Here is a 131,642-nt window from a genome sequence, read left to right as displayed (position 1 = left end):
ACTTCTAAATTTATTCTGTATATATCTTGTTTGGACCTAGTAGGTCTCCTGTCTCCCTTCCCTCTCCCCCCATTAGACTGGGAGCTCCTTGAGAGCAGGGACTATTTTTTGCCTTTTTTTTTTTTTATCATACTCAGCACTTAAGCAGCGACTTGCTGATTTAAGTGACTTTCCTAAGACTGGACAGTATGTCATAGTATCATAGGTTCATAGTTTTAGAGCTGAAAGGAACCTTGTTGTCCAGTCATTTCCAACAAGTCCGACACTTAGTGGTCCAATTGAGGGGTTTTCTTGGTAGAGACACTAGAATGGTTTTTGCTTTCAGCTCATTTTGCAGTTGAGGAAACTGAGGCAAACGGGGTGAAGTGACTTGCCCAGGATTACTCATCTAGTGAATGTCTGAGGCCAGATTTGAACTCAATGCCTTGGAGGGCATTTAGTCCAACTGGTTCCTTTTATAGGGTTGCAAACTGGCCCGGAGATTTGAGGTAACTTAATATACACCTTGTCTCTCCCATTAAAATTCGAGCTTCTAAGAGGGCAGGGACTATTTAGTTCATTTTGTCTTTTTGTCCTCTAGTGCCTAGCACAGTGCTTGGTATATAGTAGGCACTTAATAAATGCTTGTTAATAAGCTGCCTTGGAAATTCCCAAGGCCTAACATAAAATAGGTCTTTTTATAGGTCTTTACAGAGTGCTTATTGAATTGAATTGAATCCTCCTACCCTTTCACACAAATTCTTAGGACAGGGGTGGGGAACCTGCAGCCTCGGAGCCATATGTGGCCTTCTATGTCCTTGGGGGCAGCCTTTTGACTAAGTTCAAGTTTTACAGAACAAGTCCTTTTATTAATGGGATTTGTTCTGTGAAGTTTGGATTGAGTCAAAATGCCAAACTTGAGGACCTAGCAGCCTCGAGGCCCCAGGTTCCCCACCCCTGCCCTAGGACCTGCCCCCAAAAGGATAATTGTAGCTTTGCCTCCGAATCACGAATCTGACTTGCCTCTAACATGACAATTAGTACTTGAAGTTCCTACATAGAATTAAAGGTAACAACCTGCTTCTCATTCATGGGTGGGATTTTTAATAGTGGCTTGACCTATTACATACATCTTGATAGCTCTCTTTTTGCTTCCTAAATTAACTTAGCTATGGCCTTCGGGGAGAGCCTGCCGGTATTACCAGCTTGACTCCATCATTGTAGGAGTTGGGGAACATTCACTTTCTTTACTATACGGCTGTGCCGTATAGTATGTGAATGATCCAAACAGTCAATGCCTAGGTGTTTGCCAGTGACTATTCACTTACACAACAGTCTTCACTTTATGCAAGGGGTGATTTCAATATCCAAAGCCTCTAGTGTATTTCAGATATGAAGCTAATAAAACTTTGACTTTGCATTTGCCACTTAAAACCCTTTAGAAAGTCCATTTGTGATTACATGGCATTTCTATCACCTTTCCTTTGAACCTGGTCTCAAATAACAATCTCCCCCATAGAATGTAAACTTCTTAATCCCAAGGATTGGTTCCTTTTGTACCTTTGTATCCCCACCTCCTTGAAAACGGAGGGGCCTAGCAGTCAATCCAGTGAGTCTGAGTCAACAAACATTTATTTAGGTGCCTACTGTGTGCCAGGCACTGTGCTAAGTTCTGGGGCTAGAAAGAAAGGTAAGAGACAGTTCCTGCTTACATTCCAATTAGAGAGACAATATACAAAGAACTATGGACAAATAAGCTATTACAGGATAAATCAGAAACAATCAACTTTAGGAAGGCACTAGCCCTAAAGGGGATGGGAAAGGCTTCTAGTAGAAGGTGGGATTTTAGCTGGGACTTGAAGGAAGCCAGGGATGATGAGGGCTAACATACCAGGAACACGATAGGCAACTGATAAATACTTGGGAGTTTACTGATTTTCTGGTTTGACATTGTAACAGATTGCACCCTGTGTGAGATGCTGAAGCTAGAGGATTTCTTTATTCAATGAGAATTTATTGAGTACTTAGTTATTGAGTACTTACAATTTATATTGTTTGGTTGTCTATGGTTCCTTTTAGTCTATTGTAGTTCCTGTGTTTGGCCCTTTTTATGTTTGGATTCTTTGTTTTTACTTTATCTAATAAAATGCTTGTAACTGTTTTTTTTACTCACTCAATGTATTTTTTTCAACTTTTATTTTCATTCTGTCTTTTTAAAAATGTATTTATTGTAAGCAACAGATTGTGGAGTTTTGTTTTCTTATTCAATCTGGCACTCTTTTTTGTTTTATCAGATTGTTTACTGTACATTTAAAATTATGTGTTAGATTTATATTTTCCTTTATTTGCCTCTAATATTATTTTTTCCAAATTGAGAATTTTCCCTCTTCTTCTATAAACACACTATTATGCTTCTTCCATTATTTTAATTGAATCCACATTAAGGAAACCCCATTTCATTTAAGGAAACCCCATACTCATCATCTCTCTTCCCCTTACCCTCAAGCCCCTCTTCCCATTAGTCCCACAGCTCTGGACTAATCTTTATTTTTTTTTTAGGAATATTATGCATTAGTTTTCCAGCAAAAATGAGAGACATACATAAGGAATGTATTTAAATTAATTTTCCAACCCTTGGGAACATTGCTTAAATATATGTACTATTAGAAGTATTTCTAATAGACGTATGATCTCACCTCCAGCAATACATCTCAAAACTCACGTAGGCATTCGGGTTCCATGTGACTACCGGCCATGTTCTTCCATAAGTTTGCCGCAGGGAGTTCTTGAGTTCTCTTGACATCGTGTAGGTATCAATGAGGCAAGCTAGGTGTCCATTGGTTATGTCTTGATCTCACTCTGACTGGTACATCTTTTTTTTTTTCCTTCTGGTCCTCCATTTCTCCTCTAACATTTTTCCCTAGCACAATTCCTCATTTGCATTGCATTGTAGCCTGCTTACCTCTCAATTTTCCTCTGACTGAGCTTCCATTTCAATTCCCTAGAGACCCTAGTGCTCCCTAATTCAGGACACTAAGTCATCAAAAGACTATGGGCATTGAAGAGATGGGCCTTTGTTTCAAAGAAAAGTTAGAAGTCATTAAAAGACTTGCCCAAAGGCAATCTAGCCTATTCCCTTCCTACTGTTCAATTTTGGGGTCCAGTTCAACATCCATCTGTCGGAGCCACTCAAGATATATTCAATGGACAAGTTCTATGAATTGTCCACCCAAATGTATATCATAGTCTGGAAAATAGGCATTCTTCATCCACTTGGTGCATGGATTGACCTGTGGGTTATTCATCTATAATATATACAAACTTGGTCAACAGACATTCTTCTTTAGTTCATTCATTTGTGGGTTGCCCATCCCAAGCATTCCCATGAAGCTGAGAAAATAGCTTTTCTTCTTTGGGTACATTAATTTATGGACTATCCATCTATATCATGCCATGTGATTTGGAAAATAGATTTTCATTTGATCCACTCAACTATGAGTTGCCCATCCGTCATTGTCCAGACCACAAAATTCTTCACTTCATTAAAAAAAGGAAGGAAAACCTATGTGGAAGACATTATGCCAAATGCTGTGGGGGATTTGAAAAGGTATGACTGAGTCCTCGACCTCAGAGTGTACAATGCAGTGGAGAAATTAAAGTAGAATATCCTATTGCTAGAAATGTGCCTAAGAGTATTGTAGACTCTCTGTACCCCTGCCCTATCTGGAAGTCAACTTCCCTGTTTTATTTTCTCTGGCCTCTGCTTCCTGAGATGCAATTACTTTTTACAAGTAAATAAATAATGAAATTTGGCTTTTGTCTTTTATTTTCCTTCAGAAGTTTTCTTCATAGTTAGTTATGTTATGTGTATGGATTTCCCTCATCAATGGCATCTTTCACAAGCCAGTTGGCATAATATTGTAAACTCTTTGAAGGCAGGGTCCAGTTCTTTGGAATGCTTACAATATCATATATTGGGAACTTTGCTAAATACATGCTGTCCTCTGGGCCATTCCTTTAATCACCAAGCATTTATTAAGCGTCATGGTAGCTTCATTGATCTACAGCTAGAAAGGTTCCTAGAAACCACCTAGTTCAAAAGTCTCATTTTATGCACAGTTAAGTGACTTGTCCAAGGTCACACAGGCAGAGCCTGAATTTGACTCTGGGTCTCCCGACTTCAAATTTACCACCCTTTCTGGGTGAGGCACAGTGCTAGGGCGTACAGAACCAAAAACGAAAGAGTCCTGGCCTTCAAGGAGCTTGTGTATTCAATAATAAGTGAGATTGTGTTATAATAGTTTCTTTTGGGTGTCTCTGACAACTGACCTCATTTGAATGTGGCTGGAAATGGCTCTGTGTTATGCCAGATTTAAGATGATGCCCAACTGGGATGGCCAGGTAGCACAGTGGATAGAACATTGGCCCTGGAGTCAGAAAGATCCGATTTCACGTCTGACCTTGGACACTTACTAGCTTTGTGGGTAAGTCACAGATGATGGCCAATGCCTGCCTACTCAGGGAAAATACAGGAAAACCAGCCAATGGCTTTTGAAGGGTTTTACTAAGAAAAAGGAAAAATAAATAATGTAAATAAAGTGCTCCAGGCCAAGAAATGCCAGTGGAATTGAATCCATGGAATATTATGATTGTCGATCCCCATAGGACTGGGATTGGGCTTGAAACCAAGGGCAACTCAGACTTCTCAAGAGAAAGAATACAGTATTAATTCAGATCAACAAAAATGTATAAACCACCTGATATGACAAAGGCACTTTGCTAGACCCTAGAAATAAAAAGATGAAACATGGTACCAATCCTCCCATTAAGAACTTATGCACCTAGTACAGGAAACATGGTAATTAGACAACTAAGTATGATAGAAGATTCAATGTGATAAAGGCAAAAGGGAGATCAGCCAATCAATCAACAAGCACTTATTTTAAGCACCTACTAGGTGACAGTCAAAAGACAGATGACCTTGGAACCAAGAAAACCTGGGTTCGAGCCATGCCCAAGTACTCAGGCTGTGTGACTCTAAGCAGGTTACTTAACCTCTCTCAGTTCTAGCTCTTAAAGACTAAGTTGCAGAGAAGTTGCCAACCTCCAAGGGTAAAGGGAATTTCCTCACCTGGCAGTTCCCCATCCCAAGAAATCACAAGCCCAGACCCTATACCTATGTGGCAGACACTGTGTGAGGTGATGGGCATACAAAGACAAAAGGGGAGAGAGGCCCTAGCCGCAAGGAGCTTACCTTCTGCTGGAGGAATACAGAAAGTTCACTGATAAACACAGGGTGTATAGGAAATAAATGCAATGATTTTTCATATAATGTGCTGTGTGATCCAAATAAAGTACTAAATGAGAATGTGAAGGATGAGAAAGGACTTTCATCTGTAAAAATTAGGGAATAATACTAATAATAATAATAACTAATGTTTCCACAATAAGTTTTGCAAAGCAGTTTTATGTGTATTAATTCATTAGATCCTTATAACAACCTTGGAAAGTAAGTGCTATTATTGTCATCTCAGTTTAACAGATGAGGAAATTGAGCCAGATAGGTGTGAAGTGACTTGCCCAAGGTCCCTCAGCTAGTAAATGTTTGAGGCTGGATTTGAACTTGGGTTTTCCTGACTCTCAATTTAACACTCTATCTACTCCACCACAAGTAGCTGACTAGGAGAAGGGATGCCTACATGGAGATGGGCATCTGAGCTGGATCTACAAGAAAGAGAAGGATTTTTAAAAACATAAATGTGGAGGCAATCAGGTTGTTGTCCTTTGTACTCAAAGACATCCCCATGGTACAGTATGTCTGACTGTGACTGATCAGACCAACATGAGCCGTCAGAAGGTTCTACCACAAACCAGGCACAAACAGTCCATATGAACATTTCCAATGAAGATGTCTCTCAATTTGTGCATCTCATGTTTCTTTTCAGCTTCTGCAATTCTTCTTTGCTCATAGCACACCATGCTGGGTGGTTCTGTGCCAGTGTCTCCCATGTCTCACAAAGATTCGAGGAATGAAAGAGGAATGTGAAGATACAGAGAAGTAGGAAAGGATGGGGTCAGGTCGAGGGATAGCTATTAAGCTTCTGTGTGTAAAGGAGAACAAAGAGAAAAAATCCCATAAAAGTAAACAAGCCAGATTGAGGGTTTCAAATGCCAGCCAAGTTAAGGAGTCTATATTTGGCCCTCTGTAGGCAATGGAGAACCACTGAAGGCTATTGAGCAGAGGCACAAGGTGATCAGAACACCACAAAATGAAGATTCATTTAGTAGCTGGGGAAATGTTGGCTTGATGAAAGAAGACCTGGTACCAGGTTCCAAGCCTCCAATTTGGAGGCTTATACTATAGTCCAGATGAAAGGTGATAAGATTCTTGATAAGTTGGTAGTAGCAATATAAGTGCCCAGAAGGGGAAGAATACAACAGAACTTATAGTGCTAAAGTCTATAAGATTTAACAACAAATTTGATGCACTGGATAAAGAAATGGGAAATAATCCAAGGCAACTCAGAGATTTTTAGCCTGGGTGACTGGAAGGGTTGTGTCACCATCAATACAGAGAAGAAAGTTGAAGAAGAGGCAGGTTGGAGGTGGGAGTGAGGGAGAGATGATCATCTCGATTTTAATGTGATTCATTTTAATTTAATTTAAGGCATGGTTTGGGATACTGATAAGACATCCAGCAGGAGACATCCAATAGGTGGCTGGGCATGAAGGACTGAAATTAAATGAGAGGTGGGGGCTGGATATAGATTTGGAAGTCACCCACAGAGGTGATCATTTAAGCTATAGGTATAGATAAAGGAGAGGAAAGAGGAAGGGAGGGGGGAGGGGAGAGTAGAAAAAAAGGAGATGCAAAGGAAGAGGGGAGAATAGGAGAGAGGAGACTGGACAGGACTACGAACAGAGCCTTGGAAGACACCTTCACTTAGGAAGCATGTAGAAGAAGTTGAACCAATGAAGGCAACCGACAAGAAGGGGATAAGACAGGTGGGAGAGAAATAAGAGAAAGCTGTATCAGAAAACCAAATGAAGAGAGGAGGGAAGAGTGCTCAGCTGGGTCATTCTGTAGAAATCAAGAAGGATGAGGAATGAAAAACCCTGGATTTGGCAATCAGAAAGCCACTGACCTTGAGTACTGTGATGAGATCTGAAGCCAGACTACTAGGGTCTTGAGAAGTGAGTGGGAAGTGAGGTGGTGACTTCAGACTCCTCTTTCCAGACAGTTTTGGAATAAAAAGAAAGGGGCTATAAGACAATAGCTTGAGGGTCAGGGGAAGTGAAGCTGATGTCAACATGATGTGATATACCTTTAACCAATGTCTCTACTTGCATGAATGTTCCAAATAGCTCTCTGGGACATTTTAAATTTGGGCATATCCTGATGTTTTATTTTGTCTTTCTTTGGTTAACCACAAAGACCAGAGAATGGGGACTTGGGATAAGGAAGAAAGGGACTTTTTTTTTTATAAAAACACAGCCAAGACTCTCACACAGTAGGGTTTGTGGAACAGATACCAGGGTAAAATTCTCTCGCTTCCTTTTAGTGAATTATGCAGTTAAACAGAGCACAGAAGACACTTATCCTGGGCACAGAACAAGTATAGGCCATGCCTCCTGTTGCACCAGCATGTATTCCTGAGTTAATATCCAACAGACACTGGTGTAACTTGCCTCCTCAATTATGAACATATCTACCTGTGAAAGATACATAATTCTGTCAAAGGGAACACCATCCTTCTAGGCGCCGAGATTCACAAACTTGGAGTCATTCTCAACTCTTCAGTCTCCCTGTTCTTCACTTCCCCACCCAGATTCAATCAGTTACCAGATCTTGTGATTCAGCTTCTGCACCATCTCTCTCATATCTCCTCTCACTCACCTTACCTCAAGCCCTCATCAGGCCTTACCTAGAGGCAGTTGATGGTGCAGTGGATGGAGCTTAGGACCTAAAGTCAGGGAGACCTAAGTTCAAATCCAGCCTAAGATACTTCCTAGTGGAATGACCCTGGGCAAGTCACTTAATCTTTGTTTGCTACCATTTCCTCAACTGTAAAATTAGGATAATAAAGCACCTACTTCCTAAGGTTGCTGTGAGGCCCAAATGAGGTAATATTTGCAAAAGTGCTTAGCACAGTGCCTAGCACAAAGTAGGTGCCTGATAAATGCATATTTCCATCCCTTCTAAAACCACTCGATAGTCTCCTAATGGGTTTTCCATTTTCTAGTCTCTGCCTTCTGTATTCTATCTCCCACCTAGCTACCAAAACGAAATTCCTGAAGTTCAGATCTAGCCATGCTACTCCACTCTCCAACTCAAGAAGCTTGTCCCTCTTGCCACTAGGAAAAATACAAATTCTTTCATTTGGCATTTGAAGTTGCAGTAGAATTTAAGCTTCTTGAGAGCTATAACTATTTCCTTATTATCTTTGTATCAGCAGTGCCTAACACATAGTCAGAACCTAGTAAGTTCATGAAGAATGGAATGGAATAAGATGAAATGGGATGGATTGGGATGGAATGGAATATGTGCATATGTAACTCTTGTACTTCTATCAATGAGGAAAGTGTCTCATGCCAATGGGCTTTGGGACAGAGGTTACATGTACATTAAATAATACTTATATGCCCCCTGTTACCACGATGAGTTTTCCCATTGACTAATAAAGCTCTTTGGATTCTTTAGTTAACTTCATGCTTTTTGACATTTTTTGCTGGGCTGGCAGAGGAGTCTTTGACTCGCATTAGGCTAGAATGAGGTAGCCCTCTTACTTCTCAAGGTTTCTTACCATGTTCACCAAAGGAAACTGAGCAGAAGAAAGAATGAAATGTCAGGGATGTGACTGAGAAAAAGTGTCCTAACTCTGAGGCTGGGCTAATCTAGAAAAGCTTCCCATCCAGGCGTGGGCATGTTTGCCCCCAAATCCTTGTTACAGAAAGCCTCGTAAATCATGAAGTACCCAATGCTGATTGGTTTTAAGAATCTGGTCAAATGGCGGGGGATAATGGAGCCTTCCTGATACTGAATCATCTTACACAGAACAACTAAAAAGCCAGTCGTGGGCCTAACTAGAAACCAACAACAGGAAGTGAAAGTGAAGGTTTGAGGAAATGCACGGCACAGGAATTCTTACTCTTAGCTCCCTACATAACTCTTTGGACTTCAGAGAAACTGGAAATGATCAGGGGAAGTTACACTAGGCTGATTATCCAGTAGAGTTTCATTGGACCAAGGAAAGTGACAAAGATGTAGCATCCATATTTGGAGCATTTCAAACAACCAGTCAACAAGCATTTATTAAGTGCTGACTGTATGCCAGGCACTGGGGATATACAAAGACCAAAATGAACCAGTATCTGCCTTCAAGGAGCTTCCATTGTATCAGGGGTGGCAGAAGAAGGTTCAGAGGATCATGGATCTAGAAATGACTTTGGAGACCATCCAGTTTAACCTCCTAATTTTACAGTTGAAGAGACTGAGGCCTGGAAAAGTTCAATAATTTGCTCAAGGTCATGTAGTAGCAAGCATCAGAGGCAAGATTTGAACCCAGAATTTCTGATTTCAGGGCCCCAGTGTTCTTTCCTCTGTTGTGCACCCTTACCCATTATCTAACCTCCCTTATTTCCCTTCCTCCTGACTTCCGTGTTACTTGTGAGGACACCCCCATCTTTCCCAGTCCCCCAGGCTCACAACCTCTATTCCTCACTTGTACTCCCCTCACATACCCAAACTTTGCCAAGACTTGTGGTTCCCACTTTCCCAACAGTTCCCATATTTATTCCCTTCACTTCCCTCACACAACCACCATCCTAGTACAGAACCCATCACCTCACACGTGGACTGCTGCGATAACCTCGTTGATCTCCCCAATTCAAAGTGTCTCTCCTCTCTAGTCCATTCTCCACTCAACACCAAAATGATTTTCCTAAAACATAGGTCTAACTCTGCTATTCCCATTACTTAATAAACTGTAATGACTCTGTATCACCTTCAAGATCAAATATAAAATTTTCTCCTGGGCATTTAAAGCCCTTCACAATTTGACTTCTTCCTACCCTTTCAGTCTTCTTACACTTTTGATGATGTAGTAACAGTGGTCTTGCTTGAACACTTCCTGATGTTTTAAGTGGCTGTGTCCCAAGTCTATAATGCTTTTCCTCCTCACCTTCACTTTCAGGCTTTCTTTCCAGACTCAGTTCAAATCTCATCTTCTGCAAGGGGCCTTTCTTGGTGGTTCTGCCACCCCTTTCTCGCCTCTGGCCCACAGTGCCATATTTCCGTGATAACTTTCTTTTTACGTTGTATATATCTTAAATGTACATCATTAATTACATGTCTCCTCCATTAGACTGTAAGCTCCTTGAGGGCAGCAATTGTTTTTGCTTTTCTTTACCCAGTGCTTGGCACACAGTAAACAAATGCTCACTGACTAACTAGCTTTCCTTCTGTATTAGGCATAGACACACACAAGCACAAAACCCCCCAACTTTTCAACATCCAAGGAACAAGTTTGTTTAGTGTTTTGGAGTCTCAAGAAAAGCTCGTGTTGCCATTATTTGTTAAATGATTACAGTGTGTTTGGACATATGCCTTTAATAAAAATCTGTGTCGTACAGGGAGATCAAGGTACAAAATGAGCACATCCCTCATTGCAACAAATAAAATTGAAACACCAATCATGTGAATTTCCCAAACTGGGCAGACTGGTCCTAAGGAGTGAGTCTCTCTTATAAGTGAACCATCATCCCCAAAGAGCTCTTTTACCAGGAGATGTTCCTCTCCTGTGAATGTTTGTGAAGACTGGTTAATTACTCTATAAATACTGAACAAAATGGCAGTGTGAAATCTAAGTATGAATGCAATAAAGAAGTCATAAAAACTAATTTATATTCCTATGAAAATAACCTGTGGTCCACTCTTCCACTACCATCAGACCCTTGCCCTAAAGTTTAGCACTGGACATCCCAGATTTCACAGAGGAGTGGAGTAAACTTATGATCGTTCACTCTCCAGGACATCAACATCTCGGCATGATGATGATTAAATGTTCTTAGCTCTGTGAGGCGTCCCAGGAGGCAGGCAAAGTGCTGGGGATTTTCAGGCTGGTGCATCTTGCACAGTTTTTGTAGGAGTTCCAGCAATGGTTCCTGAAGTCTCTCCACAGAGTCTCTGTCCTTTATGTATTGTCTGTCTAGTATGAGATTGGAAATAAATAAAATTGGTGAGATAGAAGGCATCATTTGGACAGAGGCAGGGAAGCATCTACTTTCTGAAAATGGAACATGGGGTCGCTATGATGGAAAACTCATTGTCACAACTAAAACAGTCAGATTACTGATTTAGTACTAAAGGGACCATCTAAGCCAATTCTATTCCATTTTACAAAGGGGAAAACTGAAGCCCAGAATGGTTAAGTGACTTGCTCAGGTCACACAACGAATAAGTATCAGAGGGGATTTGATGTCAAGGTTTGCTGACTCCAAGTTCAATACTCTATCTACCCCACCACACTGGTTCTGTTGGCTAATTGACATCTCCAGGATTCTTATTACAAAATGTGTTTGAATACTATCACTCTCTATGTTCGTTAATTTATTTCAAGGACTTGAAAAAGGCAGTAGAGAGCAAATTATTAGCTTTTCCTCACTTCTCATTCATAAAACTACAGAATCAAAAGAAACCTTAGAAATCATCCAGTCCAACCCATTACTTACAAATAATCTCTTTTATAACATACTTGATAAGAAGGCATCCAACCTTTACTTGAAGACCTCCTATATCTTAAATTTTTTTCATTCTAATATAGTTTTAATAAGCACTTATGTTTTTCCCACCCATCCCCAACTCAATTTAAGAGAAAAAAAAAGAAAAATAAAACCTCTGAAAGTAAAGCAAACAGTTTCCCACACTGACAGAAAGATGAAGAATTTGGGATGCAGAATGAAATAGACATGTTAGAACCCACGTTTGGATGCCCCCATTATTACTTTCAGATGATTCTGATAGTTGGTAACTTTTTTTCTTATATTAAGCCCAAATTCGCCACTTTAAAACTTCTACCCATTGTACTCCTGGAATGCAAGCAGAATAAGTTTTATCTCTCTTACAGCTGATAGGTCTTCAAGACAGTCATCATGTCCCCTTCCCAGCCCCTTGGTTTCCCAAAGAAGCATCCCCACTTCCTTCGATTGCTCTCAAGACCCTGCTGCCCTTCTTGGGATCCTTTCCAACTTGCCAATATCCTTCTTAAACTGTGGTGCCCCACACTGAACCCACATTTTTCTCATAGTTAATTAAAATACGGAACGTAATTTTGTGATTACCTGGTGATAAGATGACAATTGCTGTTAGCAAAGCATATTCTTCTTGGGTCATTTTCAGCTCTCCAATGCTTTTATAAAAATTAAACATAGGAGTTATGTATTCATCTGATATACCTGTAGGGGAAGAAGTCACATTTTTAAAAAAGCACATACTGGAAGATTTGAATGCCTCAAATGGCATACCTGCATAGGTTCATACAAAGAAGTGTGTCTATCCATTGTCCCTGCCATAGGCAAAAGGTAATCTGAGGGAAAGAAAGTTAGCTAGCAGACTCATTGATTTACATCGTTATTATATAGTCTAGTTATTTGCATAACTTTGCCTTCATTTCAGACATGCTGGATAATGAATTATAATGAGTTGCATTTCCAAAAGAACCACGAAATTCTTTCATTTTATAGCTGCAATTCCCTCAATATTTTGTATACTTATTATTTTTAATAATAATGGTACACTATTTATATAGTACTTTAAGTTTTGCAAAGTTCCTTATGTACATTATCTTTCTTGAGCTTTCTAGGTTCAGTAACCCAGCGAGGTAAGTACTACCCAAAAAAAATTTTTTTTGACCTGTGATTTCATGGGCATAGGGAGTTCCTGACCACAGCAGATCAGCACCTTCTCTGTGCCTTAAAGCAGTAGCATCAAAAAGGGCCACTACACCATATATGGCCACATATTGACTGAGAAAACCACACTTTAATACTATGTATGTTCTAATGTATTTTTATTTATTTGTTAAATATTTTCCAATTACATTTTAATCTGGTCCAATCCCTACTCAGGAATTTCATGGGTGAGGCCAGGGCCTGTGTTTGACACCTCTGATTTATAGTCTTAGGGAGTAGCCTGGTCTAGAGAAACCCAGACAAAGTCAGCCTCATACTGAGTCAATACCAGTCAGGGAGTCAGTTCTATATTTTTATTCATTCAACAAATATTTTACTATATGTAAACAGAGAAGCAGCCTAATGTCATGCCTTCATATTAATAATAAAAGCTAACATTTATATAGCACCTACTATGTCTGAGACACTATGTAAAGTGCTTTACGAAATCTCATTTGAATTTCACAACTCTGGGAGGTAGGTCTTATTATCCCTACTTTACAGTTGAGTAAACTGAGGCAAACAGAATTTAAGTGACTTGCCCAAGGGCACACAGCCAGTAAGTATCTGAGACTGACTTTGAATTCAAGTCTTTCTGATTCCAGGCCCAGCATTCTATCTACTATGCCACCTAGCTGCCAGGGAATGCATAAATGCTTATGGAACTGAATTAATTCTAGAGTCGTGTCCTGTACATTGTTATAATAATAATAATAATAACACATTCATATAGCACCCTAGATTTTTAAAAGCACTTGATACACGTTAATTTATTTGAGTTTCATAACAACGCTATAAGGTAGATAGACAAATCTCTCTGTCTTTATCTTCACTGCCCCAGATCAGTGCCTGGCATGTAGTAGGAGCTGTTGAATGAATAAATGAATGAATGAATAAATAAATGAATGAATGAGCAAGATTAGAATCCAAGTCTTCTGGATTTTTAAGTTCACCATTCTGTCCCCTCTGCTGGGCTGCTTCTAGTAAAATGATTCACTTCTTGATTTTTAAATACTTGGATTAGTTTATCTAACTATTGCATTCCCACTAACTAGTATATTTCTTTATATAGTTCTCCATAATAAATGAATAAAGAACCCCTTTCTACCAGAAGAGCTGAGACAATCATGGCCAAATCAGACAGGGCTGGGATAGCCAATTTCCCCAGATGTCTGTAGTTTAAGGACAGAGCCAGGCTATGTGTACGCTGGAAGAAAGAGTGCAGGCAGAGATACCAGTCCTACTGCTCATGGGCTGCTAAGTAAACTCTGGTAAACAACACCAGCTCATGCATTTATCTGTGCCCCATGGAAATTAGATGCACGTCACGCACTTTGTCCTTTACAAAGACGGATGGATTGGTATCTATTACTCCGAGATTCGCTAGGGATGGACAAATGGGCTGATAATTGATTCCACTACATTTCTCAGGTATCAAGATGAAGGAAGGATTTGCAATTTCCTTGGTAAGGTGATTCTTTTTTATCTTTTTAAATGTTAGCATTGTTTAGACTCCCTTAAGTCTTTGAAGATGACAACTGCCAGCTGGTTCTAAAATAAAAGTGGAGTTGAACCGATGACCCAGGAGGAGACCCAAGTATCTTGGGACACCATTAAGGCCCACTGGTTTGAAATGAACCACTTTTGGAAACCTAAATCTTCATCTGCTTCCTTTCTCATTTTAGCTTGGCCTTTTTCTTCAGAGATGGCATCTGCCCTGGTTGTTTGATCACAGTTGACTGTTCTTCAAACTTACATTGGGAAAAATGATCATTATTGTCAGTTCTGATCTCTGTTAAGTTTTAAAGGCACATGCTATTGTTCAGTCATTTCACTTGTGTCAGACTCTGTGACCCCATTTGGGGTTTCCCTGGCAGCGATACTGGAGGGGTTTGCCATTTCCTTCTCTAATTCATTTTATAGATGAGGAAACTGAGGCAAACAGGGTTAAATGACTTGCCTGGGGTCACACAGCTAATAAGCTGTCTGAAGCTGGATTTGAACTCAGGTTCTCCTGATTCCAGGGCTGGTGTTCTATCCACTGCGCCACCTAGCTGTCCCTAAAGGCGCACATATAGAATAGCAAAGTCCAAACAAACAGAATGTAAATTCCTTGAAGGCAGATATCCTGTCTCATTTTTATCCGTGTATCACGAGCATCTGCCACAGTACCTGCCGTGTGGTAGGTGAATAATAGATCCTGATTAATTGAGTTATTCAGTAAAAGCAAAAAGCCTTTTTAAAAAGTTTGTAAAATGTTACTGCGGTTAGAAAAATAGATCTGATTTTGAAAAGGGGATAGGTAGAAGTAACTTGGAAGTTACTTGGAATTATAGTACACAAACTAATGTTTTTCAAAATTGAAGCCAAAGGAAACCAATACTTTTACTGGATGTAAAAGTGCTGTCATCCCAAAGGGGCCACCCTTTTCCTGTTCTTTAGCGTTTTTCTCTTTTGTTTTATGGTCTTTCACATTTTTTTTGCTGTTCTGGTCAACTACCAGTTTGGTCACAAGAGGGCGCCATTGTCTAACGAAACGGCAAAGAACGCGTCCACTTGGTTGTTGCAAGTTGGACAAGTACGAACACTCGTGTTGTTCCGCTTGTCTGGCAGTCTTTGTTTACTGACTCACAAAAGACTCTTGCGCCTTCAAAGGTTTAATCATTTAAAAGCCAGACTGTCGTCCATGGAGCAGATTGTGTTTCCTTTGTAGGCTGATTTTGTAAATATGTTTAGGGTCTAATCTCCATGGCTTCCCAGTTTAATTAATGATAGAAGAATCAGACATGCTTTTATGCATTTGTTTTTTTGTGAGAATCTCGCCAAGGCTGGAACTGCAGCGGACATTTGCAGGCCTGATCTCAACTTGATTCGTTTTTCCGACCTGGTATCATTTGCCCCTCCTTAGGCGCTCCTGGAGCTCATTACAATAGTGCCAGATTTAGCTTGAATACCTGGTGAGCTTTAGCTCAGAACTCCCGAGCTCGAGCGATCCACTGGCGTCTACCTCCCCAGCAGCAAGAAGTAAAGGCATGCACCACCACACTCTGCCCAGACATGCTTTGAACATCAATGTACAATTTCAGATCTCTTCAAACGGCTTAAGAAGTACAAGATTCCTGAGAGGCAACAGAATTTCGTGGATAAAGGGTCAGGAAGACCCCTGTCTCGGACACAGCGTCTAACCCTGAAGAAATGATCTAACCTCTTAATGCTCCAAGAAACTCTCAAACCTGGGATCTAAGAACTTGTTAGGTTTTTTTTTGTTGTTTAGTATTTTGATAACTATATTTTTATCTCATTGGCTTCCTTTGACATATTTTATTTTATGCATTTTAAAACTTTATTCTGAAAAGGAGTCCATCGGGTTCACCAGACTTCCAAAAGGGAACCATGATAGAAAAAAGGTTAAAAGTTCCTGTTATAAGACTATAAAGTTGCAGAAAAGGTAACAATTAGCACTAGTATTCACTGGGGGTTTCTTACAAGAGTGAAATCAAAAGAGTGCAATTTTTTAAAAAAAAAAAAAAAAGAAGGAACTACAAATTGATTAGAACTGAGCCCCCAAAGGCTTGAAGAAAAGCTTGGAACCTTCATATTAAACTGATACTATTGGCCTCAAGCCCCATACCTAGAATTTTTCTAGAAGTGGTGACAGTCCTGTGCTACTTATTCCGGGGGGGGGGGGAATACCTGGGGTCTAGTAGATTTAGATACTTTCTTGGAGGCTTGCAAACTGTGTGACCCTGGGTAAGAAACTTAACAGCCCAAAGTCTCAGTTCCTCACCTGTGAAAGTTTGGGGATGGGGTAGAAGGGGTAAGGAGAAGAGTAATGATAACACTAGCACTTACCTGTTTACCTAGGGTTGTTGTGAAAGAGGCAGTGGGGTGCGATAGATAGAGGACTAGATTTGCAGTCACTGAACTTGAGTTTGAATCCTGACTCTGCTATTTACCATCTGTGTGACCCTGAAGGATTTGGACAAGATGGTCCTAAGGCCTCTTCTAGCTCATAATCCATGATTCTATACCTTTGTGATCTTGGGCAAATCACTTAACCCTTTTGGGCCTCAGTTTCCTCATCTGTAAGAAGGGGGGGTTGGACAAGATGACTTCTAATTCCCTTTCTGTTCGAGATATATGACTGTATGGAATGAGATATGATCTATTTACCTTAAAGAATCATACAAACGCTATTTGTCAAACAGGCGCTCTATTTAAAATTATAAGATTTGGATTCAAATCACAGCTCTGAATACTACTTATGTGACCTTGGACAAATCACTTTATCTCCCTGGGCCTCAGTCTCCCCATATGTAAAAAATGAGGAATTTCAGTGACATGACCTCTGGGGCTCCTTCTAGCTCTAAATCTATGATGCTATATCATTCAACCTCAATGCCTCAGTTTCCTCATTTATAAAGTGAAGAGAATGGTGCTGATCTCTAGGGGCACCTTCCAACTCTCAATTTTATAATCCTTTCTCTAGGCCCCTTATGATCAAGGTCACACATTTCTGAGCTAGCTAGATACAGTTAGCCTAGCTAAGGGAATCATCCATTGGACAAGACCACAGCATATTCTTTTCTGCCCACAGCTAACCAGCTGGTACTAAGGACTGTATCCTGGCCACCTGACTACTTCCTATTCATCAATGAGAAACTGATCAAGACTGGCTGACCCTAAGGAAAAAGGCCACATACGAGCCTTAGAACTAAAATCTTCATTTTCCATCAGCTGCTCTGCTTGGAGCATCTTGTTTCCCCCACGATAAAATCATCACCTAAAATCTCATCATCTTGGAGATTGATTCAGCTTTGATTTTTAACTCCTCCTTGGCATTCTCTGATTGAAGGGCTGGAGGGCAGAGCAACGAACCTTTCCAAAACCTCCTTTTATAGAGAGCTCAGACTTTTCCAGCTAACTTTATTTACTTATTTAAATAATAAAATAAACGTATTTATTTAGCTGTTCTTCTTGGTTTTGACTCTGCAAACATCATGCTCCCATGCCAAGTATCTTCTGGCAACACCCCCTCCCACCTTCTTCCCCTTTCCTCTGTGTGTTGTCTTTGCCCATTAGATTGTAAGCTCCTTGAGGTCAGGGCTTGTCTTTCCTTTTCTTAGTTAGAAGAAAATAGTTCTCAGCACAGTGACTGGTGGATGTTTAATAAATGTTATTGACTATTATTGTCTAAAAAGTAGGGGACATGATGTCCCAAGCACTAGTAAGATTGGATTAGATCAAGGGTGGGGAACTTGCTGCCTCCCCTTAATAAAAGGAGTCTAACCCTTAATAAAAGGATTTGTTCTGTGAAGTTTGGATTCCATCAAAGGGCTGCACTTGAGGAACTAGAAGGCCATATGTGTCCTTGAGGCTACAGGTTCTGCACCTTTGGATTAGATGAACATCTTTTCTGTGGTGATGGAGAAAAGATTTGGTCCAAATAAATCTTTCCTGAATTTGGGAGGGGTCAGATTAGAGAATGTTATATCATATATCTTATATTTCTTATGTATATTGTGTGTGTGTGTGTGTATGTGTGTGTGTGTGTGTGTGTGTGTGTGTGTGTGTGTGTGTGTGTGTGTGTATAGAGAGAGAGAGAGCTTTACTTGGCTGAAAAGAATTCTAAAATTAGGATGTGGGAATATTAGAGAGAAAAGGGGCCTGTTATTTTCAGTGGTCAAAATTCTAAACTTTTTCCTGATTGAGTGGTGCTATGGAAAGAGCATTAGTTCTAGAGAAAGAGGACCTGAATTCAAGCCCTGCCTCTGAGTCTTACTACCTATAAGACCTTGGACAAATCACTTCATCTTTCTGTATCTCAGTTTCCTCATCTGTAAAATGTGAGGGCTCACTAGATTGTCTCCAAGGTCCCTCCCAGCTCGAAGTCTTCAATCTTATGTAACTTGGGGCAGATTCAACCATTGTATCTAGCACTGTCATCTCCCTGTGCCTCAGTTTTTCCATCTGTAAAATAAGCAGATTGGACTAGATGGCTTCTGAGGTCCCTTCCAGTTTTAGATCTATGCTCCTATGTAACCTGAGACAGATTAAACCATTATACATAGCACTTTACTCTCCTTGGGTCTCAGTTTCCCCTTATGTAACATGAGTAGATTGGACTAGATCTTTAGATCTATCATCCTCTGAGTATCTGCATTGGACATGCTTCAATACTTCAGACATTTGTTCATGTAGGGGTGAGGGCTGTGGTCTTTCCATTGATTAGATCATAGTATTTCCCTCACTAAACAGATGGTCTTTGGAATTAGCTATAGCTGTGGCCAAAATTCCTGTTACCTTAAGACCAAACTGGGGATGAGTTGCTATGAATTCATCCAGGCTGGTCCATGGACAACAACTACAGCCCATCACCAGGCCTGCCCTCAAAGCCTTTCCAGCCCCATAGTGCTGGGCAGAACTCATGCTCCACTGACAGAGACTTCAAGGTGCCTGGTTGGCTTTTTTTTTAAACATGGCATCATAAGATCATAGGTCTAGAGCTATGAGGGACTTGAGAGGTCACAGAGTCCAAATCCCTCTTTTACAGATGAGGAAACCAAAGGGAAATCAAAGGTCCTGCCCACAGCAATACAGTAGTCCTGGCTCTGTGTCTCCTTGGCAAGCACTTATGGCGCCTGTGCCTCAGTTTTCTCCTTGGTAAAATAGATGACTTAGACTAGATGACCCCTGGGGACCCTTCTACAAACAAAACTCTCCATGGCCTGATTTTTTGCCTTGGTCCACACCATCTCCCATGACCTCTTCAATCCCACCTCTTTGTCTCTCTGGCTTTCTTCAAGACAGCTCAGATCCCACCTTCTGAAAAAGGCCTTTCTCAGTGCATCCCCTCTCTGTCCCCCCTCAATTCCTAGTGCTTTCCCCTGAGATGTATATGTATGTTTATGTTTATGTGTATGTGTATGTGTATGTGTATGTGTATGTGTATGTGTATGTGTATGTGTATGTGTATGTGTATGTGTATGTGTATGTGTATGTGTATGTGTATGTGTATGTGTATGCATACGGTAGCTAGCACCAGGCCTGGAGTCAGAAAGACTCATCTTCCTGAGTTCAAATCTGAACTTAGACACTTTAGTTGTGTGACCCTGGGCAAGTCACTGACGCTGTTTGCCTCAGTTTCCTCATCTGTAAGATGAGCAGGAGAAGGAAATGGCAAACCATTCCAGTGTCTCTGCCAAGAAAACTCCAAATGGGATCACGAAGAGTCAGACACAGCTGAAAAACAACTGAATAAAAACAAACACATATATATACATTTATCTGTATATACATACATGCATACATATATACACATACATGTAAAGTATGTGTGTACATAGTTGTTTGCATGTTGTTTCCTGTTTCCCTTTCCTCCATTAGAAAGTGGCTGGTTTTGCCTTTCTCTGTATCCCCAGAGTTTAGGTACAGTCCCTGGCACATAGCAACCACTTAATATATGCTAGTTGACCGACTCAATCTATTATCCTGTGATCCACGGTCACATGGGTAGAGAACCACAGAACCAGAAATGATTCAAACCCAGGTCCTCCACCTCCAAATCGAATCTTCTTTCCACTCAATTGTACTCCGATATAATGTTATTAATGTAATGACATTTATTTTATCTGGACCTGTAATCATCATGATGTACAGGAGAGATGACAAAATCAGGGCCTGTAAAACTCCTGAGCACACTTTGACTGTATTAAAATATAATTCAGAAAAGTTTAATAAAATAAATAAAAATACAACAGAGACAATGTTCATTTGTGGTTTTCTAAGTCAATATGCAGTCTTATCCACTCCAGTTTGAGCCTGACACCACTAGTGTAGAGACCTCCTGGTGGGGAAGGCCCCTCCACCAATGTAGATTGGCAACCCACCTGTGCCTTGTAGTATTAGAGTGTTGCTGGTATACAGAGAGGTCAAGCAACTTGCCTATGGTCACAGAGCTAGATAGTAGATGTTGGGCATAGGACTTTGACTCACTTCAAGGTTAGCCTTTGACCCACTCTGAGGATTCTTTAATATCTAGATCTATGAGTCCATATTCAATGGACACACATGATATTAAATATATTTAAATATGTATTAACATGTATTATAAATAAAGTTTTACTTATCCTACATACTATATTATAGACTTTTCCAAAGAATTCCATATAACATCACCTGTACTACTACTTTGGGTATTTGTTTATCTAGTTATATTGTTAGCTATTTTATTTCTTTTTCACAAGCTCCATGAAGACAGTGCCTATCCCCTCACAATAGATTTCCTTCTCCAGGGATTCTCACTTGCTCCTACACATATCTGGAGAACACTCTATCCTTGTCTCTGTCTCCCGCTTTTCTGATTTGCTTCAAATCCCAGTGAAAATCCCACCTTCTACAAGATGCCTTTCTTGGTTCCTGTAAATGCTATTGCCTTTATAACTATTTCCATCTTATCCCATCCATATGTGGTTCATTCATAGTTGGTAACTTGTCATCTCCCCTGTTAGACTGTGAGCTCCTTAGGAGTAAGCACTGGTTTTTGTCTTTCGTCCCTAACCTCAGCGCTTAGTACTGTGTGCACACAGTAGGCACTTAATAAAAGTCTGTTGACTGACAGTTCCTATCTTTGCATTGCTCCCAGAACAGTGCTTTGTGCAAAGTAGGTGAATGTTGACTATATCTCTTTCCCCCCTTACTCTCCACATATTGAATTTGCAGTTCCTTGAAGGTAAACATCTTTTATTTTTGTCTCCATTTCTTAATTTTCCCCAGCAATGAGACATTAGTTGTTCAGCTCTTGGTAAACATTTAGTAAATGCTTATTAAATTGAATAGTTCAGTTTTTTTAACATTAGGAAAATAAGAATAGGGGAGAAAATGAACATATTAAGAAAACATCCATGCTGGAAAGTTCAGTGAAATAATCAGTTGATTGTAGAATCATAAATATAAAGCTGGAAGGCCCCTTAGAGGTCATCTAGCGCAGCTTTTCACTTTTAAAGAGAAGGTAATTGAGGCCCAGAAAAGAAAGCACCAACAGAACTTGTTTATTCTGTGAAAGCAGCCAGCAGGAGGTTCACATAATCTTAGAGCTGAAGGTGATCCAAAGACCAGCCACTTTAACTCCCATCTGAACAAGAATGTTCTGCTACACCGCAGACCAGTGGTGACCCAACCTCCACTGACTCCTTGACCTCCAGTGATAAGGAACTCATTATTTCTGAGCCAGCCCATTCCTTTTTTTTTCTTTTGGACAGCTCCTACCTTTAGGAAGCTTTTTCTTACATCAAAGCACCAAGTCTGTCTCTCTAAAATTTCCACCCTTTGCTCCTCCTGTCTCTCCCATTTGGGGCCAAGAAGCATAAAGTGAACTCTTCCCCACATCAGCCCTTCAAAAACACGAGAAGAGCTGGCATCGCTGTCCCACCCTCTTCCTCACTGCCGTCCTCCCTCATCTTCTCTTGTTTGTCTTGGTATCATTTTCAAATTGCTGAGTGCTAGTTATCGTTCCTGTCCAATTTTTCTTGGCCAACAGTCAACAAACATATATTAAGTGCCTATTATGTACCAGACAGTGTGCTAAGCACTGGAGAGACAAAAAAGAAGAAAAAAGTCAAGTCCTTGCCCTCAAGGAGCTTACATTCTAATGGCAGAAGACAATGTACAAAAGGGGCTGAAAAGGTGGGGGGTGGGGATGGAGGGACATCAGACAGTACCCAGCATGGGAGCATTATGTTTATGGATGAAACCAACAGCTGGTGGGAAGTGAAGAGTTGGCTAGAAATTCAGAGCCACCTATAAAGGGAACCTTAGGGAAGAGCTCATTGCTCTGCCCACCAGACCTCAATCGGAGAGGGAGACACAGCTGAGAGGGAGGGTACTGAAGAGGTATGGAGTTCCAAAGCTTGAAGCACTCCTCATGATGATAAGATTTCTGGGGAAGAATTTATCCTGGGGGACACATGACTTACATTCATGGAGTCACCTGAAATGTTGTGAGGGTAAACTATTATATCCTAGAAGTCCAGTTGAAAATCCTTCTCAAACTAGCTATCATATTCCTTTCTTTTGTTTTTTTAAACTATTCAAGGAAAGACTGAGAGGTGAATGGAGTGCCAGAGTCAGAATCAGGAAGACATGGGCCCAAATGTTCTCTCAGATACTTCTTAGCTGAATGACAACAATTGAGTTTTGATCCTCAGTTTCCTTACCTGTAAAATTGGAATGATAATAGCTCATACCTCATAGGGCAGTTGTGAGGATGAAAAGAGGTAACCTATGTAAAGTGTGCTTTGCAAACCACATACATCATAAGCTATTACTCTTTGTAAATTAGCATATTATACATTTCAAACTCTTATATGAATATCTATTTTCATTTGAAAGCGAGCAATTACTTTAAAATTCTCTTAGAATTATTGTAATTAAAAAAACTGTGGACACCTTACAATTCATGTGACATGTAAGTTCTAAAGCATAATTAACCTAAATCCTGGGCCCCCCTATTAATTAAATGTGGGTCCACAGACAGTATCTTTGTATCCATAATTGTGTTTTTTGTTATAGAAAGTGTATGAAAGGATATGAACATAGAAAGAAATTTCATATTACATTATATAAAGAGCCCTGTGGGTGTAAACAGGGCAGTTATGAGCCACAATGCTACTCAAGCTGAAATGAACAATGGAAAATAAAAATGAGGTGCATTAACATATGAATCAAGTGATTCTGAAAGGTCATCTTCCCAGATCTGGGTTAGGTTTTGTTTGGGTTTTCATTGTTAGTGTTCTAAAATTTCAACTTGGAAAATAAAATCCATAAATATTAATAAATAGGAGTGAGCATCATGACAGATAAAATACAAAGCACCCTGGGCTTCTCATTGTCCTCATATACAGCTGGGATTTGGACAATGTATCTTATCAGGAGATGGGAGCAGGGTTATTTGTCTAATTCCTAACCTGAAGCTTCTTTCAGGAACTGCTTTGCTTGGCCCCCTGAGTAACTGAACTACTACCATTCTTTCCATCCACCCCCCTTTCAATTTACCCATCTAGGCCAACCCCATAGTTGTTAATTATTCCCAGTAATTGGAATTCTATTTTCCATCTTATTTAATTTTTGTATCACCTTTTTTATTTTCTCTCTTTCAACTTTCTGCCCACACCTTGACTTCTTTGCCTAATAAACATCTGTTGAATTTGAAATTCATCTGTGGATAGTTGTTAGGGAACAGAAGCTTTTATATCGTAAACATTAGGGGCAAAGAGGCAAGAGAAAGCATGGTGGTCAGTCAGTCACCAAGCATTTATATGGGGCTTACTATGTGCCAGGCACTGTGCTAAGCATTGGGGTTCAAAGAAAGGCAAAAGCATGGTTCCTGCCCCCAGGGTACCAATGTTCTAATGGGCAGAGGGGAGAGGAAGCAAGGATACCATGGAACAAGCACATTTATTCAAAAAATGATACTATAATAAAGAAAAACAATCGGAAAAACTTGAAAATTCTGATCAATGCAATGACCAGTTTTGATTTGGAGGAGCCATAATGAAGTCTACTACTTGCTCCCTGACAGAGAAGTGATGGATTATACCCTACTACAGAATGAAACTTACTTTTTAGAAACAGCCAATGTGAGAATTTGTTTTCCTGGACTGTGTGTATTTGTTAGAAGAGCTTTGTTGTGTGTGTTTTTTTTTCTAGAAGAAATGTAAGAGGGCAAGTGGGAATGAGGAGAGTGTAGCCCAAAAGGGAAAGAGAAAAAAGAGTGATACAAGATCTTTTAATGCAGAGAAGAGAAGGGAAGAAAGGCCAGAAAGAAGCCCACTTCTTTCTGAGTTCCTGCACTTTTGTTTTCTCTATTGATTTCTGTATCCCTGAAGAAAGTCATTTAGCCTTCCTACGTTTCAGAGGATCCATTTTTAAAATAGGATCGCTATGACTGGAGAACCTATCGCCAAGAAGCTGACCCAGTGTTAACGAGTCTCTCCATAATTTCTTAAGCTAGTGCTGAGAGAACAGACAGTCTCTTCATAAGACTGTCCTTGAATCCTGCAAGCGGTGGTTCAGTACTTAGGACAGTGCTCGGAACAAAGCAGGTGCTTAATGTTTATTGAGTGATTGATTAGTAGAATCTGCCAGAGCTTGTGCTTTTCTGGAGTAGCCTTTGAGAACCCAAGACCACCTCTATATCATGGTGAAGCACTGGAGAGGACCTCAGGATGGAGATAATAACGATACTTGCCTTTATCTTGACCATGGGGACTTATGGGAACACTACCCGTGGCAGTAAGGTAGCACAGTGGGTAGGGAGGTCATACAATGGAGTCAGAAAGACCTAAGTTCAAATCCTGTCTCAGATATTAATTTAATGTGTGACTTAACCTTTCTCAGCCTCAGTTTCCTCATCTTTGAAATGGGGGTAATAATAACATCTACTTCATAGGATTGTTATGCAGATCAAACAAGAAAAGATATATAAAGCTGTTTGCCAAACCTTAAAATGCTATGGAAATGCTAGCAATGATATTGATGATGATAATTTGAACATTTTTCCTTTTTTTAAGGTCACCCAAATAGTATTTATCGAGTTTATAATTATAGTAAGTAAGATAAAGCTAATGTCTACTATAGTCCTGACAAAGCAGAAATTTCATTTGAAAAACAGTTCTGAAACTGAAATTCAGTTTATTATACTGTCATCATTGGCACAGATTTCCCAGGTTCCTCAATATTATATTGGCATCTGGGTTTGATCAGCACTCTTACTTGTACTGATTAATGCTGTTCTAATACAAGTCCTGAGGATCAGATTTCAAGTGGCTCCCTTTACATACCTAATGAAAACACAGGCTTTCAGCCCTCAACCAAAGCACCTACCACTCTTGCGAATCCTCTCTTCTAACAGGTCAGTATGTCCCACAGGAAGTTTGTTATTGAAAATCTCTGCTGAACGGAGAAACATGGCTTCAACTGCAGACCCCTTCAGCAAAGCAATCTGATCTTCATGGTCTAAAGTTTGGAATCCTGGAGAAAGAATGAGATTGAATTTTTGCTTAATACAGCACCTTGCAAACAGTAGGTGCTTAATAATCTTATTGATTAATAATAATGATGTTGCTGCTGCTGATAACAAAAAGCTAACATACGTTAACATTAAGGCAGCTAGGCGGCACCGTAGTGCAGAGTACCAGGCCTGAAGTCAGGAAAACTCATCTTCCTCAGTTCAAATCTGGCCCCAGACACTTACTAGCTGGTTGACCCTGGGCAAGTCACTTAACCCTGTTTGCCTCAGTTTCCTCATCTGTTTAATGAACTGGAGAAAGAAATGGCAAACCACTCCAGTATCTCTGCCAAGAAAACCCCAAATGGGGTCACTAAGAGTTGGATACGACTGAAATGACTGAACAACAAAAACATTTATATAGCACCTACTATGTGCCAGGCACTATGCCAAGTGCTTTACAACTGTTATCTCATTTGATCCTCACAACCACCCTGCAATGGAGATGCTACTACTCATTCCCATTTTACAAATGAGGAAGGTGAGGCAAATAGAGATGAGTGATTTCCCTAGGGTCACATATATAGTAAATGTCTGAGGTTGGATTTGAACTCGGGTCTTCCTCATTCTAAGCACAGTACTCTATCTACTGTGTTTTTGGCCTAGATTCAAGGCTCTCCACCTTATGGCCCCTAACCACCTTTATTCTCGATGCTTCTTTTCTTATACTCTCAATAATCGTGGCAAATGACATCATGCACACTTCTTTGAATTCACTCTTCCTTTTCTGGTCTCTGTGCTTTTGTTTATACACCATTCTCTGCACTTGGAACTGACTTTCCATCTTCCCCTTGTTAGAATTCTATCCCAAAGGGATTACTACCTAGGGAGGGGGGAGACTAGATGACTTTTAGGGTCCCTTCCATGGCTGACCTTTTCTCATTCTAAAACCGCTCTAGTATCTCTGCCAAGAAAACCCCAAATGGGGTCACTAGGAGTTGGACGTGACTGAAATGACTGAATAACAAATGCTCTAGGGCAGCCTCTTCCATGAAGCTTTCCAGATTGCCACCACCCAGGAAAGCTCTCTTCCTCCCCAGGCCTCTTGGAGCACTACTTTGTATCTCTCTCCTATACTGAGATTCTCTTTGGTATCATAATTATTATTTCCATGTCTTCCCCTTGCCATTACATTGTGAATTCTTTAAGGAGATCTGTCTTATTTCTCACTGTATCCCTTAGCACCCAGAATAAGGTTTTGAACTACTTTCCTTGCCTCAAATTTCTCCCTCCTCCATCCCGCCTTCCCCACAGTCACCAAAATGATTTTTTTCTAACGTGCAGGTCTAAACATGTCACTCCCCTATTAAATAAAGTCTAATGATTCCCTATTACTTCCAAGATCAGATGTAAACTCCTTTGCTTGGCATTTAAAAAGCCCTTTCACAACCTGTCCCCACCTATCTCTCTAGCCTTGTATCCATTCACACTTACTGGCTATGTGACCCTGGGCAAGTCACTTAACTCTGTTTGCCACAGTTCCCTCATCTGTAAAATGAGCTACAGAGGGGAATGACAAACCACTGTAGTATCTCTGCCAAGAAAACCTCAAATAGGGTCATGAAGAGTTGGACACAACTGAAAAATGACTGAACAACAACAAAATCATTACCCTGCCTTGGAGTATCTCTGGTTGTAAGGGATTTGTTCTGCATTCTCTAGTTGAGATAGTGGCCAAGATGGCCATTTAATCTTGAGATGAATTAAAAATCCCCCAATGGAGAAGTGAGAGTCCTAAAGCTCCCCTTCCTGGTCAGAAAACATCTGAAGTTCAGAGTTTGGCTCTGGACACCACATCTGAGGGCTCTAAAGTTCTGCCAAGTGTCAAGAGGAAGGCAGCCAGAATGGCAAAGAGCCTTCAGCTCATACCATATGAGGAGCTTTCGGAGGAACTGTGTTGATTCTAACGTTGGAGATGAAATGACTTCCATGCTAGCTGTCATGGAAGAAGGATTAGACTTGTTTTGCTTGGCTGTAAGTAAAACCAGGAATGATAGATGGAAGCAGCAAAACAAAACCATTTCAGCTTGATATAAGGAAGAATTTCTTAAAAATTAGAGCTGTCCAAAATTAGAATGGGCTTCCTTGAAAGATAGTGGGTCCTGCCTCATTGGAGCAAAGGTTGAATGATGGTAGTCAGTTTACAAGCATTTACTAAGTACTTATTAGGGGCTAGGCATTAAGCTAAGCATTAGGAAGATATAGAAAGGCAAAAATATCGTCCCTGTCATCAAGGAGAGCTTGCTTGGACGCCCCTGATACAGCTATGTGCCTACAAGATATATACAAGGTGAGTGGAAGATAATCTCAGGGAGAAGGCACAATGTCAAGGGTCCACGTGGGGAAAAGAAACTGGGAAGCACCTGCTCCAGCAGGTAGGATTTAAGTTGAGTCTTGAATGAAGTTAGGGAAGGTGGGAGATGGGGGTGAGAAGGTTATACATCAGGTATGTTGTATAAAGATGCTTTTTCAAGTATGGATTAGACTAGATGATTTCTGAGATCCTTCCAAGGTTATAGTGCTTGGATTCTGGGAAATTTCTCTGTGGTTTGAGAATTGATGTTAGTTTTGTACTCCAACTTACTGAGAGATGTTTAGATAGGAGGTTCCTTCACATCCTGAGATTCTATGATCCTATGATAATCCTCCCAAGAGACACAACTATGGGTGAGTTTAAAATGTTCTTTATCTTTTTATACATCTCCCTGAAACAAAAGCCCATCTTTTTCACAGTGGATACCTGCAGGGCTGTTATATGGTGACTAGTCATGGAATATCACTGTCTCGGAAGAGTTAAAGTTATGGGTAAGCCAAGAACAACACAGGCATACATGATGAACATGAGGAGGATACAACATGTTAACAACTCTTCATATATGGAATTCATCTCCTACCTCCATACCTTTATATAGGCTGTCCCTCCCCCCAACTGTACAGGAGAAACAGGATAAAGGATTTCATCACAGAAATCTACAACCAGAAAACTAAGTGAGCCCATCACGTAGTGAGAGTTATAGTTAACAAATGGACAGTCACTGAACTCTATTGGTGTCTACACAGTGTCAAAACATCAAAAGCAGGGCTTGTGGATCTGGCTTCATATACCTCCAAAGGGTTTGAGGACAAATTTCAGGAAAGGCAGTAATTTAGATGGGAAAAAGTTACATCTTTATTTCAAAATGATTGGTTTCTTTTGTAATCCTATGTACTTTATTTTATGCATTTCACAACAGTATTCTAAGAATTGCTATTCTTAGAATACTGTTATGAAATGCATAGCAGAGGGAGCTAGATGGTACAGTGGAAAAAGCATGGGGCTTAGAGTCAGGAAGTCCTGAGCTCAAATATAGCCTCAGACAATCAGTAGCTGTGTGACCCTGGGTAAGTCACTTAACTTTTGTTTGTCTCAGTTTCTTCAACTGTGAAATGGGGGAAATAGCACCTACCTCCCAAGGTTGTTGTGAGAATAAAATGAGACAATATTTGTGAAGGGTTTAGCAGAGTGGCTGACACACGGTAGGCACTTAATATATGCTACTCCCCTTCTCCCCTTCCTTCCCCCTTATTAATCTGTCAGAGGGGTCCATGATACAGAAAAAAGGTTGAGAGCCCCCTGAATCCTAGAAGCGGGCTTCTGCCCACTGGGTGGACCTTGAGCACACAGACAAGAGACACAGAATATGAGAAGCGGTGCTTTGCTGGAATCTGCTCTGAGCTGGGGGGCCGCCTCAATGAGATCACAGTACTGTGATCTTTGATGTATTTTACATGTAGAATGTTTAATTTGATCAACTATTTCTTGATTCCAAAGCAATGAGCCCCCTGGGTTACGGCTTTTTCTAGATACCAATCCAGAAAAGAAATGTCCACATCCTTCCTTTCTCAATCCCCCGCCCATCACTCCCAACTTTCATGAACATGTAATCTTGTTTTGATCATGAAAGATTGCCTTCAACTCAATTAGCATATAACAAATTAAATTCCTCTTTCCGAGTTAATAAAGAAATGAAAGAATGTTCACGTTTCAATGATAAGCGAGCACTTTCTCCCCACATTTTATGAATTTTGCCCAAGCCCACGTTAATCCAAAAAGTTAGATGCAAGAAAATCAAGAAAATCATGCCACAGGCCAAGGGGGAAAAAGGTAGATTAATATGTCTAACAATAAGTCTATGTCAAAAAATACCTCTGCTGACTAGCTTAAAATATTTCAAGTAGTGGTGGCACAAATGTATTTTGTCCCTTACGCAGCTGACAAAGTGAAGTTCCTAAGGCACAGATCTGGCCATGTCACTCCCCTGCCCCCAAATCACCAGTGGCTCCTGATTGCCTCTAGGACCCAACATGAACTCCTCTGCTGAACATTTAAAGCCCTTCACAATTTGGCTTCTGAGTATCTCGCCAGACTTATTGACCAGTGTTCTTCTTCATGCATTCTATCTAGACTCCAGACCAATTGGCCTTTGGGGAATATTCATCATCTACAACATTCTCTTTCCCACCTCCACCCCTTTGTCCTTGCAGTGCCTCATGCATGGAATGTTCTTTCTTCTGCCCTCAACCTCGAAGTGAGATGCTTCAGATCTCAGCTCCAACATCACCTTCCTCATGAGGGATTTAATTTGTGAATCTCGTGTGTCTGTGTTCCCACATGAAATTACTTTGTATCTGTTTTGGATACATGTTGTATTTCGTTTTCCACGTATATGTTGTTTCTGCTAAAAGACAATAAGATTGTGGAGGGCAGAAACTATTGGGGTCTCTTTTATATATCCTCAGCCTATAGGCCAGCCTATAGTAGACAATAAATGCTTGTTGCTTGTAGACCATTAGGCTTAGAGGATTTAGATCCAGAGGAGATCTAATTAAATGCTATCATTATTCAGATGAGGAATTGGAACATTTTTTTCAAGTCTATATAGATAATAAATATCAGAGCCTAGATTTGAACCTGGGACCTCTGATACCTGAATCAATACTCTTGTCATTACACTGAGGCCCTTTTGATAAATCCTGTTATACTGTAACCTTGGGGATCTCACTTAACTATTCTGGGACTCAGTTTCCTCATTTGTAAAATGAAGCTGGATTAGACGATATCTAAGATCCCCTATGGGGTGGCTCTAAAATATGATCCTACAGTGCAATGTATACAGTACTGGACTGGAAGTCAGAAAGACCCAAATTCAAATCTAGCCTCAAATATTTTTTGGTTGTATAACCCTGGGTGAGGTAGTTTACCTCCCTCTGCCTCAGTATCTTCATCTGTAAAATGGGGATAATAATAGCACCAACCTCCCAGGGTTGTTTTGAGAATACAATACGATAATATTTGTAAAATGCTTTGCAAACCTAAAAGTGCAACATAAATGCTAGCTATCATTGTTAATAATAACAATAAACAAAAATGTTCACCTTAAAAATGAAATGTTTATATTGCTAAATACCTTGACCTCTCCAATCAAAATATCCTCATTTCTTCCATATATGAATATAATTATAAATACTTGAGGAAACCAACCAATTTGTGACATACCTGGTAATTTTTTTGTGAATTCCACAAGGACCTGCACGTGACTAGTAGCCATTTCAGTTAAGATGAGAAAATTCTCTTCTGCGCTGAATTCCTCTTTTAACTAAATATTAAGAATGGGGGGGTGGGATAAAAAAAAGAATAAGGGGAACAAATTACAAAAGCCAAACACTTGGGATGATATAAAATCACAGAAGAAAAGTCCAAATTAAAAAAAAAATCTCATCTACAATTTAAAAATGCTCTCCATTTCTTAGGTCCTAACCTAAAACTCTTTGTTAAGTTATAATGAAATTAGGCAAGCGTGTATGATTTGTTGCTGTGCCATTGTCAAATATTGCTGATTAGATCTTTATTATTTAATTTTGATTCTCATTGAGAAGGACTTAAATAAATTCTGCTGCCGAAGGTGGCTGGACCGGTTTTCAGATATTTTGCTCACAATTTTATTAGTTATTTCTTGACCATGTAATAGGGCATAAAACCTCAAAATCAAATACAGAAAGGCAGGAATATTAAATGTATCCCTTTTGGATCATAATGCAATAAAAATCACATTCAACAAAGGGTAGTGGAAATATAGATTAAAAATTAATTGGAAACTAAATAATTTAATCCTAAAGAATAAGCGGGTCAAAGAAGAAATCATAGAAACAATCAATAATTTCATTAAAGAGAATGACAACATTGTCAAATATTGCTAATTAGGTCTTTCTTATCTAATTTTGTCTCTCGTTGAGAAGGACATGCATATTCCGCTGCTGAAAATTGCTGGACCAGTTTTCAGACACTTTACTCACAATTTTATTAGTTATTTCTTGAGGCATCCTCTGCTTCCTGTAGGCATCCATAATATAATAGAGAAGGTTCTGTTGGTCCGGAGTAAGTTCTATTTTCTCCTATACTGGCAAGAAAAAAACACCCACAAGGTTCAGTATCAGTGTCAGGTCATAAAAAGAGAAGGAGATTTGTGTCTTCTCCATGTACTAATAGGGGAATATTTTTTAAAAGAGGACAAAGAGCAAGGGGATGTGAGTTCTGATATGTTTTGTTAATGGCTATTTAAAAGTTATAGAACTCTGGAATGACTTACTTTCTCATCTGTTAAATAGGGGTCTCACTTATAATCCATGAGCAAGCTGAGGGGTGTCATAAGAATAAATTACGTGGGTCAAAGGATATGAACAGGCAGTTTTCTGAAAAAGAAATACAGCTATATGCTAAAAATGTTCTAAATCACTACTGATTAGAAAAATGGAAATTAAAACAACTCTTAGATACTACCTCACGCCTATCAGATTGGCTGATATGAAAGGAAAGGCAAATGACAAATGCTGGAGGGGATGTGGAAAAGCAGGGACACTAACATACTGTTTATTGAGTTATGAACTGGTCCAACCATTCTGGAAAATAATTTGGAACCATGCCCAAAGGGTAATAAAATTGTATCCTCAATTGTCTCAGCAGGACCACTACTAAGTTTGTATACCAAGGAGATCAAAGAAAAAGGATAATCATCCATACAAAAATATTTATAGCAGCTCTTTTTGTGGTGGCAAATAACTGGAACCTGGGATTGCCCATCAGTTGGAGAATGGCTAAACAAGTTGTGCTATATGATTGCGACAGAACACTATTGTGTTGTAAGACATGATGAAGGGATGGTTTCAGATAAACCTGGGAAGATTCATATGAACTGATGCAAAGTGAAGTGAGCAGAACCATGACAACATTGTACATAGTGATGGCAATATGGTAAGGATAATTAACTGTGAAGGACAGGTTGGTGAAATGAGCAAACAAAAAGTATTACTAAGCATTTGGGAAAGTAATGGTTTTTAATGTCAAATTTTTGTTAATGTTCTGGGCAAATCCTTAAATATTGAAAAACTATATTATTTACCTTAGTTGTTCCCTTGTGTTTACTTTATAGTTGAATATAAGCTCCTTGAGGACAGGCACATTTTTGTCTTTGTATTCACAGCACCATGCCTGGCACATAGTAATTACTTAATAAATGCCTGTCGATTGGCTGATTTGTATTTACTCATCTGAGCAAAACTGGTATCTTTCAGGAGGTTGTATGTAGGCTCCTGGAGGGCAGGGACCATTTCACTTTTGAAGTGAAGCACTGAGCATTGTGCTCGGTACATTAACCGTTAGTTAATCCTTGTTAATTGATTGGCATTTTCTTCTCTAGGTACATGCTGTATCCCTCAGCAGAAGGTAAACTCGAAGTCAGAGACTGTCTCATTTTTAGCACTTCATTGCTAGCGCCTGGTACCCTGTAGGTGCTTAATAAATGTTTGTTGAATTAAATTGAATTTGGCGTGCAGATAATCGTTATGTTTTGTGACATAGGAGAGCTGTGACCAATATCAGAAATGCTGTGAAGAATTGTCATCTTGACCTTATTTTTTCAATGAATTACAAACAACAGTTCATACAACTGGCAAACCAGCAGGCTCAGTCAACAAAACAGTCTTGCCTAGATTCTCCTCAGTGATTCAGAAAGGCAGCTTGGTGCAGATGAGAGCGCAGCCAATCTTGGGCCAGATATCCTGGGTTCAAATCCCACCTCTAACTATCTCTTCTGAACTCTGACAAATGACCTGACCACTCTAGGCCTCCAGAATGGTTTCTACAATAAATTTTATTAGTATTCTTAGCTCATGGGTTATACAAAAATTGGTGGAGGGCCAGATTTAGCTCTTGAGCCATGGTCTGCCCAACCCCCAGCTTAAGTAACTAATGTGGAATCAGCAGGGCATGCTTTGATAACCATGAAGACACTATTGTTCCAAAGAGGTTATTTTGACCTTTGTCTCCACTTATGTGGCTATTGTTGTCCAGTCATTTCAGTCATGTCTGACTCTCCGTGACCCCATTTGGGGTTTTCTTGGCAAAGATACTAGCGTGGTTTGCCATTTCCTTCTCCAGCTCATTTTACAGATGAGGAAACTGAGGCAAACAGCATGAAGTGACTTACTCAGGGTCACACAGCCAGTAAGTGTCTGAGGCCAGATTTTAACTGAGGAAGATGAATCCTCCTGACTCCAGATCTGGCACTCTATCCACTGTGCCACCTAGTTGCTCCCATGTCCACTTAGGTATTACCTCTGTCTACCCCACCTCTCTGCCAATTTTCACCTCCCTTCCAAGTGCCCAAAGACAAGAGAATTTGAGCAGTTTGAATAATTTTTATGGTAATGTCCAACCAACCTGCTGGTTTTCGATTCAAATTATAGTCATTACTCACATAGCCCATATAACAGGAGTGTAATGAATGGCTATGATGTAAGTCAAAAAGCATTTTCATCTAACCCCTACAAGAAAGCACCCTTCTATTCACTGGCAATGAGTTGGAATGAAGCAAAGAAACAATCACCAGAAAGGGCATCCCCTGAAATCGTGATTAAATGTGATTACCCTGTATGACTTGGTTGTCGACGTCACCTGTCTCTGCTCAGGCCCTTCGCTGTCATCATTGGCTGACCGGTCAGAAGGCGGCTTCACATTCTTTCTCAGTCGTTTCGATTTACATTGGATTTCAGTTAGCAAGCCTGAAACATTTTTAAAAATACATGGATTTATAGACTTTATTAGTCACAGGAGATGCTGCTTGGCAGTCATAGTCTCCATCTACCATTAGGATGGACTGTTTTATCCCGATTATTTCAAACTTATGACATGGAGGTTGAAATATGAATGAATGAATGAATGAAAGAAAATGAATCAGTTAAAAAGTGAAATACCTCTGAAATCAATTCAATTCAACAACTTTTACTAAGCACCTACTATGCACAACCCTATGGCCCAGGCAAAGACCAAAAAACTAAACCACACCTGCCCTCAAGCAGCTTTTAACATACTAAGGCGAGGGTTACAACATGTTCACAATTGATAATAATAGTTAATATTTATATATAAAATTACTCATTTTCTTATCATAACAAAGTCTTTTTACAAATGAGGAAATTACACAGAATTACCCAGCTAATAAGCATCAGAAATAAGATTTGAACCCAGATCCTTCTGCCTTTGTGTCCCCCACATTTTCCCACTAGAATCCCAGGGGTTCTTAACCTGGAGCCCATGAATTTATTTTTAAATACTATTTTGACAAGAGGACTTCACTATAAGTGGTTTCCTTTGGAATTCTGTGTCTTTTATTTTATGCCTTCAAAAGCCTGAGTCTTCAGCAGACACTGCCGATGGGGTCCGTAACACGAAAGGGGGTGAGAAGCCCAGCTCTGAATCATACTGCAGATTGTCATTACAAAGTGTACATTTTCTAAAAGTCCATACAAACTAATTTTAAGGAGGAGAGAACATTAATAGCTGGAGGGATCCAGCAAGGTCTTGCTTGTGTAGGAAACAGCATATGTAAAGTAGGCACAGTATCCACATATGACTGGAGTTCAAACCATGAAGACATAATTGGATGTTATATTTGCTATTAGAATGTAAGTTCCTTGAGGGCAGGAACCATGTTTTTGCCTTTCATTGTATCCCCACCGAAAGGAGCTGGCACCTAGTCAGTGGTTAATGAATGCACTGACTGGCCGGATATTGTGTTTGCTAAAGGAACTTGTTTCTTTCTTCTCTCCCCAATAAGAGACCAGTGAAATTGGGCTGGTGTGGAGCTACGTTCTTTGGTATCCAAATTCTGAAGGATGAATTGGCCGGATGCATTCTGGTGAGGGAAGGGGAAAGTCACACTGGGGAATAACTGGAGGCTGTTAGAGAAATGGATTTCAAAAATCATCAGGATGGATTGAGTACATGGTGGGGAAGGAACTTGTCTTGGCCCTTTGTCCTGGGCAGAGTGCCAAGAATAAAGGGAGTCTAATTCAGGGAAATTTCATGGACAAAATCTAGGAAAGCCTCCAAGTCAGGGGTGGTTGACTCCAAAGAGCCTGGTACCCATGACAACCCTGGGCTCAAATAGGAAGGACCAAAGTTTCTCAGTAACCAAAAACTCCAGGAAAGCAAGCTCTGGGGGGGCCTCCCCACTCCAATCCATCATCCATTCAGCTACTAAGTGATTTTCCTAAAATGCAAGTTGGATTCTCTCTCTCTCTCTTTCTCTTTCTCTCTCTCTCTCTCTCTCTCTCTCTCTCTCTCTCTCTCTCTCTCTCTCTCTCACACACACACACACACACACCACACACACACACCCTCACTCAATAAACTCCCATGGCTCCCTATCACCTCCAGGAGCAAATGCCTGTTTGAGAGGCCTTCATGATCTAGCCCCCTCCTTCCTTCCCAGTCATGCAACACCTTGCTCTGGACACATACTCTTTGATCCAGTGACTCTGGCCTCCTGACCATCCTACAAACACTCCATCTCTCAGCTCTGGGCATTTTCTCTGGCTGTCCTCCATGCCTGTTAACTCTCCCTCCTCCATTCTCACTACAGACCTTCTTGGCTTCTTTTGAGTCCCAACTAAAATCCCATCTTCTACAGGAAGCCTTCCCCAATCCCTGTTAATTCCAGTGCCTTCCCTCTGCTAATTAACCCCTATTCATCCTGTATATAGCTTGCTTTGTAGCTATATGTTAGTTAGGTGTCTCACCCTTAGATTGTAAACTCCTTGAGGTCAGGGACTGTCTTTTGCCTTTTTTTGTATCCCCAGTGCTTGGCATAATGCCTGCCACATAGCAGGTGCTTAATAAATGTATATTGATTGATTAACTGATGATACCACACCTACAATGACTTAGTTGCTACTAGGTTGCATTTCAAACTCTCCTCCCACCGTTAGTAAATCATTTTTGTACTCTGAATGGCTTGCAACACATATGCTGTGCTACTATGTCAGTATGGGGAGGGCAGGCCGTGAACAGAAATGTCAAGGAAGTCTTTGACGTTGTAAATGGACACAGACATCGTAAACGTCCTCGAAGAAGGAATTCTGATTCTTGGGTACCAGAAAATATATCAAAGAGAGCAAAACTCGAAATGGTCGATAATCCTTAATAATTCAGTTCCATGCAGTTATAAATGCTTTAATGAGCCAATTTAGCTCCCCAAATCACCCTTCGAGTTTATTTGACATTTCCCCATGTGAAATTAAGCTTGGGTGCCAACCCACCCTATTTCCTAACGATCTCTACTCTGCTATTTACTAACCTGTGTGACCTTACGAAAATCAATTACTCTCTCTGACATCAGTTTCCTCATCTAGAAAATGAATGGGTTGGATTAGCTCACCAACCAGGTGTCTTCTGACCAAAATTTAAAACACATAAACTTAAATAAAACATAATTTTCCATAATGATGATAGCTAGCATTTTTATGGCTCTGTAGGGTTTGCAAAGTACTTTATAAATATGTGTGTGTGTGTGTGTGTGTGTGTGTGTGCGCATAAAATCTCATTCGATCCTTACAACAATCCTGGAAGGTAGATGCTGTTATTATCTTTATTTTACAGAGGAGAAAACTGAGGCAGAGAGCGGATTAAGAGACCTGTCCATTACTATCCTGCCATGTGTCTGAAGCAGGATTTGAATTCAGTACTATCCAATGCATCACTCAGCTGCTTCCGCTAACATTAATTAGTCCTTTCTCTAAAGGACTCTAATACTTTTTTATCTATATAACCTGATCTTCCTCAGTAGTCTCATGAAGTTAATACGATTTCCTGATTTTAACAGATGAAGAAACAGAGACCCACTGAGGACAGGGATCAAGTGATTAGACATAGTCACAGAGCTTCAAGACAAACCCAGGAGCCAAACTAGGGCTCTTGAATACTAGATTGGAGGCACACTTATCCCAAAGCACACTGGGAAAGTGGCAGCAGGGGAGAGGAGGACGGAGAGATGGACTTAATGGCATCGCTCAGATGTGGGCAGGTAGAAGTCTCCTCTGAGATTTTGGAATTATCATGGCTTAAGACATAAAGTCTGCTGAATCCAGGTGTCCTTGACCAGGGGTCCTTGGATGCCCATGGAGTTTGTAAATAGATCTGAGGAGAGTTGTAAACTTGGCTAGGAAAAAATAATCACATGTTAATTTCACTAAAGTCTAGTATTCCTATGTGATCCTATGTATTTTATGTTATACAATTAAAAATATTCTAAGAAGGGATCCATAAGCTTCACCAGGCTGCCAAAGTGGGTCAAGACAAAAAAAAAGTTTAAGACTCCTAATCTAATCCAAATCCTTTCATTTTACAGATGAGGAAACTGAGGCCCAGAGAGATTAAATGACCTGCCCATGGTTATACAGGTAACATCAGAGTCAGGATTTGAACTCATGTTCAGTGGCTCCAGAGCTAATGTTCTTTCAACTGTATTGGTTGCATAGGTATGAAAAGCATACATCACTCATAAATTGTGCATCTATAGGTCCTGCTGCCTTGTTACTGCCTTAACGAAGTATATATGTGGACACCTCTAATTCCCCAGTTTCAGGAGTTCTTTGTCTTTTGTGTGTCCTAGGCCCCTTTGGTAGTTTGGTGAAGCCTATGGACTCCTCAGAATTATGTTATTAAATATACAAAATAAAATACATAGGATTACAAAGGCAAATGATTGCACTGAAATATAGTTAGCAAAATACTCTTAGAAAGGAGGTCACAGGCCCCAGGTTAGGATCCCCTGTGGCCAGTTGCTTAGCAAAACCCACTCCGAGAGTCAATTTCTTTGGTTTGGAAGTTAATCCAGTTCTCCGGATTGCCTGCTGTCTTCTTAACAGGAACTCCCAAGTATTTCTAGCTTGAAGCTGCCAGATTCGGGGTCTCAAATCATAACTCCTCAAGAATGCCTGGCATTCAGAGATGCCGTGGTTTGTTTCTTTTCTTCTACCCAATTCAATAAAGAACGTATTACAGAATAATATGCATTGATAATGTGAATGGACTTCCCTTGAAGACCAGATGAGAGAAAGGGAAGAAGAATAGAAATCTCTAAAAATAAAAAAGCATTAGCAACCATTGTTAGACCAAATATCAAAAACATAATAAAAAAAACTCCTGAAGACTTAAGCACTTAAATGAGCATAAAGAAAAGGGTAGATGTAAAAACAGTGATTTATAGCTCAAGAGGTTCTGTGGGGTATTGGTAAAAGGAAATTCATAAAGTCAATTGTAAGTACAGCATTTTTAACACCCAAAAATTTCAGATCAGATCATTTTTTGTTATTTTATATTCCTATTTAGTATAAAGTCTGATCAAATTCATATTGAGCATTAATCAATGTTAAGAACCTGTGATTTCATGCAAGATGGAACTCCCAGTGTAGAAATTCTATCCACTGACACAGACCACAATTTGTCTGAAGCTTATTTTAGTTGTCTAAGGTTCTTATTTATCATAGATGAATAAAATATTGAATAAAATGATATTGACTTCTCTCTTTCTCTTTTTCCCTCCTTCTCTCCCTCTCTGTCTTTGTCTCGGTCTGTCTCTGTCTCTACCTCTGTCTGTCTGTCTCTGTGTGTGTCTCTCTCCCACTTTCTCTCTCTCCTTCCTTCCTTTTCTCCCTCCTTCCTTCTTTCTTTTTTCTTTCTCTGTCTCTATCTCTGTGTGTGTCTCTCTCAATCCCTCCCTCCTTCTCTCTCTCTCCCTTTCTCTCCGTCTCCCTTTCTCTCCCTCCCTCCTTCCTTCTTTCTCTCTTTTTTCTCTCTCTGTCTCTGTCTCTGTCTTTCTCTGTCTGTCTGTCTGTCTCTCTCTCTCTCTGTCAATGATGACAGACACCTGCTCTGCCATTTGTCCCCTAGAGAGCTGTTTGGGGACACTGACAGATTAAGCGCCTTGCTCAGTGTCACACAGCCTGCATCTGACAGTGGAAGCCAGCTGATGCCTGGAATCAGGAAGTCCCGAGTTCAAATCTGACCTCAGATAACATACTAGTTGTGTGACTTTGGGCACGTTACTTCATCTTTGTATGCTTCAGTTTTCTCAGCCGTCAAAATGGTGATGATAATAGCTCCTACTTTCCCGGGTTGTTGTTAGAATCAAATGAGATTCTATTTGTAAAGCTCTCAGCACAGCACCTGCTATATAATAAGCACTTCATAAATACTTGTTTCTTCCCTCCATCCTCAGGATTTCACCCTCAGCTCTTCCTGACTCTGATGCCAGCTCCCCACCACTACTCCAAGAGGGAAGAGAGAAAAATTCTATTAATTGTCAGATATAGAAAACAAACAAATAATGATATTATAATCATAACAAAAGGTGACAAAATAATAATAATAACTAGCATTTTTATAATGCTTAAAGGTTTGCAAATATTGTCTTATTTGATCCTCACAACAGCCTTAGGAAAAGGTGCTGTTATTATCTCCATTTTATGATGGAAATGGAGACAGGGAAATGTTAAGTAACTTTCTCAGGACCACATAGCTAGTAAGTGAGGATGGAATAGAACTCAGGTCTTCCTGTTTCCAGCTCCAGTTTTCTATCCATTGTACCATACAGCTGCCAAATAAATACATAAAATAAAAGAGGTTTTTTTAGATCACCAGACAGAAAATGTTATTGAGATTACAATTAAAAGTGAAAATAGCTCCTAAGTGAAGGTTTAAAATTCCTTTCTAGGGATTTAACCGTTTGGGTATGTCATAGGCTTATATTAAAAAAGTGACCTAGCCATAAAAATGTCTAAGACTGTCCTCCCCATTTTTACTTCATGGTAAAATTCTCTATTAGTCTCACAACAAAAGAAGTTAAATGGATGTCTGGTGAATTTCTTGTCTGGAAGCTTTTCTTTGCCCATCAAGGAGAATCTAGATTAATAAACAACAGGGCCATTCCTCCTTTGCATCTCAAAACACATTTGGTGGGATGCCTAGTGTCTCTGTGCCAGGGTTCAAACTCACTCATGTTTAAGAGATGCGCTACCTGAGATCCCTAACCATGCAGCTCCTGTTTCCATTGCAAGACCAGATTCGAATATCAGCACTTCTGGTGGATCTTCTGTTTTCCAGATGCCAAGATGAGAAAATGATCATCAGCTTTAAAAGTTTCATGGGGCTGCAGTTGGGATCATTTACACTGACCTCTTTTCTTTCTAGGACCCAGTTGTTTCCTCGCTGACATGTCACTGTGGCTTTCCACCATTGTATCCTACGCACAGTAAGCTCGGGGGGGGGGGGGTCACCTTCCTAAGTCTAGTATTCCTGGTGACTGTTATTATCACTTGGATGACATTTGTTTATCTATTTACATTTTCAGCAAGAATACAGCCAATCACTGAATCTGGATGCTTTCTAAAATTTACAGACTGGAAAATTAATTATAGACAAGTATGCATTCCCAATGGGAATGGAGATTACTGTGCCCCCACAAAGCTGGCAGTTAATATAGCGTCTCTATCAGATTGATGGATAAAATTATATTAAAAACTCAGCGAGGATTAATTTCCTGTGTGAACCACTGCCAATTGGTGCAATGTTATACTTCAACAGGTAGGGTTCCCCTTAAAAGGAATCCGTTTAAAACTCCATACAATTCACTGTGGGCTCTGAAGAAAGTGAGGTAGGTATAAGACATAGAAGGCTGGACTTGCAAGTCAATAAGACCACGGTTCTTATTCTACCTCTGACATTTACTCACTGCATGACCCTGAGCAAATGATTTATCTTCTGTGAATTATAGGCAAATAAGATAATGCATCTAAATTGTAAACCTTACAGCACGATATAAATATGAGGTTCAAATGAGGTAATGCCTGTAAAGCACAGCACAGTGCATGGCACATGGTAAGCACTATTTAAGTATTAACTGTTGTTATTATTATATTAGTCAATCAACAAACATTTATTAAGTACTTATTATGCATCAGGCACTGGGCTAAGGACTAGTGACAAAAAAAAAAGGCAAAAGACCCATTCTAACAGAGGTGAGAATATGTAAAAAAAAATTTATTTACATGATATATACAGTATATTAGCTATTATTAAAGCAATCAAAGCTATATATTAAAGCAATCATACAAATATTTTCTAGGATATTATTCATATGTTAATTAAGCAATAAGCCAGAAATCTTTTATAGCATCAGCTTATTGAAATCTACCATTTTCTTAATGGCGATCACAGAGCATAGAATTAGAGCTGGAAAGGATGTTAGAGGCTGTCAAGTCCAACCAGCTCTTTTTACATAAAAGGAAACTGAGGCACAGAGTGATTAAATGATTGTTGAAGGTCACGTAACCAGAAAGTCGTCAAGCTAGAATTTGAACTCATAGGATTCTTTGATTCTATAGCCAGAATTCTTTTCATTGTGCAGGAATTCTTTCCAATTGTGGTGCAGTGGATAGAGGGCTGGCCATGGTGGTAGGAAGACCTGAGTTCAAGGCCCACCGCTGACACATTTTGGCTGTGTGATCCCGGGGAAGGTCACGTAACATCTCAGTGGTCTAGGCGGCTTCCTAGACTCTAACTTGCGGGGGGCCAACCTGCATCGGTAGAAGGAGGGTCTTCATCTTATCCCCATCTCTCTACCAGCTTCTTTTAACTTTAGGAGCTTAAATTAGTTGACAAATGACTGACGTGCCAGATGGTGCCCAGTGAGTGCATGGACACTTAGCAGAGGTGGCTTGGTAGACAAATGGGAGTCAAGAGTTTGGACCTGGGTTTGGATACTACCTCTGAGGATTACTAGCTGTGTGATCCTGGGCAAGTTGTAACCTCTCAGTACTTTCAGAAGACTCCCTACGACTGCATGTGTCATAGCAGCGACAGGCACATCCCCCTCTCGCTCACCTACAGGCTAATAGTTAATAGCCCAGGTATGAGGTGATGTGGGCCTTCAGCAGGGTGGGAGCTCTATTAGAGAAGAGGAGGGGGCACACCCGAGAGATGTTTTCATCTAATAATAACTAGATTCTAGTTATATGAAAATAACAAATGCGCTTTCTAAATTACCTACTATAGTACTAAGGAGCTGCTTATTTGCCTGCAAACGAGAATATGAATAATATAAAGTCCTGAAGGCAAGAATAGCTTTTTTTCCTCCCTTCTTCATATCTCTGGTACCAGACAGTAGTGCTATTAAGTATTAAGTATAGTAGATACTTCATGTGTATTGAATTGAATTGGAAAATAAGGAGGAGGGGTGGCTTCATAAGGCAATGGGCAGTGTAACTGATTCCGTAAGGTAAATACCTGTATACATACATTCAGCCAACATCCCCATCTGCTTGCATTTTCTTAGCCGACACTCCTGGCATTTCCTCCTCATGTACATGTCCATTTCGCAGTTCCCGCCATTCTTACACTTGTATACAGCATTTTTAGTTATGCTCCTCCGGAAGAAACCTGTGCAAACAATACGGGATGGTATTAAATGCTGCCTTCACTTTAGCAGCAGAAAGTACAGTGGGGAGGAAGACAAAGCTCGTGCTGATTTGCGCATCAGCCCCCAGACAACTGCTTATTGCATCAGAAAACTGTCTGTCAGGTGCTGGATGGGGAATTCCAGTATAAGGAGGAAGCAGAGCAGATAATCTCTAAGGCCTCTGCCAACTCTTAGAGTCTACGATTGCCAACAAAATGAGTTTCAAATGTCCAATGTTTTACTCTCAACAATGTTAAAAAATTATTGATCCTCTAAGCTGGTCAGTCATTCAGTGAGCATCTTGGTGCCAAATATATGTTAAGCATAGTGGGGGATATAAAAATGAACAAAAAGAAGCATTTAGGAAGAGCTTACTATGTTTCAGGCACTGGGGACACAGAAACAAAGTCAAAATGGTCCCTGCCCTCAAAGAGCTTACATTTGATAGGGGAGGAGGGGAAGCAACCTACACAAAAAAGTGAAAGGAGAAAAAGAAAGGGATTTGAACTTAGGTCTTCCTGACTCCAGGTCCTATGCTCTATCCACTGTGCCACCTAGCTGCCACTTAGCACTACATAAATGTAAACTATTATTATATTGAAGCAACTAAGTGGCTCAGTGAGCAGAGTGCTATACTTGGAATCAGAAAGACCAGAGTTCAAATCCTACTTCAGATACCTCTTAACTGAGTGAGTCTAAGCTAGTCACTTAATCTCTCTTTTTATTTTAAGGCAGCTGGGGTTAAGTGACTTGCCCAGGGTCACACAGCTAGTACAGGTCAAATGTTTGGTCTGAGGCAGGATTTGAACTCAGGTCCTCCTGACTCCAGGGCTGGTGCTGTATCCACTGAGCCACATTGCTGTCCCCACTTAATCTCCTTCAATCTCAGGATCCTCATCTGTAAAATGGATAATAATAAAACTTATCTCCCAAAGCTCTCATGAGAATCAAATGAGGTAACAGATATAAAAAGTTTTAAAAACCTCAAAGCACCATGTAAATGCTATTATTATTACTACAAACAGCTAGGTGGCATGGTGACTAGAGCACTGGACTTGGAGCAGGCAGAACTGAATTCAAATCCTGCCTTAGACATCTACTAGCTATGTGGTCCTAGGTAAGTAATTTAATCTCTGTCTGACTCAGTTTCCTCATCAATAAAATGAGATCAATAATAATAATAATACCTCGTTCCTAGGGTTGTTGTGAGACCTGTGTATGTAAATTGATCTGGAAATCTTACTCCCCTGTCGCATAATTGATTCCAAAGTTCTTCAGAGAGACCATGAAAGTGCCCTTGTATCACATATAAATTCCCTGAAGGCAGGACCCACCTCCTCGTTTGTTCCAAGCCCCTAACCTTCACAGAGCTGAGTACACGACCAGTGGCTCATTAAAAACTTGCTGATTAATTTGACAAACTGGAAGAAACCTTAGAAACCATCTGATTCAACCCCCTTATTTCACAGATTAATCAACTTCTATTTCTTAAGTACCTACTATGTGCTAGGGAGTGCAGAAAACAAGTACAAAGAATGAAACGAACCCTACTCACAAGGTGAGGAAAATGCGGCCCAGGATGGTCATAGCTTGAGAGCTGGGAAGGACCTCAAACACCAATCATTTTGTCGTTAAGTCATTTCAGTCGTGTAAGACTCTTCAGGACCCCAGACGGGGTTTTCTTGGCAAAGATACTGGAGTGGTTTGTCATTTCCTTCTCCAGCTCATTTGACAGATGAGGAAACTGAGGCCCAGAGAAGTTCAGTGACTTGTCCAAGGTCACACAGTTCATAAGTGACCAAGCCAAGACCTGAACTCAGTTTTTCTGATTTCAGAATCAGGGCTCTTTACAATGTGCCATAATGCCTCCTTCCTTCCCAAGGGAACCATTTTCTTATTGATAAGCTTTATTAATTTGTTAGTTTTAGTAGACCAGTAAACCTGTTTAGTGGGCTAGTTCTCTGGCATGGTCATCAAAGTATCCATCGGAAACTGTTAGGCTTGTATAATTCTGTTGCACTGATCTCAATGGTTTTCTCTGCTCCTTGATATTTAGCAAAACATCTTTGCCCAGGGTCACATGCCCAGTGTCCATCAGAGATGGGATATGAACAAAAGTCTTCCTCATTCCAAGGATAGCTTTTAATCTGCTACACCAAACTGATTCTCATGTGCTTAACATTTGAGGCCTGGTAGGTAAAACAGGATGTATTTAATTATATAGGGACTGGACCTGTGATTTCCCTGGTTCAAGGAACTCCTGGGTGAGGGAACTACCTCTACACATGCAGGTTGCTACCTTCTGTGCACTGACAGGCTAAGGGACTTGACCAGGGTCTCATAGCCTATGTATGTCAAAGACAGAATTTGAACTCAGGGCTTCCAGGTTTCAAGGCTAGCTGCCTATTTACTATGTCTCTGTTTAATTCTATAGCCCCAACATTCACGATTCAGATCCAAAATACTTGATACTAATAATATATTGTTGTTTAGTTATTCCAGTCATGTCTAACTCTTTGTAACCCCTTTTTAGGATTTTCTTGGCAAAGATACTAGAATGGTTTTCCATTTCCTTCTCCAGCCCATTTTACGGATGAGGTAATTGAGGCAAACAGGGTTAAGTGACTTGTTCAGATTTGTATAGTCAGTAAGTATCTGAGGCCAGATTTGAACTCAGGTCTTCCTGACTCCACACCCAGCCCTCTATCCACTGCACCACTACTTTGCAGCAACATAATTCACTAACAAGATCACCATGGTTCCTAAACATGCCTGAGTTCCACAGTCACAATATAACTGAATTTCTTAGTTTATCCTTGGCTTTTCAAAATAAAATTGTCAGATCCTAGTAGAAAAAAACTCCTTTTATGAATGCAGGTCAGCACTTTCTCTTGTTGGAGAAATACCCATATTGATTTAAGTGACTTGCCCAGGGTCCCACAGCCATTGTGTGTCAGGGACTTGAACCCTAGTTTTTTGAGGTTCCTAAAGCTGTCTAAGATACACTCAAACTACTTTATCACACTGCCTTCCATATAAAGGTTAGCTGTGATATTGTTATTGTTTACTATTATTACACAGTGATTAACATAGCACGGCCATCTGATTACTGACCTAACTTTGGAAGTGAAAAACCATTATTGCAGTAGACAGTGTGGAGAGACCCTCCCGAATTGATATCCATCAATGACAATGGCAGTGTGAAGGAAAACTTCCAAAGACCCCCAAACTTGATCAAGCAATGATCAACCGCTTCAGCAGAGGATGTATGGCAAAGAATGTTGCCTGCATCCCTAAAGAGAGGTGATGAACGAAATGGATATTTTTGGACTTAGCCACTATATGGGTTTGCTTGACTATGCTTTCCTTGTTAAATTTTTTTTCTTTTGTTTTTTATTAGGAGAGGGTATTAGGAGCCTGTGGGAGGAAGAAACAATAGTATTGCCAAGAAAAAAGAAAAATTACCATTGATATACATACATAAGTACATATACATATATATGTATATATACTCAGAGAATAATTCAGAAGGAAGGACAGACAACCAGGACAGTTTTGAAAGTAACAGGTTGAATTGTTTATAGATAGATAGATGCATACATACAGATGGTATAAATATCACATATATATTTCAAGCAAGAGGTGTAGAAAAGAGATTTGCAATTTTATAAGCAATCTTCTTTAGGTGTTTTACTTTGTATAAGGAAATGTTCTTTTTGAGGGGATCTCTTTTTTTTTTTAATCTCTAAGCCATGACAGTCAATGCCCATTGTTTTAAATGATAAATGTGACCATAAAGACCAGAGAGTCAGTATGATTATCCATTTGTTCCTAAAAAAAAAATGCCTTTTAAAAATGCTACAATCTGCCCTAGGGATGATTGTGGACGGCTTTGGTGTCCAAAGGGATATGACTGACACTGACCTATTCTGAAATTCAGATCCTTACAAAAATGTCAGCCATTTCTAGAGATGACTTTTGGGTTGACATCTGCAACCTGAATCCATATTCAATTGGTCATCAGCAGGTTTCCATTCCCTGCACAGATAACAACTGGGGGTAGAGGAAAGGAAGATGGAATTATTGATTTCATGGGATGTCAAATAAACAGATGTAGGCAGTCATTATTGCTCAGTTTTATGCCTGGATTTTGCAGTTATTACTTTAAAAATAAATCTATAAAATCCTTCAATTGCCATTGCTACAAATCCTCAGAGAAACTGTTAATAGGGGTGGAGATGGAGAATTAATATGCTTCTAATATGAAAAAAAGCACATACAGAGGTCAGTAAGAAAAGAAAATTTCCAAAATTCAATCCAGAGGAGGGGGAGTCACTTCATTAAAGACTTTTCATTTCCTCCATGGCTTAAAGCAGCAACAGCATGGAATTTAGTCATTTATTTTGTTGTGGCAAAGAACTAGAAACAAGTGTGTGCCCATCGACTAGGGAATGGTTGACCTAATTATGGTAAATAAATGTAACGGGACAATGAACTGTAATAAACAATAAATATGAGGAATTAAGAGAAACTTGGGAGGATTTGTGTGAACTGAAGCATAGTTACATAAGGAGAACCAGAAGAATGAAATTGACAGCAGTGTAAATGAGTTCCCTAAAGCAAGTGAACTTGGGCTCTGCGTCAATGAAAAGTCAAAAATGGTTCCAAAGAATAAATAAACAGAGCACCCTCCTTTCAGCAGACAGGAGGACTGCTTCCAGGGGTGGGGGACCTGGGGCCTCAAGGCCACATGTGGCCCTCTAGGTCCTCAAATGCAGCCCTTGTTCTGTGAAGTTTGGATTCAAAGGGCTGCACTTGAGGACCTAGAGGGTCACATGCGGTCTGGAGGCTGCAGGTTCCCCAGCCTTGGACTTAGGCACAATATTGTATACCTTGTCAGACGTCTCATTGTAGTGGGGATTCTTGCTCAAATGTTTTTCTCTGTGACAAGGTAGAGTTCAATTCCATAACGGGGTAGTGGGGAAGGGTAAATATATGCTTTCCACAAATAATTGTAACATAAAAACAGAAAGCAACCAATCAAACTTTTATTTTTAAGTGTGAACTTTAGATAAGTATTTGATGGGCCTATGTGTAAGGATTCATGGAATCAAATCAATTTCAGATGTAGGAGAACCAGAAATCCATATTATTTAAGGACCTAACAATTAGGCTCTGTTTCTGGGCCAATTTTGTCATTTTACAGAGGAAGAAAATGAGGTTCAGAAAGGTGAAGACAATTGCACAGGCTCATGAAAGTAGAAAGTGGCAAAGCTAGAATTTTAGTCTCCTGACTCTAAATTCAACACTTTTCCTCCGCCCTACACGATCTTCCATTCACCAGAACTTAACTTCCCCCTCTGCCAGTTTGTTAGAGCCTTACTCTGTGCTGGGTGGTAGCTAGGTAACGCTTCAGTGGACAGAATGTGGAAGGCCTGAGTTTAAAATTGCACTCAGACACTTACCAGCTGTGGCAAGGCACTTAACCCTATTTGCCTCAGTTTCCTTATCTGTAAAATAACCTGGAGAAGGAAGTGGCAAACCATTCCAATATCTTTGCCAAGAAAACCCCAAATGGGGTCACGGAGAGTCAGATATGTTGGAAATGGCTGAGCGACAACAAAGTCCCAGGCACCGTGCTAGGCTCTAGGGATGTACATGTAAATCAATCACTTAATTAACAAGTATTTATTAAGAACCTACTCAGTATGTTAGGCTTCTGTGCTAGAACCTGGGGTGTATGTATCAACTAACCACCCAACTGATATAGATGCTTTCTTTGTCCTGCATTGATTAACCTTCAGTAGGAAAAAAAATCATTATATATAATCTAAAGCATCCTAGAAATGTCTTCCATCACTCTCTCATCACTCATAGGGGTTGTATGATGGAGAAGGAAGGAGATAGGGAGAGGGCAGAAAACCAGGCTGAAAGTGTTCTAACAAAACTAACGATATGAAATCTCAATGGGGAGAAATTGTCGACCAAAATATCCTTACCTTTGCATCCTTCGCAAGTCAGCGCATTATAATGGTACCCGGAAGCTTTGTCTCCACAAACAACACACAGCTCCTCTCCTTTCATTCTCCCGGCAGACGACACCATCCGGGGCTTCTTGGTTATCGGGATGTCCACAATCTCGGACTCCCTCGTATAGACAGTCTCTGAGGGTACTCGCCGGAGTTCATACATTCCAGGAGAGTACCATTCCTCGGGCTGCTGGGGGTAGAAGCCCAGGTTGGGATAATAGGGTGAGGAGGAAATCTGCGGCTGAACTTGGGAAAATTGGAGGTTTCCATACTGTGTATAAGGTGATACATCGGCATCAGGCCCCAGGTGCCCTGATTGTTCTGGAAGCACACCTAAATGAGACAACAGCAATAAATGTAAGAGTAATCACAATTTACATTGCAAATGAAGTCTTTATTTATTGAAGACCAGGATTAAAACTATTTTAAATCATCTGGTTATTAAAACATTTTCATTTGAAGAAACATTTCACACCACTTTGGAAAATTGTTTTGAATTCTACCAAGCAGTTGAGGAAATAAAGTCAGGAATAATGATGATGATGATAACAATAATTAATTATATAATTACTAATATTATAGTAATGTTATATTAATGTATTATATTAATAGTATATTAATTATTGTTAACAATAATTACAGCAACAACAATGAGCATTTATGTAGCAATTTCAGGTTTGCCAAGAACTTTACATATAGATTATCTCATTGAATTTTAACAACAACCCTGAGAGGTAGGTACTATTATTAGCCCCATTTTACAGAGGGAATTTAGAAAAACCAGATAAAACAATTTTAAGTTTTCTCTGAGGTATAAGAGGAAGTGTATAAGAGTTGTTCTGATATTTATAAGCTGTGTAACTGGGCAGTCATTTCAACTTTCTGGGCCTCAGTTCCTCATCTGTAAAATGAGGACATGCTGGAGAAGGATGTGGCAAACCAATCCAGTGTCTTTGCCGAGAAAACCCCATGGACAAGTCCACGGGGTCACAGAGAGTCAGAAATAACTGAATAACAGAACAAGAAACATGCCAGGCAGGGTGCTAAGCACTGGGGATAGAGGTACAAAGTAGCAGGCCTAGGATTTGAACTCAGGTTTTTGTACTGCATTTCTAGTTCTCATTCTGTTTCACCATGTTGTAAAGTGAAGAAGGTGTTAGCTATGGGTGGTATCAGAAAAGGTTTCATATATTAGGTGACATACTACATCCACAAGAGAAAGACAAGGAAGTAGGAACAGAGGGGTGAAGGAGGGAGATAGAGATACACACACACACACACACACACACACACACACACACACACGGTGTTCTAAAAGGGTCTTACTGTTTTTTAAGCTATTAAAGTTTAAGATGGCACTAAAACTCCTAGGATATTGTATAGTATAGTATAGTATAGTATAGTATAGTATAGTACAGTATAGTATTATAGTATAGTATATATGTATATATAGTATATATTGGAATATATGTGTATGTATATGGTATGTATATATATGTATACATGTGTGTATATATATATATATACTGTACTTATGCATGCACATGCACATACAGAAGCTCTCTCTCTCTCTCTCTCTCTCACACAAACACACACACACACACACACACACAGTGGTCCAAAAGGGTTTTACAGTTTTAAGCTATTAAAGTTTAAAATGTCACTAAGATTTTTGGGACATCATATAAATGTAAATACATACAATGTAATAACATATAATTATATTTGTAATTACATATGTAACAATATGTATGTAACTGTATGTATATGAATATACATGCATACATATGCACATAAGGTAGGTAGTGTCTGCCTCACAGGGTTGTTTAAAACTCAGAGAGAGGTAAAATATCTCATAAATTTTAAAACACTGTCATTTATTTACTTCTTTGTTTATTTAACTGCATTTTACTGGACCTATGTTTCCATCAGGATAAAGAGCTCCTTGTGAGCCACCTGAAAAAAAGCATCTCAGAGGCTATGCAGCCAACAGTTGCCTGGGAGGCTTAGGCAATGAATCACGTTTGTTCTGCCCCCCAGGTTATTTGGCCTCTTCAGGGTCTGCCTAACCAGGGCAGGCAAGGGAGCCAGAGTTGTCAAAGGTTAGGCCCAAGCTAGAAAGGTTTCTAAGTCAGACCTGGTGACTTGTTAGTTAATTAGTCCTGAATGTTAGTTGGACGACCAGTGTCTCATTTCATTCCAATACTAAAACTGAAGTGGACGGACCTCACTATAGACTGCCCCAAAACAGAGGGAAGGCACTAGTGGTGGAGGTAATCAAGAAAGGCCTTGTATAAGAGGAGATACTTCTTAAAATGTCATTAAAATACATTTTTGCCCAATAAAATTATGATAAATATAACCTTAACTTTTTAGGGGTGAGAGGGGTAAATTATGTCCGTTATAGCACAGGCATGCTCTCTGTCACTGTCATTCCTTTGCTCAAGGATTTTTTTTTAGACAATTGGGGTCAAGTGACTTGCCCAGAGTCACAAAGCTATTGAGTGTCTGAGGTCAGATCCGAATTCAGGTCCCCTTGCTTTCAGGGCTGGTGCTCTATCTGTCGTACCCCCTAGCTGCCCCTGCTCAACAATTTTCAATGGCTCCCCATGGCCTCTAGGATAATATAGAATCTCCTCAACTTGTTTAAAGTCCTCTGGTCCATCTTTCCAGCTTTGTTTCGTGCTGTGACTCTTCATAAACTCTATGTTCTGGCCAGAGTAGATTGTGTGCCATTCCCAGGACTGGGTACTGCCTCTCCTGCCTTTGTACTCAGCACAGGCTGGCCCCTTTCCTCACTCACCACTACTTCTCAAAACTCTTAGCTTCCTGATCCAGTCCCAATTCAGGGACTATTTCTTAGAGGAAGCCTTTAGTGATCCCTTTAGCTGTTGTTGCTCCCACCTTCTTTAAATTGTGGTGAGGAAGTGGATAGAGCACTGGACCTGGAGTAGGAAAACCTGAGTTCAAATCCAACTTCAGACACCTACTAGTTACATGAACCTAGACAAGTCATGTCACCTCTGTTTGCCTCAGTTTCTTCTTCTGTAAAATGGGGGAAATAATATCACTTATCTCCCAGGGTTATTGTGAGGATAAAAATGAGAAAATATGTATAAAGTGCTTTGCAAATCATAAAATGCTATACAAATGCTAGCTATAATTATTATTAGTAGTAACTTATCTGTTTAAATGTGCTATTCACCCCAGGAAAGATACTTGAGGGCAGGGACCATTTTTCAATTTCATCTTTGTATCCTATGTAGCCCAGCACAGTGTTCTTTCAGATTTCATAAATAGGAATTCAATGGAAAAGAATGGAAATTAATTGAAGTTTCAAAGGGCACACTTTGAGATGGAATAGTGCCTTAGACATTATCACGGGTCCCTTTTGTTTTTATTCTAATGTTCTTTATCCTAAACTTAACAAACACCCCCCCCCAAAAAAAAGGAGGAGAAAGGGCTTCAACCCAGTAGAACAGAAGATTATACATGAAACTTCAAATGTCTATTATGTTCAGCTTTCTTTTCTTTTACAGTATATAGTAAACTCAACATGTACCTTTCAAAGGGCATCATCCCGATGCAAGAATTTGTTCTGCTTGATACTTGGTACAAGGGTTTTGTTTTTCTTTTCTTTTTTTTTTCCAGTAGGGGGTGGGAAGGAGTAATTAGAAGAAAGGAGCAAAATTAAATGCTTTTTAACTGATTTCTCCCTATAATTGTATTTCTTTGCCACAGTATCAACCAATAAGCCCAGAAGATGGTGAAGGTTAAAATAATGCCTATGTGGGTAGCTAGGTGGCACAGTGGATAGATAGAGCACTAGCCCTGGAGTCAGGAGGACCTGAGTTCAAGTTCATTCTCAGACACTTATTAGCTGTGTGACCCTACACAACTTACTTAACTCTGATTGCTTACAAAAATAAAATAATGTCAATAATAATTCTAGACAGCATCATGGTTTAGTGAATACAACATGAATCTCAGAATCAGGAAGCTCAGCCTCCTATATGTAATGGCTGTATGACTCTGGGCAAATTATTTAACCTCTTAGTGCCTCAGTTTTCTTATCTGTTAAAACAACAAACTGAGAGATCTCTAAGGACTCAGCTTTAAATCTTCAGTCCTGTGATTACACAAGAAGGGAAAGGAAGACATTATCTTCCTGATTTCCACCTCCCTCTTTTATCACTCTTTTATCCGCTGCCCTGCTTTTATCATAATCAACTTCTGATTTTATTTAAAATATTCCTTTGACCCCCAATCATTGTAATAATCCTTACTCTTAAACAAGAGGAAACATTGAGTAGTGAACAGAGTTGGCCTCAGAGCTGGGAAGGCCAGGGTGTGAATCTTGCCTGTGGCAGTCACACACCTAGGAAAGCTGCTTACTCAATCAGCACCACTAGGCAACTCTCTAAGACAAGTTTCCAAGTAAGGGCTTATCTGCATTAATAGAAGGTACTGTTTGGCTCTTTCTGTGGATAGAGGGCTTGGCCTGAAGTCTGGAAGACTCATCTTCCTGAGTTCAAATGCAGCCTTGGACACTTACTAGCTGTGTGACCGTGGGCAAGTCACCTTACCCTGTTTGCCTCTGTTTCCTTATCTGTAAAATGAACTGGAGGAGGAAATGGCAAGCCACTCCAATATCTTTGCCAGGAAAACCCCAAATGGGGTGATGGAGAGTCAGACATGACTGAAATGACTCGACAACAATCATTCTCGTCTGGAGAATTAGAACAGGGATAGACACTCAGGTCTCTGGGGCATTTGGAAGGCCCCAGCTGGACCAGAGGAAAGGCATCTAGGCAGAAGAGCTTAACAAGCTTAAGAAATTCCTCTGGAGCTGAGTAAATGTCTTTAGTTGAGGTTCTGATCTCCTTCTCCTGATATTTTATGACTGAGTGTGTTTTAGCTTTGCAAGGAAGCCCATCTTGGTGGTCTAGTAACGTGTGGAATGAGAAAAGAAAAAGGAAGCAAGAACTGGAAATGAATGTCAAGGTATGGGGGCAGTAAAAGTAGCAGCAGAAGAAGGTGGGGAGCAGAGATGAGAACTGAAGGAAAGCAGCCAGCTCAGGGGACCCAAAAGGTCAGGTCTTGCCTTGAGTTGAGCTCAATGGGTTCAGTGGAATCTGAGGTCTAGGCTGGCTTGCTTACCCCTTTCCAACAGCGTTTTGATAAGAAATCTCTGGTTTGGGGCAGTTAGGTGGCACAGTGGATAGAGCACCGGCCCTGAGGTCAGGAGGACTTGAGTTCAAATCTGGCCTCAGACCAAATACTTGACACTTACTAGCTGTGTGACCCTGGACAAGTCACTTAACCCCAACTGCCCCCCCCAAAAAATAATGAGGTCTGTGGTCTCAGACACATAATACTTCCTAGCTGTGTGACTCTGGGTAAGGCACTTAACCCCAACTGCCTCACTGGAAAAAAAAAAAAAGAAGTCTCTGGTTTCTGGTACATGAGATGATCATGCCCATTTCACAGATGAGAAAACTGAAGCTCAACACAAAATGATTGCCTAGTGACCAGCAAAAAGTGTCAGGGGAGGGATGCAGGCCTTTGTGAGCTAGACTCCAGTCCCAGCATTCTATGTACCACACTACAAAGAACTCAGCCTATCAAGTCCGTTGAGAAAAGCTCTCATTTCCATCTTGCCAACTGGTCCTAATGTAGTGTGTCTTCCATGATGCCATGATGGTCTTCTTGCCTTCAGACCATATTCTTGTCAACTCTTTCTTCTGATTCCCAGATGTGGCAGCAAGATACCATGGTAAGAGCACTGATTCCAGAAACTGGGGAGCTGGATTCAAATTTTGTCTCTGACCTTAGTACCTGGGTAGGATGGGGATAGGTCTTGGTACTGCAATTGCATTGGTAAAGGGAAATTCTAAGTGAATAAAAACCCTGTAGCAATGCAGGTTGGCACCTGCAGTATCCAGTCTTAGAGAGCTGCCTAGATCACCGAGAGATGAAGTCATTTGTGGAGTCACACAGTCAAGAACCCAGGTCTTCCTGGAGCCAAGACCAACTCTCTACTCACTACACAGTCCTCTGTACAGATAAGTAAATACAAAATGTACAAAGTATATTTTACATACAAATTACATATGTATATATATTATGCTTAATTTAACAAAGTATACACAAATGCAAAATCATTTCAGGGAGAGGAAGTACCAACAATTGACGAGGGGAGTGGAGCAGAAAATAGCAACTACGGCAGTAACAATAACAATAATAAAGCTAACATATATAGTGCTTTAAGGTTTGCAAAGCACTTTCCAAACATTAACTCATTTGATCCCGGGAACAATCCTATGAGGTAGATGTCATCACCACCATTTTACAAATGAAAAAAAAAATGGAAGCTGACAAAGGTGAAATGACTTGTCTGAAGTCACATAGGTATTAAATGTCAGGGAGCAGGATTCAGACTCAGGTTTTCCTGATTTCACATCCAAGCTTCTATCCGCTGTGCCATCTGACTGCCTTTGATTTGGTCTAAACTGAGCTTTTAAGCATAGCAACAGCCACCTGTCATGAAATGTAGCATTGCTGTGTGGTTTCATTTTTATAGAAAGCAAGTCTTTGCAAGATGGCTTTGAGCATGGCATCATGGTGGAGGCACAGGTTAGTAAGAGGAAGAAGAGGGAGGTGAGCTCTAAGAAGAACCATCACTGGATCCAAAAGTGACCACATTTTGAGGGAATGAAAGAAAGAGGGAAAAAGAGAGAAATAAAGGAAGAGCAAAAGAGGAAAGAGAGAGAAAGAGAAGGCATGAGAGAAAGAAAGAAAAAAGAGAAAAGGAAAAAAGAAAGAAAAGAGGGAGATAAAGAAAAAAGGAAGGAAGCAAGGAGGGAGGAAAGGAGGAAGGGAAGGAAAAAAGAAAATTAATGCCTCCTCTTCTTACCTCACACAGTTGTTCTGAGGTTGAGCAATAGTTAGGGAAGTCAAAATATGAGGTATAATAAGAACTTTATGAATCTTCTCCCCTACAGAACAGGGTGTTAGACTCCCAACAGATCCTTGTCAAACACTTTTAACATAATAATAAGTCAAGTAATTGATCACTAAAACAGTTCATTCATATTAATCTGTTTGGTTTTCCACTCCATGGATTAAAGTGGTACCTTGGGGAACCTGCCGATGGAAGCCCTCTGGAGAATTATTGATGAGTAGGGGAATTTGACTCCCTCTCAGACAGCAGAAGCCAATGGAGGCTTTCCCCTGGACAGTCCTATGGGACTTTGGAGAATGCTGTCTTCTGGAATTGCCTAGTTTCAGGATCTCCTCACGGTTTATTAGATGATTAGTGGAGAACATGGAACTGGATCTCCCATGGCATTTATGGGCCTCCCTTGCTTAGCTCTGACACCGTCCTTTCTAGCCTCTTGTCATGTCCTTCACTCACTCCTACTCCCTTGCCTAACAGTCATCCTAGCTCTTCCCTAAGTCTGAGCCATCAAATCCTACCACTACTTTCATACTAAATCACACTGGATTCAGAGCTAGGAGGAATTTTAGAAATTTTTCAACACAAACACACAGAGACACACACACACATACTACATAGGACCATAGGATCACAGATCAAGCACTGGAAGGGACCACAGAGCCCCTCTAATCCACCATCCTTATTTTATACTTGAAGAAACTGAAACCCAAGGAGAAGAGTCTTATTCAAGTCACAAAGTAGAGCCAAGATTTAGCCCAAGGTCTCTGGACACATATCCTGTCTTTTCTCCACTGTATCGCCCCATCCCCCCATTCCTGGAAGGTACTCACTCCCTCTCTATCTCTGCCTTTCAAAGTCTTTATCTTCCATCAAGGTTTGACTCCAATGAGATCACCTCTGGGTAGCCTTATTCTCTGTCTCTCCTCTCTCTACCCCAGCTGAAAGCCTTCCCTCCCTCTTCCAATATTTCTAGAGCCTGTTGCCTGATTCGCCCTGTCTCTTCTCATTCCCTGCTTTGTTTACTATTATCTGTGCGTGTTAGAGAATGGAAGCATCTTGGGGGGGGGGGGGGTCTCACCTTTGTCTGTGAGTTGCCAGCTCAGCTAGCCGTCTATGATTCTAAGTTGGGGACCTTCTGCTGGTCTGCCTTGATAGAGAGACTTTCCTCATTGGGAGATGGCTATGCCAATCATAGGTCCCGGTTTGTTTGCTTGTTTTTTTAATTTCCAGCTCTAAGTATAAAGCATTCCACAAAGTAGGTGCCTCAGGAAAGATGTTAAAATGTATTGAATACAAAGTAATATAAATGATACTTTTGTGTTTAATAAACAAATCCAAGATGACTACTGATTCTATCTGGATCTGGAGTTAGTGGTTTTATTCCTTAAAATTTTCTTCCTTTCAAAATCCTAAATCACAACTTAATAATTAAAATGCAATTTTAACAATATCATTTCTGTTTTATTTAGGCCTTTTGGTTTTACATGAAGCTCATTCTCCTCACCCCAAACCTTCCCTTATAATAATGAAAACCAGTTAATCGATCATGTCTGCAGATTAGGCAACATTCTGGACCTCCTCTCTACAGAGATGAGAGAAGCCTATTTCATCATAAAGTTTGACTTTTTAATAGAAATAGCTAAAATCATTAAACATTCCAGAAACCCCAAGTCCAATGTCCGAGTATCTTTCTTGATTAGACTCTTGGCCTTCCTATTTTTGTGAGATTTTCTGGTCTTGCTTAGCACCCCCTCTCATGAGTTTCCAATCCTCTATAATACTGTTATTCTCTGTTGATATCAAGTTGATATCAAGATATGCCACAAAATCTTTGGTGTAAAACTTCCTCAGAATTTTCTTTGCCAAGGAAAAATGATTGCTCCTCAAATTTCATCTCCAAATGAAAAGTAATCTAGTTCCTATCCTACAACTACAGATGTAGTCTGTGTCCTTACTCGGGGGAGCCTATAGAACACTCCTGACCCTAATATATTTAAACTACCACAGACCTGACTGAGAGCCTTGCTCTAGAATTGCAAGCTAGATGGTAAGCTCCTGGAGGGCAGGTATTGTTCACTTTTGCCCTTGTTTCCCCATTTTCAAGTGGAGTGACTGGCACAGTTTAATAAATGTGTAATTGACTGATAATGGGCTAGGCACCCATACATGGATGACAGAACTCAATAGTGTTTACTTTTGAACTCGGTGGGGGCAGCTAGAATACATTATTCAATGTTTCAGGCTTCAGGCAATAAAATACATGTGTTGGAATGACTATCCACTTTTCCAGAGGATTTGGAATGAAACATGCTACCCACCCCCTGACAGAGAATGCAAATTGACATTTTTTTTTGGACGTGGCCAATGTTGGAATTTGTTTTGCTTTACTATACATATTTGTAACAGGGGTTTTATTTTTCCTGCTTTTTCAGTGGGAGTAGATGGGAGAGAGAGAAAGCAAACCTAAAAATAAAATAAAATTCAGTTAAAAATGTGTGTGTGTGTGTGTGTGTGTGTGTGTTAAAGCTAAATTCATTTTAGCAAAATGTTGAGAAGTTCCTTGTCTGTCTAAATTCCTATGACATATTTGTGATGAGGGTTTTCTTTTTCTTCTTTTAGTGTTTTTCAGTGGGGTAGGGGTAGGGTATGGAAAGGGGGGGAAATTAATGTTTTTTAATTAAAAAAAATAATTTTTAAGCAAGGACTGTGCCAGCCAGCCTCAGATGTGTCTGTATTGAACTCTTTTTCACCCACAATTCATAAGATTTAGAGCTAGCAATGGCAAACCACTCCTGTATCTTTGCCAAGAAAACCCTAAATGGGGTCACAAAGAGTCAGACATACCAAAATCACTCAGTATTAACAACAACACAAAGGACCCTAGAGATCGCTTGGTCCAAATCATCGTCTTAAAAGGTGAAAGAATACTGAGATTCAGGGAACTGAACAGCCAGAGTCACACAGGTAACACTAAGCTAAAGAACTGTTAGTTGCTACAACTTTTTGTTTTTTTAAATCATGGCCTTCAGTCCAGTTAAGGCAGATGATTGAAAAAGACACGTGACAGCGTCCTACCTTTTGCAGTCTTCAGACCAAGCATTTCCCCAATTCCAGAAGAACCTGGACTATCCCGGGGACTGTCTTGAACTAGAGTTTCCAGACCCTGAAACTGCATTACCATTCTTTAGCCTGTCTACAGCAACTGAAAACTGGGACTTCCTTTGAGACTTGGTAAGGAGTAACAGAGGCCAGAGGTTATGTGGCTTACTGATTAACTTCCTTACAGGGCAGAAAATCTGTAACTATTTGTGAGGCATGTTTCTGGTGCCAGAGTGCCCCACAAGCCAGAAACCTTTCTCTTGGGTGGCAAATATCTAAGAGTGGAACATTTTCAGAGATTGACTTTCTATGTAGTTACTCTGGTCACTTTTCCATAGAAGAAACAAGATATATGGCCAACCCTACCATGTGATCTCTGTTTTCTTTCTTCCTAGCAGATGTAATATACTGGATGATGTCATTTTATGATAGTCTTGGACTCATGCTAGAACGTGAGTTGCTGATTGAATAGAAGTTGGTTTTTCATACTATATCCCATTTTCACATGAGTCATCTCAACTGAACACAAATGCTCCTCCAGTAAGGTTACAAATGTTAGAGCAACACAGGGCCTAAAGATTTCAAATTGCAGGTGACCCAGAGGGCAACAGAGAGATGTGTGGTAGGCATAAGTAGGTCACAGCCTAGCTCCATTATGGCCTACCCATGAAGGATATGAGCCAGAAGATGTTGGGTTAGAAAAGAAGACAGGTTGGTCTCAGGGTGATCACTGATAAACTAGTAATCATGAAATATAATGAAAGGAAGATTTAGATGCATAGGTTCCCAAAGTGGGCCATACAATTGGGGCAGGGGTGGGGTGGGGTAGGTTAGGTGGAGGTGGTAGTAGCCTAGGGGGTCACTGAATAAAAATAAGGGGATGGTGTAAGCATAAGGAAAGAAGAGAAGAAAGTTTTGAAAAATGATTTGTACATGTTTCACCTGTTGTGTGACAGAGTTAAAGTCATAATGATTACATTATTTTCCAAATAAACACTCAAAATGCACGTTCTAACTGATCAGTGGTCAAGTCCACTGACAGGTCTTAACAAGCAAGTGTTGGCAGGTGAGAATGTCGTGCATTGTTGGAAAGTCCAACATGCATTGGCAGGAATGTGTGCATGTGATGACTTTTTTATATTGGCATACTATCGGGTATGGAAAATCTAGTTCAAGACAGTCCCTGGCATAGTTCAGGTTCTTCTGGAATTGGGGAAATGCTTGGTCTGAAGACTGCAAAAGGTAGGACGCTGTCACGTGTCTTTTTCAATCATCCGCCTTAACTGGATTGAAGACCACGATTTAAAAAAAAAAAAAAGTTGTAGCAACTAACAATTCTTTAGCTTAGTGTTGCCTGTGTGACTTTGGTTGTTCAATTCCCTGAATCTCAATATTCTCTCACCTGTTAAGATGATAATGCAATATTGAGTCACCAAAATTTCAATGTAGGAAAAAACCACACCAATTATTAAATTTAAGATGAGTCACTTAAAAATATTTTATATTTTTTGAAATGACACAAATTTTTAAAAAAGAAACTTAAAAGGCTTAAAGAAGATTTCCAGTGGGCAGCACTGAGTAATTTTTTTTTTGAAAAGGGGGCAGTAGGCCAATTAAGTTTGGGAGCCTCTGATCTAGAGGAAGGCTGCCCCCGCTTTTTGAGAAGACAGGGATTAGAATCCCCCAGGATGAGGAGACATGAGGGGATGACAACCTACACTATAAAGGGAGTATTGGCACTGATCTCCTGAAGTACTCTTTTATTTTATAGTAGTAATAATAAATAGCCAACATTTATACAATGTCTTAAAGTTTATGAAACACTTTACAAACATTATCTCATTTTATTCCCACAACAAGCCTGAAAGGTATGTGATATTATCCCCATTTTACAGATTAGAACACTGAGGCTGACAGATGCTAAATGACTTGCTCAGAGTCACACAGCTCATAAATGTCTGAGGCTTGATTTAACCTCAGCTCTTTCTGGCTTCCAGCACACTACTCTATCACTGTACTACAAAGACCAAACCTTAAATGCCCTCAAAGAAGTCTTTAAATTTGATTCTGGAGCAGGAATTCTTAATCTAGAGTCCATAAACTTTTTTCTTACATATAATTTGGTAAATTTATTTCGACATATGATTAGTTCCTCTGTAATTGTAAGTAATTTGTTTTGTATATTTGGGGGGGGGGGCTAGGCAATGGGGTTAAGTGACTTGCCCAGGGTCACACAGCTAATAAGTGTTATGTGTCTGAGTCCGGATTTGAACTCAGGTCCTCCTGAATCCAGGGCCGGTGCTCTATGCACTGTGCCACCTAGCTTGTTTTGTATATTTAAATACGAGATTCTGAGAAGGCATCCGTAGGCTTCACCAGGCTGACAAGGAGGTATGTGACACACAAAAAACGCTTGGAATTACCCGGATTAGAGTATTTCACAAATCAAAACAATGTGAGGTTATATGGTACCTTCAGAGCCTTCTCTACTAAAAAAAAAAGGCATCTGGGGATGATACTTTTGGTTTTCTAGTGAAATCATGATTCCTCTGGGGAAGGAAAATAAGATGCTGATAAATAGTCAGTATAGTCAGCTAACAGGTATCTATTTAGTGCTTCCTTTGTGCTATGCACCGGGAATACAAAAATAAAATAGCCTTGATTATCTCAGAGAGCTGCAATCATCAGATAATAGTCAAAAAAATTAGCATTTCCATTTAATTTTTTAAAGAATTAGTTGTGTTTTTTGCTTTTCTGCTGTAACAAAATCTATCCCTGCAGCCAAGGAGTTGGGGGTTTGTTTGCTTTCTTGTTTGTTTTTATGGAAGAAATGTTAGAGCTTGAAGGAATCTTAGACCTCCATTTCATCTACCTCTTTTATTTGACAAATGAGCACATTGAGGCCCATACACCATAGGATCATTTACTCAGAGCTGGAAATGACAAAAGAGACCATCTAGTTTAACTCTTCATTTTACAGACCTGGCATGGTTATACGATTTGTCCAGGGTGATCATGGGTATGGCACATAGGAGGGATTTAATAAATACTTATTGGCTAACTGACAGATACTACATAGCAGAGCCCAGATTCAAACCTAGGTCCTCTGATTTCAAACACCATTTGATTTCTCCTGCATCCTGCCGCCTCTCAGCTGGAAAGGATTTGAGAAATATTTGACCCAACATTCTCAATGTACAGATACACTGGAGTCCAGAAAGGGGAAATGACTTTTCCAAGGTCACATGGGCCATGCTAGAATTCTAACCCTGATCTTCTGACTCTAAGTCTGTTCCTCTTTCAATTATGCCACATTTCCTCATTTTCTTGTGTAATTAAAATACTGACACCTCCCAATGTTAATGATAAGCTCTTGAGTAATCACTATAGTAGCATGTGACTTACTTGGAAAAAGCAATAATTTTAATGTGATTTCATTTTGTGACCACAGTGGTCTTGCACGTGTACCTCTACTGATCCTAGGCTGACTCGGGACACATGATCTTGAGAAGAAGAAATCATAGTAAGCTGTTTTCTCCATGTTTAGTTAATTCTCTATCAGTTAAGTTCTGTATTGTGTGGTATACACGCATATTTCATTTCTCTATTATAAAAATTACATGGTTTTAAATAATAATAGCATTTATATAGCACTGTAAGGCTCATAAAGTGCTTTGTATATGTTATATTATTACGTATTACTCCACAGAAATGTGCAAAAGGGTAACTCTTAAAGGCCAACACTTCATGACCATTGCATATGGGTGTTGGTGTCGGTGAGATAAGAATTTAAGGGATTAGTTAAGCCTGCAGTGAAACAGGATCTATCATGCCAAAACTCAAAGTAAAATATGGTCTAAAATGAAGATGAAAACAAAAACTGATAAACTGCTGATACAAAAAAAAATCTAATTAACCCTAAGAAAACAAAGACCTTCAGAAGGCAAATGGTAGTATCATTACTGATTTGTCTATAGTGTAGCGTAGGCTTCTTAATGTTGGAATAGTGTAAAGATTAATTAAAAAATAACTATTAATCATGGCTACGAAAAATGCTTGTTACCAGCAAGACAATACGAAGACTGCAGTGATGAAGATTGGGAAAAGGAAATTGCTGCTGATGAAACTTACTTTTATTTTTTTCAGTGAGGCAATCAGGGTTAAGTGAGTTGCCCAGGGTCACACAGCTAATAAGCATCAAGTGTCATGTGTCTGAGGCTGGACAGGAACTTAAATTCTCCTGATGACAAGGCTGATGCTCTATCCACCATGCCTTCTAGCTGCTGCTGAAACTTACTTTTCAGTTCAAACTTACACCAAAATCATTATCAGAAGTCCAAATCCAGCGTTGAAGGCATCTGGAAATCTCTGTTCATCTTTTTAGAAAATAACAAGTCAGTTCAGAACTGACTTGTTCAGAACTTGAATTCAAGTATCTGGCAACTTGAAGAGAAAAAAAAAAAACCAGTACAACTAGCCAAGACTTTGAGAAGGAATTACTTGAAGCTGGGGTGGGGAGAAGAGCCTTTGCCATCCGCACCACCTTTGACAAGAGGAGAACCTGGTAAACTTTGGGATTTCAGCAGATTTGGACTTCTCATCAGCATCCTAGATGGGCACCCTGAAGAGCAATAATACCCAAATTGGGATCTGAGGATAAACTAAATCCATCAAATAAAGGTAGCTTCAGTACTCTACAAGGAGTCAAAGAGCCAATATTTTACACCATGTGTTAGAGATACCTCATGAACACCTCCATGAAAGCAGGGAAAGTTACCCTTTAGCCACATGGACTCTCTAAGCTTGAACCCACATCCTCCTGGATTCTGTACGTGCTTATGGGAAAATGTGTCACATTCTTGAGGGAACACATGTACCAAATGTTCTTAGTATACCCATGTCATGAACACCTATTCTAAAAGCTAAGTCTGGCTAGCTAACTGATATCAAATTGTAATCATGGAGGGTGGCACGCCAGTAGGGGCTTGTAAGCCCTCACACTAGAAAACCATTCTCAAAACCTCAAGGCTACCCCTAGAACTCTAAGAAGGTATGTGGCTAGCTGAGTTCTGGGAATTCAGGCTGCCAGAATGAACGGGATCTGGGTTAGAAACCCAGGAGCATGTGCTAAAACTAAGAATGGTTCTAGACTTATAGAAATCTCCACATTTATATGGAATTCTACGATATAGCTTTCTACCCTTTCACATGTCACAAAATTTATGAGAGATATGGAGATAAGCAAGCTCAGTGCCCTGGGAGCTTATGTGATTTAAAACTTACCAAAAATTACAAGCTATGATCAATGCCAGACTTGGTAAAATGGACTGATCAAAGGTGCCTTTAATATCCAATGTGATTTAAAAAAAAGTGGTCTCCTAATGATGAATTAGATAATGTCAAAAATTTTGTTAACCTAATGCCAATTCACTTAAAATAAGTGTTTTAGCAAAAGTATGTCCTGTATATTAAAATTTTAATGTAAAAGAATTATGAAATTTATAGCACAAAACAATAAATTTAATTATTTTACTGTAGCCCAAGTAATTTGCACAATAATCTACTCTGATGGTATGGGAAGGAGTTTCAGACTCTCTTTTCTTCCCAGATCCCTTCTCTTCTTTCCTCCATTTCTTCACAGATCTATGATTTTGGTAAGATGGATGATACTTTTTTTTTTTGCTTTTTGTTGGTGGGGCAATCAGGATTAAGTGACTTGCCCAGGGTCACACGGCTAGTAAGTGTCAGGTGTCTGAGGCCAGTTTTGAACTCAGGTCCTCCTGACTCCAAGGCCAGAGCTCTAGCCACTGTGCCACCTAGCTGCCCCATGGATGATACTTTTAAAAATTCAGATCACTACTGCCATCTTTGATCGGTATATGAGTGGCTTTGGACAAATGTCTTCAACCTTTTTAGTCTCAGTTCCTTATCTGAAAAATGAGTAGTAGATGGCTTGGAGGTCTCTTCCCACATTTAAATCTGTGATACCTAATACACAGGTCTTCCTAATTTTCTACAGCTAAAAAAATCCTAGACTTTTAGATTCCAGGATGTCCTTCAGTAGGACTGTCTTTTGAAACTTTTCTGCTTCCTAGGACTGGCTAGAGCCTGTACTGGCTCTAGAATATACAGTGAGGACCCAGGAGCATCTCTACAAGACAATAAGGTCTCCAAGTAGCACTTAAAAATCAATGGATGAATGAATGGACAAACAAATGAATGAATGAATGAATGAATGAATGAATAAATGAATGAATAAAACCTATATACAATGACTTTTTCTATACAAAAGATACTTTCCAAACTCTGAAATAATAGCCTGACCCTCCACATGAAGTATATTCCCCCAAAAGTTAAGCAAAAAGATCTAATAACATGGTTGTGATTTGTAAAGTCCAACTCTTTCCATAATTGTAGTTACCAACCATTAAAAAAGAGGACATGTGTTTTGAGTTTGACAGTATTTTTTTAAAGTTATCCTCTCTTTACCTACCTCCTACTATGTTCTATTCCCCAAATAAAATATAAGCTTCTTGAAGATAAGGACTGTCTCTCTCTTGTATTTGAATCCCCACATCTGGTTCATAGTTGATTATTAATAAATGTTCTTTGGATGATTGATTTATTGATGGTATGGTAGCAACATAATCTGTTATATTTAAATGGAGTTTGACTATCTGAAAGGACTTTTTAAAAATGTTTGCCAATTTTTTTTACATTGCTCTCATTTCCTAATACCACACTCCTCCACCCTCATAGACCCTTCACCTGTAAGAAAGAAGTACAGTTAAGTAAAATAAACCAATATATTGACCATTTACATGTTGTTTTCTCCATTATAATATAAGCTCCTTGAGGGCATAACTATTTCATTATCTAGCACACTGCCAAGTATACACTAGGTATTTAATAAATGAATTTATTAACTATTATTCAATGCCTGTTGAAAAATTGATGCCCATAGACTGAAGAATGACTAAACAAATTATGGCACATAAATATTTGTCTTTCCCTATTATTGAGGAGAATACTACCATGCCATAGAACATAATGATTCTGATGAATACAGAAAAGCACGAGAAAGTTTCTATGAACTGATGCAAATTGAATTAGCAGAATAAGGAAAACAACATTAATGATGGTTGCAACAATGTATATGGGAAGAGTTCCAGCTCTGAAACTAGTACTAATGTTGAAATTTCTGAAGGAAAGCAAAGGTTCTGTCCTTTTGCTATCACTAAAACCATTGAAGCTCTCTTTGCTTGAGGAAACAAAAATAAAATACTTAAACTATCTTTGAAGGAAATCCTCATTTGCCTCTGGGTTAAGTGAAGACTAAATAGGACCTTTTTGTGTATTTCCAATATCTTGTCATCTTCTTCCCTCTCTTCTCTCCAGAGTTCTGCCACCATTCTGTCCTTGTTCTTGCCACCAAAACAGATCTTGGTTCATCCAGAGCTGGAACGAACTTCAAAAGTCATCCAGTTTAATCTCCTCATTTTACAGAGGAGGAAACTGAGTCCCAGGGAAACTAAGTTATTTGCCCAAGGTCTTGAATTGAATAAATAGAGCGCCTGATTTTTTTCAGGATTTGGTGAAATTCTAAAAATTCCTCAAATCAAATATCAGAAACTTTTTTTGTGGTCTGGACCTGTGAATTCAGAGATGTAGAGAACCTCTAGTGAAGAAACTGCCTTCACCCAAGCAGATCAGCTACCCATAGGCAACTTAGTCTTAGAGAGTTACCCAGGGGCACTGAGTGCTTAGGTGACTTGCCCAGGGTCGCACAATCAGTTTGTGTCAGTGGCTGGACATGAATTCTGGTTATGCTAGCCCCAGGGAGACCCTGTGACCACTTTAGAAACTATTGACCCAAAAATAAAGCCAGGACCCAGCTAATTATATTCACAACATCTGGCCAACTCTGAAACATCTGACTAGTTACTTATCCTGAGCCAGCTAAGTAGGCAAGAATCGGACTCTAAAAAGTGCCTCATACTCTAATAAAGATAAAGCTTCCTTGGAGAGCAGCTGACTAGCTCATCTGAAATAGGCACAAGAAAGGGTGCAAAAAGTCAAGAGTCTTGCAAGGTTCTGCACAGGATTGGGAGAAGGGATGGGGTCAGAAGTGGGTCAAAGCTCCTCCATCATGCTACATGAAGGAAAGAGACCCTTACTCTAACATAAGCACTTAGCTCTAAAAAGGCCTCCTGCTTAGTGAAATAATAATGAAAGACACTAAAAAAAAAAGATTTGCTTGTGGCTTTGCAGCGTATTTGCGATGTGAATCAGCAAAGAACTGTAGAAAGAAGACTTGTAAGTCTTAGCTCAAAGGCAGGAACTCTTAGCCTGAGGTCCATGCATGTATTTCAGGTGATCCTTGTATCTGAATGGGAAAAAATTTTTTTCTTTAATCTTTATTTTCACTAAAGTCTAACTGAAATGCAGTATTTCCCAAAGTATTCAATTATTTAAATTATTGTTGTATTATTTAATAATTATGAATAGTATTTAGAATGTGCGGTATTTACATTATTACATTATTTAATAATTATATTTAAATATTATTTTGAGAAAACATCCATAGATTTCATCAGACTACCAAAAGGGACCTATGATTCACAAAAAATGGTTAAGAATTCTTGGTCTAAAAAGGATGCTATGTGCTATAGTGGAGAGAACATTGGGATTGGAGTCAGGTAGGTAGATCAGGGTTCAAATTCCACCAGAAATACTAACTCTATGACCTCAGGCAAGTCACTTAAAATCCCTGAACCTCAGTTTCCCCACTTGTAAAAGCAAAGAGTTAGACAAGAAGGAGGAGACCCTTCCAGATCCAGATCCATAATCTGAAGTCATCTGATTTCTACGTGTCTCAGGCACCTCTCTAGGAATTAGCTACTGAAGGACAGAGGGGTTATAATCCATTTTGGTGAAGGGAGTTTACACTCCCAGAGTGCCCTACACTGCCCAAGTCACAGATCCTTTACATCTTTATGCAGGTCAGGGGTTTGTAGTCATTTTTCTGTATTAAGGCAGTTCAGTGAAGCCTGTTGACTCCTCAGAATCATGTTTTTAAATGAATGAAATAAAATGCATCTACTGAAAGGGTGTTGTATTTGGAGTCAGAAGACCGGAGCTCAGCTCTGAGGCCTGTCATTTAATTACTTTTGTGACCCTGGGTAAGGTCATCACCTCTTTGGGCCTCAGTTTCCTTATCTATGAAAGCGGGTGGTTGGACCAGGTGATTTTGTTTGTTTGTTTATTTGTTTTTGGTGAGGCAATCGGGGTTAAGTGACTTGCCTAGGGTAACACAGCTAGTAAGTGTCAAGTGTCTGAGGTTGGATTTGAACTCAGTTCCTCCTAATTCCAAGGCTGGAGCTCTATCTACTGCACCACCTAGCTGCCCCAAGACCAGCTGCTTTCTAAGGTCCCTTCCAGCTCTACAAGTCTATGGTCCAATGATCCCATGAACATTCAAAGTAAGCTCAGGCTAATAAGACAAATGGTATCCTTGGATAGGTTTGTGAAACTTGAACTGCCACCTTCCTTCTTTCCTCCCCACCTCTTTTTCATACTCTTGTAGTAGTTCTAATAAATGGTTACTTTTCAAATCTGGGGGAAAATCCTTTAAAGTAGTAGAAAATGTGAGCATGATCATGAAACTGTGATGTGTCTTTAGAATGGCTCATGTGAAAATGATCTCGGAGAATGGAGACCAAAGACAAAGTGTCCCCATACTATGGAATGAGAGAAAAGAGACTGGAATAACCTCTCCCAGGTCCCTTAGTTTAGTCTCCTCAGCTCTTGGCAAGCCATCAGGAGCCATTCCAGATGAAGATCTCACTGCTCAGTTACCTTCTTGGGTTACTTGAGCTGAGATAAAGACTGGGAATGGAAGGACAGGAAGATGGGGACTCGTGATAAGTGTTCTTTCTTCTGGGTCATGCCACGGGTCAAGAAACTTATTTCAGAGGGCTAATATGTCTATAATGTTGGCCACATCTTTTATCAGCTTGGGCCCAATTAAAGGCCAGAAGGCAGAATGCATGACATTCCTCATTTTCATTTAATCAATGGGATAATTTAATTCAATAACACATAATGGTATAATAGAAATACCACTGGCTCTAAAGTCAAACTTGGGTTCAAATCCAGCTTCTGATGCTTGTGTGACCTTGGGTAAATCATTCAACCACTCTGTTCCTTAGTTTCCTTATCTTTAAAATGAGGATGTTGGACTAGATGGGCTCTGAGTTTTCTTTCAGCTTTGATCTCTGATCCAATGATCCTAAGTACCTACTACATGCCAGGTACGAAGCAAAAATCAACCAATCCCAGACCGTGAGGAGCTCACATTCTACTGGAGGGATATGACAGGCAGAAGCACAGATTTTTTTGGAAGGTACCTTAAAGGCCACCTAGTCCATGCCCCTCATTTTACAGATAAGGAAACTGAGGCAGAGGTCAGGTTCCTTGTCAGAGTTAAAAAAAGTAGTGTCTGAAACAGAATCTGAGTTCAAGTCTTTCTGACTCCATGACCTGAAATTACCTAGTATATAAGCCAGAAAAAATAAAATATATACAAAGCAACTTCAATAAATAGAAAGTACTAATAAATGGAGGAGGGAATGATGATAACAATGATGATGACGATGATGATGATGATAACAGCTTGAGTTAATACAGAGCTTTCAAGTTTACAAAGTCCTTTACATATATTATTTCACTTGATCCTCACAACAACCCTGTGGGATGGAGTGCTATTATTATCCAAATTTTATAGCTAAAGAAGCTAAGATAAAGAGAAGTTAAATGATTTTCCCAGTGTCACACAGCTAGTTAGTGCCAGAAACAGGATTTGAACCTAGGTCTTCCTAACTCCAAGTTATAAGATCATAGATTTAGAGATGGAAGGGATCAGAGAGCATATTGAGTCTAACCCCTCATTTTACAGATGAGGAAACTGAGGCATAAAGAAGTTTTTATGACTTCCTCAGTGTCACACAGTTAGTGGGAGACAGAAATAGGATTTGAACCCAGGTCTTCCCAGATCCAAGTTCAATATTATAGCCAATTCACCATGATGCCTCAAGGCAACAGGAATACCAAATGCTATTTTAGTTGATTCCATTGAAAGGTTAGTTATATTTAAACCATGAAACTGTGATTATGGATCCAAAAAACATGAGAATTTTTAAAATAAAAATCCAGCTGAGAAATATTTTAATGATAGAATATGGAAGATAACGTGCTACGATGTTAAAGGGAAGAGGGCTGCTGCTGGGAATTCCTTGGAAAGTATATGGTTATTCTCTTTCCAGGCTATTGATTCTGTTTTTCTTCAAAGGAAAAGTTCTTATTGGCTCCTTGAAAAGTTGCTGTGCTACACAAGAATCCACTGGACTTTGAACCAGAAAGCCTACATCCTAGACTTAGCCCCGCTCCTCACTTATTGTATGACTTCAATAAGTCATGTCCCATTTCTGGGCTTCAATTCCCTGTTCTATAACAGGGTTTCTTAAATTTTTTCCACTTACAACTCCTTTTCACCTGAGAAATTTTCACATGACCCTGGGTATATAGGTATACAAAATAGGTACACAAAGCAAACATTTACTGATAATAAATCACAAAGAAATTTATTTTGAAACAATTCTTTGGTGTGTGTGTGTGTGTGTATGTATATATATATATATATACGTGTGTATATGTATATATATATATATATATGTACACATGATTTTACCATTTATTAAAGATGAAAGTAAATGTGCCTAATGATGAGATGGATGTTCTTGTTTATTTTAACATAAAGAATTCAATCTTAGTGAAATATTTGATGCTGCAGGACATAGAGCATCTTCAATGTTTTTCAGAGTTGATTGATATCTTGATTTTATAATCGTCAATGCTGAGAATGCCACTTCACATAAATACATAATACAAAATGGCAGAAGTATAGTTTACAGCCATTTCAGAAATTGTTGCAAATTTTGTCCTAATCCAAGCCAAACTTCATTTAACGATTTTGTATATACAGTAAAAACACTGCAATTCATAACATGCAATAGTGTCAAATCTGAGCTGAGGTGTTTCTGGCAACATTCATTGGTGTTGCGCGGCGTGATGGCATGTGCAGTGCAAAGTGCTCATGTTGTGTGGTCACAACCAAGGCTCCAGTGAAGTTGCTTGATGCAGCACTAGCAAGCGCTGCCAGAAATACCTCAGATTCATTACACATTTGATTTTTAATTAATTTTAGGTCATTACACTGTTCAGAAACCTTTTACTATTGCCAAATTTTTTGCAACCCCCACATTCAGTTACATGACCCCATTTGGGGTCACAACCCACAGTTTAAGAAGTGCTGCTCTATAAAATGACAGGGTTGGACTCAATGATCTCTACAATTCTTTCCAGGTGTGATATTTGCTGTTTCCATAAAATTCACAACATTTTTTGCTTCATTTATTAGAATGATTACAAATGAATAGGCCTCTGAGATCATTATCTTCTTATTAAAAACTTGGATTTCTGAAGTGTGGACATAATTTTTATTGGCACAGCTCTCAGCATGGCAACCCTTTAAGAGTTGCTGTGGCCAACCTTTTGGTGTTGAAAATCTCTATTATTTAACTGCTCTGGCCCTTTGAGGCCATGTATATAGGTACATGGGAGAAGTCATGGGAGAGGTATTTCTCTTTACAATTGAGAAAACTGAAGATCAGAGAGGTTAGATGACTGTCCCATTGATGTTGTAATGTAAATGGTTCTTCTTAGCAGTTCTGCTCATTTTACTCTGCATCAGTTCATACGAGTCTTTCTATTTCTCTTTAAAAACCATCGCCTTTCCCTATTTCTTATAGCAATAGTATTCCATCACATTCATATACCAAAATTGTTCAAGCATTCTCCAATTTATGGGCATCCCCTTAAGTTGAGTTTTTGCTCTACAAAAAGAGCCACTATAAACATCTATATCTAGACACAGACACATAGAGAGAGAGAGAGAGAGAGAGAGAGAGAGAGAGAGAGAGAGAGAGAGAGAGAGAGAGAGAGAGGAGACAGACAGACAGAGATAGAGAGAGAGAGAGGGAGAGAGAGAAAGAATTGATAAAATGCCAATAACTCCCAACCCCTATGTCTATTTGTTCAACCTTGCAAATATTTATGAGAATAATATATACGTGTGTATCACAGATGTCCTTGATAAAATGGAGAGAGTACAAGCAGCCTTTCACAAACAACGTTCTACAGCAGGCCACATCTTTAGAGTTACACAATTAATTGAAAGGTGCAAAGAATATAAGAACATACTGTGTCTGCCGACTAACTTTGAAAATAATTTGATTCAGTTGCACAAAATGTTGCCTCAAAGGCAAGTTGTCTACCATGCATTTGTTAAGCTCATATTAGATTCCTGGAAAGAGGTAACAGTGGAGATAACTTCGTTCAAAGAGTGCCTCATTATCAGTATCTAGTGAAACATTGGCCTTTGGAAGCCCACCATCATGAAGGATGTCCCATATAGAGACCAAATGAAAAAGGTTTCACTATAAATGGTGAGATCTTTCAATTGCCCTTGTTTATAAAAGACAACAGGCTGATTGAATTCTCAAACCCTGGAATCCCACCAAACCTATTAACTGAGATCCATGATACTGTGAGCTAAGCCAAAGTTTGGCAAGGTCCAGCAGGTTTAAAGTTTTGTGAGGTTGTTGAAATGTACTAGTCACTATTGAATCATAAAATTCAATTAAAATTAATTTTTAATTGAAATTTTAAAATACATAATACAAGAATAAAAAAGGATATGAAACACAACTGTCCTTTCAAAGTCTGGAACTGAAGGTAGCATACCATAGACAGTTAGAGCTCAGGAAAATATTCCTGACAACTTTTTGAACCTTCAGGGCAATCATTTTAAACTTCAAACCATCAGGGCTACAAAGCAGTAGCTGGTGCTGCCAAGGGGCTGGATAGAGACAGGACTGCAAGCCACAACTGGAATAGCCCCAAGAGTCCAGTCAAGCTCCCACTACATATAATCATTCAAAAGAGTTTTGCCTAACAATATACACAGGAACAACCAAGTGGATGAAAAATGTCTTTTGTATGCAATTGGAAGACCATAGTTATATGTACTGTGTAATTATATTATATTATATCATATCATATTATATTACATAAATGTAAACACATATTTATACACATTTGTATATAATATGCATAATATAATACAGACACACACATATATATTTACATATATGTATAATATATATGAAGAGAGAGAGAGAATGGACAGTGAACTGGGTTCAAAAAGCAATCAATCATTATCCAACATCAACTATGTGTCTAAGACTGTCCCAGTTGCTGGGGATACAAATTTTTAAAAAAGAAAAAAATAATCCTTATTTGTAAGACATACCCACACATTCTAATGAGGGAGATAAGAAGTCCAAATATAAATATTATACAGGATAAATAAATATTAATGTATACTGGACTTAGAGTCAGGAACACCTGGATTCAAATCCTCTCTCAGACACTTACCTAGGACAAGTCATTTCATCTTTCTTATACCTAGCTTTTTCATCTGTAAAATGGGGGTAGTAATGGCACCTACTTCACAGGGTTGCTGTGAGGATCATTTTAAATAATGTATGTACAATATCTTGTTAAATTGCTATATGAATGTTAGCTATTATTATTTGTGTAGCATTTTCCATATATTATACCATTTGGGTCTCACAATAACCTTGTGAATTAGGTATTGTAAGTATTATCATCTTCATTTTTCAGATGAGGAAACTGAGGTTCAGAGATAATAAGTGACTTGTCTTTGGTCACATAGCATCAGAGGCAAAAACTGAACCAAGTTCTTTCTGACACCAAGTCAAGCACTCTATCTGCCACACCACAGAAGGCATGGAACATCACAGTCTCTGAAGAATTAGAGTCACAGGTCACTCAAAAGGCAATAAAGAGGCATATGTCAGGCATGAGTAAGTCACAGCATATCAACAACATACCTGTGCAGAGGAAGTAGTATAAAGGGTATTAACAGAAAAGAAGATGGGCCAGTCATGAATTAAGGGTGAATGATAGCCAATGGACAAGTCAGTGTTCCACTGGCCTCCAAGTAATGTCTAGAGATCACATGGTCATACTCCTGAAGTTGAAAGCATCTTTAGAAGTGGTTTAGTCCAAACTCTTTATATTGCTGATGAGAAAACTGAAGCCCCAATGAAGGTCCAAGAGCATTAGTGGATATACAAGATAGACATGGGCAAGGGTCACCCAAGATGAGAAGGCTTGTATGGGAATTGCCACTGGAGGGAATATCTCTATTCATGACATCAATGATCTAATCAGTCTACCATGGTCTATAACAAGAATTCTTAACCTGTTTTTTGACTCATGGACTCCTCTGGCAGTCTGTTAAAGTCTATGGACCCTAATACTACTGGAGTGTGTTGCCTACATTCATAACTGTAGAAAATGCCAAACTGCAGTTAGAAGTTAGTGAATATAAAGATGGAATGTTTTTATTAGCCAAGTTCAGACCTCCTGAAATCAAAGGATCCATGGATCTCAAGTTAAGAACCCCGATCTATAATATGCTTATGGAGAAAGAAAGACAGGGAAATGTAAGCTGCCATCAGGGCTGGCCTCACATATAAATAAGGTAAGAGATCATCTATGTATGTCCTATGATTTGAAGCATCTGTAAGGCTGCTTCTATTTTTAATCTCCCCCACCCCTTGCTTTTTTGCTGATGCTCTCAATTGAAAAAATTAATGAGGTGCTTTTATAAGTATATAAAGTACAGCAACATATTTTATGGTATCATTTACTTACTGATGTACTGTTAACAACTTAGTACAAAGTATCCTCAGTTTGACTGAAATGACTAATCCAACTCAGTCACTATAGTTTCCTTTAGCAGCACAATGAACAATTCCAATCAGCATAATGGAGAATTGCCAAGGAGAAGTTTATTACAGATAACGTGAGCCTTTAATTGGCATCATATTAAACTGTAAGTGTTGTTACTAACAGAGGAAGCATTCTTCAAGCTCCTTTAGAATGATACTGTAAAGAGCTCTGGGCTGGGAGTCAGAACAGCATTCTACTCTTGGGTGTACTCCCAATCAACTGAGTGACCTTGGACAAATCATTTAGCCTCTGGCACCCCTGCTTTTCTCGTCTATAAAATGAGTGGGTTGGCATATATGACCTTGGTGTTCCTTCAAGGTCCAAAATTCTATGATTCCCAAATGGAAGACTACCCAGGGGATGAGATGACATCTTCAAGGACCCATTGGGCATTCCCAAAGTGTGAGTTAAAGCTCAAAATCTTTTTACAACTTACCATATAAATGAGAATGCTCAAGAAAAGAAAACTCTTCTGAAGAAGATAAGTGGGTATGTCCAATGAGATTTGTTTCTGATCCCATCCAGGCACTCAATAATCTGAGAATACTCTCCACACATACGTTGACAGGAAATCCTTATGGAAAGAAAATAAAAATAGAGTTAAATTTTAAAAGGAAACTAATTTTTCTTTACGTACACATTTCAGGAGGCCCTTCTGAATGTTGGTGTACCACAGCGGAAAGAACCTTGGCCTGAGAGTCAGTCTTTGGGTTCAAATTTATTTCTGATATTTATTATCTTTGTGAATTTGGGTAAGTAATTTCATTTCCCTGGCTTTCAGATGCCTCATCTGTGAAATGAGGAAGAGGGATAGTCTACATGGCCCCAAGGCTCCTTCTAAGTAGAGATCTATGATCCTGCTTCTTGTTGGTGGTGGTGGTAGTGGGGTGGTGGTTGTCCTACATTTTTGAAGAGGACCAATGACATCACAAGGTGATATCTTGACTTGTGCATGAATTGGATTAGGTACTTCCGCTCAATACCCAAGAGTTCGTTCTTTCTTCCTTCCTTCCTTTCTTTCTTTCTTTCTTTCTTTCTTTCTTTCTTTCTTTCTTTCTTTCTTTCTTCCTTCCTTCCTTTCTTTTTCTTTCCTTCCTTCCTTCCTTCCTTCCTTTCTTTTCTTTTTCCTTCCTTCCTTCCTTCCTTCCTTTCTTTTTCTTTCCTTCCTTCCTTCCTTCCTTCCTTTTCTTTCCTTCCTTCCTTCCTTCCTTCCTTCCTTCCTTCCTTCCTTCCTTTCTTCCTTCCTTTCTTTTTCTTTCCTTCCTTCCTTCCTTCCTTCCTTCCTTCCTTCCTTCCTTCCTTCCTTCCTTCCTTCCTCCTTCCTTCCTTTCTTTTTCTTTCCTTCCTTCCTTCCTTCCTTTCTTTTTCTTTCCTTCCTTCCTTCTTTCCTTCCTTCCTTCCTTTTTCTTTCCTTCCTTCCTTCCTTCCTTCCTTCCTTCCTTCCTTCCTTCCTTCCTTCCTTCCTTCCTTCCTTTCTTTTTCTTTCCTTCCTTCCTTCCTTCCTTCCTTTCTCTAGTCCTAGCCTGTGATTTCATCAGGGTTAGAAACTCTCCCTGCAGAAAATCATTCCACTGATAGAGATTAGCAACAGCTCTAAAACTTAGTGTCTTAGAAAGTTTCCCGAGGCAATAACAGGTGAAGAAGTGCCTGACCCAGAATTACACAGTCAGTATAAGTCAGTCAGAACCTGAACCCAGCTATTCCTGGAATTTCCTTTTCCTGGTCCCATCTCTTCTTTCAGACGCTCAGTCCAACCCAAGACTCAGAGCATAGTACTAGGAGTAGGGAACACTTCCTTATGATTATAACTTTGCCCCTGAATATGCTTTACCTTGGCCTTGGACAAGCCATATGATTTTCTGAAACTATTCTATATTGGAGTTTCAAAATAGTTTTAGAAACTATATCTATCAATCATCTATGTATATATATGTATATGTATGTATGTGCACACATATATATGAGTTTCTAAATTTTTTTTAGAAACTATATATGTATAAATATATATACACACACACATATATTTGAGTTTGGAAACCATTGTAGAAACAGTTTATATATGTGCATATGTGTGTGTGTGTGTGTGTATGTTTGAATTTTAAAACTATGTTACAAACTGTTTTAATTTTAGGTTCTATATTTAAGTTTTTATTAAAGAGTTTTAGAAAGAATTATATATACATGTATATATATACATATATATTTGTACATATGTATGTATATCTATATATAACATATATATACACACACACATATGTGTGTATGTATATTTTTGGTTTTAAACCACCTTAGAAATGGTTTTAATTTTAGGTTCTGTATGTGTGTGTGTGTGTATATATGTATATGTGTATGTGTATGTACATATATCACACACACACATATATATGTGTGTGTGTATGTGTGTATCATGGTGCCATAGAGAAGTCACTTGGAGTCAGAAGACTGGCACTTATAGCTGTGCATCCTTGAGTAAATCCCTCAACCTCTCTGAACCTCAGGTTGTTTCCATCTATAAAATGGAGATAGCAATCCTTTCACCTTCTTCCCACATGGCAGGCCTGTTGTGAAGCTCAAATTAGACAGTAGAGTAATGGAAGGGACCTCACCGGCCTGCCCATCCCCCAGCTGCCAGAACCTTTGCTTACGACATGTCCAATAAGTGGCTGGTCACTTGTCTTTAAGACAGGGATGAGAAACCCCTAACTATGGAGAAACCCTTAATCTCAAAGGCAATTCAATCAATTTGGGAAGAGCAACATCTGTTGGGAAGCTTTTTCCTTCCATTCTGTGGACTTTACCCTCATGATTCACCTATCTCTTCTCCCTCTGCCCCGAATCCCCTTTGTCCTTGAATTTATGAATTAACCTCCATTTTGAGGAAGGGCCCAAGCCATCCAGCCTTCCTTTTCTAGACTTCGGCACCATGGCTGGCACTGGGCACCTCCCCCTTGACGCTGTCTCTTCTCCCTTTATGTACTTTCATTCCTCATTAGAATGTAAGCTTTTTGTTTGTTTGTATCTGTATTCCCAATGCATAGCATAGTTCCTGGCATACAACAGGTGCTTGATAAATGCTCATTAACTTGAAGAAGCCTAAATCTGCCTCACTCTAACTTCTACCTGCTGTTCATAGTTCTTCTCTCTTCCATCAAACAGAACAAGTCTGATCTATCTTCAGCATGGTAACCCTTCAAATATATGTCATGTTGCCTGAAGCCTTCTCTTTTCTAGACCAAACATGCTCTAATTCCTTCAACTGGTCCTTGTACAGAGTGATCCTGGTGGGTCTCCTCAAAGCTCTCTCCAGCTTATCATAGGATCTAGGGCTAGAAGGGATCTCAGAGGTCATCAAGTCCAGCCCCCTCACATGAGCTGACTGAGCAAACACCGTCATCGGGAAGATAACATGCAATCATATAAGGCTTTCTAGTTATGTGTCACATTGCTGACTCATGCTACTCTTGTGGTCCTTTGAAGCATTCAGATCCTTTTTCAGATGAACTGCTATTCAACCATATCTCTCTCATTTGGTTCTTGAAAACTCAATTTTTTAAACCCAAATGTAGGACTTGATACAAATCCCTATTTAGTTTCATTTTATTAAAATAGGCCTAAAGTTCAAGTCTACTTGCATATCAGAGTTTTGTATGCACCTTTCAAAGCATTTCAAAAATAACAGCAGTGATATAGTGTAGTACCTTGTAAACTATAAAGTTATATAAGTATATATATATATAAGGTAGTCAGTTGAGAGGCATTTATTAAGGACCTTTATTAAGTTCCAGATACTGTGCTAAGTGCTACAAAGAAACACAAAAAAGAGTACAAAAAGATGTAAAGAAAGTAAAAAAAAAACACATTCTTTTTCCTCAAGGAGCTCACAATGCAATATATATGCAAACAATTATGTATGAATAAGACATGTAGAATAAATAGGAGATAGTCGATAGAGGTGAGCATCAAGCAGGGTGGGGGGATGTCAGGAGAGGCTTCTTGCATAGCAATTATCCTCTTCTAACAAGCTAGGTGTCTCTTCATTGAGTTTTTATTGGTTCTGGAATCACACTGACTCTCTGTTAACCAAGGACCAACCTGACAATATTCAGAGAAGTTCATTTTGGCTTCAGGAAGAAACGTTCCTTTCTCATTGGGCTATGCTCCAAGTCCTGAGCCAGCCAGCCTCTTGGATCCTCAAAGTACCTCAAATGACCCCAGGGTGAAATGAAGTTATCAGCCACAATTGTCAATGATCACGCAATGGTTCAAGAGTCGCATTGATGGAAGGCATGCCTGTCCCAACAAAACTGCATAGCTTTGAAGTGCTGACATAAGGAAATAATTCTTGAAAACTACGTCATAAAGGATGGAGGAGTTGCCATCTATATCAGTGGAAATAGGACCTCCACCAAGGGGATCACAGATCATTCAAGTATGAAGTATCCTTATTATTATTTTAAATGCTTCCTTCCATCATGGGTGGCATATGAACTGAGGTGAAGAAGTAAACAGAACCAGGAAAAAATACACACAATGACTACAAAAAGTAAGTGAAAAGAGCATCAACAGACAAATGAAATTGACTGCTAAGTATAATGGCCAAGCTTGGCCTCAAAGAAGAGATATAGAGAGGCACCTCCTCAGCCCCATCCTTTGTAGAAGTCAGGGATCATGGGTGTGAGACACTGACTATCTTCACTTCTTCCCTCGGAGATCGTCTCTAATTTATCCTGGATAGCTCTTACTTCCACATAGCTGCTTGCATGTTCTTCCCTCTCCAGCAGATGGTTAGCTTCTTGAGAATAGGAATTTTCCCATATTTTTGCCATTTTTTATATTTTCATTGCTTATCACAGTGCCCTAGTACACTGTAGGTGCTTAGCAGATGTTTATTAACTGACTGACAGCACAGTGCCTGGAACACAGTAGGTACTTAATAAATGCTTGCTGACTTGACTTGTTAATGCATTGATTAATTTGGTTCAATGGTTTTTCCCTCTATATTTTTTTCTTTGTTATAAGAAATGACTCCCGGAAAGTGGGACGAAGAGGGGTATATTGGGAAATGAAGGTGATGTGAGAACAACAGATATCTAGACATATAAAAATACTTTGATGGTCGAATAGAAAAATACATACGAGTAAATAAGTGTTAATCACATGACCCAGGAGAACAAAATGGGGTCAATTATTTCCAGGAAAATGCTTGTATGTTATCTTAATTCTATGGACTTTATGAAGTACCTACAATGTACTAGACACTTCTGTAGGTGCTGAGGATACAGAGAAAAAGGCAGTGAAATATACGTGCTACTAGAGAAAGGTAAGGAAGAAGAATACAACACTTGTGATTTAATTGATTTAGGGAACTACCAATTAAGAAACATTCTTTCCCAAGGCAAAACAGTTCCTATCCTGCAATCTCATCTTGGAGAGATTCCTGGAGCAAAGAAAAGTGAAGTGACTTGACCAGGCATCTGAGGCAATGCTCGAATCCAGATCTTCCTGCCTGAAGCTGGGTTCCCTAGCCATTATGTGATGGCTGGCTTCAAGTTAAAATGTTCAGTGGTTTGTGAACTGTTCCAAGTATGCAAGAGCATTTGGCATTAACATTTCCACGACAGAAGATATGTTGAAATAACTTGGCGTGTTCTCGGAGGTGGAAATTAAGTCAACATTATTAGCTTAAGAGATCACTCTGTCCCTAATGATATCCCGTCTAATTGGCCCATGAGATCCTTTCCCTTTTTCAAAATACACAAGAGTGAGAGGCTAAAAGGCTGGACAGAGAGAGAGAGATCCTAAAACTTTGGGCAGTTATTTTTCAAGAGTTTCCCATCTATCTCTGAGAGAGGAAATTCCACAGCTTCCCTTGATAATGTACTAGAGGATCCGAGAATCCAAAGAGCCAGGAAATGGCTTCTGATACCTCCCCCAAATTCCTTCACTGTAACTTAAAATCCACAGCCTCCTTTGTGCATAAAGGAAATATTGCTTGTTTCATCAAAATTTCCCATACTTTGATCCCATTTTGAGATCTTCCTCATATTCAAGGAGGCAGTGGGGAAATAATTCAATTCAATTCACTCCAATTCAACAAACATTTATTAAGCACCTATGGTGTGCCAGGTTCTGTGCTAGACACCTTCAATAGAAAGATCAAAGTGAACTGGTCCTTGCCCCCAAGAGCTTACATCAAGAGCATTCATCACTTCAACCCAAGGGTTCAGGTCTTGCTTTTGAGGAGTTCTAGCTACGGAGCTCTAGGCAATTCACCTCTTCTCTTGGGGCTTCAGAATTAGTTTACCATCCATTATTTTACTTCATAGGTCAGTCCTAGGGAGTAGCCTAAGGCCAAAAGGAGTTAAGTGACTTAATTAGTATACACAGCTGGTCAGTGCCAGAGGCCAGGGCTTCCTCAGCTCCAAGCCCAGCCCTCTGTCCATGGTGCCCCGTTGCCTAACCTTTAAGATGCACTGTCTACTTCTCAAATGAGACTATCCCACTAGGACCATATGCTCCTCTTCAAGATCTACTTCATTCACTGCCTGCTTCTAAAAGCACGTGGACCTTCAAACGACCCAAAAGTTCTTGGGACATGCAGTGTACAAATATAGAAGAAGCAAAGGCCTAGGAATTGGAGTCCAAAATGCCAGGAACTAGGTCTCTTATCTGACTACAAACAAATAACATTTTTTCAAAATTTATGAGATTTTCCCAGAGTCATTCAATTCACCTGTCCATTAATACAATGTAGAGGACAGGGCGGTGGCTGGCATTTTACTACCACTAGTCAAGAATTTGGATGCAAATCCCATCTCTGACATCTACTACCTGTTTGATCTTCGGGAGTTATTTCATCCCCTGGGCCTCAGGTTCCTTATTTATAAAATGAAGACGTTGGACTCAGTGTCCTATGAGGTCCCTCCTAGCTCTAAATCTATAATCCCAGGATTAAGTTATCATCCAGAAAACAATCGATGGGAACAGAGGTAAGCCAGTCATATACCAAGAACAAGAGACCCTAGACAGACTGTACTAACAACCACAAACTATTATAAACACAGAGGAAAACATCCAGGATCTGGGGACCATTTTTGATGTGGAGATTCTCCACTCCTGGTCTAGACAATAGCCTAAGAAGTGTTTTGGCTGCCTCCCAATCTTTTCTCCAATCCATGATCCACAGAGATGCCAAGTAGATATTCCTAAAATAGATCTGACCATGTCTCGCAAGCCATACCCCACTCAAAAGTCTTCCACGGTTCCATGGTGAGAAATAAATTTCTCAGACTGGCATTTAAAGCCCTCCACAATCTGACCCTCCATCTACCTTTTCAGTCTTGTTTCCTATCAATGCCTTTCACATATTCTGAGTTCAAGCTAAACTGGGCTGTGCACTGTTTCTCATAAGTGACCCTCTATCTCTTACCTTTTCACAGGCTGTAAGGCATGTGCTGGATTTGGACCCTAGATGGACACTGAAGGTCATTCAGTCCAACTCTACCATTTTACAGATGAGGAAACTGAGATCCCCAGAAGTCAAATGATTTATCCAAGGTCAATGGAAGAACTGGGATTCAAACCTAGCACTTGACCCCAAATGCATTCCAAGACTCCCAGGGGTTATACCATTTGCCTAATGTCCCACAGCTACTGAGGGAATCTGACAATTTAATCTAGATCTGCTGATTTCAAGTCTAATACTTTTTATAGGGTCATAGAATTAGGGCCTGGTAGGGACCTTAGGCATTATCTAGTGCTAGATTCCTTATTTTACAAAGAGAAAACTGAGACCCAGGGAGAAGTAACCTGTCTACACACACAGCTGGGATTTGAACTCAGGTCTTTCTGATTGCAATTCTTTGCCACTCTGCCTCTCAGAGGCCCTGAGATCCTATCTTTAGCTCTTGCTACCTATATACCTTGTGTAAATCATTTCACTTTTCTGTGTCTCCATTTTTTCATTTGTAAAATGAAGAGATTGGATGAAATAATTTCTAGGATTCCTTCAAGCCCCAAATCCCATGTTGCGGTGTTCCAAGCCTGTGATCTCACTAATATACAGTGAATATAGACATCCAAGATGTATAGTATAAATGGAAGGAAATCTCAAAGTGAAAGTGTTAACGGTGGGTAAGACAAGGAAAAGATTTCTGGGCTTCTGACTAGTTCTGCCATGCTTATTTTGGGGAGGTTCTCTACAAGGGGTCTCATTCCTACTCCTTTAAGAAAAAAAAAAGAATCCAGGGAAACCAGGAAGCAGAGAGGAATGGGAAGATATATTATACACATAAATATATATTTAAATTTTATATAAATCATCAATTTAAGTGACATAAATCATTTTGATAACTCAGTGGCACAATGGATAGAATGCTAGACCTACAATCAAGACCTGAGTGCAAATCCAGCCTTAGACACTTATTAGTTGTGCTACCTTGAGCAAGTAACTTACCCTGTGCCTGCCTCAGTTTCTTCATCTATAAAATTGGGAAAATAATAGCGCCTTCCTCACAGGGCTGTTATGAGGATAAATGAGATATTATTTGTAAAGTACTTTGCAAACCTTCAAATGCTATATAAATGCTATAATTATCATCATCATCATCATCATCATAATTTATTACTTTAATTGCAAAATGCTTTCTTCACATTTGACTGACAGATACAACCTATAATCAGATATATCTCTTGCAGTGTGGTGTTTGATTATAACAAATGGAGATCAAACCTATGTTTTAGAGGAAAATCTGAAGAAGGAAAAGCCACTTCTCACCGGGGGGATCAGGGAAGAAGGCTTCACTGAGGAAGGTGAAACGAGCTGGGGTTTGAATGATTTTGAAAGGTGGAAATGATCATCAGATCACAGATCTAGAGCTGGAAGGGAGCAAACATTTATTAGATGCCTACTGTGTGTGAGGCACTGAGCTAAGCACCTTACAAATATTAGCTCATTCAATCCTCACACCAACCATGGGAGACAAGTGCTTGTATCATCCCTATTTAACAGTCGAGGAAACTGAGACAGTGTTTAAGTGACTTACTCAGGGTCACACAGCTCCTGGTTGTCTGAGCTAGATTTGAACTCAGGTCTTTCCTGATTCCAGGCTCAGAATTCTAACCACTGTGCTACCTAGCCATCTCTAAGGCAACGATTTTAGGGAGCATTTAGTCCACCACTCCATTTTACAGACTAGTAAACTCAGGCCAGAAGAGTTTAAGTGGTTTGCCCAAGGTTACCCGGGTCATAAGTAGCAATTCTTTGATTCTAAATCCATGACTCTCTGTTTCTCATTGGAGAGGAGGATGGAGCACATTCCAGGCATCACATGATCCCTCCTATAGGAATGGCTAGTAGGCCACTTTGAGGGGAACATACAATACAAGAAGGGGAGTTTGTGAAATAAATCTAGGAAGGCACTTCAGAAACAGGTTGCGGAGGACCTGAAATGTCAGGCTGAGGCTCTTTTATTCTGTTATTTATTTAATCATTCATTTGAATTTATTTTTATATTTATTTATACATGCTTTAACCTATTTAATTAATTATTTGATTCAAGGGCTAATGGGTACTCTAGATTTTTTTAAGGAGAGGAGTGAGCTGATATGTGCCTTAGGTAGATTATGTTGGTAGCTGTGTGGAAGATGAATGGAGAGGGATGAAATCAAAAGTCCCGTGCTCAAAATGTTGGCTCTGCCTTGTACTAGCCATATGATTCTGGCTAAGTCACCTTACCTCTCCCACTCTGGTTCTCCCATCTGTGAAATGGGCATATAATACAAGTACCAGCAGCCTTCACTGCAGGAAAATGCTATGACAATTCCAGTTATTGTTGCTATTGTTATTAACCACTTCAACAAAATGTGTCTCCTAAAAATCGTTGATCCTTTGTTTCTTCCATCAGTAACCATTTACTGAATACATTTCCCCTAGTCTTTGGCTTAATAACTCGGTCCTCAGAAGTAATCACAGTATTTTAGAGCTCGACTAGCTCATTTCTTCTCTTGAGAACCTTTCTCTAGAAGAGCTGCCTCCATGTTCTAGAAGAATTGCATGATTTTTAGAAGTTTAAAAGAAGATTTTTTGCTAATTATATCATATCCATTTCTGATTGATTCTCTTCCCCCACCCCCACCCCAGCAAGCCTTCTCAAGAAGGATTAACTACTTTTGACCCTCCATTCTCTTGTCTGCAAAATAAAGGAATTGGATTAAATTACTTTTGAGGTCCATGCTATATTTGGAGTCAGGAACCTGGTTCAAATCCCAGTTCTGATACTTACTACCTGTCTTATCTGGGGGCTCTCAGTGTTCTTATGGATGGTTGGACTCTGAGTCCTTGCTGCATTTGGAGCCAGGGAACCCAAGTTCAAACCTCAGTTCTCTCACTTCCTGGCTGTGTTAACTTGGGTTAGTTCTGCCCTGGACCTGTTTCTTCATCTGTAAAATGATGGAGTTAGATTTGATGACCTCTACCTAAGAATCTTCCAGGTCTTAGATCTATGAGCTGATGATAAACTTCCTAACAATTTGAGCAGTGCAAGTTGGAAAGGGCTGCCTCAGCAGAGAGTGAGTTTTCCATCCATAGTGCCTTCTAATGAGGCAGGATGACCCTTGACTAGGATGTTATAGAGGAAATTCCTGTTTATATTTGCACTGAACCAGATAGCGTGGTCTCCACCCCCAGGGGTCCCTCCTAGCCCCGAGATTCTGAGATTCTGTGTTTCATCAATCGACTGCTGGATTGCATCAGACCTGTTGCAACACTGACAGTCACCCAGCTTGGTCCAACAGTAAATGTGGCTCACGTAGGTCGGTGTGAAGGCAGGGCAGTAAGGACAGGAGAAGCCAACCCAAGAACAAATGGAAATGTCCTTGTCTGTAGAGCATCACATCTAGAAATCCATCCATGAGACCACTCTAGAAGCTAGCCACACATCTCACTGAAGCACAAATGAGCCAATCAATGGGTGGCCACCACTCCTCACTCCCACTCCTTAATAAAAACTCCACTGAGAAAAATCATCCTAGTCATTCTCATGATCTCCACATTACTTGGGGCAGAACATTGAGCAGCCTTGCCATGCCTCCTCCGGGAATGGCTTTGGTTTCTAGTGGTGGATAATTTTAATAATAAAACACTGCCTGATGTTTCCACTGAGCTTGGGTTTCACCTACATATATTCCCTACCATATAGGGTTGTTATGAGGAAAGTGCTGAATAGTTCCCAGGGGATGGAGCACTAGATTTGAAATCAGGAAGAACTGGTTTCCAACCCTATCTTGGACATTTACTAGCTATGTGACCCTGGGCAAACCATTTATCTATTCTGGACCTCAGTTTCTTTCTCTGTAAAATGAGGGGGTTGTATTCAATGACAATGAAATGCCTTCCAACTCTAAGCCTAGGCTCCCACAGGCTTATGATTCCATGACTCTAAGCAGTTTAGACATGTGGGCAATTGTGGTTTACAGTACCTGACATATAGAAGGTGCTTAATAAATATTTATTGCCCGACTCACTGATAGCGATAACTCACATCTCTATAGCACTCCAAGGTTTACAAAATTACAACAAGCTTGGGCATTTGGTAGCATATGTATTATTGTCTCCATTTTATAGAATAGAAAACCTAAGTGATTTGCCTGAGGTCATACAGCTAGTCTGAGAGCAGATTAAGGCCCACATTTCTAGGCTCCAAAAATAAAACCACAAACTATTTCTTTTAAGGGCTTCATCTCACATTCCAGAAATGCAAAGCTATGGAGACTACAATGAAAACAAACAATAATGAGCCTGTTTCCTTACCCTCAAAAGTTTTTTTAAATGATTTACTGTGAACATAACATTAAGCATTACTGCTGAATGAATGTATGACCTCATAGACTTGCACAGACTCCCTTCCTTCAATGCCTGTCTGTCCATCCTGTACAATTCTTGTCCATATCTTTCCAAAGGTATACTGCCAGGGGTCCACCCAAACCTCTGGAGTCTTTTCTCATCTCTTGGCATTTCTAGGGCAGCAATGCCATATCAAAGGTACCAATGTCATATGGACGCAATCAATTAAACTTTGCAATTATTCAGATTTAAATAAATGAAATTGAATGCCTAAAATGTCATAACAACTTTCAGATACTCCCTCTAATTCTCCATTAGTGTTCTCTCTTCATCCATTCATTTCTACTCAGTTTTCATCCCTTGTGGTCCTAGACACTGAAAGATCTTGTCTAGTTCTGGCTAATTATTTTTTTTTCTGTTTTATATTACCTAGCTCACAGGATTACCACTTTAAAGCTTGAGGTTATCCCTATGTCCCTTAATTTTAGTGCCTTCCCTCTATTGATTATATCAAATTTATCCTGCAGATAACTTGTCGGTACATTGTTATTTACATGTGGTCTCCTCCATTAGATTCTGGGCTCCTTGAGGTCAGGGATTAACTTTTGCCTTTTTTTTCTTTGTATCCCCAAGGCTTAGGACAGTGCCTAGCACATAGCAGGCATTTAAGACATGTTTTCTGGCTATTGACTAGACAGCCATTTTGTACATGGTTGCTTCATACATGTCTCTCCCATTAGACTGTGAACTCCTTAAGACCAGGGACAATATTTTGTCTTTGTAAGTCCAGTGCTTAGCACAGTCTTGGGTACATGGTAGCCACTTAACAAATGTTTATTGGCTGATTGATTATCAAGTCGAATCCTTTCATTTTACAGATGAGGAAACTGACTGTGGAGTCAAAGGATGTGAGTTCAAATCCTGCCTATGTGACCTGGGCAAATTGTTTAGCTTCCCTGGGCTACAGTTTCTGTAAAATAAGGGAGTTGGCCAAGATGATATCCAGGGTCCTTTCCATCTCTAAATCCATGATCCTATGAAGACTAGAGAATTCTAAAGTGAATTGCCCAAATAGAAGGTGATCAGATGGGTAGTAAGCTACAGGACCAGGATTTTTACCTATATCCTCTGACTATTATTAGTACCCTTCCCACAGTAACACCCTTCCTTTCATTTGGATCTCTCCATTCTAATTCTTCTTCCCAATATGACTAATGCGGAAATATGCTTAATTTTATTGTACATGTATAGCCTATATCAGATTGCTTGCCCTCTTGGGGAGGAGGGATTGAAGGGAGGGACAGAGAAAAAAAATTTGGAACTCAAAATCTTATGAAAGTGAATGTTGAAAACTATTTTTACATGTAATTGGAAAAAATAAAATACTATTAAGAGAAAAAAATTAAGAGTCTCTCCAAATGTCTTCAAGTTCCTCAAACTCATCCACTTTAAGTTTGTTACAGTGTTCCATTACACAAATAAATGCTATTTATTTAACCATTTTGCTTTATTTAATATGTTTATAATGTTGTATGGACACTATTTTAACATCATTTCAAATGTGTAATTTAAAAAAACTCATATAAACTTCAAGGGCAGTGAACAAAGTCAGTTGAAGGCGTAGCATCATTCCTCAAACTTGCTTCCTTGACCATATCCCATCAAGGGAAATATTATATAATTAAAACACACTCAAGAATCATTTTTCCCCCAAGTAAGCTGTGGTTGGCTATATCTGGGGACTTCTCAGTTCTCTCAGGACTTGTGGCCATTTAAAGCAGAGATTCTTAACCTGGAGTTTGGAAACTCTAAAAACCACACTTTAAGAGTTCTTTTTCAACATGACAGATTTTCTCTGTAATCATCTATATTTCATTTTATGCATTTAAAAACATTATGCTGAGAAGGGGTCTAGAAGCTTCACCAGGGTGCCAAGGGGGCCCATCACACACACACACACACACACACACACACACACACACACACATACACACACACACACACGCACATACAAAAGGTTAAGAAATTCTGATTTAAAGTTGTTGTTGTTTTTTGACGTCACTGAACCAAGCAAGAAAAACCATCCACATTTTTCTTCTCCATTATCCAGAAATAACATCCTCCCTGTCCCCCAGCTTGGGTACATTACTTACTTGCAGTCTTTGGCCAGAGTCCTGTCATTCAAGGTACATGAAGAAGAGCAGTGTTCAAGCCTTCTAGCTAAATTAAATCCCAGTGGTTTCCTACAAGCCCATGAGATGTGTAACGTTTTCTTGCATGGGGTGGGAGATATTTTAAGTGAAAGTCTGAGTGATAACACATTGCCTTCTGGCCCAGCCTTGTTTCTTCTTTGGCTCGCTGCCTCAATGGACACAGATTAGTCATTAACAAGTCTTCCCTGGCTATGTTATCCAAACAGAGATTTGAAGGCTGGGAACTTTAATAAACAGTAGAAAGATGGTCAAAGCATAGCCCTGGGATATTCCCTGGAACCCAAACTGGACAAGATCCTCACCCCAGCACACCATGGAGTAAACCTGTCAGAAGATATAAGATGCCTTTTTAAAAAAAAAAGTATGCTTTCAATAACAAAATAGGAAGGGGTGGTAGCCTGGACCAGGAGAAGAATTAAAAGTCTATTCAGAGTTTCTTGGGGGGCAGTGGAAAGGAGAAGGGGGGAAGGGAGAGATAGTGACACACAGAGGGAAGAGAAGAGGGAGGGGGGAGAAGGGGAGGGAAAGAGAGAGAGGGAAAGAGAGGGGAAGGGAAGGAGAGAAGAAAGAAAAAGATAGGGAGAGAGTGGGGGAGGGAGGGAAGGAAGGAGGGGAGAGGAGAGAGAGAGAGAGAGAGAGAGAGAGAGAGAGAGAGAGAGAGAGAGAGAGAGAGAGAGAGAGAGAGAGAGAGAGAAAGCAGATTGTGTGTGTGTGCGTGTGTGTGTGTTAGTGGAGGGAAAGGAGGGATGAGGAAGAGCAGGTCCTTATTTTCAAATTCATTCCTGATACTATACATATCAGTTTAATTTAGTCAACACCATTTCCTTGACATTAGCACTTGTGAAATGGGAAGGAAAACCCAAAACCAATGGATTTGGAGTCAGAGAACCTGGGTTCAAATCCCATATTTGTTTTTTACAACTTATTGGATTTTGAGCAAATCACTTAACCTCTCTGGACCTCAGTTTCTTCATCTGTAAAATGAGAAGATGGGATGAGATGGCGCCAAAGTTTCCTTCTAACTTCCCATCTCTGGGTTCCGGTACTTAGCTCATTGTCTAGTACAAGGTACTTAATACATACTTGTTGACTTTATTTGTTGACTGATGTCTCATTTTCCTCAAACAAGGGGGTTGAACCAGATGGCCTCAAAAATTCCTTCCAGATCTAAATCCAAGATTCTATAAGTAGCATGGTCCAGTGGATATAAAGCTGGCCCCAGAGGGCAGAATTCCTAGGTTCAGGTCCCAGCCCAGGTTACATGTGACCCTGTTGTTCTGTCTCTCAGGGGCCCAAGCAACTCTGAGACTGTAGGGTACAAAGCTAGTGTTCATCTGCACTGGTAAGGGGAGTTTCTTCCATGAGGGACACCATGAGTTCCAATCATGAGCTGCACCCTACACCAATGTTATTATTGTTATTATTATAACAACAAAAATAAAAATAAATACTAACATTTCTATAGCACATATTCTGTGCCTAGTACACTGGGCCTGGAGTCAGGAAGACTCATCTTCCTGAGCTCAAATCTGGTCCCAGACACTTACTAGCTGTGTGACCCTGGGCAAGTTGCTTAACTCTGTTTACCTCAGTTTCCTCATCTGTCAAATGAGCTGGAGAAGGAAATGGCAAACCACTCCAGTATCTTTGCCAAGAAAGCTCCAAATGGGGCTATGGAGAGTCAGACATGACTGAAAAAACAACTGAATAGCTGACAAACATGAAATGAGATTTGCTCATCTGTCAGGTGAAGGTCTTAGAATAGGTAACTTCCAAGGATCTGTCCAGCTCTAAAATGCCCTGGTTCTGAATCCTCGTGCTCTGAACGATCTGGTTCCGTCAAACAAGGCATCATATTGCATGTTTTTCAGCTGGTAATCAGAGAGTTTTCATGTTCTTCCCTGTACATTTTCCTTCTACCCCCCCACACTACCCCTGTCTCATCTATGTGGTTTGAAGTTTGGCTGTTGGTACCCAGAGATCTTGAGCCTCCTTCTAAGGGAGGATGGGGATGCAGGGCTTAACAATTCCAGTGTTTTCTCCAACTCTGTGATGACTTTGGTAGGTAGCACCTATCTCTCAGAGTTGTAGTAAGGATCAAATAAAATAATAGTTTAAACATGCTTAGCACAGTGCCAGGCACATTGTCAGATATTTAGTTGTTTTTCAATCATGTCCGAGTCTATGTGACCCCATTTGGGGTTTTCTTGCCATTTTACAAAGGAGGAAACTGAGGCAAACAGGGTGAAGTGACTTGCCCAGGTCACACAGCTAGTAAATGTCTAGGGTCAGATTTGAATTCATTAAGAGGAGTCTTCCTGACTCCTGGCCCAGTGAACTAGGCACATAATGTGTGCTATAGAAATGTTAGCAATGGAGGCAGCTAGGTGGTGCAGTGGATAGAGCACTGGCCCTGGATTCGGGAGGACCTGAGTTCAAATTCAGCCTCAGACACATAACATTCACTAGCTGTGTGACCCTGAGAAAGTCACTTAAACCCTTTGCCTAGAAAAAAAAAAAGGAAGAAAAAGAAAGAAAGAAATGTTAGCATTTATTATTTTTGTTGTTACAATAATGATGATGTTGCTTTTATATTGGTGTAGGGTGAGATTGTAGACCTCATTGTCAATCACAGAGCAGAAGGCATTTGATAGACATTCGCTCTCTCCCCTTCTCTCTTCCCTACGAAATCTTGAGGCTAAACATGGCAGTTGTTATTATTGCTATTATTATTAATTACTACTACTACTACTATTACTGTTACTATTCCTACTGTCATTACCAACCCCACCTCCACTACTACTGCTGCTACTGCTACCACTGCTACTATTACTCCTACTACTCCTACCACTTCTACTACTACTACTACTACTACTACTACTACTACTACTACCAATAACTATTACCATTATCACCCACATCCCACCCACTATTATTACCACCACCACCACTATTACCATTATTACTAGCACCCACCCACCCTCCCATCCCCCTACTACTGCTACTACTGATATTTTTATTACTACTACTACCACCACCACCACCCGCTACCCCATTACTACTATTGGTGCTGCTGCTGCTACTACCACCACAACTATTACTACCACCACCACTACTATGACTATTACTACTACCACCCACCCTACCATCTCCCAACTACTACTGCTAGTACTACTACTACTCCCGCCACTACTATGACTAGCACTAGTACTACCACCACCACCCTTAGTACTACTTTTATTACCACCACCACCCCCTTACTACTACTATTACCTACTATGACTGCTACAACTGCTACTATTACTACTACTACTACTACTACCATCACCATCACCACCACCACTACTTACTACTGCTACTGTTGTTGCTGATACTGCCACTCCTCCTCTTCCACATACATTTGGCTGTATAGTACAGGAACAAATTTCTACTTCTTTCTGATTCCTGGTGGGGTATACTTTAAGTTCTATATACCTAGAGGAGGTTTTTCAATGAGTGCATAGATGAACATTATCTAGTAATCAAGGCATATAGGTAACATGGTTCCCGGGGAAAGACTATTTCTAACCAATTTCAGTCCTAACTATCAATAATTAATACAAGGTCATATTTATGCAGTTCTTTTTAAATTTGCAAAGTGTTCTGTATACACTCATTTGAGCATCACAACAAAGCTCTGAGATGGCACTCCAATATTCTCATCATACAGATGAGGAACTAAGGCTCTGTTATCCCTCTAAAAGCAAGGATTCTTAACTTAACTGGATCCATGACCTTGGTTTTTAAAATATATTTTGATAACTCTATCTCAAGTTCTAAAAATGATTAAAACTATTTGGAACTATACAGATTGAAATCCCACCTCTGACACTTACTGGCTGTGTGACCCTATACATGTCACTTAACTTCTTAATAATCTGGATACTCTCAAAGACTAAATGACAGGCAAATGCTGACTTGCATTAGTAGAGGGAGACCCTAATAAGCACTTCTTTAACCCCAGTGAAATTACAATTCCAGTCCCTATTGGTATCTCTCTCCTACCATTATTAACTGAGCAGTTGGTACTCTCAATGAGCAATCCGTGTTGACAGTAGAAAGTAAATCATTCCCCTGGGATATTCCTCTTATAAAAGAAACCAATGGAAAAGGGTAGGAGTACTCAAGTACTTGCAAATACACACCCACTTACACACATGCACACACACACACCCCAATGTAAAAAAAAAAAGATAGCAAGATATGAACTACAAAATTGAATAAGACATTAACAATTTCAGAAATTGTGAAGATAAAATGGGATGTTTGTAAAGTATTTTGAAAACCTAACCATGCTACATAAATGCTGCTATACTTATTATTGCTGTTATGATGATGATGATGATGGAACTTAGCAGGTCCTAAAACTATTACATAAGGAAATCTTCTAGTTCCTTGGCTGTGGCCTTCTGACTGAGTCCAAGTTTTACAGAACAAATCCTTTTATTAAGGAGATTGGTTCTGTGAAGTTTGGGTTCAGTCAAAGGGCCACACTTGAGGACCTAGAGGGCCACAGCTTCCCCACCCCTGATTTAGAACCTCTGCTTTGCTATGGGGGCTTGTATCCAATCCTCTCCAGCCCCAGCTGTAGTATCTTTGTCTCAATGCATTCATCTCATTCAAGGGCCTCAAAGGAAAGTGACCCACCAATTTCCATGGGCAGTAGAGGCCCATTGGCTGTGAAACCTTCTGTCATAGCTTCCTAATAAATAACATGATGCTGGGCAATAAAAGGAGAGGTGCTTCATTCTGAACATGCTGACCCACATTGAAAACTAAAAGGTAGATAATGAAAAACTCAAACAAAAAAATCACAGAGGGAAAACAACTGCCTACTGAAGCCATTTAATGGGGGATTTTCCATCTTCTATTGGGAAATTTGGCAGATCCCTTGATGATGCATTCTTATCGGTGGAGAATGGACTTTGAATTGCCCTTCCAGTAGTGATGATGTATCTGCCTACATTCTTTTTCCCATGATCCTCTTTGAGATGCACTAAAAGCATTTGCAAGTCTGCTGACCCAGTGCATCTGGGATCATGGAAGAAAACCAAAGCTAAGTGGGATGGAAACCATGACCTTGGGCTCTTCCAGTTGGACTCAACTCAATGGAGCAAGGCAGCAATGCAGACTAAGTATTCAAAGTGACCTTGGCAGGTAGGGAAAAGCATTAATCACAAATGGGACAAAGTTCACTAGAGGCAAATAAAAATTGTACAAGTGTAAGCACGGTTTACACACACACACACGCATACACACACACACACACACAATCACACTTTATGTTTTTGGGGGTTGTACTGATGACTTTATCAGTAGGAAGAACTCTTGATGTGGAAGCTTCCTACACTAACTTGTCCACAATCTGTAGTCTATGGTCAGTGACACCCTAAGCGTCTTGCCCAGGATCACCCAGCAGGTATCAGAGGCCAGATCTAAACTTTCCTGCCTCCGTGGCCATCCCTCTGTCCACTAACTCATGTTGTCGCTCCCTGTGCACTTAGGGGATTTTTTTTAACTGAAGGTTTATCAGCCTGATGGTATATACGTGAGAGCTTAGCCAATCAATAACAATGGGAGAAAACATTCTGGACGACAATGAAAACGATTATTCCCCCCTTTTTCTACTACTAATTCAGTACAAAAGTCCCTGTGGCCCCCAAACTCAGTAAAAGCCAAACACTGGATAGAATCCTCTGACTGATGCCTAAAGTCTCCCTCATCTTGTTCTAAAAGACTGGGGAGACTGAAGGAGTGATTTCCAGTGAGGACGTAGGTGTCCCCAAATGCAGAAAGACCCTCAAATGACCCAATGAGTCTGAAACATCCTTGGATTTAAGCATCTCTTGAGACCTCTTCCAGTTATGTCAGTAGCAAACCCAAAAGAGACATGTCATCAAGAATGGGATGTTCACAGGGTACAGAATTCCTTTCCACCTAGGGAGAGCAATATTCTACCATTCATCTGTTCTTATTCATCCTTCGTTTTGAAGAGGACCATGACATCAGGGAGCTGATGCCATGGCATCCAAGTGAAATGGATTGAAGTGAGGGAGGGCTGTGCAAGGTCACCAGCCTCACTTTTTCCTCTGGAGCCATCTGAGTCCAGTGGCCAGGTATAGATCAGGATGACTAACACAGTATCTGGCACATAGTATAGGCACTTAATGAATGCTTACTGACTCACTGTGGCAGGAGGATCTGTACTGGAGAAGAAGCTAACTTGCTAGAAAATGAGGGCCATTAAGTCCCTCTATCTAGTGGGTCAGCCAACAAGTATTTATTAAGTTATTAATATGGGCCAGTCACTGTGCGAAGGAAGGGAGCGAGGGATAGAGAGAAGGAAGAAGGGAGCGATTTATGAAGTCATTACTATAGGCCAGTCACTGTCTGAGGAAAGGGAGAGGGAAGGAAAGAAGGAAGGAGAGAAACATTTATTGTTATTACTATAGGCTATGCACTTTGCCGAGGAAGGGAGAGAGGGAAAGAAGGAAACAGGGAAACAGTAAGTACCTACTCTGTGCCAAGGACTGTGCTAAGTGCTTTACAAATATCATCTCATAGAACAACCCTACAAGGCAGGTGGTGTTACTATTCCCATTTTACAGTTGAAGAAACTGAGGCAAGGTACAGTTAAATGGCCTGCCCAGGGTCACACAGCTGGTAAGTATCTGGGGCCAGATTTGGCCTCAGGTCTTCCTGACTCACAAAAATAGCCCCTGACTTCCCTGAGAGAAACAAGAGAGCAAACAACCATGTACACACAAAATACATACTGAGTGGGTGCGAGGTAATCAAAGTTCTGTCAAACTCTATTCCATTCCCCCCACCCAAAATGCCTCAGAAGTAATAAGCAATAATAGTAGTTAATATTTATCTGTACTTCCAAGTTTTTAAAACAATACACACACACATATAAAATCTCATTTGGTCTCCACAATATCCCTGAGGTCAGTACTATTATTATCCCTATTACAAAGATGAAGAAACAGAGGTTAAGTGACTTGCGCTAAGTCATCCAGCTAGTAAGTGTCTGAGGCTGGATTTGAACCCAAGTCTTCCTTACTCCAAGCCCAGCACTGCACCACCTCGCTGCAGATGGTCTCTGAACCTCTCCAGTAGCTATCTTTCCACTAAAGCCAGGCCCCTGAGCTCTCGTTCAAACATTTGCTGTCCACTATTTAGTATAAAAAACTTAACATATGTGCACAGGATTTCCAAGGCCATGGCAGATTAAAATCTCTATGTTCTAAGGGGTTGGGGAGGCCTACTGCTGGCAGCAATAAGGGACATGTGACAACCTGACCATAAGGAAAGAGAGAGAAAAAATTCAAGAGCAAATCGAAACTTTCTACATATCACAGCCCAACATAATGACAATGACCCTGAATCATCAAGAAAGGGTTGAAATCTGTTCAATGCCTTCTGTTTGAGGGGAGGCCACGGTGCAATGGCTGGAGAGCTGGGCTTGGTGACTTCCACAGGAAGTCCTGTCTTCAAGTCTTGCCTCTGTCCGTGCATACAGGCTGTGTGGCCCTGGGCAAGTCATTTCACCTTCTCTAAGACTCTAAGTTTTAGAGAAGGTGCTGTTTTGCATGGCCATTCATCCTATAGGTCTCTATGCTAATGAAATCACAGAGGTAGTTTCTGTTTCTGTCTTCTATTTACCCAGTAAACTCCTCACCTAATTTCTCCCTCTCCAACGTCTGGTGCATCGTAGGCGCTTAATAATGTTTATTGACTGACTGACTTCCTGATTCAGAAGAGACACGACCTAGAGAAGGCTTTGACAATAGAGATTCAATACTGGCAGGTCCTAGCAGCAGAAAGAATCCACATATCAACGTGGGAAAGGACATGGGAAAATCAGGCTAACTAAGTGGGAAGAGCCTGATCATCAGGCTGGCTATGGGGATGAATTTTGTGACCTCTTAGAGTATCTTCCAAGATGTGGAGAAATTGCAGTCTGTGCTCATAGGCCCCACCAAAGAAGTATTGAAATAACTGTTCTCTGTTTCAGAAGGTGGGAGAGTATTGAAAACACTTAAGAAATATGTCCATTTGAAAAGAAAATAAATAAATAAAAATAATAAAAATTAAAAAAAAATGTCCATTTGAAAACATTTTACAAGGAAAAGAATTTCAGGCACATTGAGCGGGTCAGTTTCAGTTACTCTGGAAGGTATTTTGGCAAATCCCTGTATGACAATGCTAAAACACTATGGTGTTAGTAGCAGTTGAAACATGGTGGGTAGAGAAGTAAGTGAGAACTGTTCATTTGCCATTCTTGTTTTTGGGCTTTCAAGATTAAAAATGAGCCTCTTTTCTTAATCCAGTGCATTATAGTCATCCATTATACTTTGGGGAGCCATAAGACAAGGTGACACTTTCAGGGATATAAGTCATTGTCATAAGGAGTCGATTCCTTATTTCAAATATAAAACCTTCCTCAACCAAGCTGCCTCTTTCCCATCTCTTGGCAAAGGTGAAGATGAGTCTTCTCTGTCACATCCAGGATTACCTCTCAATGCTCAGCACATAATAGGTGCTTAATAAATGATTATTAAATCATAAAGTGGTGGCTTGATGGTAGATGAATAAAGCTGAAAATGGTGAGTACCCTATGATTTTTATGCAAGTGGACTCTCCAAGTGTCATGCTGACACTTAACACAAAGAATCTTTAGTAGGACTTAGATAACAGAAATCCAGGGTTCAAGTCCTCCCTGTGACTCGTATTAGTCATGTGACTCTAGGTGAGTTACTTAAATTCTTGGAGATCGTGATGCTACACATTTTGGCTCTCTGTAGCCAACTTAGTATCAAGCTTCCTGAGACTTAGTGTAGCTGATTCTTGGATGATACATACATACATACATACACACATACAGATATGTGTGTATATATAGATATATCTATATATACACACATACACACACACACACACACACACACACATATATATATATATATATACACACACATACATATGTATATATGCATACAAAGAGAGAGAGGCTATCACTGGGCTTGCACTTAAATCTGTAGGATCATAGGTTTAGAGTTGGAAAGAACCACAGAGCCCATTTAGTACAATCCCTTCATTTTACAGGTAAGGAAACTGAGGTACAGAAAAGGATCATATGTTTAGAGGAGGAAGGGACTTTAGAGACCATTTAGTTCAATCACCTTACTTTACAGGTAAGGAAAATGAGATAGGAAGATTAAGAGACTTTCACAAGGTCACACAGGGAAGTAATTCATTGGCACGGTGGATAGAGATGTGGACTCAAACGTCAGAAAGACCTGAGTTTGAATCCTGAGTCAGCTGCTCAATAGCTTGGTGTCTGGGCAAGTGCCTTAATCTTTTTTTTAAATTTTTTCTTTTTAGGCAATTGGGGTTAAATGACTTGCCCAGGGTCACACATCTAGTAAGTGTCAAGTGTTTGGTCTGAGGCCAGATTTGAACTCAGGTCCTCCTGACTTCAGAGCCAGTGCACTATCCACTGTGCCACCTAGCTGCCTCCAAGTGCCTTGATCTTTCTGAGCCTCAGTGTCCTTATATGTAAAATGGGGATAATACATAGCACCTACCTCACAGTATTATGATGAGGACCAAAGGACATCACTTCATCATTTTGCAGATCTTAAAGTGCTATATAAATGGTAGCTCTTATTCTTATTAAGAGATAGAGGCATGTTTTTGAGCCCAGGTCTTCCTGGCTTCACAATATCCAAGTCCAGTAAGCTGCTACTCTTCTACCCTGATGATGATACCAACAGCAGCAGAAGTGAGAGGAGCAAAACCCAGCAACAGCGACAACAGATTTCTGTAGAGTTTTGTGGTTTTTGAAGCATTTTCCTCCTGACAATCCTATGGAATAGGTACCAAGAATCATCATCCCCATTTATTGGATGAGGAAAACAGAAGCTCTGAGAAATAAGATGATGTGTCCATGGTCACACAGCTAAGAATAGCATTTATCATAGCACGTAAAATTTTGCAAAGTGCTTTAGAAATACCTTAGTTTATTTTCACAACCCTTGATGGAGGAAGGTGCTATTATTAGTCTCTTTTTACAGATGAGGAAACCGAGGCTGATAGCAGTCAAGTGGCTTGCCCATGATCATCCAGCTAGTTAAACTCAGGTCTCTTGCTTCGTAGCCCAATGCCCTTCCCACTACACTGTGTAGTAGCTACCAGAGCCTTTAAGAAACCAGTCACCTCACCAGTATGATTAGGCATCAGAGTAGGACTTTAGTGAAGATGTCATCTTTTTAAAAGAAAAATTTCAAATTAAAATCAATATAATTGAATGTGTTATTCTTTTTCAGAATAAAAGATGAGAAAGTTCTGACTTTCAATTCTTAGATAATTAATTCATTGCATACAAATGAACGATTATTTACAGGTAATTCACAGGTAATTCTTGAAAAAAAAAACTTTTTCACGTTGCTCTTTAAAATAATACGTACAGATCTTTGCAAACCTTAAAGTGCTATATCATTTTGGGGGGTGTTTCAATTGTATTGGTACTGAAACCAAACATGATGTGACCTTAGAATAAAGCCCTCCAGACAAATAACAACACCAACAAATACACGTAAGACATAGTCTAGCCTTCTGCCCCAACCTCCCACGGGGGTAAGTACTGGCCCCTATTCTGCCTTCAGGAACACAACCTCAAGTTAACTGCTAGAGACCAGGGACAGTGAGGGGGGCTGATATACTTTACAGCAAAGCATGAGACTTCTGAAGGAAAGCTCAGGGCAGCTGTGACCTGCCCCTCTCCATCCCCACTCCAGTGCCCACTGGGAAAGGGAAGAGGGAGAAGGCCAGGCCTGTCTAGCAAAGAGGGGCCTGACAGAAACAGAAAAAAAGATTCAGAACGAAGAAGAAGAAGAAGAAGAAGAAGAAGAAGAAGAAGAAGAAGAAGAAGAAGAAGAAGAAGAAGAAACACAGAACAAAAAATTAAATAAAAATGAGATAAATAAAACTAAAATAAAAATAAAAAACAAAAAAAATTTGAACGATGATATCATCACTGATACAGAAAACATTTTACACAAATTTCCTGCAAAATATTTTCTTCATAATACAGTACACACTTTCAAGGTGTAGGAGAGATTGAAGACCAAAAAACAGCCCTACTCCTAGACTAAAATGTTTCTATTTATGAATAATAGGAAGGAGGGAATTCACATTTTATTAGATGCTGGCAAAGCAGGGAGGGGTGGCCAGGACAAAGATATATCATACATAATACTGAGAGGGGAATTTTGAGGACACAGGAGGGTCCTGGTGCCCCCAACCCCAGCCAGCCTGGCAAGAATGGCTCGGCAGTGAAAGCACTATATAAATGATAGCTATCATTAAAAAAAAAAACAAACCCCTTTTCACCAAATCTATTGCTAATTCTCAGTAATGACTAACAAATGACCCTATTTCACAAAAGCTTTTTTTATTTAATTTAATTTAATTTATTTAATATGCTGCTCTTATCACATATAATAAATAATCAATCCATAAATCTGACCTTCCCTGGGAATCAGTGAAAAAGAAAGCTAATGAGAGAAAATCCAATCATTCTCTTTGTGAAGAAAAGAACAAAATGTTGCCCATAGCAACCAACAGTAAAGTCATCAGTTACAGACCAACCAAAGCCTCATCTATCTTCTTTTGAGCTTCTCTGGAAGCACTAAAGGAGATAAGCTGGGGGGGGGGGGGGGGGGGGGGGGTGCGGAGAATTGGGAAAATCAAACACATGTTTAGACAACTGGAGAAAGTACTTTTGTGTGGGAAGAGAGAGAGGGAAGGAGAGAGAGAGAGAGAGAGAGAGAGAGAGAGAGAGAGAGAGAGAGAGAGAGAGAGAGAGAGAGAGAGAGAGAGAGAAACTTCCCAGTCTGTTTCAAAAAAGAAAGAGGCATTCATGGAGTAACACTATATTATGATTTTAAAAATCCAACAGAAATGTCTTACAGAAACACACCTGAATAACAGAATTGAACTAGAAAAAAAATTAACAAATATTTATTGTGCAAAATAGTCTAACACATATATTACATTATAGATTGCAAAACATTTCACAAAGCTCATTTGAGCTTTATAATCATCCTGTGAGGTTGGTACTAAAGGTACTATTACCTTCATTTCTATAGGTGGTGGAACTGAGATTCAGAGAAGTCAAGTGATTAACCCAGGGTCACACAACTACCATCAGAGGTAGAATTAAAACTCAGAACTTCTTCACTCTTTGCTCATCACTCTATCTACCACACTGCTCTTCATCTCTGCGTGAGGGCACATAACTGAAAATAGCTGACATCAGTCTCAGTAGATACGTAATGTGGTATTCATGGCTAGAAGATCTAGGTTCAAAACCTCCCTGTATAGTCTTGAACAAATCATTTAACCTCCCCAGACCTCAGCTGCTTCATCTCTAAAATGAAGAGGCTGCACTAGATGACCTTTAAGGTCCCTCCCCACTCTTAATCTATTATCCTATGAGTCTACTGCTTTCTATTTGAAGACTCAGGATTAATAAGCAATTGTGGGAGAGAGTCCAAGGTAGGATTTTTTCCCTTGCTAAGTATCTTAAATGAATGGGAACTTCTAAAAGTGTGGACATTAGCCTTTTCTCATGCCAGACACAAGAACTTCAAACTCCCCATGATTAAAACACTCGTCTCAACAAATAATTCATATTTCAACAGCAATTTAGGGTTTACAAAAGGCTTTCCTCACAACAACCTTGCAAATTAAATAAATGTTCTCCTCTTTCCAGCATTTAAAGCCCTTCACCCTCTGCCTCCAGCCTCCCTATCCAGGCTGATTAACACATTATTCCTCATTAGACCAGCCAATCTGGCCTTCTTTCTGTTCTCTGTAATGACATTACATCTCCTACCACTGTGACTTTGCACTAGCTGAACCTCATGCCTGAAATGCCTTCCCTCCTCACTTTGAACTCTTAGAATACCTAAGAGTTAGATTATCTTAGAATCTCCTGTGAAGTTTAGTTCAGACTTTATAGTAGCTACATAAGGACTTTCTTGTACCCTCCAGCTTCTAGCTCCTCCTCTTGACAAATTCTACACATCTCACCTATGTTCATGTTGTTTTTTAATGGAATAGACTTTATTCAAGTCAGGGATTGTTTCATTTTTAGATTTGTCTCCCACGGTGCCTGGCAGGTGGTAGAGGCTTAATAAATGTTTTATAAATTGGTCAGATTGTACCAGTATGATTCAGAAGCAGATTGGAAGCCAGGAAGAGCTGGGTTCAAATCTCACCACTAATACTTACTGGTTTTGTGACCCTTGGCAGATCATTTAACTTCCTATGGACCCAGACAACTCTCTGATCATCTCAGAGGTGTTGACTTGAATTCAGAGAGGGAATTTCTTCCAATTAAATCATGAGTCCAGTCCTTCTTCTCACTAGTAGGATTGTCCACATTTTGCTGATGAGGAAATGGTGATGTAGAAACGTTACATCATCAGTCATAGGTAGGAAGTGTCATAGGTAGGACTTAGACCAAGGTTTCCTGACTCCAAGGTCAGTGCTCCTTCTTCCCCCACGTGTTGTCTCTCAGGTGAGAAAATAGGGACGCCTGCCCATTTTATCTGCTTTGCATTGTCGGCAAATGGCATTTATTAACTACCCACATGAGCATGACAAGGGACAAGAGTCCCTCTTTGAACAAGCCAGATAGCACAGGATCCCGTAAATTTCAAGTTGGAAGAAACTTCAAAGGCTATTTAATCCAACTTAAAACCACTACAAAGCATATGAAAAATGGTTGTCCGGTCCCTGCTGGAAGACCTCCAACGAAGGAAAAGGCACCACCTCCCAAAGAAGTCCATTCCACTCTTGGACAGCTCCCATTGTTAGGAAGTTTGAGCTGATGTCAAACATGGCAACTTCCACCCGTGGCTCTTGGTTCTGCCCTTAGACCACTCTTTGGAAAAAGTCTAATCCTTCTTCCATAAGACAGCCCTTGAAAGGACATGAGAAGGCAGGACTAGTTCCTTTTTTCTCAGCTATAGCCAAAGAAAGAAGGGTCAGATAGGTGGCACAGTGGATAGAGCACCAGCCCTGGGGTCAGGGAAACCCGAGTTCAAATCCAGCCTCAGACAATCACTAGCTGGGTGACATCGGGCAAGTCACTTAACCCCCTTTGCCGCCAAAACAAACAAAAACAAATGAAAAGAAAAAAGAGAAAAGGGAAAATGCTAAGAGGAAATGGGAAGAATCTCAACAACTCTTGTTCAAGCTGGTCTTCAAATGCCCACCAACTATACATGAGGGAAACCTGGGAATTTCACACTTAATGCTCAAAGCTAAACTTATTAACATGAACAGAATAAGATCAATTTCAAATGTAACAGCATATTCAGTCCATTAATATCTGTTCTCTAAAGGTAATATCAATTGATATTTATAGCTCTTTAAAGTTTGCAAATATGTAGAATTCTGTTTGATCCTCATAACAATTCAGTGAGATAGGTATTATTATCTATCCTAATTTTACAGATGAAAACTGAGGCACAGAAACAAATGACTCACACAGCTAGTAAATATCTGAGTCAAGATGTGTATTCAAGTCTATCCCAACTCCAATTCTTGTGCCTAAAACCTACTCCTTTTTTGTCCCTAGACCACATGCCTCCCTCATATTCTTGTTTGTCTTTCATATCAAAATGTTTCCCTTGGTTTCTTGGTTTCATGGACTACATCCAACCCAAGGTAGGGGCCTGCCTAAACTTCTGTTTTCTTATCAGCCACTGGGCAAGATGGGAAATCTATTGACAACATCAGGGTCTCAAATATGGTGCCTTGGTAATAATAATGAGTGGCAGGGCTGGGTAGTGGTTAGAGATGGTCTCAGAATCAAGCAGTACTGATGTCCCGGGACAGATTCCTTGCCTGCTGGAAAATGGGAGTCTGATAGTGTGTAAAAACAATTACTTTTCTAAGCAGTGGGACATGTGAACACAGTTCCCTTCAGTATTCTTTTGTTAGCTTTAACTTTTAAAAATTAAGAAGTATTTCTTTTCTTTCCCACCTTCTTTGCTTCTTCCTCAAATTAAAAAAAAATAAACTCTTATAACAAATATATACAGTCAATCAAAACAAATTCTCACATTGGCCATGTCCAAAAACTTATTTCTCCTTCTTCATTCTCTATCCATCATCTCTCTGTGAGGAGACATTTAGCATCTTTCAGCAACAGTCTGCCTCTGGCACACATTGGCTCTGTGACCCTAGGCAGCAACCAATCCCACCTTAATTGAAAAAGTCCATACATGATGATCTTAAGTCCAGACAAAGATAATAAGAATTATTATCATATTATCTGTTGTTATATAATTAATATCATTGTTAATAATTAATGTTATTAATAACAACTAGGTAGCCCAGTGGAAAGAATCAGGAAGACCTGAGTACAAACCTGCTGTAGACACTTACTAGCTGTGTGATCCATGGTAAGTCACTTATCTTCTCTGTTACTCAGTTTCCTCACCTGTAAAATGGGGATAAGAGTAACGCTTACTTCCCACGGTTATTGTGGGGATCAAATAAGATAACACACATAAATAGAGAATTGTGGAAACTTGAAAGCCCTAGCTACTGTTATGTTCTATAGAATGCTCTGTAAGATTTATAAAGTTTTTCATGTGGAAATATGTTTCATCTGATTCTACATGTATAATCTATATCAGATTGCTTTCCATATTGGGGGAAGAAGGGAGAGAGGGAGAAAAATTTGGGACTCAAAATTTAGCAAAAATTAATGTTGAAAACTATCTTTACATGTAACTGGAAAAAATACTTTTAAGGGGAAAAAAGATTTATGAAGTCTTGAACTCAGAACAACCATGGTAAGTAATTAGCATAACCATTATCTCCATCTTGGTGATAGGGACTAGACCAAAGGTTTCATTGGTATAGGGAACTCCCAGGTGAAGAAACTCCATCTATCAACATAGATCACCACTCTCTTTACAGTTTATTGTCATAGAGAGTAGCCTACCCTACTGGGAGGCTTAAGTGATTTGTTCCAGGTCCCAAAGCTAGTATATGTCAGATGTATCATCATTACCTATGTCTCAGAACCACTGCTTTGGACCTTCCTATTCTTTGATCACCTATAGTGCTTGAGAGACACACTCTATCTCCTTTTCTCTTCAGAGTGACCTTTTCTTACTGACCTCGTCATGCCAAGCCTCCTCTTTTCCTTCCCCTCTGGTCCTCCTCTCCTTTACTTATTCCTTAATGCTTGTTTTCCTTCAGATGGATCCCCGCTCCTCTTTTCAATTCAAGCCCTGCTTCTTTGGGTTATCTTCAAATTCTCCTGAATTTCTCCTTCCTCAGACTCAATCTCTGGGTGCTTTTTTTTTTTTTAACAAATCCAAGCCCTGCATACATTATTTAACAATTTATTTCTCTTTATTTACCTTAACTTCTCATCTCTTCCCTTGGCTCTTTCCCTTATATTTGATATTAAAATAGTGCATCAAAGTGAATTTTAGAGCAGCAGAAGTAATTAAAAGTCAGGGTAAAGCAGTCACCCAGCCTAACAAAACTTGGGAGGCCGTTAGGAAAGATCCGACCTCCAGCAAGTCGTGCAGGCAGCCTCAGCTTCAGGAACTTTCACCCCATGCACTGTGTGATTGGGAGAAGGGGGGCTCTTTGCTGGTGCTGGACTGGGACCCAGATGCTGACCAGACTGGGCCCAGGCTGTGGCTGTGGGGGAGGAGAAGCAAGCACACCTATGAGTGTGGTCGCAGGGCACGGGGCCCTGCTGGTTGGCATCACTCACCGCAGAGTGGAGCCCCTGTTTCTGTTCTGGGACAGAGGGCTGAGCTAACGCTTACAGCTGCAGGGAATGCTGGGAGCAAGAGCATTTGTGGTGGCAGTGGTATTGGGGGCCCTAGTAGTGACTCAGAGGCAGAGAGGAGTGCCTGAGGGTACCCGTAGACCAAGGCGTGAGCTGGAGGAGAGATGACCACATCTCGCCTTGGATTATAGAACTCTGAAAGAACTAAGAGGTCAAAGGCCCCCAGACAGAGCTCAGAAAACAACAGCATGAGAAAAGCCTGAAGCCTGAGACATTCTCCCCCATACCCTGGGAGCAGAGCCTGACCCTAATGTAATATTAACAGCTAAGAAATGGACCATTAAAAAAAAATAACAAAGAACCCAACCATAGATAGATACTAAGTGGTAGAGAAGATTAGGGCATAAACTCAGAAGAAGACAGTGAAGTCAACTCAACTGCTTGTAAAGCCTTAAAGAAAAATGTAAAATGGTCACAAGCCCAAAAAGAGTTATTGGAAGAGCTTAAAAAGGACTTTAAAAATCAAATAAAATAGGTTGAAAAAAATAGAAAAATCAGAGTAATGCAAAAAAAAACCCAAGAAAATTATTATTATTGTTATTTTGGCAAGGCAATTGGGGTTAAATGACTTGCCCAGGGTCACACAGCGAGTAAGTGTCAAGTGTTTGGTCTGAGACTGGATTTGAAACTCAGATCCTCCTGACTCCAGGGCTGGTGCTCCATCCACTAGGCCACCTAGCTGCCCCCCAAGAAAATTATAAATAGAAAGCCAATCAATTGGAAAAGTGTCCAAAAACTCACAGAAGAAAACATGTCCTTAAAAATTAGAATAAGGCAAGAGGAAGCTAATGATTGAATAAGATATGAACAAATAATAAAACAAAATCAAAAAAATTAAAAAATAAAAGAGAATGAGAAATATCTCATTAGAAAAACAACTGACCTGGAAAACAGCTTGAGGAGAGATAATATAAGAATTGTTAGACTATCTGAAAGTTACAATAAAAAAAAAGAGGCTACACACTATACTTCAAGATATTATTAAGGAAAATTGCCCTGAAGTTTTAAAACTAGATGGAAAATAGAAATTGAAAAAAATTCACTGATCACTGCCTTTGAAAGGAATCCTAAAATGAAAACTCACAGGAATTAGAGCTAAGTTTCAAAGCTCCCAGGTCAACAAGAAAATATGACAAGCAACTAGAAAGAAATAATTAAAATGTTGTGGAGCTACAGTCAGGATAATACAAGATGAAGACTGAAGGTCATGGAATATAATATTCCATAGAAGAAAGGAGCTAGATTTGCAACCAAGAATAGTCTATCCAGCAAAGCTGAGTATAATCCTACAAGAGGGAAAAGGATATTTAATGGATTAAAGGACTTTAAGATATTCTTGAGGAAAAGATCAGAACTGAACAGAAAAAAATTGATTTATAAGAATCAGGAGAAATGTAAAAAGGTAAACACAAAAGACTAATTATAAAGGATTTAATAAGGTAAAATTTTTACTTCTTATATGGGAAAATGTTATTTGTAACTCTTAAGAATATTATCATTACGAGGGGTGGAGCCAAGATGGCGGAGTGAAAGCAGAGACTTGCTGGAGCTCTCCCCCAAACCCTTCAAATACTAGTAAAAAAAAATGGCTCTAAACAAATTCTAAAGCAGTGGAACCCACAAAAAGACAGAGTAAAGCAAATTTCCAGCCCAAGACAGCCTGGATGGTTGATCAGAAAGGTATATTGCTCTAGGCTGGTAGAGGAGCACAGCGCAGCATGGGCGCGCAGGCCACAGCAAACCTAGAGCAGACCTCAGAGGACTGAATTGCGAGCAGCTGTGGCGGATTCCAGACTTCTCAACCAGGAATGCCAAAGACAACTTAGAAGGTCAGTGGGAAGGGTCTGTTTCTGTGGTAAGAGAGGAATTAGGTCTCAGAGTCAGTTCCAGAGCATAGAGCGCACAGCACGGTCCCCGGGCTGGTGGCTGGGTCCTGAGCTTCCAGCCCACAGACTGAGGGGGAATTGAGTGGCTAATCAGAGGGGGATTTCAGGGATCTCTTTGCCAGTGCTGAGGCAAGAATCTCTTGCTTTGCCTGTGCTTGGATCTGGGTCACAGTTCTGGGTGACAGTCCTGGGGTGAGGAGGAGCACTGGCGTGGTGGAGCTTGTAGTGGTTGTGGAGAGGAAATTTTCCTCACAGTTCCAAGACAGAAAAGACTGCGTGTGCTCACTCATAGACCAGGAAAGGAGCAAACACCTCTGCCCTTATCATACCACCTTGGAAGAACTGAAAATTTATAGCTCCCTACAAGTATCTCTGCAAACAGCTGTACAAACCCCTGAAGCTTGGGACAGTACATTCTCCACTTTGGAAGCAGACTCTTACCTTAACAAAGAGTTTAAAAATCAAGTAATTGGCAGGGATCATGAGCAAACCTCGCAAAAAGAGTCAGACAGTATTATCTTACTCTGATGAAAAAGAAGATCAAAACATACAACCAGAAGAACACAACAAAGTCAAAGCTCCTACATCCAAAGTCTCCAAGAAAAATATGAATCTGTTCCAGGCCTTGGAAGAGCTCAAAAGGGATTTTGAGAAGCAAGTAAGAGAAGTAGAGGAAAAACTGGGAAGAGAAATGAGAGTGATACAAGAAAACCACGAAAAACAAGTCAACAGCTTGCTAAAGGAGACCCAAAAAAATACTGAAGAAAATAACACCTTAAAAAATAGCCTAACCCAAATGGCAAATAGAGGTCCAAAAAGCCAATGAGGAGAAGAATGCCCTAAAAAGAAAAATTGGCCAAATGGAAAAGGAAGTCCAAAAGCTTACTGAAGAAAATACTCCCTTAAAAATTAGAATAGAGCAATTGGAAGCTAGTGACTTTATGAGAAATTAAGACACTGTAAAACAAATCCAAAAGAATGAAAAATTAGAAAACAACATGAAATATCTCATTGGGAAAACAACTGACCTGGAAAATAGGTCCAGGAGAGAGAATTTAAAAATTATTGGACTATCTGAAAGCCATGATCAAAAAAAGAGCCTAGACATCATCTTTCAAGAAATTATCAAGGAAAACTGCCCTGATATTTTAGAACCAGAGGGCAAAATAGAAATTGAAAGAATCCACTGATATCCTCCTGAAACAGATCCCCAAAGGAAAACTCCTAGGAATATTGTAGCCAAATTCCAGAGTTTCCAGGTCAAGGAGAAAATATTACAAGCAGCCAGAAAGAAACAATTCAAGTATTGTGGAAACACAATCAGGATAACACAAGATTTAGCAGCTTCTACATTAAAGGACCACAGGGCATTGAATATAATATTCTGGAGGGCAAAGGAGATAGGATTGCAACCAAGAATCACCTACCCAGCAAAACTGAGTATAATCCTTCAGGGGAAAAAATGGTCATTCAGTGAAATAGAGGATTTTCAGGCATTCTTGATGAAAAGACCAGAGCTAAACAGAAAATTTGGCTTTCAAATACAAGATTCAAGTGGAACATGAAGAGGTAAACAGGAAAGAGAAATCATAAGAGACTTATTAAGTTTGAACTGTTAACATTCCTGCATGAAAAGATGATATTTATAATTCATGAGACCTTTGTTAGTATTAGGTTAGTTGGAGGGAAAAAAATATATGTATGTATAGATATGTAGATGGATGGATAGATGGAGGGCACAGGGTGGGTTGGGGATGGAGGCCCTGGGTGTCACCCCTTCATCTTCAATTCACCCTGTGCCCTCTAGCTATCTATCTCCTGACTCCAAGGCCAGAGATTTATCCACCGTGCCACCTAGCTGCCCCGAGCTACTTTGTTTTATATATCAGTAGAAAGGACTGGCCACTACATGGCAGAGAGAAACCATGTTTTACATGCCTTACAAAAAAAAAACCCATAGGTTTATGGATTTGGAGCTGAAAAAGACCTCAAGTCCATGGACTTTAACTGCCTTTTTATTTTTCATGTTAGGGAACATGTTCAGATACCTTAAATGATTCACCAGATATAAGGTTACTAATAAGTAACAGAAGCAGAATTGGAACCCTGTTATCATGATCTCAAATCCAAGCTCTATTCTCTTTTCCCTGCTCCATACTGCCTTCCAAATTTTAGGCACTTATTAGTCTGTTAAAAATGAAATAAGCAATTTTATATTAAAAACTATACATGTATGACATTTATCAAAAAAATAAATAAATTTGTTTGCCTTACCTCCCTCCCCCCCAAAAAGAAGGAATATTATCATTACTAGGGTAGTTTGAAAGAGTATACATAGATAGAAGGCTTGGAGTTGAGTTGATTAGTACGGCATTATTCTAAAAAAAATGAAATTAGGTAGGGAGAGGCAAAATGAAGCAAATTATCTCATACCAAAGAGGCATGAATTAAAGAATTATTACAGTGGAGGGGAGGAGAGAGTGGAGGGCTGATAGTGTGAGAATCTTATTCTAATCAGAATTAGGTTAAAAGGGAATAACCTATATTTCTAGTAAGGTTTAAAAGTTTTCTTAACTTACAAAGAAATGGGAGGGTAAGGGGACGAGAAAAAAGAAGGGCTTTTAGAAGGGTGTGTGGATTAGGGAAGTAGTGGTCAGAAGTAACAAACTTTGGAGGAGGGATAGGGTAAGAAAAGAGAGAGAAGGATAAACAGTGAAGAAAAATAGGATAGTGGGAAATATGCAACTAGTAATTATAACTTTGAACATGAATGGGATGAACTCACCCATAAACAGAAATATATAGCAGAATGAATCAAAAACTGGAACCCAACAATATGTTGTTTGCAAGAAACAAATTTTAAAATGAGAAATACGCATAGAGTCAAAATAAAGGACTAGTGTAGCATTTATTATGCTTCAACTGATATAAAAAAGCAGGGGTAGCAATCATGATCTCAGACAAAGTTAAAGCTAAAATAGATTTAATTAAAAGAGATAAACAAGGAAACTACATTATGTTAAAAGGTACATAAATAATGAAACAGTATCAATAAAAACTAAACATAAATGCACCAAATGCTATCACGTCCACATTTTTAAAGGAAATGGTAACTTAATGACAGGTAGAAATAAATAGCAAAACTACAATAGTGGGGGACTTCAACCTTCCTCTCTCATAACTAGATAAATCTAACTAAAAAAATTAATAAGAAAGGAGTCAAGGAGATTAACAGAATCTAAAATAAGCTAAACATGATAAACATCTGGAGAGAATTGAAGGGCAATAGAAAGGCATACACCTTTTTCTTCACAGTACATGGCACCTTTGCAAAAACTGACAATATATTAGGCCATAAAAACTTTATACTTAAATGCAGAAAAGCAGAAATATTAAATGCATCCTTTTCAGATCATAATGCAATATAAAAATTACATTTAATAAAGGACTGTGGAAACAGATTAAAACTTAATTGGAGACTATATCACCTAATCTTAAAGAATGAAAGAGTTAAAGAATAAGTCACAGAAACAATAAATAATTTTTATTAAAAAGGGTAATAATGAGGCAATATACCAAAACTTACAGGATATAGCAAAAGCTGTAATTAGAGGAAAATTTATATATCTATTTAACTGCTGACATCAACGAAATAGAGAAAAAGCACATAATTGGGTTTGCAATTTTAAAAACAATCTTTTTCTAAAAGAACAATTTAAAAATCCCCAATTAAACACCAAACTGGAAACCCTAAAAATTAAAAATGAGATTAATAAAATTAAATGTGAGAAAAGCATTGAATTGATAAGTAAAACTACAAGTTTTATGAAAGAATAAAATAGATAAACCACTGGTTAATATGATTTTTAAAAAGAGAGGACACCAAATCACTAGTGTCAAAAATTAAAAGAGTAAATATACTATTAATGAAGATGAAATTAAATCAATTATTAGGAATTGTTTTGCCCAATTATATGCCAATAAATTTAATAATGTAAATAAAATGGAAGAATACTTACAAAAATATTAACTTCCCAGATTAACAGAAGAGGAAATAGAATATCTAAATAAACCTATTTTAGAAAAAAAAAATGAATAGGCCATAGATTAGTTTTCTAAGAAAAAAAGCATCAGGACCAGATGGATGTACAAGTGAATTCTACCAAACATCTAAAGATCAACTAATTCCAATATTAAATAAATTATTTGGAAAAATAGGCAAAGAAGGAGTCCTATCAAATTCCTTTTATGGAACAAATATGGTGCTGATACCTAAGCCAGGAGGATCAAAAACAGAGAAAAAAATTATAGACCAATTTCCCTAAGGAATACTGGTACAAAAATCTTGAATACTAGCTAGGAGATTATAACAATATATTACAAAGATTACACATTGTGACCAAGTGGGATTTATACCAGGAATGCAAAGATAGTTCAATTAAGGAAAACTACTAAAATATTTCACTGTTATCAATAATATTATTAACAAAATCACATAATTATATCAACATATGCATAAAAATCTTTTGACAAAATATGACACTCATTCCTATTTAAAAAAAACACTTGAAATCATAGCTATAAATGGATTTTTCCTTAAAATGATAAGAAGCATCTACCTAAAACCATCAGTAACTACTATCTATAGCAGGGATAAATTAGAAGTCTTCCTAATAAGATCAGAAGTGAAACAAGGATGCCCATTATTGTGAATATTATTCAATATTGTACTAGAAATGCTAGTAACAGCAATAAGAGAAGAAAAAGAAATTGAAGGAATCAGAATGGTCAATGAGATAATAAAACTCCTTTCACAGATGATAAGATGGTATATTTGGAAATCTTAGAGATTCAACTAAAAAAATAATTGAAACAATAATTTTAGCAAAGTAGCAGGAATATAAAATAAACCCACATAAATCATCAGCATTTCCATATATCACCAACAAAGCCTTGCAAGAAGAGATGGGAAGATATATCTCATTTAAAATAGACCATATAAAACACCTCAGAGTAAAGCTGCCAAGACAACCCCAGGAACTATATGAATATAATTATAAAATACTTTTTGTATAAATAAAGCCAGATTTAAATAATTGGAGAAATATTAATTCTTCATGGGTGGACCAAGACAATATAATAAAAACGACAATTCTACCTAAATGAATCTACTTGTTCAATGCCATCCCAATTAAATTGCCAAAAAATTATTTTATTGAGGTAGAAAAAGTAATAAAATTTATTTGGAAGAACAAAAGGTCAAGAATATGAAAGGAATTAATGAAAAAAATATATAGGAAGGAAGCCTAACAGTACCAGATCTCAAAACTGTATTATAGGGTGGTAGTTATCAAAACTATGTAGTACTGGCTAAGAAATAGAAAGGTGGATTGGGGGAATAGAGTAGATATGCAATATACAATAGCAAATGATTCTAGTAACTTTGTATTTGACAAATATAAAGATTTAAGCATTTGGGATAAAAATTCACTATTTGGTAAAAATATTTGGGAAAACTAGAAAGCAATCTGGCAGAAACTAGGTGTAAACCAATATTTTACACCATTTATCAAGATAAGGTCAAAGTGGATACATTATATAGACATGAAGAGAGATATATTACATTAGAAAAATATGGAATGTATTACCCATCAGATTTATGGATAGGAGAACACTTCATGAATAAACAAGAGATAGCGAGCATTGTGAAATATAAAATTGATCATTTTGATTATAGTAAACTAAAAAGGGCTTGTACAAATAAAACCAATGTAGACAAGATTAGAAGGAAAACACAAAACTGAGGGAAATTTTTATAGACAGTTTCTCAGATAAAGGTAAATATTAATGGTGATACCATAAATAGTTAAGTTGAGTTGGGACCAGTTGAGTTTGAGGCAGCAATGGGTAGCCAGGTGGAGATGTCCTATAGGCAGCTAGGTCTAGAGGTCAGGGTTGGAGATATAGATTTGGGAGCCTTCTGATGATTAAAACCACAGAAGGATGGGAGGTTGCCAGGTCAGATGTAGAAAAAAGGGTTGAGGAAGTCACAGAAATGATGAGCATATCTTGATTGACACATCCTCTCCAGTATTAATGATTTGATTTTGATTCCAGATATGGAGCAGGAGGGGCAGGGAGATGACAAGAAGAATGTGATTTGGGGGTGGGGGTATGAAGCATAGCTGGGGCCAGCTAAATATAATGAACCATTTTATGGAATCATCAGTTAGAACACTGTAGGCTTAGGTTTCCAGAGTTGAGAGGGTTATGGCCCCAAGGCAAACATGAGTTGAATCTCATGCCATCTGCTAAAAACATCAGAACTGATTCCAAAGTACCATGGCACTATAAAAAGTGTATGGGGACTAGGTAAGTCACATCCGTTCTTTAAGCCTCAGCTCCCCCTTCAGTAAAATGGGGGCAGGGTGATCACAATGGTTCCTTGCAAGGCTAACAATCTATGGTTCCATTGGAATGGTCAAAACAACCTCACCTGTTGAGGAATGACGGCCATCAATGCCATGAACTCAGGGATATCAGTTTTAAATGAGACCTTCTTGGGAAATTGAGGCCAAAGCAAGGACCACTCTGTATCCAAGAGTAATCATTGATCCTTTGTTTAGCCAACCATCACAGCTCCTATGGAAACTCCTTAATGACTTTGATTTCTTTATTATTCGTAGTAATATTAATTCACTGAAGTGACTTCACAGGAAGGTTTCTAACCACTAGAATAGAATAGAATTGAACCAATAGAATAATAGAAAACAAAAAGCTTTTGAAAGATAGCCAAAATTGTCAGCAAGTTATAATTAATTTTATCAGAGCAAGATAGCCAAGTAATCCCTCTAGATAAGCGTCTATCAGTAGACCTAAATCAATTAAGCAAAGTTTCATTTGCCATAAATGGTTTCCATAAAAACACTTGATGGCCATTAAAAAAAAATCTAGACCTATGATTTCCATTGTGTGATGAACTCCCAGTATGGAAGCTGCCTGCACTGGTACAGGTTAGCAACTTGTCTATAATAGAAATGTAGCATCATAGATTTAGAGATGAAAGGCACACAGATGAAGAAATAAGGCCCAGAGATGTAAAGTGATCTTCACAAAGTCACACAGGTAGTAAGAAGACTGGGAATTATAATCTTAGAGAAAGGGCTCCCTAACATTTTGTGTCAGTGACCCTTTTGGCAATCAGCTGAAGTCTCTGAACCCCATCTCTGAATAATGTTTTTGAATGCATGAAAATACATATGATAACAAAGGAAACTAGTTATATTGAAATATAGCTGTCAAAAAGTTTTTAACAAGGTTAACAGACCTGGGTTAAGAATTCTTTTGAGAGGAATTCTGCTTCCAGGAGCCAAGACGGCAGAGTAAAAAGGTAGTCACTCTCACTCTCCCCTTTCAACCTCTGAAAACCCAGAAAATATCAGCCCAGAAAAAAAAAAACCCTGGAACAACTGAACTAGAAGAAAGATGGGGAGCAGCAGTGCAGCAGCCCAGCAAAAGGTCTCCCAGTGCCTCAGCAAAAATAAGGGAGCAGAACTACAAGGGCCCAGGCAGATAAGTACCCTGCAGCATTCATCTGAAAGGAGGTGAAGAAAACAACCTAAAGGCTTCCTAAAGCCCAGCCTTGCTGATTCCAACCCAACACCAGGTGAGCTGTCGGAGCCCTGCAGCCTCCAATTGTGAAGAAATCCTGAAGTCCAGGTGGTAAAATGGGCAAACACCAACACCTGGACCTCCCAGGGCCTCAGTGGGGTGGGGGGGGAACCGGTGGAAACCAGCTCAGAAAACCACCAGGTGCCTCGGCACTCTACCACAAAGGAATCTCCCAGTGCATTAGCAGAAACGAGGGAGACAACACTGCAGGGGCCCCAGGCAGATAAACACCCTGCAGCACCCATCTAAAAGGAGCAGAAGAAAGCTAAAGGAAAGGAAAAGCAGGCAACCTAGAATTGCCTGAAAGTTCCAGCCTTGCTGATTACAGCCCAGAACCTTACAGCCTCCAACTGCCAACATAAGAGGCCCCAGCACACAAAGCCAGTGACCAAGACCTAGGCTCCCAACACAAGAAGCTTGGGTCAGTGCCCTCTGTTCCCAGCAGGAGAGCTCAATCTCTTTAAAGGCCAGGGAATAAAGAAACACCATGAGTAAAAAGAAACGTACCATAGATTCATATTATGAGAAGAGTGAAGATCAAGACAGAAATTCTGAAGAGGACAACATTGTCAACAAACCCACATCTGCAACAACAAAAGGGAATATGAACTGGTCTGAAGCCCAAAAAGCCTTCTTAGAAGAGCTCAAGAAGGATTTTAATAGTCAAATGAGAGAGGTAGAAGAGTCCTTCAAAAATACAATTGGCCAATTGGAAAAAAAATACACTGAAGAAAACAAGTCCCTAAAAAACACAATTGGCCAATTGAAGAAGGAAGTACAAAAACTAACAGAAGAAAACAATCTGTTAAAAACTAGAATTGGACAAATGGAAACTAATGTCTCTATGAGAGAGCAAGAATCAGTCAAACAGAAACAAAAAAATGAAAAAATAGATGAAAATGTAAAATACCTCATCAGTAAAACAACCGACCTGGAAAATCGACTCAGGAGAGACAATTTAAAAATTATTGGACTACCTGAAAATCATGATGAAAAAAAGAGCCTGGACAGTATCTTTCAGGAAATCATAAAGGAAAACTGCCCTGAAGTCCTAGAACCAGAAGGGAAAATAACCATAGAAAGAATCCACCGATCACCACCTGAAAGAGATCCCAAATTGACAGCCAAGGAATATAATAGCAAAATTCCAAAATTACCAGATGAAAGAGAAGGTGCTGCAAGCAGCCAGAAAGAAACAATTTAAATATCATGGAACCACAGTCAGGATTACACAGGACCTTGCAGCTTCTACATTAAAAGACCGCAGGGTGTGGAACATGATATTCCATAAGGCAAAGGAGCTTGGAATGCAGCCAAGGATCAATTACCCAGCAAAAATGAGCATCATTTTTCAAGGGAGGAGGTGGATATTCAACGAAATAGGAGACTTCCAAACTTTCCTGATAAAAAGACCAGAGCTCAACAAAAAATTTGATCTTCAAGTACAGGACTCAAGAAGGACTTAAAAAGGTAAATGGGACAGAAAGATACAATATGTTGTTAATAAGGGGGGGCTGTTTAAACCCCTACAAGGGAATATGACACTTGCAACCCTTGAGAACTGTATTGTTATTACACCACGCTAAAGGAGTATAAGTAAACAGGTGGATATTAGTTGACTTTGATGTAATGATAAAAAAAAATCTAATCAAGTGGGTTAAATGGATCCAAATAAGTGGATCAATCTGATCTTAGAAAATGTACTGAGAAAGGAGGAGGCAGACAAGGGTAAATTACATTACAGGAAAAGACACAAAATCCTATTACAGCAGAGGGAAAGGGGGGGGAGCATTGTTTGAACCTTACTCTCATCAGATTTGGCTCAAGAAGGGCATAACATAATCAGTTAGGTATAGAAATCTAACTTGCCCTATAGGCAGTAGGAGGGAAAAGGGGAAAGAAAAGGGAGGGAAGAAGCAGTAAGAGTAAAGGGAAGAAAAGGGAAAGGGATAATAAAAGGGAGAGGGACTGAAGGAGGCGGTGGTCAAAAGCAAAACACTAGTGAAGGGGGGAAAAGAAAAAGGAGAAAGAAAAGCATGGGGGGAGGAAGGATGGAGAAAAAGAGATAGTAATCATAACTGTGAATGTGAATGGGATGAACTCTCCCATAAAATGGAAATGGATTGCAGAATGGATTAAAAACCATAATCCTACAATATGTTGTTTACAGGAAACACATTTGAAAAAGAGTGACACGTACAGGGTAAAGGTAAAAGGCTGGAGCAGAATATATTATGCTTCAGCTGAAGTAAAAAAAGCAGGGGTAGCAATCCTGATCTCAGACAAAGCAAAAGCAAAAATAGATCTAATCAAAAGAGATAAGGAAGGAAACTACATCCTGCTAAAAGGCACCATAGACAATGAAGTAATATCATTACTAAACATATATGCACCAAATGGTATAGCATCCAAATTCTTAGAGGAGAAGTTCAGGGAGTTACAGGAAGAAATAGACAGCAAAACTATACTAGTGGGGGACCTGAACCTCCCCCTCTCGCACTAGATAAGTCTAACCACAAAATAAACAAGAAAGAAGTTAAGGAGGTGAATAGAACATTAGAAAAGTTAGGTATGATAGACCTCTGGAGAAAACTGAATGGGGATAGAAAGGAATATACTTTTTTCTCAGCAGTACATGGCACATACACAAAAATTGACCATGTACTAGGGCATAAAAACCTCACAATCCAATGCAGAAAGGCAGAAATATTAAATGCATCCTTTTCAGATCATGATGCAATAAAAATTATATGTAATAAAGGGCCATGGAAAGATAGACTAAAAAATAATTGGAAACTAAATAATCTAATCCTAAAAAATGATTGGGTCAAACAACAAATCATAGAAACAATCAATAATTTCATTCAAGAGAATGACAATAATGAGACAACATACCAAAACCTATGGGATGCAGTGAAAGCAGTTCTTAGGGGAAGTTTTATATCTCTAAATGCTTACATAAATAAAATAGAAAAAGAGGAGATTAATGAATTGGGCATACAACTAAAAAAACTAGAAAAAGAACAAATTAAAAATCCTCAACTAAACACCAAATTAGAAATATTGAAAACCAAAGGAAAAATTAATAAAATTGAAATTAAGAAAACTATTGAACTAATAAATAAAACTAAGAGCTGGTTTTATGAAAAAACAATAAAATAGATAAACCTTTGGTTAATTTAATTAAAAAAAAAGAAAGAAAACCAAATTACTAGTATCAAGAATGAAAAGGGCGAAGCTACCACCAAGGAAGAGGAAATTAAAACAATAATTAGGAATTATTTTGCCCAACTATATGCCAACAAATTTGACAATCTTAGTGAAATGGATACATATTTACAAAAATATAAATTGCCCAGATTAACGAAGAGGAAGTAAAATACTTAAATAACCCCATCTCAGAAAAAGAAATTGAACAAGCCATTGATGAACTCCCTAGGAAAAAATCTCCAGGGCCAGATGGATTTACATGCGAATTCTATCAAACATTTAAAGAACAATTAATTCCAATACTATATAGACTATTTGGGAAAATAGGTGAAGAAGGAGTCTTACCAAATTCTTTTTATGATACAAATATGGTGTTGATACCTAAACCAGGAAGAGTCAAAATAGAGAAAGAAAATTATAGACCAATTTCTCTAATGAATATAGATGCAAAAATTTTAAACAAAATACTAGCAAGTAGATTGCAGCAACTTATCACAAGAATAATACATTATACCAGGAATGCAGGGTTGGTTCAATATTAGGAAAACTATCAGCATCATTGAGCATATCAACAACAAAACCAACAGAAACCACATGATCATCTCAATAGATGCAGAAAAAGCTTTTGATAAAATACAACACCCATTCCTATTAAAAACACTAGAAAGCATAGGTATAAATGGAGTCTTCCTTTAAATAATAAATAGCATTATCTAAAACCTTCAGCAAGCATTATATGTAATGGGGACAGGCTAGAAGCATTTCCAATAAGATCGGGGTGAAACAAGGATGTCCATTATCACCACTGTTATTCAATATTGTACTGGAAACTTAGCTTTAGCAATAAGAGAAGAAAAAGAAATTGAAGGCATTAGAATAGGCAAAGAAGAAACAAAGCTATCACTCTTTGCAGATGACATGATGATATACTTAGAGAATCCTAGAGAATCAAGTAAAAAACTACTTGAAATAATAAACAACTTTAGCAAAGTTGCAGGCTATAAAATAAACCCACATAAATCATCAGCATTTCTATATATTACCAACAAAGCCCAACAGCAAGAGATAGAAAGAGAAATCCCATTTAAACTTACTGTAGACATTATAAAATATTTAGGAGTCTACCTCCCAAAACAAACCCAGGAACTCTATGAACACAATTACAAAACACTTTTCACACAAATAAAATCAGATCTAAATAATTGGAAAAACATCAGTTGCTCATGGGTAGGCCGAGCTAATATAATAAAAATGACAATCCTACCTAAGCTAATTTACTTATTCAGTGCCATACCAATCAAACTACCAAAAATTATTTTATAGAGTTAGAAAAAATAATAACAAGATTCATTTGGAAAAACAAAAGGTCCAGAATATCAAAGGAACTAATGAAAAGAAATGCAGGGGAAGGTGGCCTAGCAATTCCAGATCTTAAATTGTATTATAAAGCAGCAATCATCAAAACTGCTTGGTACTGGCTAAGAAATAGGGAGGTGGATCAGTGGAATAGGTTAAATATGCAAGACACAGTAGTCAATGACTATAGTAATCTATTATTTGATAAACCCAAAGACCCCAGCTTCTGGGATAAGAACCCACTCTTTGAAAAAAACTGCTGGGAAAACTGGAAAAGAGTATGGCAGAAACTAGGCATAGACCCAAATCTCACACCATATACCAAAATAAAGTCAAAATGGGTTCATGACTTAGATATAAAGGCTGATACCATAAGTAAACTGGGAGAACAAGGAATAGTTTACCTATAAGATCTATGGAGAACAGAAGAATTCATGACCAAACAGGAGATAGAGAACATTATGAAAAGCAAAATGGATAATTTTGATTACATTAAATTGAAAAGTTTTTGCACAAACAAAGCCAATGCAACTAAGATTAGAAGGAAGGTAGAAAATTGGGAAAGAATTTTTACAACCAGTCTCTCTGATAAAGGCCTCATTTCTAAAATATATAGAGAATTAAGACAAATTTATAAGAACACAAGCCATTCCCCAATTGATAAATGGTCAAAGGATATGAACAGACAGTTCTCAGATGAAGAAATTAAGGCCATCTATAGTTATATGAAAAAATGCTCTAAATCGTTATTGATTAGAGAAATGTAAATCAAAACAACTCTGAGGTACCACATCACACCTATCAGATTGGCCAACATGACAAAACAGGAAAATGATAAATGTTGGAGAAGATGTGGGAAAATTGGAACACCAATACATTGTTGGTGGAGTTGTGAAATGATCCAACCATTTTGGAGAACAATTTGGAACTTTGCCCAAAGGGTTACAAAAATGTGCATAGGCTTTGATCCAGCAATAGCACTTCTAGGGCTATATCCCAAAGAGATCAAACAAATGGGAAAAGGACCCACATGTACAAAAATATTCATAGCAGCTCTTTTTGTGGTGGCAAAGAATTGGAAATTGAGAGGATGCCCATCCATTGGGGAATGGCTGAGCAAGTTGTGGTATATGAACATAATGGAATACTATTGTGCTATAAGAAATGATGAACAGGCTGAATTCAAAAAAACCTGGAAAGACTTACATGGTCTGATGCTGAGTGAAGTGAGCAGAACCAAGAGGACTTTGTACACAATAACAGCCACATTATGCAATGACTAATATTGTTAAACTGAACCCTTCTCAGCATTACAAGGATCTAAGACATCTCCAGAGGCCTTGGGATGGAAAATGCTGTCCACATCCAAAGAAAGAACTATGGAAGTTGAATCGCTATCATTTATTATTACCTTCTGTTGAGTTTTGTTTCATCTTTCTGATGGTTCCTCCTATTGGTTTTAATTTTTACTTACAACTTCACTAATGTGAAAATGTTTCATGGGTATGTAAATGTAAAGCCTATATCAGATTGTGCGCTGTCTTGGGGAGGATGGGGGGGGAGGAAGGGGGAGAAAAATTTTCAACTCAAAAGCATATGGAAGTGATTGTTGATAAATCAAAATAAATTAATGAAGTTTTTTTTTAAAAAAATTTTTAAAAAAAGAATTCTTTTGAGAGTTGCCTGGACCATTGAGTCTAGGGTCACACAAGTCAGTGGGGGAACTCAAACCCAGGTCTCACTGTCTCCAAAGTTGGCTACATTTTTCTCAACATCACCCACCATAACTCTTAGCAGCATTTTTTTTCTAGTAGAAAATGTGATTTTATTTTTTTTAATACTTATTTATTTTTAGTTTTCAACATTCTTTTTACAAGATTTTGAGTTTTAAATTTTCTCTCCCTCTTTCTCCTCCCTCCTCCCCAAGACAGAATGCAATTTGATATAGGCCATACATGCACAACCATATTAAACATATTTTCACATTAGTCATGTTGTAAAGAATTAGAACCATAGGGAAAAACGACAAGAAAGAAAAAACAAAAAACAAAACAAAACAAAAAAGGAAAAATACTATGCTTTCATGTGCGTTCAGACTCCATAGTTCTTTCTTTGTATGTGGATAGCATCTCCCATCATGAGTTTTTTGCAATTGTCTTAGATCACTGTATTATTGAGAAGGACTAAGTCTATCAAAGGTGGTCATTGCATATTGTTGCTGTTACTGTGTATAGTGTTTTCCTGGTTCTAGCAGCACATATTTTGATAACACATTTTAATTTTAAAAAGCCAAATTGACTTCAATTAAGTTCTTGTTTCTTTTCCGATTGCCCAAGATTCCTGGAGGCATTCCACCCTTGTTCACTGTCAATCTCTTTTGCCTAATTGTAAACTAAATTATGGCTTGTTCTGTGAAAAAAAAATGTTCTCAGGCTTTCTCCTATAAACAAAACAGTGGAAACACAGATGCCCTAAAATCTGGAAGGGCTCTCCAGGACTCAAGTTACTCCACTGAAAAGACATACAAATTATTCAGCCTCTGAAGGCCATGTTTTTGCTATCAAAAAGTTTTCCCAGAAACACACAACCAAGTCCAGAAAGAACTGGGAATAAAAATAGACAATTCTAGCACATCCCATATGTGGAGATATTGAATCAAGGGGTGGACGTTTTTTGAAGAGTGTTCAAATAATGCGTTATTGTTACATCTCTGAGAGAACAAGGATAGTTTAATTAAATTTTTAGATTTCTAACTGACTAATCAAATGATTGGACAAATTGCTTAATCTCTCAAACCACCAGTTCAAAGCAGGCAGACCTCCACATTGACCAGAACAGAACATGCAGTTCTATAGGAGCTTCTAAAGAAGAAAATCTAGGCTTCTTCCTCCTACACGGAGCCCCACTGCTATTTGTCAAAAAGAAAAGTAAGGAGTTAGGGATCTGTTACAATTATAGAGCCTTGAATGTCACTACAATCTAAGGCTGGTACAACCGACTCTGGAAAACCAGTCAAGTGGACCAAATGGCAGGGGTGACGATTATTTACCAAAATGGACCCCTAGGAATATTGGTATGATACAGATACATAGGATCATAGTTATAGAGTTGGAAGGGACCTAAATGCCCCCGAGTGCAATGTCTTCATTTTAGAGGTGATGAAACTGAGCCCCAAAGAGCATGAAAGACTTGCCCAAGGTCACCCAAGTTGGGAAAACCAATGAACAGAGGTGGAATCTGAACCTGGATCCCTGGTTTGCCTGCCCATGGTCCATGCCTTCCTGAATCAGTATAGCTTGGATTAATAAATCACAACACAGCCTGGATTCGTTAAATTAAAGAACAAAGCTCAGGATTTTATGAAATGGACATTAGATATCATCTCATCCAGGGGTTCTTAACTGAGGGTCCAAGAACTTGCATTTTAAAAATATTTTAATAACTATTTCAGTGTAATAGATTTCCTTTGTAATCTTGTGTATTTTATTCTATGCATTTCACTATTCTAAAAAGGGGTCCTTAGGCTTCATCAAATTGCAAGAGAGGTTCAGGATCCAAAAAAGATTAAGAACACCTGATTTAAACCAACCCTTTTATCTTATAGATAATAAAACTAAGCCTAAAGAGATGAAATGCCTTCCCTAGCATCTCACCAGGGAGTAAAGAGAAGAACCAATATTCAAAAGCAGAAGACACGATTTTCAATCCCATGTTATTTGCACTAGATCTAAAAGGATGGAATTTAGAATGGGATAGGACTGGACCAGTGGACCTGCAATTTTATTGGTGTAATTAATTCCCAGCTAAGAAACTCTGTCCGCCAATATAAATTGGTACCATTTCTACAAGTTGTTACCTTGAAGAGTTGTCTAGAGTACTAAGAGTTTAAGTGACTTGGCCAGGGTCACACAGTTGATATGTATCAGAAGTAGGACCTGAATCTAGGTCTCCCTGATTCTGAGGCCACTTCTCCATCCACTACCCCTCAATGCCTCTCAGGATGGAATTCAGTAAGGATATTTGTTGTTGTTCAGTGGCTTTTAGTTGTGTCTGACTATTCATGACCCCATTTGGGGTTTTCTTGGAAGAGATACTAGAGTGGTTTGCCATTTACTTCTCTAGATCATTTTACAGATGAGGAAATGGAGGCAAAAAGGGTTAAGTGACTTGCCTAGAACCATATAGCTAGTAAGTATCTGAGGCCAGATTTGAACTCAGGAAGATGAGTCCAGGCCAAGTGCTCTACCCATTATGCCACTTTGCTGCCCAAAAGAGGGCAAAAAAAGGATTGTAATTGTTCTACTTGGCCCCAAAAGTCAGAACTAGGAAAAATGGATAATGGTGGCCAAGACAGAGCTTTAAGTTAGACATAGGGAGAACCTTAACATTACAACTGCTACAAAGAAGAATGGGCTGTTTAAGAAAGGTAGTGCGTCCATCTCACCAAAATTATGGTCTTAAAGAAAGATTTGTTGGGCACCAGACTGTCAAAGGGGTACATGACCCAACTAAGATTAAGAACCCGCATTTTATAAATAGGCTTAATATGAATGTATGTGTAAAGCCTGTATAAAATTACATGCCATCTTGAGGTGGGAGAAGGGAGAGATGGGGAGAAAACTTGGAACTCAAAATTTTATGGAAGTGAATGTTGAAAACTAAAAACAAATAAGTAAATGTTTGAAAAGATGAAACAGAACACCAGTTCTAGAGCTTCCCTTCCTTTGGTCTGGATTATAGTGAAAGTCTTCATATTTCAAGCTGGGTCATACTTTGGTCATGGACTTAACAAGGCCCTGGAGAAATAACTGTTCTAAGTACCCCACTCAGTTGATGAATAGTACTGTTAAAAGAGACCAGTATAAAAAGCTGGCCTATTTCATATCTACTTTCTCTCCTCCAAGTTTCCAATGGAAAATTGAACATCTAGACATGCCAAGCCAACCACTTTAGAATAAATGGTTCTGATTAAAGATTATCCTTCACTTTTTTAGGTATATATTTTCAGAACTACCTGGATTATATCACCTACCCACCCCAAAATTCATTCAACCTTTTCATTTTTTCTGTGTATATTTAAATGACTTAGTTTGTACTGTTGGAACATCTCATGTTAAAGGCAGTCAGTGAATTCTGCACAGGACATGAATAATAGTTTTTAGAAATAGAATTCTGACTAAAAACAATGGATTTCTACAACATCTTCAAGGAAGAGGACACATAAATACAGTTAGCAATAGTAACAGTGAAAAAATTTTTGAAGCAAGTTTCTCTGATAAAGGCCTCGTTTCTCAAACATACAGAGAATTGAGTCAAATTTATAAAAATAAGAGTCATTGCCCAATTGATAAATGATAAAAAGATATGATCAGTTATCAGATGAAGTAATCAAAGCTATCTATAGCCATATAAAAAAATACTCTCACTACTGATTGGAGACATGCAAATTAAAACCATTCTGAGTTACTACTACTCATACCTATTAGATTGGCTAATAGGACAGAAAAGGGAAGTGACAAATGTTGGCAGGGATGTGGGAAAAATGAGACTTTAATGCACTGTTGGTGGAGTTGTGAACTGATTCAACTATTCTGTAGAGCAATTAGGAACTATGTCCAAAGGGCTATAAAACCATATATATCCTTTGACCTAGCAATACCACTACTAGCTCTGTATCCTAAAAGAGATTAAAAAAAAACTAAGAGGAAAAGGACCTATAAGTACAAAAATATTTATAGCAGTTCTTTTTCTGGGCGCAAAGAATTAGAAGTTGCAGGCATGCCCATTAATTGGGGAATGACTGAACAAGTAGTGGCATATGATTATGATGGAATACTATTGTACTATAAGAAATGATGAGCAGGATGCTTTCAGAAAAACCTGGAAAGACTTCCATTGGCTGATGCAAAGTGAAATGTACTGTGTACAAAGTAACAGCGATATTGTTAGGTGAACAGCTGTGAATGACTTAGCTATTCTCAACAATACAATGATACAAGGCAACTCTGAAGGACTTATGATGAAAAATGCTATCCATCCCCAGAGAAAGAACGGATGGTTTCTGAATACAAATTGAAGCATACTTTTTTACTTTCTTTCTTTTTTTTTGAGTTTTTTTTCTTGTCTATGATTTCTTCCGCAACCTGACTATTATGGATAAGTTTTGCATGACTACACATATATAACCTATATATAATTGTTTACCTTCTCAATGAAGAAGGGTGGAGAGGAAGGGAAAGAATTTGGAACTCAAAGGTTTAAAAAGGGATGTTAAAAATTATTTTTACGTGTAACTGGGGAAAAATTAGGGACTAAATAAAGTGAAGAACCATGGGGGAAAAAAGAAAGAGGAAACATAATCTTCCTAAAGCACAGGTCTGAGCATGTCCAGTCTACCTAGCCCAGCCTCCATTCAATAAACTCCAATGGCTACCTAGAACCACCAGGATTAAATATAATATCATCTGATTGTCTTTTAAAGTACTTCATAACTTGGAGCTCTCCTACCTTTCCAATCTTCTTATGCATTATTCCCCTGTATGTACTCTGAGATGTGGTGGCACTCTTCTCCTTACTATTCCTTGGGCAGGACAATCTATTTCCCTATTCTTGACATTTTGCTGGTGGTCTCCTATGCCTGGAATGTTCTTCCTCTTCATCTCCACCTCCTGGATTCTCTAGCGCCCTATGAATCTAAACTAAAGCCCTGTGTTGCCTCTGTTGATTATTTCAAATTTATCCTGTATGTAGCTTAACTGCAGACACTTGTTTGCTTATTGTCTCTCCCATTGGACTATGATCACCTCAAGGTCAGAAACTGTCTCTTGCTTTTTTTGTGTCTCCAGCACTTAGCACACTGTCTATGTGTCTTAGCACACATAGTAGGTATTTAATGAATGCTTATTGGCTTGATTTGATGGTGTAGTAAGTCAGGTTCTAGATTTGGAGTGTAGTTGGGGCCCCTCTGACTTGGTGGATTTCTGAAGACCTAAGCAGTCACTATGTCTTTCATCATATCCTGAGTGGATGACTAGAAACATTTCCCTATATGTGGATAGACAGATAGACAGACAGACAGACAGACAGATAGGTAGGAAGAGGGGGGGTCATGGATAGAGAGAGATAAAGGAGACAGAGAGAGTAGATGGATAGATAGATGGATGGATAGATAGATAGATAGACAGACAGACAGACAGACAGACAGACAGACAGACAGACAGACAGATAGATAGATAGATAGATAGATAGATAGATAGATAGATAGATAGATAGGTAAGGACAGGAGAAGCAACAGAAGGAGATAATTTGCCACTGTGTTTTTGCTATGTCAGGAAAAAGGGAAAGTCCTCTTGTTAACTGTTCAATGATTTTCAAGTGCCTCACTTCATCTCAACATCAAACCTGAACTGAGAAGGCGCTGGTTTTAGGGTCATCTTCAGCAATAAGCTAGAACATGTTATGTTGTACTCCCAACATAACACCAACAACATTCAACAAAAAATAAATATTCTGAAATAATAAAGATTATTATTCAGTTCACTAAGCACTTATTAAACCACTGCTATGTGCCAAGCACTGTGCTGGGCACTGAGGATACAAAGAAGAAAAAAAATGGAGCAGTCCCTGCCCGCAGGGAGCTTACATTCTGCTGAGAGGATGCAACACATGTGCAATAACTCTGGCGTCCCCCTGTTACCTCCAAGACCAAACAGGAAGTCTTGTTTGCTATTTGAAGCTCTTCAGAGCATGGCCCCTTCCTATCTTTCTAGTTTCTATTACACTTCACTCCTCTCCAGGTACAAGGCTTCCTTGCTGTTTTTCTCACATAATATTCCATCTACCACCTCTGGGTCTTTGCATTAGCTGTTTCCCATGTCTGGAATGCCCTCCCTCCTCACTTCTGCTTCCAGTCTTCCCTGACTTCCTTCAATACTCAACTCAAACCCTACCTTCTTTAGGAGGCTATTTTTGCTTACCCCAGTTTTTGGTGTCTTCTCCTCTGAGAAGACCTACTATTGACTCTATGTGTATACAAATATGTATATAGAACCTAATATTTTAAATATTTACCATATGTATCTAGCTATTTACACGTGCTCCCCTCCATTATAAAGTGAGCTCTTTAAGGGTAGGGACTTTTTTTGTACTCCCAGCCTTAACACAATACCTGGCACACAGTAAGCACTTAATAAATGTGTGTTGACTCCCTGGCTAGATAGATTTCAAATCCTTGGCTTCAGTTAGCACCATCTGGGCCAAACCATCAATCAATACCACCAACTGAGTTGGGCAGAGGGAGTGCAAAGGCCATTGGTGTCCACTGGTAGAGTCAAGGTCTATAACCTTGAAGTACAAGGCTGGCTCATTGGCCAGCTGCAAATGTAGGATTTGCTGCATCACAGTGGTCCATTGGGCAGCCAAGAACAGCACCCAGATGCTGAAATTTTTCCAGTTGTTTGAGAGGAAATTGAAAGTGTGTGTTGTATAAGTCCGCCTACCCAGTGACGGTGCAATTCTCTGGGAAGACTTTGACATAAATGGTCAAAGAACAAGATAATTCTTCTTACACATAGAAGATAGATGTACATGTAGGCTAAGTGGCAAAAGTCCATTATTGGGGGAGAAGATAGTTAGCATTATTTTTGACTGGTTTTAGAAATTCCCTTCAGTCTTTAGGAATAAGACATTATTCTAGGTACTGAAAATTATTTTGAAGTACATATATATATACATACATATATATATGTGTGTATGTAATTGTACATATATTATACATATATGTCAACATAGAAACTGCCTTTTAGAATGAAGAATATGGGAAAGACTAGCACACTAACACATTGTGAGTGGAGCTATGAATTGAGGCAAGCACTCTGAAAAACCATTTGGACTTATCCTAAGGAAGTGACTAAAATGCCAGTACCCTGTGACCCAGAGATCCTATGGCTAGGCACATACAACAGGAAGTCAAAAACAAAAAGAAAGGTGTCATTGATACCAATTTTTAAAAATTTGTTATACAATATTTTTAAGTGAAAAAAGGGGAAACAAATTAGATATCTATCTATTTGGGAACAGCTAAACAAATTGTTGTACATAATATAATAATATTACTACACTGTGAAGAATGATACATATGAAGAACATAGAAAAGTATGGGAAAGCTTATATGGACTGATGCAAAGTGAAGAAAGTAGAACCAGGTAATAAACACACATAGGTATACATGTATTTATATGTATAGACATATGTGTGTCTACATGTATATACATGCATGTGAACACATACACCAATGAATCCAACAATGTAATAGACCTAAAAATGAATAAACTAGACATTGTGTGATTATAATTATCAAGCATAGCCCCAAAGGAGAGAGGAGAAAATATAACTTCTTTGCAGAAGTAGGGAATTATGGGTGTGGAACATTGCATATACTATCAGAATCAATTTTTATGGATTGCTTTATTAAAGAATAATTCATTGATAATCAATTAATTGAATTAACAATTCAAGCTATCAAATGCTTATGAAGTACCTACTTTGGGCAAAGTAGCATGCCTTTGGCTTAGCTACCCTTACAACATAGGAATGTGTCTGTCCTAGTGTCTTTTCATTGCCTATATATGAATGAATAGGAAGAAATATTAAACACCTGTTCCTGCTAGACAGTTCTTGTCTTCAAAGAACTTACGTTGTAATGGGGGGGGCACAGAATACGTAGGGAAATGATGGCCAAGGAAGTACATTTCGGCTTAAGGAGTCACTGAGATGATGGATAGAGTAGACACTCATTCTAATGTCAACGGCAGTATTGATTTAATTAGGGATACTAGACAAAGAGGTAGAAAGCAGGGGTGAGGGTAGGGAGTACACATGTGACAGAAGGGTGGGTGACAAGATGCCAAGGGCTAGCTAGGGTGAATGGCTTGATGGGACCGGAAATATAATCTGGGGTCAACTAGATTAATGAGTTGGGTGAGGTTGTACTCCCTCATTCTTTAATTAATATGGGTTAGTCCCAAGGTAAAGAAAATAAAAACTATAAGAATTAACCCTCAAGGAAAGGTGAGGATATTGACATAGAACAGTGATTTTTTATGTGTTATATAGGTCCTGGAGACTCATTCAGGAAGTTTGCAAAGTCAAAACTATTTTCATAATATTCTTAAGATGTTTTTATTTCTGATGTGGTAAATATTGATAGAGATAACCCATATGAACAGAAGCTCTTGGGGGAGGGGAGCAACCAATAATTTTTAAGATTATAAAGGGGACCTGAGACAAAAAAGTTTGAGGATCACAAGTCTAGAAGGTATGCCCTAGGATTATTAGGACTAAGAACCAGGAGAGATCTCAGATGTCATCTTCACTGTGACTGATGCGTCTCCCTGACTTCAAGCCTCTCTCTTCAATGCTCTATCCACTGAGCCACCTTGCTCCTACAAATATTTTGGTGTGTACAGGATCTTTCTTTCTGGCATTGACCTCCTTGGAAGACATGCCTATTGGAGAGATCACTATTCACTGTCATCGAGTAGCTTAGTGACTTTGCTCACACAATTCTGAACTGATTTCCAGAAAGAAGGGACCAGTTCACAGTTCTACTAACAGAACATTAGTAATGTGCCTGTCTTTCCACAGCCCCTCCAACACTAACCTTTCCC

At 39.2% G+C, this 131,642-nt stretch overlaps 1 protein-coding gene across 4 annotated transcripts; it reads right to left on the bottom strand.

Annotated features, from left to right (window-relative positions):
- Positions 1-10,570: 10,570 nt before the first annotated feature.
- Positions 10,571-90,013, bottom strand: NR1H4 (nuclear receptor subfamily 1 group H member 4). Of its 4 annotated transcripts, none has more exons than XM_020982314.2 (10): positions 89,851-90,013; positions 76,292-76,429; positions 49,824-50,186; positions 43,653-43,805; positions 34,956-35,089; positions 32,327-32,425; positions 31,530-31,629; positions 25,810-25,956; positions 12,319-12,432; positions 10,571-11,186 (listed from the first exon to the last, which is right to left on the bottom strand). In XM_020982314.2, exons 1-10 carry the CDS (start codon positions 89,876-89,878, stop codon positions 10,945-10,947), a joined length of 1,518 nt encoding a protein of 505 aa, XP_020837973.1. In that variant the 5' UTR covers positions 89,879-90,013; the 3' UTR covers positions 10,571-10,944. The 4 variants fall into 4 exon arrangements, with proteins under 4 accessions (XP_020837973.1, XP_020837974.1, XP_020837975.1 ...); XM_020982315.2 differs by having other exon boundaries at positions 43,665-43,805; positions 89,851-90,012; XM_020982316.2 differs by lacking the exons at positions 76,292-76,429; positions 89,851-90,013 and adding an exon at positions 59,890-60,043.
- Positions 90,014-131,642: the final 41,629 nt, after the last annotated feature.

Source organism: Phascolarctos cinereus, unplaced genomic scaffold, assembly GCF_003287225.1.
Source record: "Phascolarctos cinereus isolate Bilbo 61053 unplaced genomic scaffold, phaCin_HiC Scaffold_1;HRSCAF=81, whole genome shotgun sequence".
Taxonomy (NCBI): Eukaryota; Metazoa; Chordata; class Mammalia; order Diprotodontia; family Phascolarctidae; genus Phascolarctos; species Phascolarctos cinereus.
This window is presented reverse-complemented; position numbering and strand designations above follow the sequence as displayed.

Bases quoted from the DNA above. Each gene is read 5' to 3' on its own strand.
- NR1H4 (XM_020982314.2), bottom strand. From the start codon at position 89,878: ATGACAGGACTCTGGCCAAAGACTGCAA. The intron at 31,630-32,326 runs GTGAGTAAAGTG...CTTAATATTTAG, and splicing joins AAGAAATAACTAATAAAATT to TTAAAAGAGGAATTCAGCGC. The intron at 11,187-12,318 runs GTAATCACAAAA...ATCTCATACTAG, and splicing joins AATTGTCATCTTATCACCAG to ACAGACAATACATAAAGGAC.